This window comes from Leopardus geoffroyi, chromosome C2 (genome assembly GCF_018350155.1).
Source record: "Leopardus geoffroyi isolate Oge1 chromosome C2, O.geoffroyi_Oge1_pat1.0, whole genome shotgun sequence".
NCBI lineage: Eukaryota > Metazoa > Chordata > Mammalia > Carnivora > Felidae > Leopardus > Leopardus geoffroyi.
In genome coordinates this window covers 4,429,558-4,567,633 of record NC_059333.1, presented here as the reverse complement: position 1 = coordinate 4,567,633, position 138,076 = coordinate 4,429,558, and the positions used below count along the sequence as shown (strand labels likewise).

The window sequence follows — 138,076 nt, the reverse complement described above, 5'->3', positions numbered from 1 at the left end:
GAACCCCGAAGACACCAGCAAACCCCTAGAAGCCTGGGGCGAGGCCTGGAGCAGACCCTCCCCGGGAGCCCGTGGAGGGCACGGGGCCAGGGCAACGCCTGGGACTTCTGGCCTCCAGACTGAGAGTCAGCGTCTGCTGTTTAAGTCACCCAGGCTGTATGCGGCCCGAGGGACACGGATACAGTTGCCTTGTGGTTCTAAACTCTCGTGCCCATAGACCTTTCTGTACTAAAGGCGGGGAGGGAGCGTATTTTATTCTGACTGGGATCGCTACATTTGCATAGCACCGTGAACTTGATGAGGCCTCGGGGCCTCCTGGCCTAGCACATCCCACAGTCCTGCCCCGGGATGCGAGGCTCCCGTGACACCCCCACCCTGACACAGCACTGGGGCCCCTCGGTCTCTTCTGGCACCTGCAGTGGCCTTCACTGGTGCGTCCCCACCAGGGGCACAGGACCCTGAACCGTCCCTGTCCTGTCTCCTGCTTACAAGGGCACTGAGTGTGGATGTGGTCATGGCCCCCCCGGGCGCCAGCGCTGGGGAGGTCCCCATGTCCCTTCTCTCCGTGCCACCTGCTGACGCTCGCTGGCCAAGCTGACTGCCGGCCAAACACAAAGCTTCCTGAAAATGTCCTCCTCATCAGGTTTACGTTTTCTGTTAAATAACATGGCCGGTGCGATGGCTCTACATTAGCGCGGGTGACACTTTAGGCCTGGGGTACTGCTGCGGGCTAGGCCCCGCCACAGGGTTTTCTTCCGGCAGGTCTCAGGGAACTTTCCTGAAAGCATGTGTTCCCTGTCTGCACGGGGCGGTTCACGGCCCAGGAACAGCGTCAGCCGTGGGACGGCTGTGCTGACGGTGTCCCCTGCCCCGCGCTGGGGAGTGCTTCCGCCCCACAGAGCCCAGTGTCCTCACCAGCCACCTCCCGGAAGCCCCCTTTGGCCCCCTCTGCAGGAGGAGTCAGGGGCTCTGGACCAGAGGTAGCTGGAGACAGCGAGGTGGTCACTGAGGGGGTGGCAGAGTGGGGGCCGCGGGCAGGCCTCGGGGTGGGGGTGGGGTGGCCGGGCGGGGCTCAGAGGACCTGTCAACGTCAAAGCCACAGAACGCCCACCACCGAGAGCGAGCTTGATGCAAACCGTGGACTCCGGGTGGCGCTGTGTGGGGGCGGGTTCCTCCACCGGGACCACGGCACCACTCTGGTGGGGGTGTCCACAGTGGGGGCGCCGGGAGGTGGGCGAAAACTGCGCCTTCCTGTCCCTTTTGCTTTGAGCCTGTAACTGCTTTAAAAATAGTCTATTAAAAAAAAAAAAAAAGAAAGAAAGAAAAACGTGCCAGCCAGCCAGAGATGGGCATGCGGGGGTAGGTCGAAGGCCCCTCTCCGGGGCAGAGCAGGGGTGAACCCTCCCCGGAGGAGGGCAGACCCTGCCTTTCCCTATGGCAGGCTCAAGCACAGCAGCAGGGGAGTCTGGAAGCAGCTGCCCCTTCCAGAGAGGCCTCCAGGGCCTCAAGCCTCTGCCCCGCTACCCCCACCAACCTCAGCATCTCCATTTTCAAGATGCCTTGGACTTTGGGGTGCCTGGGTGCTCAGTCAGTTAGGCATCTGACTTCCGCTCCGGTCACGATCTCGCGGTCCGTGAGTTCGAGCCCCGCGTCGGGCTCTGTGCTGACGGCTCAGAGCCTGGAGCCTGCTTCCAATTCTGTGTCTCCCTCTCTCTGCCCCTCCCCCACTCGTGTTCTCTGTCTCTCTCTCTCTCAAGAGTAAACATAAAAAAATTAAAAAAAAAAATATGTCTGATCCGAACACCACAAAACTGAGAAGGGAGCTTACTCCTGAACAAGCCTTTCCTGGAGAAAAGGGCGTCGCCAGCTGGGATGCACCAGCCCCTTAGTGGACCTTTGTCCCATCTGGCCCACACCTTGCCACTGCCGGCCCGGGCCAGTCCACCACGGACGGCACCCTGCGTGAGGGCCGACAGGCTGTCCCATGTGCCCAGCCCGCTTGCTTGTGGACCCTCCACTCCTTGCGCCCGCCCACCCTGGGGTGGGGGCTCCATTGTCACCCCCCGTGAGCTGGACACGTCCCCATCCACCGGCTGCAAGGACCCCCGCCCGGCACTTTGAACACTCAGGCGCCCCTGCGTCCTCCTGGAGAGGCCACTGGGATTAGGAGCCAGCAGGAGGGGGTGCTCTTTGGACGCCGATGGGGGTTCCCCGCTGCCCCTTCAGAAGCTGGAGCCGCTCTGTCCAGCCTCTCCGAGCGGTGCCTTCATTGTGCCATTCCTGGAGCGGCAGACGCGCCCCAAGCTGTCTACAAGGCGTCAGCGGGGAAACAGGAAAGCACCCGCTGCAAATCGGCGGCCCGGTCCCCCCCTCCCCCGGGGGGGCTCTGGAGTTACTCAGCTCAGCCTCGGAGCCTACAGCATACAGATCTCGAAGGCTCCCACTGCCAGCGTTCTAAAAACATTTGTTAAGCCTTTAAATTCCTTCTTTAAAGGAAAACTTGCCCACAGAGGCAGTAAAATGAACGAACCAAGAAGTGCTTGGGATTTTTTTTCCCCGTGGTTTCTAATGTTTCGTTTTGGGGGGAGGATCAGAGACTGAGGCCTGCACCCCGCTTCTTGCACAGCCCCGGCATCCCGAGGGCTCCTGGGGTTCCCTGACAGCCGTGCTCTAGGGATGGGAAGTCCCCACTCACTTCCACTCCGTCACAGAACGGGGAGCCTTCAGGACCGCTGGGGCACACGCCTGCACTTTTGCAGGTGACACAACCTAGGACCAGAAGGTCAACTGGCTCGGCTCAAAGCTGAGCTCCTGGGCGGCAGCCGCCTTAGGTCTGGACCCGGCTCTCTTCCCGTCCCCGTGGAGAGTTCTCCAAGTGGGGGACCCGCCAGGGGTTCTAGAGTGTGCACTGCACAGATGGGTTGTTGCACGAATGGGTTACGGACTTCCCTTCTTTGGGTTTGCAGCCCTTAACACGGGGAGAGGGTGACAACTGTCTGGGTGGCTCAGGCGTGCTGCCACGGGGCAGCTCAGAACTTTTAGATCAGAGGCCTGCCGGGCACGGTCCAGTAGGGGAGCCACACGCTCAGTGGCTCTTTAAGTGAATTAGAATGAAACAGAGTAAGACGCTCAGGTCCTCAGGCTCAGCAGCCAGAGTGGCGCCCGTCTGTATCAGAGAGCCAAGAACAGAACGTTCCCACCGTCGCGGGATGGCCTGTAGGACACGGCTGCTCTAAGTCGCTGGGTCCCCGACTGTGGCCGGACACCAGCCTCCTCTGAGAACTCATCAGCGATGCAGATTCTCAGGCATCCAACTCACCTGGGCAGCAGACCCCGTGTCCCCAAGCCCTGCGGGAGACCCCGATGTGCAGCTGGAGGCTGAGGACCTCCGCCTGAGCCACCGGGGAGGGTGCTGTTTCTACAGTTTTCATTTCTGGGGCCCGGTGTCTGGTCATTTCTCTCACTGCCGCTCAGCAGGAGTGGTCCACACGCCACGTGGGAGCGACGGGAAGAAGGGCGGGTGACTCACCTGGTCTCTGTCCTGAAGATGCACAGGTGAGAGCAGGGCCGGGTCGTGGGGTTGGGGCGAGGGTGGGGGGGGGGGAATTCACGACATCCTCATGCAGCAATTGGCCTTTTCAAAGGACTTCCCAGGAAGGGTGGCTTGTGCTGGCAGGCAGGGGACAAAAAGGCAAGTTTCCGAGGCTGCCCCACGTGAGATTTGGAAAGGCCTGTGCTGGTGCCCGCTGACGCAGAGAGTGCGTTCTAGAGAAGAGGCGGCTGGCCTGGGGGCCCAGGGCAGCCCCCCATCCTGAATCTGACCACAAGCCCCATGGCCACAAAGGGGTGGCTTCTGGGACACTTTGCTCGGTGTTGATGGTGGACCCGCGTCTGGAGGTGGGGCGGGAGCTTGTGCCCCTGTGATATTGTGATTATAACGTATATTAACACTAGTCACGCTGCTATATATTACCTCCCCAGAGTTTGTAATAGGGTGGCTAATAACACTGCATTGCATCTTGGAAAGTTGCTTAGGGAGTAGATCTTAAAAGTCCTCATGGTAAGAAAAACGAAGCTACGTATGGAGACAGATGTAACTAGATTTATTGCAGTGATCATTTTGCCATATATACAAATATCAGAAAAAAATAATTTATTTATTTGCGAGAGAGAGAGAGAGAGAGAGAGAGAGAGAGAGAGAGAAAGCATGAGCCAGGGAGAGGGACAGAGGGAGAATCTTAAGCAGGCTCCACACTGCGGGGGGGGGGGGGGGGGGGGGGGGGGGGGATCGACACGGGGGTCCATCCAACTACCCTTGGATCATAATTTGAGCAGAAATCAAGAGTCAGATGCTCAACCATCTGAGCCACCCACATGCCCCTAGGAAAACACACGCGCACACACACACACACACACACACACACACACAAAATTTAGTGTTCCTTCCTGGCACAGAGCTCCTAAAACCCTGGGAATTTCCAACAAGGAGATAGTGTGGTCTTTTGTTATGCTAATAAGGTCACTTTGAAAAGCATCTAAGGGTGGGGCTGGCCTGTGATTAGCGTTGGAACTTCCAGTCCCTCCCCCTGACCTCCTCCACTCATGCTCTGTTTCTCTCTCTCTCTCAAAAATAAATAAACATTAAAAAAAACTCATGTATTGGAATTGGTGTCAGACTTCGAGCCCCAAAGCCTGGTGTTGGGACTTCAGGTGCCTGCTTGCTTGTGACCCTGGTGGCGCAGGGCCACCTGAGTGGGGTGCTGGGAAACTGGCCCCCCCGAGAGGAGAGGGCGCCTGCCTTCTAGCATTTGCTACTCTGTATCATGGCACGTAGTGTGGTGTGGCGCCTTCACAGTGTTACTTACACCCTGATGCCAAGACTTCCCGGCAAAGAGTGGCCTTTGTGGGGAACAGATTAGGCATAAAGCAGGCAGTGTTAGTGAGACTCACAGGGGTTTAGATACTGCACTGATAACTCAAGAACATGTGGGGCCAGTCTGCACATTGGAACCAGCGAGGGGGCTGATAGATCGTCCCTGATGCTTAAGGCAACCTCCTGGCCTGATGGTGGCTGCTCGTTCTTGCCTTCTTTTCTTCCCTGGAAATGGTTAACTGCTGGGGGCTGTTCTGGAGTTCCAATATATCCCAGGAGGCTCTGCAAAAATGTGCTTTGGGCAAATAGCGCCGGTCAGGATCGCAGGATGTCCGGGGCCCAAAACGACTTTTCTTATGTCAAGAAAGCGACGTCTCATCTTTCTTTTCCTGGGGACCCCTAACTCCTTCTGCTCGCAAAACCATAAAACAAGAATGAAACCTGGTAAGACTCTGGGGACAAAGCCATGGAGCACGGCAAGGCCCACGACCCTACGACCGCCGGTGATTTGCTTGTGAGCCTCCTTGCAGTCAAGGGCCAGGCTGCACAGATGGGTGTGCCCGGCTCTCTGGAGTAAGGGGGCACTCGATTCACCAGGAGGGAGAACGTCTCCAGTCTGGCCCTCTGCAAAGTAATTTACTGTATTTTTGTCTCATAGAGGTTAATATAACTTACATGATTTCCTTATTTAAGGAGGTTAAATAAGTCGATGGATTTGTTCTTGATGGCAGTTTTACTTAAACAAACAAAAAAGCAGGGGTGCCTCGGTGGCTCAGTCGGTTGAGTGTCTGACTCTTGATTTTTTACGTGTATGATACTATGATTCATAAGAAACATATATTTGGCCATTCTGATGACCGGAATGTATTTTCATATATATTTGGTCTTTGTCCACAGTTCCTGGCTCACGGCTCCAAAAGCCATTGGAATTTCCTAAGCGTTGAGGGTGATAAAGGTGTCTCCTATTTATTGATGGAGGTGACCTCTGGACCCCACCCTGGGGCAGGTGCCGGTGTAGGGAGGCCCAGAGGGGAGCGGGTTGGCACTTCCGGTCCCGCCCCCACCCCACCCCCACTTCCGGGGAGGGGAGGCGGGGTTGGATGTTGGGTCAACCAATAGCCGAGGACTCAGTCAGTCATGCCTGAGTAATGAAGACTCCATAAAACCCCCGAGAGGACTGAATAGGGAGCATCTGGGCTAGTGAACAGGTGGAGGGGCGGGTGAGTGGTGTCTGGGTTGGGGGGGGGGGGCGGGGAAGCTCCAGGCCCTCTCCGGGGACCTCACCCTTCACATCTTTCATCTGGCTGTTCATTCATATCATTTATCACATCCCTTTTTTTTTTTCTGTGAGAGAGAGAGAGTGGGGGGCAGGGGGGAGGGAGAGAGAGGGAGAGAGAATCTCAAGCAGGCTTCATGCTCAGCGTGGTGAGATCACGACCTGAGCTGAAATCAAGAGTCAGACGCTGAATGACTGAGCCACCCAGGTGCCCCTTATCACATCCTTTACTAAACCGGAAACAGTGAGGGTTTCCCAGAGTTCCTTTCGCTGTGCTGGTGATGTAGAAGCCTCTGAGGAGGAGGCCGTTGCAGCCTCCAGTGGTTGTCACAGTGTGGTTGTCACAAGGACAGGGGACAGCCCGGGGCTCACGGCTGGCGTCTGGAGTGGGGGGCGGGGCGGCCCTGTGAGGCTGAGCCCTGACCCGGTGGGGTCCCCTGCTGTCTCCTCCCAGCCGGTGTCAGAGCTGAACCCCCGCTGGTGGCTGAGAACTGCTTGGTCCTGTGCGGGGACCCCCACGCTGGGACTGGGTCCGGGAACCCGCCCGGAGCTGGTGTCAGTGGACATGGGATGACAGTGTGTCTGGACACTGGCTGAAGGGCAGGCACGACGGGGGAGTGGCAGTTTGGTAAAACAAATGATCGGTGGGGGGTGGGGGTCCCCGGATAAGATGGTAACGTGTTAAAGTAGGAAACCATAGGATGCTGACACTATCAAAGGCTAAAACTCAGAGAAATGAAGGAAAACCGGAAGACGCAAAATCCCTCTAAATAACCAGGATTTCTTTTCGGTCCCCCATCAGAGGGAGGGGCTCTCTTGGAGCCCGTGTCTCTGAAGCTAGTGCCCGGCGACGCGACTCCTCTGACAGGTGCACGGCCAGGGGTTTCCAGCCCTGGACGCACCGGCTGTGGGAAGGGACCTGGGCGTGATGAGTACCTGAGTCCCTGCTGAACAACCTCACGGTCGCCTTTCCTCCGTAGGGAAGGGAGGTGGCGCAGGCTGCGAGCCGCGTGGGATGCAAAGCAAACAGGAAAGCAGAGGCTGGCAGGACCGCACCGTGCACAGAAGCTACTGAGCTCCAGGTGGGGAGACTCTTGTCACTTCTGCTGCTTCTGCCTTTGCCTGTAAGCGGAGGGCACGGCTTGGCTGGGGCTCAGGGGGCAGACTGTGACAGGCAGCGGGCCACCGGGGGGTGGGGCACAGCTCTGTGAGTTAGCAGGCGTCCGTGAGGCCTCAGGAGCACACTGCGAGTAGGCTTGGTGGGGAGGGGTGGCCGGGGGGTGGGGGAGCACGGCTGAGGCGGGGGCTTTGCACTCACGGGGGCCCCGGGAGCGGGGTCCCTTCCGGGATTGTGGGGTCAGTGGCCGCTTCTGGTAAAAAGCCACCAGGCTGGGTGGCCAGGTCAGCATGTGATTGAGATGGCTTGATCATGTGATCCACAGTGGCTTGGGTCAAGGTGGTGAGAGATCAGATGCTGGACGTGTCGAAGGCAGAGTCCACGTGTTTGCCGAGAGGGGGCTGTGGGGCTGATGGGCAGAGCGGCTGGGGAGGCGTTTGGCCAGGGCTGCGGGAAGGTCGGAAGTGGCCTGAACTGGGATGGGAAGGTGGGGTGGGGGGTTGGGTGGGGAGGAGCGTGATACCAGTTTTATTACTGAGAGGGGATGAGGAACCCCTAAATCCTCCCCTAGAACAACAGCCTTCGCAGCCCCCGCAGGGGAGTATTGGTCACCCGCCCATTCGTTCATGCAGCCAAAGTCTAGGCGGCACCTGCCCTGTGCCCGGTGCCAGCCTGGGGCGGGGGACTCAGCAGTGCAGAAGGCACAGTACCTGCTGTCATGAGGGGACAGGTGACAAGTAAACAGAGAGAGAGTGACTTTGTAGGTGCCCCTCCCTGGGGATCCCTCCTCACGTGAGGTCTCCAGGTCAGTGGGACTGACCGACCTCTCATAGGAGGGCCTTCCCTGCCTCTTTCTGGCCCAAGCCCAGGTGTCAGTTCTGGCTCCGACCACACCCGGGGGCCAGGCCCCCCTCGCCCCCTAAAGGAGCTGCCCCCAGGCTTGGCTTTCTGAGCACCCCCTCCATGAGAAAGGGGGAGGGGGGAGCTTCAGAGACAGAGAAAGCCTGGCCCCGAGCCTCCTGTCACACCTTGCTTCTCTGAACTCGGAAGTTTGAAACAAAAATGAAAAAGAACAGAAAGCAAGACAGAAACGGGGCGGGGGGGGGCCTCCTCCCCGGGGGTCCCTGGCAGCTGGGAAGGAAGTGTGGGGAGAACCCTCTGTCTGCCGGCAATGAGCCCAGGGCCTTCTCCTCGGCCGGAGCAGCCCTTCCCGCCCTGGGGTCTGGCCCCCGGGGAGGGGGTGGCAAGAAGGAGAGAATGACAAGGCCGGCACCGGCTTTCACTCTTGGAGCCACGATGCGCCTGGCCCGGTGCTGCGCCTTTGCATAAACCCTCAGCCCTCTAACACCCTCACGGGGTGTCACGAGGAAGGGATGTGGCCAGCTCACCCGCACAGCTAGTCCGGCCCCCAGGTCCCGGTGCCGGACGCCTCCTCCATGCTGAGCGACACCAGAACTAATCCTGGTTTCTCAGGATGTATCCCGAAATCTGACCATGAAGTTTATCTTCAAGACAGAGCACTGCCGCTTGCTTTTCTCTGATTCTCCTTGCTTTGACTCAGTCGCCGCCTCCCGGAAGTAGAGCCTAAGACAGGACCTTGTGCGGAGATTTGCAGGGAGGGGTTCCCAGGGAGCAGGTGTAGGGTCTGGGTGGGTGCAGCCAACCCCACGCGGGCCACTGGGCTCCCTAGGGAGCTGGGCAAGAACGTGCACATCAGAGAGGTGAGAAGAGCAAAGTTGTCACAGCCGGCATGCGTCACAGGTTGCCTCAAGGGGCTTAACTCTGTGCTCCCCCCCCAGGTTGTGGGTATGCTTGGGAGCAGGACAGGTGCAGGCGGGTGCAGGCAGGTGCATACCTGGGAGCGGGCGGGTGTAGGCAGGTGCAGGCGGGTGCAGGCGGGTGCAGGCAGGTTCGTATCTGGGAGCAGGGCAGGTGCAGGCGGGTGCAGGCAGGTGCATACCTGGGAGCAGGGCGGGTGCGGGCGGGTGCAGGCAGGTGCAGGCGGGTGCATACCTGGGAGCAGGGCGGGTGTGGGAGGGTGCAGGCGGGTGCATACCTGGGAGCAGGGCGGATGCAGGCAGGTGCATACCTGGGAGCAGGGCGGGTGCAGGCAGGTGCATACCTGGGAGCAGGGCGGGTGCGGGCGGGTGCAGGCGGGTGCAGACGGGTGCATACCTGGGAGCAGGGCGGGTGTGGGCGGGTGCAGGCGGGTGCATACCTGGGAGCAGGGTGGGTGCAGGCAGATGCAGGCGGGTGCATACCTGGGAGCAGGGTGGGTGCGGGTGGGTGCAGGGCAGGTGCAGGCAGGTGCATACCTGGGAGCAGGGGGGTGCAGGCGGGTGCATACCTGGGAGCAGGGCAGGTGCGGGCGGGTGCAGGGCAGGTGCAGGCAGGTGCATACCTGGGAGCAGGGCGGGTGCAGGCAGGTGCAGGGCAGGTGCAGGGGGGTGCGTACCTGGGAGCAGGGCGGGTGTGGGAGGGTGCAGGCGGGTGCATACCTGGGAGGAGGGTGGGTGCAGGCGGGTGCATACCTGGGAGCAGGGCGGGTGCAGGCAGGTGCAGGGGGGTGCATACCTGGGAGCAGGGCGGGTGCGGGCGGGTGCAGGGCAGGTGCAGGGGGGTGCATACCTGGGAGCAGGGCGGGTGTGGGAGGGTGCAGGCGGGTGCATACCTGGGAGGAGGGCGGGTGCGGGCGGGTGCAAGGCAGGTGCAGGCGGGTGCATACCTGGGAGCAGGGTGGGTGCGGGTGGGTGCAGGGCAGTTGCAGGCAGGTGCAGGCTGGCGCCCCCGCTGCAGCTTCAGAGAGACCCCTCGTGTGGCTGGAGGGCGAGCTAAGCCCAGGCAGCGCAGGTGGTGGGACGCGGCTCCCGTGTCTTCCGCTCGCACCCGTGTCTTCCTACCTGGGACTGGGTGCCATCCTCCAACTCCTGGTTTTGCCTGGGTTTGAACCCCACCACTTAGCAGCTGGTGGCCTCTGGTGAGCGCCTCACTTCCCTGCAGTTCTGCATCCTGGTCTGTGAATTAGGAACCCCGCAGGCACAGGGTGGCAGTGAAAATCCGTGCCTTAGCCTGCAGGGCAGGCAGACAGAACGCTGGAAGTGAGAGGGTTCTGGGTCCCGGGCCTGGTGGCCGTCAGTCCCGAACCTGGGACTCTGGCTTTGGCTGACGACCGTGCCTCCTCATGTCCTTGCCTTCTGTCCACGCTGCCTGCTCTCCCTGCCTGTGTAAACATCCATCAGGTCACCCCACAGAGAGATGGGACGAGGCCGGGGGTTTAGGAAGAAGGTAAATAAACACACTTGCGCCCAGTGTCTCGAGGACGGAGGGGCTGGGCTGAGCGGAAGGAGTCCAGCTGGGCGAGGCGCGTGAGCGGACTTCCCAAAGCCCAGCTGGTTTGCCTGGAGACCCCAGGCCGTCCCCACTCTGTGACCTTCCTCAGTCTGTCTTCACAAATTACCCACATTCAGCAGCTTAAAACCACTGAGATGTGCCCTCTCACAGTCTGGAGGCCGGAAGGTCCAGAGGGAGGCATCAGTGGGGCTGGTGCCTCTGGACATTCTGAGGAGGGACCTAGGCCTCTCCCAGCTCCTGATGGCTCCTTGAGGTCCTTGGCCTGCTCGGCTTGGGGCCACCTCAGTCTAGACCCACCTCCGTCTACACTGGTCTCTCCCTTCTCCCCGGATCTGTGTCTCCAATCTCCCGCTGCGTCCTCTGACCTGCGGCTGGGTTTAGGCCCCACGTCCAGGTCTTACAAATACTCTTTCTCCAAATAAGGTCACGCTCGCTCTTCCAAGGACACCATTCAACCTACTGCAGCCACTTTGTTCCCGGAAGGATGAGCTGTGTAGGTCATAGCGGGGAAGGGTTTGTGACGGGGAGTGGCCCGGGGTGGGTCTGAGTCCTGACTTAGACCAGTAGCTGACCCCCCCCCCCCCCCGCCACACTTCAATCTGTTTTCTTCTTTTTTTTTTCTTTCAGTAAGCTCTCTGCCCAAAGTGGGGCTTGAACTCACGATCCCAAGATCAAAAGTCAAGTGCTGTATTGACTGGGCCAGCCAGGGGCCCCTGCACTTAATTTCTTGGCCTGGAAGGTGCAACAGGGACCTAGCACACAAGGCTGCTGTACAAGGGAGCCAAGAGCCTGGGAGCAGCCCTGGGGAGGCCGGCAGTCAGACTATTTCTAACAGTGCTGACTTTACGTGATCATCGGCCATGGACGTTCAAGGGCGAGAGACCAAACGCCCACCTCTCCCAGACGAGTCTGGGCGAGAACCAGTGAGGGCCGGGCAGAGATTAGCTTCCAGAGGGCCTGAGAGATACCACCTCCCATCTCTTCCTGCCTGATGGTCTCCTGTCTGGTCCTCAGCCACAGGTGACACGGAGCCCACCTCTCTCTAGGGGAACGTTCGACCCCCTCTGTGGAAATGCGGAGTTATGCCCAGAGGCTCACATTGTCTTTGCCAGTAACTCAGGACTTACAATTTATAGAAATATTTTGCAGGGGACAAGCCTACAGTATACAGGACAATCTCTCTCTCTTTTTTAAAAATGTGTAATGTTTATTATTTATTTTTGAGAGAGAGAGAGAGAAACAGAGCGTGAGCAGGGGAGGGGAAGAAAGAGAGGGAGACACAGAATCCGAAGCGGGCTCCAGGCTCCGAGCTGTCAGCACAGAGCCCGACGCGGGGCTCGAACCCACGAACCATGAGATCATGACCTGAGCCGAAGCTGGCTGCTTAACCGACTGAGCCACCCAGGAGCCCCAGGACGGTATCTCTTAATAGGCCAATGAAGAAATAACATACTCCAAACCAGTGATAGATTGATTACCCTACTGGTCCAAGCAAAGGGGACAGAAACCAAGTCCAAATTTAGTTGAGGTTGCTTTCTACAAGTTGGTTCTTAGAAGAGTCGATCCAGTTAGCCCACCAGGAGCTGATGTCCAGCCACCGGCACAGAGCAGAAGTCCCCTGAGTCCAGAGCATGGTGCTGGGGAGCAGAGCTGCGGGGGGAGGCGGGCAAGACGGCCCCCTTGGAGGGGCCACTGCACGGCCTTCACCCCTGCCAGCAAAGAGGGGCCTTGCTGCTCCAGAAGCCAGTGCCCCCAGGTCTGCAGAGAGCTTTCGAGCTCTGCAAAGGGTAGCCTTGCCCAGACGGAACACTCTCAGTGGGTCCTCACAAACTCTCGCTATTTGAAGTTTCAATGTCTGCCGTGTTCTGCACACCTGTCCACATATTCTTATATCCGTAAGTCCCCAGTGGCGCCCGCCAGCTGCTGAGCGACTGCTTGGTGACAACAGATGTCAAGGATGACGTCCTAACACAGCTTCCTCTATGTAAGTAAATGCACCCTTAGATCTAAATAGCTTCCCGTAACTCATAAACAGGTGGATTTAAGAGCATAATAAACCAATACATGACAGGAAGTTCTCTGCCCCTGTCCCCACGCCCCGGGGGCCACCGAGACCCCAGCTGTGAGCTGCACCTGTTTACTGCGGCGGCCTCTCCTGCAGACTGGGGCCTTGCCGGGCTGCCAGTCTCCCCCGTGTGTGGGTTGTGTGGGCTCGGGCGAGGGGGGGCTGGCAAAGGTCCAGCCTGGGAGGGGACCGCCTGGGGACAATGGGCCACTCTGCCAACTTGTGTCTTTGCAGAGCTCGTGAAGGAGGCGGGAGGTGCTGAGCAGCGGGGAACCCACCCCCCCAGCTCGGACTGAATGACAGCTAATGCCTAAGGCCCACGGTTCTTGGCCGTGCCCGAGGCACAGTCTGTTTCCTTTTTTTTCTTTTCCTGACAATGTGCAAAAAAAGAAATGAATCTCGTCCAGCGACAGCCACCGCCATCCGGCACAGCAGCAGGGCACATGATGTATCCCCCAGACTGGCAGGTGGCACGACAGGACCCAGTTTAGCTCCCCAAGAAGTTCAACTTGCCGACACTGAACCTTCAGCAGCCAGGAGGAAGCAGGGGCCAACGGAAGGCAAAGGTAAGTCACGTAGAGGGACCTTCAGGAAGGGTGCGTTCCAGGCGCCGGCCAGAGGCGAGCACCCCAACCGCGGCCATAAACCTGCAGGCGTGGTCTAACCCCAACATGCGGCTGGTGCCCCGCAGTCCCCCAGGCACCTCTGACAGGCACCAGGGGCGCCCGGTCTCTGGGGCAGCAAGTGTGGGGGCTTCTTTTCCAGGTGCTGGGGTCTCCCTCCTGGGAGCTCTCCCTGCGGCTATTATCACTGTGACCATTGCTGACCCACCCCACTCCCCACCCCCACCCCTGCTCAGCAGCCCAGGGCCTGGCTCCTGTCCTCCCTCTGGCCAGGAGCTCCCACCCTGGGTACGTTCTCCCTGCTCAGTGAGACGCCTCCTCCCCCGCCAGACATCCCACATCAGCGGAAGCAAAGCCTGTGCGGGACAAGAACACAGGGACCTCCCAGAGGCACACGCACCTCCCGTCTGCAGCCCAGCATCAGGAGGGGCACAAATTCCCAAGGATGGTGATGGGACTCCGATCAGAGGCCAAGGCCGTGAAGTGCGGTCTGCCTCTTCCGGGGCCCCAGAGCGGCCTGGACAGCCAGTGTGAGCAGAAGGTGAGCCCCCGCACTGACCTCGTCGGCTCCCTGCGGACCCTGGGTGTGGAGCGGGACCTGGCCCCGGCCACCATCGCTGTCATCGGGGACCAGAGCTGGGGCAGGAGCTCCCGCTGGACGCTCTGTCGGGGTCGCCCTCCCCAGAGGCAGTGGTAGGCAGAGCTGGGCCGGCTCTGCTCTCCCCGCGGGCCACAAAGCATCCCGGGGGTACTAGGCGTTTCAGACATTGGCCCCGGGAGGCTTGGGTCTACGGGCATGGCCTGGGCTGCCCCCAGGTCTCTGACCCCCTTTCGCATCCTTAGCCGTCGCTGGGCCTGTGTCCATCGGGTTCCGGAACCTGACAGCCCAGCCCTGACTCCAGACCTTGTCCAGTGGTCTGTGGCAGGCATGTCTTTGAGGACACCGAGCTTGTAAGTCTCAGGTGCCGTGTGAAGTCGTTCCGAAGAATTTTCTCAGTGTTTGGAAAAAGCGATCAGCCAGGGTCATAGCGTGATAAGACACGATGTTTTTCTTAAAAAAAAAAAAAAAAAAAAAAAAAAGTGATTTTGTACGTCTATGATTTAATAAAATAAAGGAAAAAAGGGAGGAAGGAGATAGTAGCCTCCTCGTGGGTTGGGGGAGGCTCCGTCCTGGTCCCTTCCCTCGGTCCCATCTCCTGCCAGTGCTGTCAGAGGCCAGACCCAACCAGAACCCAGGGTTTGGGCACCACCGACGCCGTCCTGCCCGGCCCGTCCCCCGCCCTGGGCACAGAGGAGGGTGTGGGGACCCCAGTGGGCTGCCCAGATCCTGCACAGCCCCCAACAGCAGCTGTCTCGCCAGATGCCCCGGCCTGGGCTCCCTCCAGGTCACTGGCAGCCCAGTCCTTGATCCCAGGGGGTCCTGCGAGATCCCGGTCAGCCCGGCGGAACACCTAATGCACCAGAGAGGAAGGATCCGGGGCAGTCGTCCCTCTGCTCTGCCGCGGGGTCGGCATTTTTTTTTTAATTTTTTTTTTTCAACGTTTATTTATTTTGGGGACAGAGAGAGACAGAGCATGAACGGGGGAGGGGCAGAGAGAGAGGGAGACACGGAATCGGAAACAGGCTCCAGGCTCTGAGCCATCAGCCCAGAGCCCGACGCGGGGCTCGAACTCATGGACCGCGAGATCGTGACCTGGCTGAAGTCGGACGCTTAACCGACTGCGCCACCCAGGCGCCCCTACGGGGTCGCCATTTTGGGGAGAGGGGCAACATGGTGGAGGGTCTGGATGCCGGTGGCAGGCATGTGACCCCTGGGCATGTCCCCAGGCTGGAGGAGATGATGAACGCCCTTATAGGGCCAGCAATACAAAGGATACGTCAGTGCTCAGGACTCGGCGACAGGAACGCCCAGGCCCAAGAAGCCCAGGGTGGTTCCAGCCTTTCTGAGCTCCGGCTGTGCAAACTGCCCACTGAGAATTCCCTTGAACCCCCTCCTTCGGACGTCCAGACTCTTGCCCTGGCTCTTACTGCCTTCTCCCCGCACCCACCGTCCACAACTGTGAGGGGCCTTGGAGACGCACGGATCCCTCTGCTCCCCACATTTCCGTCTGTCCCCTTCCCTCAGCCGCCACCTGGACAAATGCAGGTCCTGTGGCCGAAGCCCGAGGCCTGACTCCGGCCCGGGAGTCCTGGGGGCCCTCAGACACTGAGCCGCGACTCCGGCTCGTGTGGCGGACAGAGCAGCACCGTGGGGACGTGGCCACGGTCGGCCTGGAGACACTCCCCTGCCGATGCCTCTGTCCCCGGGCCTGTGCTCCTTTGTGCCCGCCCAGTCCAGGCGGCCCCCGTCACCTCCCAGCCCTGGACGGGGACAGAAATTTTAGTCCAGGACTCTGGGGACACTGGGGCAGCTCCCTTGGGGGGTAAGAGGACAAGGCACCTGCGAACTTGGAATGTTTGGAAAACTGCCCAGGACCTGTGACCTGGTGCTGAGAGAATCGGCTTCCTCCGGCCGGTCCTCAGGACAGTCCGTCCTCAGGACGCCTCCCAGGTAGGAAGGAGGTCCTTGAAGGTGGGAGGCACGGGGTTTCTGCAGGTGAGGCTCGGATGGCCGCTCCCTCACTGTCCTGGCTCCTCCTCTGCTGCCTGGTCCCCACCAGGTGTTTCGGTCCCCACCGGGGAGCCCGCTGCCTCTTCCTTCCAGGCTTTTCCATGTGCTGATCCTCCTCTGAGAAAGGCCCCCGCGGGACTCCCGGCTGTCCTGGTCACCGCTGTCCTGGGGCACTGCTCTGGAGATGATGAAAGCAGGCCCTGTGGGACGCGGGGCTCCATGTGACCGGTAACACAGCGTCTGGGGTCGAGGCCTTTCCGTGGCTTCCCGCGCTCAGCTCCCTGAGATTCCGTGTCTGCAGGCCTCGAATGGCTCAGCAGAGAGACCCCCTCCAGAATGGAGAAGTCCTGCCCCCAGTCCTTGTGTTCACCCCCAAATACGGATGACCACCCCACAAGGCTGCGAGACAGAGAAGGATATTCCAGGCCAGATTTTCCAGGACTCACTTCCTGTTCCTTGGTGGATCGGCGGCTAATTCCAAGAGGAGAAGGAAGAGGGACGCCGGGAGGTGTTGAGGACTGAGGACACCCACGGGGACAAGATGAGGTGACTGGGGAGCATCGTCCTTATGTCTCCACGCTTGAGCTGGTAACCAATGACCTCTGTCCTTGTCTTGTCCTTGGCTCGCGTGCCCCACGTATCTGATGTCTGCCATCGATACCCTCCCCTCACCTAGACCATCCTGGACATCATCTCGTTTCAAGAGTGTCCCCCTAGCCCCTGGCCCCTCAGTGTGACCTCCTCTGCTGGAGGCTTGCAGAAACGGCTGGGGAAAAACACCCCGGACCTGCTGAGTCAGAATCTGGACTTGAACCAAGCTCCAAAATGGGTCGTGTGCACTCAGAGTTTGAGAAACCAGGCTCAGAGCAGAGCCAGCTACACGACTTAGGGTCTCAGAGTAAAATAAAACAGCAAGACCCCTCGTTCGAAACGACTTAGACTCTCAAGATAGTGAAAGCAGACAGCAAACCGGGAGGGGACCCTTCTGAACACGGGGCTCCACGGGATTAGTCCTGGTTCTGAGTGTGTGAGCACAAAATATCCACGTTGGTCCCTTTTCCGGTTTTGAAAAACAACCCGGGGGAAGACTCCCGTTTTTTCCAGCTCACCTACGGGGCTTGCTCCCAAGAGCACGTCATGGCATGTCTGGTGCCCCCTTGGGCCTGAGGCCACTTGGACATCACTGTGAGTAGCAGCCTAGCCAAGTGCGTGCAGAGCCGGGCAGCTGGGAGGGGGTGACAGCAGTGAGGCGGGTGGGGGGACTTTCTTAGCTCTGTCTATATCTCCTCCCTCCGGCCTCGAGATTTGTTTTGCAAAGCTCTCGTGGAGAACCCCGGGGCCCAAATCTGCATGTCACTTCTCCACTGCCACGTCTGTCCTCCGCCCCTGCACCGAGACTTGGCTTGCAGATGTGACGGGAGGTCCCTGCCGATGGCACTGAGGGGCCATCTTTATTGACACGGGTCTCTGTTACCAAGTGTGCATGCCGTCGGACTTGTGGCCCAGGGACCCTATCCTTTGGCCATCCTCTAGAACAGGAACTGTCCTGCCCACGGACAAGGCTCAAGTCCAGCTCAAGGATAAATTTTTTTTTCAGTTTTTGAGCACTATTAGAGATTGTTTCTGTCACATCTATGACATAGCTGTTTTTTAAAACTTTTAGGACAATCGGCGGCTTACAGAACCCAGACACAAGTAGATCTTCCCACCCACGCAGGTTAAAGGTCTCCATCGGTTCCACAGTAAGGAGGAATCTGAGACACAGGATGGAATCGCTGAGTATTTTTTAAGTTTATTTGCCTGTTTTGGGAGAGAGCTGAGGAGAGGGAGGGCTTCGGGCTGTCAGCACAGAGCCTGACGCAGGGCTCGAACCCACAAACCACGGGATCATGACCTGAGCTGAAATCAAGACTGGGCCACCTAACCAACTGAGCCGCTCAGATGCCCATCACTGTATATGATTTACGTGTAGGCTGGGATACATATTCGGTATCCCCTAAATTAGATACCGTTCTCAAAACGTCCTTTGAACCCCCAGTGAAGACTCTACAGAAATAATCTACTTGCAAAAATGAACGTAAGGGAAGAAATAATCTTGCTTTCCTTCCGCTTCCTTTTCTCCATCCCTTCCTTCCATACCTCTTACCCCCCAAGAGACAGAGCAGGGGGATTCCTGCAAAACGTTCCAGGACCTAAGAGAAGTGGCAGGTGGTGTTAAACAGGGACACGGGTACTACGGACATGGTGTGTCTGCTTACGTGATCTTGTTCGGCCGAGGGGTCCCGCTCCCTGAGTTCCTCTGCCGTCCCTCCGGCAGACCCTGGGGTGGCTGGCGGTTGACCCTGGGAGGTCCCCTCTTCTCGGGGGTCTGCTTAGCTCCAGACTGACCGCCGGCCTTCCGATCGGCCCCCCCTTTCCAACAGACAGGAAGCAGGCAGATGGGCTTTTCCTTAAGTATCGGGAAGTAGATGGGTGTCTACGCCGCCCAGAAACATGCTGTGCTAAACACACAACTGACTGTGTGTGTTCGTAGTGTGCGTTTATGTGTGTGTGTTGGTACATGCTTTTGTGTACGTGTTAGCGTGTGCGTGTCTGTGTTTATCTTCTGCTCATAAAAGTAGTATATACCTGTGTGCGTTATCTGTTTGCTGCATAACAAATTATCCCGAACCTGGTGACTTCAAAGACAGAATTTGTTCTCTCCCACAGTGTGAGAGTCAGCAACTGCAGGGTCTCGGCTGGGGGGCTGTGGCTCAGGGTCCCTGGGGAGCCGTGGTTGAGGTATTGGCTGGGTCTGCATCGGCTGAAGGCTCGACTGTGGCTGGCGAGCCGCTCTTCACGTGGCCGTGAGCGGAAGGCCTCGGTGCCTTACTTTGTGGACCTCTCTGTCGGTCCCTGGTGTCCTCAGGACGGGGCTGCCAGCCTCCCCCAGAGCGAGCCATGCAAGAGAAGGCAAGAGGCAGTCATGACACATTTACTGCTAGTCCCACACGGTCACTTCCGCCATATCTATCTTTAGACAGAAGTCCCTATGTCCAGTTTGCGCTCAAGGTTTCACCTTTCGGAGGGAAGAGTGTGGAAGAATTTGTGGGTATATTTTAAGCCACTGCTGCGGTCACTGGCAAGTATCAAGAAGGGTAAAGAAAGAGAACAGAATCCCTCTGTAACCCCACCATGAACATATCGGTATGTTTTCCTCCAGGCTTTCGGAAGGTGAATATCTATGCTATCTCTGTGTTTGATGGCCACACTAGTGGCCTCAGAGACCACTCCCCAGGCTTCTGTGAAGTGTTTTCTAAGCACCAGAGACATTTGGAGACTCCTACCACTGCTTTTCCTTGGATGGGTCATTAATCTGAAGGCTGGCTTTCCCGTCTCTGGGCCTCCACAGCCCAGAACACCATAGCTGGCCTCGGAGTTAGCATTAGCCATGAGCTCATCAGGCTGGAGATCACCTCCCTGAGGTTCTGGATCTGACCCTCATTGATCTTCCCAGCATCACCAGCATGGCCGTGGGAAACCAGCCCCAGGACAGCAGACTGCAGGCAAGTCTTTCTAGAACTTGGGAATGGGCCAAGCTGAAGTTCGGGAGACTTCTAGGTCTTTCTAGAACTTGGGAGTGGGCCAGGCTGAAGTTCGGGAGACTTCTAGGTTTCTGTGGGCAGCAGCAGGGCTTCTGGTGTGCCTCCTCTGCCCTTGCACTGAGTGGTTGGGGAGGAGACTGGGGTAGCAGTGCCCAGGGCACGGGGCAGAGCTATTAGGACACAGGTTAGAGGCTATCACTCCCCAACACTCTCCAGTGTGGTTCCATGTCCATCATCATTAAAGCTTCCAATGGCCAGGATGCCTGGGTGGCTCAGTCAGTTAAGCATTTGACTCTGGATTTTGGCTCAGGTCATGATCTTGCGGTTGGTGAGTTCAAGCCCTGTGTTGGGCTCTGCGCTGCCAGCAAAGCCTGCTTGAGATTCTCTCTCTCCCTCTTTCTCTCTGCCCCTCCCCCCCCTTGTGCTCTCCTCCTCAAAATAAAGAAATTAACTTACAAATAAAAGCATCCATCGTCTGATGTGCTCCGGCCCCACTCGCTCATTGGCCATACCCATCACTGTGCCCCACCCCTCATCCACTCCAGCCACACCTGAATCCTCAGTGGTCCTCGAACCTACCAGAAGGTCTTTGTACCTTCTCTTCCCTCTCTCTGAAACGTTCTCCCTGCCCAGCTTTGACGTGGCACGTTCTCTATTTCCCTCGAAGTTCTGACAAATGCCACCTTCTCCGGGATGCCTGATACCCTGGACCTGGTCCTTGTGTCTGTTGTCTACATTACCTCCTGGGGCACAAACCCCTGAGGGATAGTGCCTGTGTGCGTAATAGTGAATCTCCAGACCCTGGAATGGACCTAATGCCTATGAGTGCCCGTAACTGATGCATGACTAGAAGGTGATCTTTATGGGGTCTCTCTCTGCCGGCAGACATTCTGGGGAGCAGTTACCACTCCCCAAGACCCTGTCGAAATGCACGGGAAGATATGTGTTTCACACAGTGGTATCTACCCCAAGCCGACTTCATCCCCAGGGACGTTGGCAATGGCAACGTCTGAGACATTTATGGTCGTTACAACCTGGGAAAGAAGGTTTGCTACTGGCATCCTGTGGGTGGAGACCAGAAACGGAGCTAGATTTTCTAGAATGCACCCGATGACCCCTGCCACAAAGAACCATCCATCCCAAATTGTCCATGGTGCTGAGGTGGAGAACGCTGGATGGTCTGTTCACTCACAGACATCAGACCGCGTGCTACGCATGGGGGTAGCAGGGGGAATAAAGACCAACGAGAAGATGCCTTTTAACTGAAGGACAGTTCACGTTAAAACTCACTTCCCGAAGTCGACTGTAACTTTCCTCGGTGAAGTTTTCCCATGGTTAGGACTTAATTTAGCCTGTTTATATTTGTCGTCTTTATCTGACCCCGGCACTTAATTGCTTATATGATGCTAGCTTGTGCTTATGTGATGCAAATTTCCAACTTGTGGCTATGCAGTATTATCTACTGTGTGTGGCGTAACATAATTTTATGGGACATCATGAGAGCTAAAGCACATGTCAATCGGAGCAACTATTTTATTTCATTATTTTTTTAAAATTTTTAATGTTTATTTTTATTTGAGAAAGAGAGAGCACAAGTGGGGGAGGTCCAGAGAGAGAGGGAAACACAGAATCCGAAGCAGGCTCCAGGCTCCGAGCTGTCAGCACAGAGCCTGATGTGGGGCTCAAACTCATGAGCCGTGAGATCATGACCTGAGCCGAAGTCAGACGCTTCACTGACTGAGACCCCCCCCCCGGGCACCCCTGTAGCAAACTATTTTTAAAAATATGTCCCTAGATGTCAGCCTTTCCTTGTTTGTTTGTATTGTCTGTGGGCAAAAACATTATTGAAATTTGGTGTGTAAGGCTTATCTGCTCATCTCTCTCTCTCTCTGTCTGCAGATTCTAAGAAATTTGATTGGATTTCTCTAATTTGAGTAACCCCTTCCAAGAACAGACTCCAGAAAAAGTATTTAATATTAGGAATGAGCACATGTAGAGACATTTATTGACATCAGATCCTATCACAGCAGGCACAGAGCACCTGTGGCTTGGGGACCTCTGCGGGACTGCATGGAGACACTGAGATGGCACGTGACGTGTCACAAAGGCACCCCTGGGCTTTTGGGGCAAATACAACACGTACACAAACACTGTCATAGAAGGCATAATCTTAGAAGCATCACAGGAGAGATTCAGAAAAGGAGAGGTCTCGTCTGGCTACAGGAGGCAGAGTCCTCGGAAAAGAAGAAATACCAGTGGTGGGTTAAAAAAAAAAAAAAAGTTTAACATTTATTTATTTTTGAGAGAGAGAGAGAGAGAGCCAGAAAGAGGGAGACAGAGAATCCAAAGCAGTTTCAGTGCAGGGACTTCCCGACGCTCAAATTCAAGAACTGTGAGATCGTGACCTGAGCCAAAATCAAGAGTCAGAGGCTTGACCGACTGAGTCACCAGGTACCCCACCAGTGGTGGGTTTTGAAGAAAGGTAGGAAATCAACAGAGAGCATAGTAAAGGCAGATAGGCAGGCCTTCCTGTGGAAGGGATTGGCCAAGCCAACGCCCAGGAGCGTGAAAACCAGGTCATGGTCTCAGTTACCGGTTTTCCACCATCACACCTGTCTGGCCGTATTATTGTTGGATGTTGGAAGAGATGTACTCTTCCTTTGTGTGCTTTTTTTCTTTTTCTTTTTTTCTTTTTTTTTTTTTTTGGCATCAGATCAAGGCACTCATACATCCAGGGGCAACAGACCATCAACTTGGTGGTGGTCCCCTGTAACGTGGACATTGCCAGCACAGAGGCACTGAGCGTGGCTCAGGAGGTGGACCCCAATGGAGACAGGGCCAGAGGTAAGAAGAAAGAACCTAGCTCCCAGAAGATGGGTAAGAAGGGGGAGACTTCTTATATATTTAGAAGGTCCCTTAATGCAGCACCGTTAGAGACAAGAGCTCTTCCCAGGAGAAGCTCCATGGGCTCAGGGCGCATTCACACCCTATGGATGGGTATCTCCGCTCACAGGGTTAGAGGCGTGGCCAGAATTTGGGGGTTCCTCACCCTTCTTCCTCTGCCCCTCATTTGGATTCACAAACCATCCTGGATGGGGTGGGGGCGAGAACTACCTTATCTGCTATCCCACAATGGTCTGGAAAGGAGAAAGTGACTGGCCCTTCAGATCTGCCTTGCTACAGGTAAAGTTCTTGGGACCCATTGGTGCATGGAAAGCACCTTTATAAGGTCTCAGCGAACATTCTACTGGGCCAATGTTGGAATATGAGGGTCTGCAGAATGTATATTCAAGCAGAATTCGTAGGCAGCTGGGGTCTCCTAAATTTCTTAAAAAAAAAAAAAAAATAGTTGCCTTGGAAGGCATTACAGGGAACTTGGTTTAAGAGCAGTCTCGTTTGAGGCCTTGTTCTACCGCTTTCTGGCTACATATCCTTGGGTAATATATTGAACCTCTCCTGGCCTCGGTCTCCTCATCCATGAAATGGTACTCCCAGTAAGTACCTATGTGCTGGCTTGTTGGAAGGATTCCACGAAGAAATACTGTACACGATGGTACTTAGGTCTGTGCACATGGTATTTTCTCAACAAACGGTTGCTGCTATGTTTTTTAATTTGCAATATTACCATTCAACATCCCTTCTCCACCAACCATCCCACCTACCCGTCGAGTTGACCTGCCTGGAACTTTGCAGGTCATTTGCCTTGACTGAACGCACGCTCGTCATATAACCGCCTTTCCCGTTTCTTCCCACATAGATGCCTGGTTTTCCAGTAAGGACAGAAATAAACAGTAGGGGCAAACCCCTCAAGTATAACGTTTCACCACGCGCTGGACCACGCTTGCGCCCTGTTAGCTGTTGACTTCTCCAAGCATCACAAACGCACTGAGCCAGAGAGAACACTCAGGCTTTGGGTCATCAGTCATCGTAGGTCAACCTTCTTTCTCCCCTCTCAATCCTAAGTCGTGAAGGGTGTTTTACTGATGGCCACAGTAGGTAGTATCATCGGTCTGGGAGGGAGATCTATCTGGATATCAAAATCTTTGTAGAAGCGGGGTGGGGTGGGGCACTTGGGACTTAATGGACGAGTACAGAGTTTTAGGTCTGCAAGATGAAAAAAATTCTGGTGGGATGGTCACACAGCAATGAGAGTACAATTTAAAGTGGCTACGGCGGTAACGTGTATGTGATTCCTATTTTACCACAATTTTTTTAATAGGAAGCTAAATGGATTATCTATACAGTACTTCCAAAAGGATGAAAACGAACAAATTTGGTGACTAATAAATAGAGTGGTGGTTTATATAATGCCAAGTTTCAAAAAGAGCTGTGAGTCAGTATATTTGCAAACTCTCCACCAGACTGGTTCCCCACCCGTCCATTGCTAACTGCACACTGTCTACAAAGCCAGCTCCAGCTCGACTCCTGTCGCCACCATGGCACAGCGATGGCACTTGTTAGGGTCACCAGTGCCCTCCATGCTGACAAACATGTGGTCACTTCTCTGTCCCCATCTTTCTCGACCTCAGTCAACATGGCTGACCGTATTCCCTCCTTCCTGAAAGCTTTCCTTCCTTTGCTGTAACACACAGCCTGCTGGTTTCTGGCTCACCATTCTCCCTCGGTCTCCTCCTTCACTGGCCACTGGAGGTCACATTCTTAGTCTCCTGGTCTGGTTGCTTCTTTAGTTCTCTGATCCCTAAAGTCGGAAAGCCAAAACTTGGCTCTGAGATCCTCCCTCCGTCAACACGTGCTCTTTAGGCAAACTTATCAGGTGAGCTCATCTCTATCAGCTGGCAACTCCCAGATCTAAATTTGTGACCCTTCCCTTTCCCTAGACTTGACAGTTCCAGTTGGATGTCTGTCAAAGGTCTCCAATCTAGTGCGACCAAAACATAGCTCCTGATACCCTACCCTGCCTCAGTCCTCCTCCTCCCAAGGCTTCTCCCCCTATTCCCAGCACCACATCTGCCTGCCCAGTTCTAGAACTAAATCTAAGAGTCACACTTGATTCCTCCTTCCCCTGCTTCCATTTTTAATTCATCTGGAGTCCAGATGACTCTGTCCCCAAAACCAAAACCACATCTGTCCACCACGCTCCATCACCACGTAGGCCAGGCCCCCTTCCTCTCTTGCCTGGACTACTCAAGCATCCTCCTGCTGGCCTCCCGGCTCTCACCTTGCCCTAAGTACACCCTCCACTGACCTTTGAACAGGTAAATGAAGTCACTCCCTTCCTCTGCTTCTACCCTAATGCGTCCACGCCACGTACACGAACCCTAGGCTCCTTTCCTGGACGACAAACCCTCCTGTGACCTGGCTCCATCCGCCTCTGTGCTCATGGTTCTGTTTCACTCTGCCTTTCCCACCACCCTTCAGTGTAGCTGTGAGCCGGAGGGCCTGGGATGTTCTTTCTCCTTCCTCACAGGGCTGGGTGTGCAGATCTCAGCCCGAATGCTACCCTCCCAGAGGCCTTCTGTCCACTCAGCCCAGCACCGCACCACCCACCCCCACCTGCACTCATTTGCCGGCACATGACCGGATGTCACTTCTCTGCGTAACGCTTCTCAATAGCGTTACTAGCAAGGTATGTTTCTTTATTTCTCGCGAATCACAAGACTAATGTATCTGGCTTTTACCCGCTGGAAGGTGACGGGGTAGTCACACAACAGGGACTCTGCAGTCTTGTTCACTGCCGCTTCCTCAACTAAAGTAGCGTGCTTAATAAGCATCTTTCAATTCCATATGAATGTGCAAGGTATGCAGGAAGGAGTTAATTTAAAAAGAGAGAAAAAAAACCCTAAAGCATCTAAAAACAGGTCACCGTTCCCTTCTCTGTGGCGCAATAGTTGGGATATTAGATGATGCTTAGAGCCCACTGCAGGGCTCGAACTCCCAAAGGGTGAGATCCTGACCTCAGCTGGGATCCGGAGTCTGTGGCTCATCCAACCGAGCCACCCAGGCACTCCCTAGCGTGAATTCTGATAGCAAGTCTCACTCTTTATTATCTTCCCACTTTTTCTCAGGATAAAGGACAGGGATGTAGGCATTCCTGAATGATTGCTGGCTCCCAGGAGGGGCTTCCCCAGGTTTTCTGCCTCCTCTCCCACTGGAGGGTCCTCTCCTTTCCTTTGGGAAGTGCGGGCGTACATTCAGAGATGTGTCGGCTCTGTTAGTAACAGGAAGGACAACTTCTGCCAATAGGAAGGTAAAACAGAGAGACAGACATTCAGCTGCTTAGAGGCCAGGAAGGTTTCAGGAAATGATAGGCCAGATGGCCAGACTTAACCACAAATTAAAAACAAGGACGAAAATAGCAGAAGATGACGTTCGGTTCCCGACATAAACAAACAAACAAACAGAAACATGCAGTGGTCATTTGATGCCCCAGGAATCGAAAGAAATACTCAGAATTCAAAGCTTTCGATCCGAACCAAGTGGGAGGATATGTGGGGGCAGCAGGGAGACAGGGAGGCCGGAAGGACAATGTCAACGGAGGCACCCACAGGAGGAGGGCAGCATGAGTCTGTCACAGGAGACACCTGAGAGGGGCACCGACCTTCTGCACAGCAGGGACTGAGCCGTTGCGGGCAATCTGGTGGGCATCGGTCAGTAATGATGATGCGCGCTGCCTGGTGTCTGGAACCCAGCAGACGCCCGGGAACGGTTGTTCGATAAATCCCACGAGGCAATTAATGAATTGCATAGCGAAAGAACAAATAAACACGCAGATAAGAGGGGTGGCGATGGAACGCACCGAGAGGGTGTCAGGCGCGGGGCCATCGCAACAGAAGGCTTCGCTGGTCCTGGCCAAAGAAGGATCCCAGAGCCTCGCAGCCTTCAAGTATATTTGAGGAGAAAATGGAACATTCCACTGCCTTTCGCTAACCATCTCACAGGAATCCCGACCAAAGCAGATGTAGCGGGCAAGGCACCGAAAAAGTTGTCGTGAGTGTGGTGCGAAATATCACGTTACAGGATAGCGACATGCGGAGCCGGCAGGAGATCAGATCACGAACAAGCTGACGTTGGCGGAGGCAACGAAGGAAGAAATGTTCTTCTAGACACATCGGTATTTCAGGTGACATTCTTCAGGACGGTCCTAGAACAGAACGCTGTGGGAGCCAGCCCTGCCTTCCGGAACCGGCCAAGGTAAGGTTACCAAGTGATAGAGATAAAATTATACAAGTTTTATAGTCACGCCAGGTCTGGGGTGGGGCCCAAGAATTTATGTTTCTATCAAGTTCCCAGTTGAGGCCAATGTTACTGGTGCAGGGACCACACTTTGAAAACCACCACTCAAGGTCTTTGGGAAAGTCAAGTCTTGGATGAGCAAATGCATTGAAATGGTCCGTCATCGTGCATCCGGGTGTAAATCCTGAGGGCCCAGGTGCTGGGGACTCACTGCTGACGTGAGAAGCATTCAGAGTGGTGTCGGAAAAATGAGCCCCAGCGGTCCTCCCTGAGTTCGCGTAAATAACAAATACTCTGCAGCCAGACTGCCTGGTGTGTGGCCCTGGGCAAGCCACGTAACCTCTCTGGGCCTTTACCATCAGTCGTTTTCTGATGAAATGCATTCACATTTGTAAAGCCCTTAGAATCGTGCCCGTCACTTAGAAAACAGCATGTACATTTTTTAAAATTTAATTTTATTGGGGTAAGAACACTTAACATGGGGTCTACCCTCTTAACAAAAATTGTTTAATATTTATTTATTTTGGGGAGACAGAGTGCAAGCAGGGAAGGGGCAGAGAGAGACAGAGATACAGAATCTGAGGCAGTCACAGAGCCCGACGCGGTGCTCGAACCCACAAAGCGCAGGATCATGACCTGGGCTGAAGTCAGACGCTTAACCGACTGGGCCACCCAGGCGCCCCTTAACAAATTTTTAAGTGCGCAATACAGTCTTGTTAACTACAGGCACGATGTTGTATGGCAACGTCTAGACCTATTCATCTTGCATAACTGAAATGTCACACCTGTTGATTAGCAGCTGCCTGTTTCCCCTCCCCCAACATCTGGCAACCCTCATTTTACCCCCCGGTTCGGTGAGTTTGGCTTGTTTAAATGGCTCGCGTAAGTGGGATCGTCCAGTCTTCGTCCTTCTGTAGCTGGCTTATTTCACTCAGCCCAACGTCCTCAAGGTCCACCTATGCTGTCACATGCTGCAGAATCTCCTTCTTTGTAAAAGCCAAATCCTATTCCTTTGTGTGTATTTTCTTTATCCATTCATCCACCTATGGGCACTTAGGTCGTTTCCACATCTTGTGATGGGGCCAGCATCCTCAAAGGAGTGCTAATATCTCTTTGAGATCCTGATTTAAACTACTTTGGATAAATACCCAGAAGTGGGATCGCTGGATCCTATGGTAGCTCCATATTTCAATTTTTTGAGGAACATATCTATGGCTTTCCACGGTGGCTGCATTATTTTGCATTGCCACCAACAGTGTACAGGGGTTCTAATTTTCCCACGTCCTTGCTCACACTTGTGTGGTTTGTTTTAAATGTTGATATTTATTTATTTTTGAGAGAGGGTCAGGGGCAGAGGGAGCGCGAGAGAGAACCCCAGGCCGGCTCCACACCGTCAGCACAGAGCCCAGCGTAGGGCTCGATCCCACGAACCATGAGATCATGACCCATCGGCCCTTTGTATGTCTTTTTTTTTTTTTTTTTTTAATTTCTTTTTTCAACGTTTATTTATTTTTGGGACAGAGAGAGAGCATGAACGGGGAGGGGGCAGAGAGAGAGGGAGACACAGAATCGGAAACAGGCTCCAGGCTCTGAGCCATCAGCCCAGAGCCCGACGTGGGGCTCGAACTCACGGACCGCGAGATCGTGACCTGGCTGAAGTCGGACGCTCAACCAACTGCGCCACCCAGGCGCCCCTGTATGTCTTTTTTGAAGAAATCTCTATTCAAGTATTGGGCCCAGTTTTGATTGGGTTTTTAGGATTTTATTGTTGTCATCGTTGTTAAATTGTGGGAGCTCTTTAAGTATTTTGGAAACTAGCCCCTTATCAGTTATATGGTTTGCACATATCTTCTCCCATTCTGTAGGTTGCTTTTGCCTTTGTTCGTTGTCTCCAGTGCCGTGAAGAAGCTTTTCCGCTTCCACTAAGCTGTAGTCCAGCTTATCTTTTTTTTTCTTTGGTGGCCAGTGCTTTTGGTATCATATCCATGAAATAATTTCTAAGACAAATATCGTGAAGATTTCAGCCTATGTTTTTTTCTTCTAGGAGTTTTACCATCTCAGGTCTTACATTCAAGCCTTTAATCAATTTTCAGCTGACTTTTGTGTATAGTGTAAGTTGCATTCTTTTGCATGTAGATCTCCAGTTTTCCATCATCATTTGGTGAAGAGACTATCCTTTCCCCGTGGTGTATTCTTGGACACCTCCCCCCCGCCCCCGCCCCGCCATCAAAAACCAGCTAACTGCATGTGTGTGGGTTTATTTCTGGGCTCACTGTTCTGATCCATTGGTCTGAATGTCCATCTTTATATAGTACCATAGTGTTTGTAGATTTATCCAATCTGTTTGAAATCAAGAAGTATAATGCCTTCAGCTTTATTCTTCTTTATCAAGATTGATTTGGCTATTCGGAGATAATTCTGTATTACAAGAAATAAAATACTAGTTTGGGCAAGTCACATAACCTCTACGAAGTTAAGTTTGTTTTGTTTTCCTGTAGATAAAACAGGTGACATACCTCATGAATTTATTGGGATGGTAAAGAGAAAATAAATTTCGCCTTTCTAACACCATGCTTGCTTAGGTTTGGGCTCACTCTGTAATTAGCAACTGTCGCCCTAATGCACTACCTGGCTTTTCTGAAGGCATGTGTCATCCTGGGGAGGTGAGCTTACCGACCCCCTTATAAAGCCCAGAATTGGCAAAATGATCACTCACATAGGTTGTTGGCCTTAGAAATAAAATAGTTATTTCTCCAGCAAAAATGAATTTATTTGGGAATGACAGAGAATTGCAATTTGGGGGTAAAAAGCCATGGCAAAACCATAGGCAGGTCCCACAAACAAAGGAGAAGAATTTTATTTTATACAGAAGAAGGAGAAAGTTGGGTTGTTTTGAACTCAGTCCATCGGAGAAAAGCACGCGTTCAGGGTGCTGACGGCTTTTCCCTGGCTGAGCCGCAGGGGGTGGTTGGTCGCTTGTAGGGGATGCCGTGCACGTCTCTTCCTGTTGGGGCCTACAGTTGATGATTCCTGTTGAAGAGTCCTCTGCTAGGTCTGTAAGGGACACTTCTTGGACAGTGGTATGGCGGGAGAGCTCCCCCTTCTGGCTTCCCGACTCCCTTGCAGCAAGGTTTCCCTGAGCATTGACACCAGGGTCCCTCGTGAATGCCCTTGTGCTCCGTCTTGTTTCCGAGCCCTCCTGGGAGGAAGGAAAGGCCACAGTGCCCCATCTGGCAGGAAGACTTACCCATGGGCTCACGTTGCCTTGTCAGTGTGAGTCAACGGGTTGAGTTTCAACGGGTTGAGTTGCAAGTTGCAAAAGTTACAGCCTACCCAAGGCACTCCGTCCTGAGGTGGTTGAGACACCCCACTGAGCAGCCCACACAAGCCAAGAAACAAGCACGTTCTGAAAACCAAATCGCTCGTGGCCAGGGGCTCACAGGGGAGCTTCCGAAACCGGGAAGTAACAACTACCTAATGTTGAAACGAAGAGCCGATCAATCTGGGAAGCAAGAAGGGAAGGAAGAAAACTAGAAACCATTTAGGAGGGCAAAAGGAATGAACACTGACTCAGCAAATGTATCCTTTTGCAATAGGTTCACACTTTGTCGACCTTGACAGTGAAACAGCCAGTTATTTTCCCAGCCTGTCAGACAACAGCAACGAATTCTCCTGAGCCAGGAAACATGTACTCCCAAGAACATTGAGTTGGAAGAAAGAAGCCAGTGGTTCTCCAACTGCAATGTGCACAAGAATCACCTGGGGGTGACTGGGAGGCTCAGTCGGTTAAGCACCAGCTTGGGCTCAGGTTATGATGTGAGTTCGAGCCCCACGTCGGGCTCTGTGCTGACAGCTCGGAGCCTGGAGCCTGTTTCGGATTCTGTGTCTCCCTCTCTCTCTGCTCCTCCCCTGCTCATGCTCTGTCTCTGTCACTCAAAAATTAGTAAACACTGAAAAAATTTAAAAAAAAGAATCACCTGGAAAGTTTATTTAAATTCAGATTCCTGGGTCCCAATCCAAGTTTCTGGGTCAATAAATTGGGGGGATGAGGGGGCAATGAGTTTGCCCTTCTAACTTCCCAGGTGATCCAGGGAACATACCTTGAGGAGCCCCAACTCTAGTGGGATTCCCCTCAATTCACAGAAGAGGGCTTCGAAAGACGTATCCCTGTCTAAAAGACACAACCTTGTCAAACTGACAAAAACCTTGGTGTTTTGCCAAAAGACGTTGCATTTTGATAGCCGTTTTTGATAGTACATTTCTCAATATTTAAATCGTCTACATTCAAACTTTAATTTTACATTTGTGATATTTTAAGTTAGTTTCTAAAAATTCATAACGATTATGATAATGATAATTTGAAGGATCAGGAAACAATCTCATACATTTCCGACTAGAGATTCAAACTGCCCCTCCCCGCCCCCCCCCAAAGCACCCGTGAGACCTTATGACTTCCTGGTGTCATCCAACGTCATCCACATTTTACAAGGCCTCGGTACGCTAATCCACAAACTGCCTCTAGACCCCAACACACTCCTCCCGCCTGGCTCGGGGACCTCATTCGTCGAGGCAGAAGCTGGGCCCGCTGGGCACTCAGGCATCCGTGTCCACCTGCATGGGCTGCGGAGGCGGTGAGCTGGGTGTGCCCTGGGACCCTCCACCACTGACTCGCTCCGTGACGGTATCTGGCAATTAGCCTCTCTGGGCCTTAGATTCCTCTCTTGTAAAACAGAGAAGCAACCAAGCCACGTGCTTTGTCCTGCAGTTGGGGGGGGCGGGGGCGGCGCTTAACTGAGATGTGGAGGGTGCTTGGCCTCTGTGACAACCCTCTGTGGTGCCTCTCTGTGTCCTTCCTTCTCCTCCCCTTCATTATCATCGCCATCGTTCATTGGTTAAGACTGTACCGTACCTGCCACCAATATCCACCAAGATCCCCTACCAAAGTGCCGTTTATCAGTTTATAACACTCAAATGATCACTGACAGAGCGTTTTCGTAAAGAAAGCTTACGTTATTTTCAAGTGTACTTGTTCTCTAAATACAAAGCGCGAAGCCAAACCCAAGCCCGGCCGCTTCTTGGCACTTCCCCACTCCGGTGACATAACAAAACTGCACACCGGGTCATTCGAGCTGTATTGCATGCAAAGCCGTCCTTGGGCTCTTTAACAGGTGTCCATCTTAAACATTTTTTACAAATGTTTGTTTATTTTGAGACAGAGAGAGAGAAGGTGGAGAGGAGGGAGAGAGAGAGAGAGGGAGAAAGAGAATCCCAAGCAGGCTCCACACTGTCAGTGCAGAGGCCAACACGGGGCTCGATCTCACGAATCCGTGAGATCATAACCTGAGCCCATGTCAAGCATTGGACACTTAACCAGCTGAGCCACCCAGGCGCCACAACAGGGGCCCGTCTTAGCGAACTTCACACAAAAATAGAAATTCCGGATCCCCTGGAATGCCGTCACAGGGGATTCGGCCCACGTATCGAAGAAATCTGTCAGCCAACTCCATCAAGCTGCGGAGTGTCATCGTTCGCTATTGTTTTGTTCAGAAATCACTCCCGTCGTTAGAAAAGCAAATAAGGGAGAGCCACCGGAGGGCGACAGAGAGGCCGCACCTGTGTGGAGACGGCATCCCCAGCAACGAAGCGGATAAAAGAACATTTTATCCCATGAGGGATCCATGAGGATTCCCGGGGACTCCAGGTGACAGGCACAGAAACTGGCTTCTCTGTCACCCGCTCCCTTTAGACGGCCGCATCCTTCCTGGTGGCCCAGCACATCCTGAGATGGCCCTCCTCGCGTCCCTGCCTGTGGCGTGCTGGCCGCCCCGTTAGGCAGGAGCTGCCCTCCATTTGTCTTGCCTGAGAGATGGGATGGTTGGGTGGCCGATGGGATCCTCTCACGGCCCCCAGCCCAACACCACACGCTGCTGCCCCAGGCAGGTCCCAGCTCTTTAATGCGGTTACGGCTCAGATCGACGACTCTCTCTCATTTTCGGAAAATTAAGGTGTTTAATCAGGACCTCGGAAAGTTAGGAGAAAAAGTCATAAGGCAGAACGAGACCTGCTTATACAACAAAATCAGGGAGGAGTTTAAAAACTGGGTTCTCACACTTACAGCCAGTACCCCAAATGGCAAGTCCTAGGACGAGGCTCCGCCTAAACACGGTGTCATGTTTACCAAGACCAGAAGCCACTTCTGGCACGTAAGAAGCGTGCAGACAGATGAACATGCCCACGCAAGAGACCACGGGGCCCCTTAGGCTTTCCTACAACTGCTTCCCAGCCACCAACGTGGAGCCCCGCCCGCACCAGGAGACAATTCCACCGCCTCCAACTTTCTCTGGCTTCTTCGTTTTGAGGCTGGACAGTTCTACTTACTTCTTTTCCCTTCTTGTCTTCACCCCTAGTGCACGACCGACCGAAGAGGTCAGTGGTTTCGTATGTGCTGCCGAAGCGAGCACACGGGTCGGTGGTTTGATAAGAGTGTCCTTGCTTTGCCTGGGGAAGTTCCAACTTTCATTCTGCTATAGCCCTGATGCCAGGAGGGTGTTCGTGTGTGTGTGTGTGTGTGTGTGTGTGTGTGTGTGCATGCGTGCATTGTATTTTTGTTTTCACACGTAATAAAAGCAGCACTCTTCGTGTCTGGATGTGTTCTCGGGAGATCTGCAAGTGCTGTAATAATAGGTTTCTGTTTCCATTGAACGAGTCCAGTGCTTTCTACGAGTTACAAACACTCAGCTTCTCTCTCAGGGTGAATACCCTCAACTGAAATGTATTTTCATAGAACAACAATTTGGTTTCCTAAACGTCAGTTTTCCTCGGGGCGTCTGGGTGGCTCAGTCGGTTAGGCATCCAACTCTTGATTTCAGCTCAGGTCTTGATCTCAGGGTCGTGAGTTCAAGCCCCACATTGGGCTCCACGCTGGGCACGCAATCTGCTTGAAAATTAAAAAAAAAAAAAAAGTCAGTTTTCTTTAAATTAGCATTATCAGATCATAAATTTTTTCTCATTATGAAAAAAAACCTCCGTTCGGGGCACCTGGGTGGCTCAGTCCCTTAAGTGTCCGACTTCAGCTCAGGTCATGATCTCATGGTTTGTGGGTTCGAGCCCCGTGTGTTGACAGCTCAGAGCCTGGAGCCTGCTTTGGATTCTGTGTTTCCCTCTCTCTCTGTCCCTCCCCTGCTCATGCTCTCTCTCTCTCTCTCTTAAAAATAAATAAACATTAAAAAATTTTTTAAAGAAAGAAAAGAAAAAAATCTCCATTTAGAAACATTGCCTTAGGGTACAGTGGGTAAGCCAGACTTAAATTTAAAAAAGTTCCTATCTTTAAAATGTCTGGGGAATTTATAGAATTCACCACGGTGGTTTGTTTAGTATTGCAGTTAGAAATATTATCCACAGGGGCGCCCGGGTGGCTCAGTCGGTTGAGCGTCCGACTTCGGCTCAGGTCATGATCTCACGGTTCGTGAGTTCGAGCCCCGCGTCAGGCTCTGTGCTGACAGCTTGGGGCCTGGAGCCTGCTTCAGAGGCTGTGTATGTCTCTCTCTCCGCCCCTTACCTGCTCACACTCTGTATCTCTATCTCTCAAAAATAAATAAATGTTAAAAAAATTATTTTAAAGTTGAGGCCAAGGTTAGAGCCGCGGGCTTGCTGGGCCGGCCGGTCCAGGAGCATCTGCTGTTTTGCACCTGCTCAGGACTTAGTTCGTGCTCCCCCCCGGGAGAGATGGAAGGAAGCACCCGGCCGAGTTCTCATTTCTGCATTATCTTCTGCAGCACAGGATGATGTAGGCTTAGTGCTGATCCTCTGAATACATGGCTGTGCCTGCTGTCTGACCCGTTCTTTGAATCTTTATCTACCACAAAGACAGAATTGTCCACTAGTCCTATTCCACAATCTTTATAAGTTGGACTTAAACATACTGCCACAGCTGTGTGGGTTTCCCCTTCAACAACTCTGATCCCCCTCTCAGTAATGGGGTGCCAGGGATGTCCAGCTTCCTTCTGCGCTCTAGATAAAAACCCTCTTCTGCCCAGGCCTGGGTCGGTGGGTCTGAATCTCATTCCACAACTCAGGTGAGCAGGAAAAAGGATTTCTGCCATTTTCCCACAACAACTGACTGTCTTTTACCTCTTTGGCCAGTTGGTAAAAGTGATACCTGACTTATGACCGCTCCACTGTTCCCAGGGGCTGTGTCTGAGCCCCCGGGTGCCTCACCAGGGGTTGGGGGACAGGCCTGGTCCTGGATCATCATTTCTCCAGGCTGGAGAGGAGGTCCCACGGCAGTGGAGAGGGCAGGACCTGTAAGGGACAGAGGACAGGACGGATGAGGACAGCAGCACGGGCGGCCGAGGGCCTTCTTAAAGTCACCATGTAAAATCCCAGGCCTTCTCTGACTTAAATTGTGTTTAATTCCATCTCAACACAATAGTGCCTCCTACGATGTTTAAACAAGGGCGAGAAAAGAAGGAACACGTTTCTCTTTCTTATCCAACCAGGACAAAGTTGAAGACATGGAAACGAAACAAGCAGAGGCAGCAGAAAATCGGGTCCGACTTCAGTTTGGAATATGGAACAGCTGGTTTTGTCAAGACCAGATTTACCGCGTGGTTCTGAACAGAGTCCGGGAAGAGGTTTTTACCCCAGTGGGCAATCCTGTGCAGGACCTTGAGTAGAAACGGTCTTTCTCAAATGATCGGTCTTTGACTTCGCCCATCACTGAGATCGAGTTGTGCGCGTGAGTGCGTATTTCTTGGTGAGCGTGTAGGTCAGTGCCACGGGTGTTTGCGAGGCAGATGCCGGGCACTCTGATTGACAGTTGTGTCACTGAGAGAAGGTGGGAGGGGCCACTACTGTGTATTAAATCCCTTCTGCAGTGATAAATACTCACATATTATCTCAGTTATAGTTTTTTTTTTAAGTTTTGTGTTTTTTTTTTTTTGTTTTTTTGTTTTTTTAGACAGAGAGAGAGACAGAGCATGAACGGGGGAGGGTCAGAGAGAGGGAGACACAGAATCGGAAACAGGCTCCAGGCTCCGAGCTGTCAGCCCAGAGCCCGATGCGGGGCTCGAACCCACAGACCGCGAGATCGTGACCTGAGCCGAAGTCGGACGCTTAACCGACTGAGCCACCCAGGCACCCCTCAGTTATAGTTTAACAGTGACCCTGTCAAGGGACTTTTAGTTAATTCGGGAATCAGGTTTTTATTTTCTTTATTAAAAATTTTTTTAAGTTTATTTATATTTGAGAGAGAGAGTGAGAATGAGAGAGAGCAGGGGAGGGGCAGAGAGAGAGGGAAAGGGAGAGAGATTCGCAAGCAGGCTCTGAGCGGTCAGCACAGAGCCCAACACAGGGGCTTGAACTCACGAACCGTGAGATCATAGCCTGAGCTGAAGTCTGAAGCTTAACTGACTGAGCCCCCCCAGGTGCCCCGGAATCAGGTTTTTGATGCGGCAAAGCATGTACTCAAAACCAGTTCCAACCGCAGAGTTCTTTATATTTCATGCTATGCATCTATTACCAAGCTACTATTATTGGAATTCAGCAAAATACAACCAGCACTCACTTTACTCGTTATAATTTGGTTTTCCTTGAGGTCTGAAGCAGCCTCGAACTCACTGAGTCCACAAGACAGGAAGGAAAAACCCTTTGCCTAGATCCCGTAGCCCAGTCACCTCCAAGGTTTCCAACCCTCCGCCCACGCGGGGTGCATAGAACGGAAGGTGGCTTTTAACCCGCAAAGAAGCCCAACTCTGGAAGCCTTTTCTTCATCAGAATAGAAAGTAGTTACCCAGATGTGGGGCCCGGCTGCCAGGCAAACTGGGCATCCCTGTGAAGAGAGGGAACGAGGTGAGCCTTGAAGCACATCCTGATCAGCTCCCGGGAGGGGCCAGGGCATCAAGGGGCCCAGAGGTCTCTCTGGGAGGTGGAGCAGGCGTGGGGGTGGAGGAGGGGGAGGAGCTCCTGTGAAGGCTGGGATGTCCAGAACGTGCTATGGGTTTGCCAGCTTACAGGGTGGGTTCTTAGTGCCAGAGGGAATGCCTGATACTAGAGTTCGGGGCAGCACAGAAAGCGCCTTGCCGTGGTTGGATGCTGACCACTGGAGTGGGGTGGACAGGACCACCGGGACCTCTCGAGGCAACTATCCACTCATCCGAGAATCCCAAGGCTTCACTGCAAGCACAGGCCGAGACCCCTCCGGCTGACCCTTCTTCCTCCCTCTTCCAGGAAACCAGCAAACGTCTGGCCAAGCAGATCTCATTCGTAATTCAATATTTCATGCTGCAGCGAACGGGCACTCCCTTACAGAAAGCCACGATGCAGATACTGCAGGAGACAGATCACTATTCCCGGCGGCTTCAGGAACCCAGCGACGCCTCCACCGAGAGGAGGTTCCTTAAGGAGAAAACTGACCGGCTCAGGCTCTCTGGAAATCATCCAGTTAAAGGGGGCAGATGCACAAAAGGGCAGCAATGCTTTGGGGTGTTTCCCGCCGTGCATTCACCGTGAGATGGCCCACGAAGTGGCTCCACATCTGGGACCGCACTCTGTCGCCTTCCGTGTCCACCTTCGCTGGATTGCACGCAGCACCAGAGTTTGGGTTTGACAGGCACACACGCCCGGGGCGGTCCCCTCTGCCGGGAGAGATGGCTCTCCGGGCCTTGGGCCCCACAGCCCCCCCAGTTACGGGGTTCTCAAATACTGCTCTCTTTCTTTGTTAATTCATCTTCCCCACCATCAGATTATAAGACCCCAGAGCGGGGAGGTCCGTATCGTATTCTTCTTTGGTATTTCCGGGATCTTACATGGCACCTGTTACCTAGTAGCTGCTTAATGAATGACATCTTACTGAACAAATGCATGATGAGGGTGACCGGCTGCTATGGCTTAGCTCCAGACTTTGGTCGTTTGAGACGGTGTCCCTGAGCTGGTCACTCTCAGAGGATTCTGGCTGTGCCACCTGCTCCCCACTGTTGACCACGGTCGTGTTTACAACCCCCAGGGGAAACGAGCCGGCGTGATACTGATGGTCATCTGTCCTGTTTCTCTGGCTGCGATGAGCTCCCATTGCTATGTGAAGCCCTGAAGAGAAGTTTTGTAAGGAAAAAAATATTTTTTTTAATGTTTACTTATTTTTGAGAGAGACAGAGGGTGAGCAGGGGAGGGGCAGAGAGAGAGGGAGACACGGACTCCGAAGCAGGCTCCAGACTCCGAGCTGTCGGCACAGAGCCCGACGCGGGGCTCGAACCCACGAACCACGAGATCGTGACCTGAGGCCAAGTCAGGCGTTCAACCATCTGAGCCCCCCAGGCGTGCAGAAAAATACATGTTTTAAAAAAATGTCGAGCTTCCTACCAGTGGTCATCTCTAGATTGGAGGATTGCGGCTAATTTTATTTTCTTCGTCACGCTGAGCAATAGTTAATTTCAGGGGGATTTTAGGAACATTAAGTGAAACCATTTCTATGAGCTACCTGTCCCCCAAATCCAGCGACTCTTCCCGCTCATCAAACACCTCTCTTCTGTACTCTCGAGGTCTGTAGAGGCTCTGGGGGTGAGCCCTTGAACGTGGCTTCTGAAGAGGTACCCCACCACACCTGGCTTCCCAGCAGGTCGGAGCGTGGGCCTGAGTGCGGGGCCCACGTTCCCATCGGAATAAGCTCACGGCTACCACAAGCACCTCAAGACCTCCGCAGCTGACCACGACCCAGCCGTGCCCCTCGATCACATCACGGATGTCCTAGGCCGACTGGCAGCGTTCTGAGCCACACTGTCCCTGGGCCACCAGCATCCTTCTACCTCGTGGCCCCACCATCGCCGGCTTCGAGTCCCCACCAGACCCTCTGCATCTGACCAGCAGGTGAGGAACGGGAGAGTGTAGAGGATTTCTGGAAGTTTCCAGGAGCCAGGCTCAGGAGCTGTGTGCCTCGCTTCCTCCCCCATTCCAGAGGCAGGCCTCAGGCCTAGGGCCTCGCCGGACTGCAAGGCAGGCTGGGAAATGTGGTCCAGCTGAGCCGACAGAAGCCAGGGGAGACCGGCTTTGCCTGTTGCCACACCCGCCCCTACATCCGTGGGGAACCTTCGTTGCACAAAACACGGGAGTAAAGGAACAGGCGTGTTCTCTGCTCTTCCTTCTTATCCCGGGGTCACTCACTCACTCACACACACAGGCACAACACATGCACACACGTACGTTTCCTCCTGCAATGCGACTGTGGGCTGGCGTTTTGTTCCTAACAAGTGCGGAAATAGAGGAAGACCACCCAAGGGGGAAGGAGCAAAGGTATTTAGCGAGAGCTGATGATGACGAGGAGGAGGAGGTCAGCCACCGTTGCTCTGCTCGTCGCTCGGGGCTTTGGGCAAAGCCTCACAGGCAGGGAGAAGGCTCCGTGTGAGCCCTGGGTGGGGGCTGAGGGCAGCGAGCTAGGAGCAGACGTCCCCTGTGGCTGGTTAGGCATATATATTCGCCTTTCTCTGGCGGGTCCTAAATCAGAAATAGGGACACAATTTGTGGGAAGCTGTCAGTTACTCAGCAAACCCTGGTCACCTGGGGGCGAGTCGCTGTAGAGGTTATTGCTTCACTTTCGAGATCGTGGGTAGGAAACAGTCTGCCTTCCGTAAGTCTGACTTCCAGCAGGCTGGCCCCCGGGGCCGGTTATGGCAGAGAACAGATGGTCTGGCCACCGTGTCTGGCTGTCAGACTTTTCCCTTCTCTGGCCCTGGTGCTTCAGGACAGCCCCGGCAGGTGACACGAGCTGTAACCCCAGTCTGGGCTGACGGTGCACGGATCCACAACCCCGTCTTTACACCCCCCTTGATGTTCCTCACAGGGGCGGCAGTGAGGGGGGTGGTGTTCCCTTCCATCAGCGCCGCAGTGATGAGGCCGAAGGGTATTCATGGAAAGCTATCACCCCGGTGGGATAAACAAATCCGGATTCCCCCATCTTGTTTCTACCCCTGGTTGGGGGGAGGGCCTCCAATGCCCCTTTGGTCATGCTCAGCGACATGGTGTTGGGTTATCTATTGTTACCTAACAAATTATCCCAAGTTTTACCCCCGAAATTTCCTCTCTCGGTTTCTTAGGGTCAGGAATTCACATGGGCCCTGGCAGGTGCCTCTGGCTGTGCGTGTGTGTGTGTGTGGGGGGGGGGGGGGTGAGGGGGTGGGGGGAGGTCTCACAGAGTTGGTCCAGCTTCTATGGTGGGCTGCATAACAGCCCCCCAAATAGCCAGGCTCTGATCCCTGGTGCCGGCGAAAGCGACGTGGACCCGTACAAAATCTCTGCCCGTGAGAGGCTCCATGATGAGGCTCCATTTCACTTTCTAACCAATGAGCTCTCAAACCAGGCCAGCATCGTAATTGTTTCACAAGCAGCCGTTCATCACATCCTGTAGAACGACTGGCCTTCGACCACAAAACCGCTGATAGAACTTTAGGAAGAGCAAAGAGTTAACTAATGCAGACCAGGAACAGTTTGTGTTGACAGCACCCCACTTTCTAGACTATGAAACACCGAGCCTGGTTGCAGGCAGAGAAGAATCGATTAGACGGTGATTGAAAACTGCTCAGCTGGTTAGCACGGCATTAACAGGTTTCCTCTCTTCCCTGGTTTATCTAAATAGGTGATTCTTCTTCTTCCTCACAAAACCCCCCTTGCTTTCCCTACCCAAGCGGGACACTTTTTCTGGTCACTCTGGGATCGGTGCTCTTGCAGGCGTCATTCTGAGACCCCAGATAAGGCTCTTGTTTTCTCTTAGTGTCACCCTCCTTCCTCTGGTGTCAGGTTCTTTAAATGGAGAAAGGGGTCTTTGTAGGTCTGGGGACACTACAGACTGAGACTGGAAGGTGACCCTGGGCTGTCCCCGTGGGCCCCAGACGCCATCACAGGTGTCCTCAAGAGAGGGAGGCAAAGCAAAGAAGGAGCAGATCGGAAGGGACCACCCTGCCAGCTCTGGAGGTGGAGGAAGGGGCCACGAGCTAAAGAGAGCAAGGAACGCAGCTCTCGAAGCTGGACAAGGCAAGCAGAAGGATTCTGTCCAGAGTCTCTCGAGGGAGCATGACCCCGTCAACACCATGACCTTAGCCCCGTGAAACTGGCCTCGGACTTGTGGCCTCAGAATTGTAAGAGAGTTTCTGTTGTTGTAAGCCACTGTGTTTGTGGCAATTTGTTATAGCAGCTGCAGGAAACTGATACGGGCTCCAAGCTCACTCTCCTGTCTGTGGACAGGCCTCAGGCCCTGGGTGGCCTTTGGCCAAAGACATCAGTTCTTTGCCACGTCGCCTGCTGGGACTTTACCACAACAGGGCAACCCACATGGAAGGTCTATAGGATTATCAGGATCAGGATGGCATTTTGTAAATAGAATTGAATGGCTTTTTTTTTTTTAAGGTTGCCCAAGTGAGTGTGAAGACAGGTAGTGTGGCAACGACTCTTCAATGCACGCGCCTGTTTCTGGGGCACCTGGCACGCGGCGGACGCTGTTTTGAGGCAATGAGTGATGGCTGGCGGGTGACTGCAGTGACAACAGAAAGAACAGGATGGCTCATGAAAGCGTGGAAAGGGATTTCCATTTCTCACTAGCTGTGTGATTTGGGCCAAGAGCCCACCTCTCTGAGCCCCCATTTCCTAGCTGACTGATTTTTTTCTATAGACCATGTGTGTAAAGAAATTGGCTCGCTGTCTTACGGGGGCGGGAGGCCAATATCCGGGGAATGCTCCACAGCCACAAGGTGGCATTTTTTTTTTTTCAACGTTTATTTATTTTTGGGACAGAGAGAGACAGAGCATGAGCGGGCGAGGGGCAGAGAGAGAGGGAGACACAGAATCGGAAACAGGCTCCAGGCTCCGAGCCATCAGCCCAGAGCCCGACGCGGGGCTCGAACTCACGGACCGCGAGATCGTGACCTGGCTGAAGTCGGACGCTTAACCGACTGCGCCACCCAGGCGCCCCACAAGGTGGCATTTTTAACAGCGGTATTGTGTTGGGGGTCTCTCCACTTCCTACACCATACACAGGCCGCCGAAGCAAGCACCCCACTTTCTAGACTATGAAACACTGAGCCTGGTTGCAGGCAGAGGAGGAAGGAGGCGGCCTGGGGTGGAATTTGAGAATTAGGGGGAATTCTCCAGTGGTTGTGCCAATTCCCATAAGCTCCCTGGGAAAGGTCCTGGGAGGGCAGGTCACAGCGCTATTTCCTCCTTTATCTGAAAGATAAGCTTTCACAGAGCGCTGATCACCAGGCGAATGCCAGAGAAGACAGCTGGCCGTATCCCAGGAAAAGGCTAGGCCACCAGCCTTCCCGTGTGACTGCAGGCTGGGTGAGCCGAACGACACCAAGCCGGGGCCCAGGGCCACCAACCAGGTCAGCTTCGCCAGACTTTTCAGTTTCTATCTCCTCTGGCTCGCAGAGGGCCGCGGAGAAGGCAAAATCGGACCCCCTGGCCTTAAGGACCAAATAAATAGCAACCTTGCAGGCTCCAGGTTCTCACGCTTTAACTGCAAACGAATCATCTGGAGAACCCTCTTGAAACTCAGATGGATTCAGTGATCTTGAGGTGGCCCTCGACCCTGCAGGTCTGACAAGCTTCCAGGTGAAGCCAGTGTTGCTGGGCCCTCCTTTGAGAAGCACCGATCCATGGCAAGGGTCTATGGAGGAGAAAACAAAAACGGGGCCAGGGACAACGTACCCTGGACTCCGCGCTCCGGGCCCGCACAGAAGGGACGCCGCTCGGGAGCGCACTGCTCTGCCCCCGGGCAAGGACGGCGTCAGAGGTGGGCGCAGCGACCTCTGCGGTTCGGGGCGCCGCCCCAACCCCAACCTCCTCTCCGTCACCGTCCCCTCCCCATCTCCCTCCCCTGACACCGCCAGAACCGTGTCCAGGCTGCGCTGGGCCTTCGAGAGGCACCCCGAGGCACCCCAGCCGGAGAGCCTCCACCGGTCCCACCCCGTCCGCCCGTCCGCCCGTCCGCCCGTCCGCCCCGCCTCCGGCTCGGTTCCCTCCGCCTCCCTCACCGCCCTCACCGCCTGGGTTTCCGCTCCCTCCTGGTCTCTGTTTTCCTCCCCTGGCACCGCCCCTCCGCCTCCGGCACCGCCCCTCCGCCTCAGACTCCGCCCCTTGGCCTCGGGCACCGCGCCTCCGGCTCCGCCCCCAGGCACCGCCCCTCCGCCTCCGGCACCGCCCCTCCGCCTCCGGCACCGCCCCTCCGCCTCAGACTCCGCCCCTTCGCCTCCGGCACCGCGCCTCCGGCTCCGCCCCCAGGCACCGCCCCTCCGCCTCCGGCACCGCCCCTCCGCCTCCGGCACCGCCCACCCCCGCCTCTCTCTCTGTCTCTCTTATTCTAGTTCCTAGAATCAGAGTCTCCCTCTTCACTTCCTTTTCTGGGAACCAAGAAGGAGAAAAGAAACTGAAACTGAACCTGAGTTGACTGGGAAACGGAAGATCAGGGAGGAGATGCTCAGGGTAATTCGCCAGAGGTCGTCTGAGGACCGGGTCTGCAAGATCAGAGCCGGTTCTCAGACTCACCATTCATTCGTTTATTAGTTCATTCTAGAAACATCCGTTGAAATGCTATGTGCCACGAACTCTGCTAGGTCCCAAGGACAACAGCAACACTTCGGGCCCGGAGCTGCCCTGTGGACAACCTGGGGGCAGAAATGGGCGTTCACAGAGGTCAAGGCAGTGTGCTGACACTACGCTAGGTGGGTGGGTGCGGGTGGGAGGGAACAGGGGGGCGCCCGGGAAGCAAGTCCACCGGGTCTGGGGAAGGATGGCCGGAGGCTGTGACCTGGAAAGCAGCCCAGTGTGCAGGGAGGGGTAGGAGGAGGAGCACCCCTGAGCCGCAGGAGTTCTGTGTAGTGAGCAAGGTGTTACAAGAAGCAGTGGGGGTGGGGCTGAGCCAGGTGAGGCTAGGTCTGGCACACCAAGCTGAGCAGTTGGGACTACCCCACCCACCCCCACCCCTGCAGTGGGCGACCCCGCAGCATTTAAGCAGGGTGCTGTCCACTCCCCACAGGGAGTTGAGGACACGCACTGGATTGGAGGTAGGGGGTGATGGCTTGGAAGCTTGCCCGTCACGGCTTTCCATGAGCACCAGCTCTCCTCCACAGGCCCGGGGCCAGGCTGGCAGCTGGAGAGAGGGCTGGACAAGGACCAGAGGGATCTGGAGCTGCCTGGGCACCCTGGGCTGCGCTGGCAGCAGGGGGTGGGGTCAGTGTGACTGTTTGCCTACTACTATGCTTCCTTGTGGATGCTGTGTTTTTGCCAGATTATTTTGGGGCACAGGAGACAATAGTAAGAGGGCAGGGCCAGCTGTGCCATGGTGGGAGCCCCAGGAGCTGAGGGCGACCCAGGCTTGAAAGGAGCTCCCAGGGGCAGCTGCATAGACAGAGAACATCACAGTTGGGGCTTGGCAGGGCAGGAGAATGTCTCCGGGAGCCTAGGGGGAAGGACAGGCCACCAGAATTGCCGGCCGCGTTTAGGGATGTCTGAGTAGGGTGCTGATCCTGAAGGCTAATTCTCAAAGGCTCAGGGTTGGACACTTACTTCAGAGAACGTAATCAGCGTTTCTTTGGTAGAGAAGGAATCGTCAGCAACTCAGGGGGAAGGCTGTGAGCTTCTGGAGGACAGGAGCTGGATCTTGTTGAGTTTAGGATGGTGGGGGAAGATTCTAGAGCACAGGGAGTGAAACCTTAGACTGTGATCTTAGCTCTCCCACCTCCTGGCTGCTTCCTAGTTAGGGAACCCAACGGTGGCCTAATTCCTTGGTCTCTGTCTTCTCATGTGCCACATGGGAGTGATAACCGTACTCCTCTCATAGGATGGTTGTGAAGGTGACTTATTCTCACAGGCTGACACGTAGCACATACTTCCGCGGTGCAGATGAGTTATTATTTTATTATTTCCGAATTTCACCCCTAACAAGCCCCTGGGCTCTTCAGGGAAGTTCACATAAGGAGCCAATTAGAAACAGCGAGGTACCAACATCTCAGACCAGGAGTCACTGGAGTCATGAGAGGGAGGCTCCTGGAGCGTCCGGGCGCCAATGTAAGTAGCCGCTTGCACCACTGAGAGCGAGCGCGCGAGCGGCTCCTTAAATTTGGCACACCAGACACGCCGCTCACCTTCGCCTAGCCCTGGCCCTGGCGTTGGCTGGTTCCACTTGGTTTTCGCTTTCGCCCATGGCGCTTTCTGATTTTATTCCTCAACAAGGGGGGCTGGGGAGAGCCTCCTGTGGTTTGAAAAAGTCGCATCCCTCCTCGCAGTGAAGTCTTGTGTCTCTGCCTGGCTGCTCTCGCTTTTCCGTGTTCGGATGGCACTTTCCCTCCTCCATCCTGCTCACAGCCCATCAGGAAAGGGTGTCACTCTTCCTCCTAGTGAGAAAGGCACTGAGGCCCAGAGGTGATGAGTGGCTGGACAAACGTTCCTCGCTAATTATGGGGACAGTATGTGTCTCCCAGCAGGCCACCCTGGATGGGGCTGCCGGGACCCAGCAATGGACCCTGCAGAACAAGGGGACTTCAGCCAGAGAGTTGTATTGTGGCGCCTCCTCCCCTTCTCGGGGTGAGCCACACTGAATTTGGACTTGGAGCTGGGGTGGGTTCTGGGTCTTTGGATGGAGTGGGGGCGACCCTTCCTAATCACAGTTTTGGGGAGCTTGTTGTCTGGGACTCTGAGCTGAGCTAAGGAGAATGGAGGTAGGTGGCCAGCCCCTTCCAAAAGGATATGTCACTCTCCATCTACAGAGGGCCACTCTGGAGCCTGCTTGACCTCAGCCTCCACTTTCCACCCATTTCTATCCTGGAGAAATCAGGTGAGCCCAACTCCAGAGAGGGCTCCAGGAGGACAAGGAGGAAGATGGTGTGGGTCCCGCGAAAATGAATAAAGGGAAACTCACGAAAGCGGACTTGGCTGCTAGCTGGGGAGGTTGGGCGGGGTGGGGGGCATCACTCCGGGTCAATGACAGGAAGAGTCATCAATCACAGACCCAGCGGAAGACTCCCCAGAGGACAGAGCCATCAGTTGGGGGAGGGCGCCTAGCGGGGAGACACGTGTGCGCCGCCGCATCTCCTATGGAAAGCCCCGCCCCTGCAGCTCAGCCAAGGAGAAACTGCCATCACCCCGATGCCTGCTCTTCTCCAACAGCCTTTCGTTCAAAACAACTCCTCCCCGGGCGCCTGGATGTCTCAGTGGGTTGAGCATCGGCACTCGATCTCAGCTCAGGTCATGATCTCAAGCCCCACGTTGGGCTCGGCGCTGACAGCAGCAGGGTCTGCTTCAGATTCTCTCTCTCCCCCTCTCTGCTCCTCCTCTGCGCTCTCCCTCTCTCTGTCTCAAAATAAACTTAAAGTAAAGAAATAAACATTTAAAAAAACCCAAAACGTCCCAACTTCCTCCAACTTCTCCGTAAAATGACTTGCGTATGGTTTTGCCACAGCTTGCTTGTCCCAATGTGCAATTCTCTACTGTTCCCAAATAAACCCATCTTTTGGTGGTAAAATAACCTTTCTTTTTAAGGTTAATAGCTGTCTGCATGGGGAAGGGGAAGTTGGCCATTGGCAGAGCGCTTGGGAATTCCTGCTGGTTCCGGAATGATCCCTGTGAACCGCTAGCAGGAATTTCAGATTGGCCCAATTATCAGTGCCAATTATCAGAGCGTTGGGAAGGAAGACCAGGCTTAAGGGAATGGGCGTGTCTAGGTTCAAGGCTGCATTCTGCTCCGGATGGCTCAAGGCCAGTAGGGCAGCGGTTCTCAGACTGCTCTCGGAGCGGTGGGGGGCTTCCTGGGCCCTGCACTTGAGTTTCTGGGTCAGCAGGTCTGGGCCCCAGAATCTGCATTTCCTCCCAGCTTGCAGAGACACGAGCGCGCGGGCCTGGGATGAGGCTGGGCGCGCGGAGCCCCGGGAGAAGTTGCGGCAGCCGACAGGCACGGGGCGGCGGTGGGGGGAGTGGGGAGAGGCGGTGGGGGGTGATGGGTTCGGTTTCCTTCCTGCACCAGGCGGGTCTAGCTCCCTCGCATCCCCTGAGTTTCGTTTCTCCTCGGAGGCGGGGGCGACGAGAACGAGGGGGCGGAGCGGGCGCTGCATAAAAGCCGGGCGGCGGCGGCGGCGGCGGCGGCGGCGGCGAGGGGCCCTGGCAGCTACGCGGGGACAGGTGAGGGTCGCGTTCCTGGGTCGCAGCACCTTCTTGCAAGCTGGGGGGCTGGGGTGGGAGGGCTGGGTGCGGAGACAAGCTCTCTGGAGGCATGGGGGAGCAGAAGCTGGTCATAGTGAGGACGGTGATGATGGTGATGGTGACGGTGACAGTGATGATGATGATGGAAATACTGGCTGGGCTCAGAGCCCGCTTGATTCTGCTTCTGACCAACAGGCTGCTGAGACTCCTGGATGATTTATCAGAAACAGCCCCCCCCCCCACCCCCGCACCTCGAGGACTTTTCTGCTTGAGGAGGTGGGCCCGTGGAGGGCAGGGGGGCCAAGGGGGTCTCCCAGGGGGCCAGTCTCCCAAGGGGGTCTCCCAGGGGTGTGCACTGAGAAAGTTTCACATTCAGTGCTGGGCGCCCTCCAAGCCCACCCCGAAGGTGGCCCATGGCTTGTATCAGTTTATATTTCCTGCTATCGACCTTAAAAATAAAAGTGTGTTCTTTGATCAGCAAACGTGGGCTTCTTCAGGAATAGCAGCGATCTGGAATCCGGGACGCGCAAGCCATGGCAAAACCATAGGCAAGTCCAACAAACAAAGGACAGGAACAGTGCTTTCTGGAAGGGGCTTGGGGAGGGTTGTTTTGAACCTAGTCCACCGGAGAAATGCAAGAGGTCATGGCGATGTCAGGTTCTTGGCAGCTGAGTGGCAGGGGTGGCGGTTTCCCGTAGGAGATGACGTACCCACCTGTCCCTGTGGCGGGGGGGGGGGGGGGCTATAATTGATGATTGTCTCCGGTCGGGGTCTGTTACTGACAATTCTTCCTATGATTGAGGAGAAATGGTACAGCCTCCCCCTTCTGGCCTCCCCACTACTTTAGTAATTTTATTGGTTTTCACATTGCTGGGGAGTGAAAACCAGACAAGTCCACAGTGGGAGTGCGCAGACCAGGGGGGTCTGCACTATCCTGCAGAATTCAGGGAGGTTAGGGTGGAGGGTCCCCGCTAGGGGGCGTCCTGAGTAGCCGAGCAGCCGGGTAGGAAGGAGGGGCAAGGAGGGAGGGGCCCGGCATCTGGGGACGTGCCCCGCCCAACGTAACCCCCAGGGACCCGCTTCTCCGCTGCTAGCGCAGCGGGGTGGGACTGAGCAGGGGACAGGCTAGTTTTGAGGGAGTTAAGACCGTCCTGGGGGCTGATGGAGGGAGCCAGGCTCGGAGACACCTGCACTCCACCCCGCGTGACCGCCCGAGCTGTGCATGTGGGGGCTCTTGGAATCATTTGGTCAAATTTTTTTTTCAACGTTTATTTATTTTTGAGACAGAGAGAGACACAGCATGAACGGGGAAGGGGCAGAGAGAGAGGGAAACACAGAATCGGAAGCAGGCTCCAGGCTCTGAGCCATCAGCCCAGAGCCCGATGCGGGGCTCGAACTCGCGGACCGCGAGATGGTGACCTGAGCGGAAGTCGGACGCTTAACCGACTGAGCCACCTAGGCGCCCCTCATTTGGTCAAATTTAAATCAGGTGGTTGTCACCTGATTTAGAGTGATGCTAACCCCTAGCGGTCAGTCCCAAACGGCTCCTCGAATGTCTAGCCGTGTCATTTTTCCACTTTGGAACAGAGCTGCTGGCCGGGAACCCCTGTCATGTGGACAGGATGCCCCCCCTGCCCCTCCATTTCCTTCTTGGCTTCCCTCTCCCCACCTCCCGGTACTGAGCTCCCCCCGGGTGGTTTGGTAGAGAGCATTAGGTCTAAAGAGCAGAATGTTCTCCCCTTCCACCATAGAAATTTAAATGTCAGTGGGTTTTTGCAAGGCAGAAGACTCCCAAGAGAAAAAGTGAGTGTAAGTCCTACGAGGATTATTTTAAAAACTGGACTCAATTGTGTTGGGCAAATGGCAGACTTCCTGGATCAGGGGTTCAGCAGGACGCAACAGGTGGGTGGTTCTTAATAGGGGTTGGGAGACCTCTGTGAGGTCTGGGCTGGAGGAAGCTTTCCCACAAGGATAGCGACCCACGGGACCGCCCTTGGATGGTGCCCCCACCCTCTGCTGCAGAGACTCTCCAGGGATGCCGCTGGTGGATAGTGTCCGGGTCTGGAAGCCACCGTCTGAAATCCAAAGTGCAGGGGCAGCCAGACAGCCTCGTCCGAGAACGGGGGGGGGCTGAGTGTCCACAGACCCGCCCTGGGCAGTTTCTCTATCCCCTGCCCCAACCTTGGCAGTGACGGAAGAGCCCATCCTGACCACTGGCAGGGGTGGGGGGAGGAAGATGAAAGTGGAGAGGGGTTCCGGGTGATGTGCCTACCTCAGAGAGCAGCCCACAGTCTTGTCTTAAACACACAGTGTGGGTTAAACGTTTTAGGAGCAGACGCGGGCTGAGAGCGTGACTCCACCGTGGCCACAACTGGCGACTGCATTCAGTTCGGTTTGACGGCCGGGTGCCGAGTGTAACTGATAAGTAAGAGACGGGCTTTAATTCCTGAGATTGTCCTGCCCCTGAACTCCAAACTGATCTTCAAAGATCATCTATGAAAGGTGCAAACATTTAAGAGGCACAGATAAGATTTTGTGTCCAAGGAATGTCACTATATGAAGCAAACAGAGGAGGGGAATGTATTCACACAATCCTGTGTTGACAGAATTTGAACCCGTGGTCATGGGGCTGTAGGCCCTGGGGACCAATGATGCCACCTGACTGGGTGCACTAAGGCCAACTGAGGCAGCTGTGGTCTTCAATGTGGGGCCCCAGTCTGGGACTCCCTGAGCGCACAAAGCATCTCCAAAGGCATGGTTGGTCGGGGAGAGGTTAGGAAATACATTTCCAGATTGTCATACTCTTTCTAATTGATTGCCTTTCCAAATCACCTTTCTCCCACTTTACGATAAAAGGAATACATTTCTCCCCTTTTTTTCTTTTTAGTTTTTTTTTTTTTAACATTTATTTATTTTTAAGAAACAGAGGGAGACAGAGCACAAGTGGGGGAGGGGGCAGAGAGAGGGGAGACGCAGAATGTGAAGCAGACTCCAGGCTCTGAGCTGTCAGCACAGAGCCTGACATGGGGCTCAAACCCACAGACCGAGAGATCGTGACCTGAGCCGAAGTCGGACACTTAACTGACTGAGCCACCCAAGCGCGCCTCCCTTTTTTTTTTTTTTTTTTTTTTTTTAACCTGTCCCTTTCAACTGCCCCAATATTAAAGGAAGATCGCGTAGCTCTTGGGGGAGGGTCTTGTGAAAGAAACACAGAGAACATCAGAAAATATCGTTGATTCAGGCAGTAAATTAACCGTAAGGCTCTGTGCCTTATCGGTCTCTCTTGGAATTAAAATACTCAAGATCTACCAAAAGGGTTCTGAGAACCATGAACTTGCCTCATCGTGAGGCCTCTGTGCGTCGTTCTTAACAATGGGACCTTACCTTGATGAGTCGTCACATACATTCACCTGGGTTTTGGCCTAATTTGTAAGTTTTGTGTGATTTCAAGGAGGCGTGGGAGAAGAGCTCTGTGTTTCTATCCAACTAATCAACGTTGCATCGTCAAGGGAAAAGGAAGGTGTGTTGGAGGTAAGTAGGCGGTTTACATTTCTCATAATTTGTTTCAAGTCATAGAAAAATTCCTGCTCACTTTTACCCAAGATGATTAGATGTGTAAAATTTACTATTTAGAGGCATGGGGTCCCAGAAATTTTTTTATTTTATTTTACTTTATTAAAAAAATGTTTTTATGCTTATTTATTTTTGACAGAGAGAGAGAGACAGAGACAGAGAGAGAGAGAGAGCATGAGCAGGGGAGGGGCAGGGAGAGAGGGAGACACAGAATCCGAAGCAGGCTCCAGGCTCCGAGCTGTCAGCACAGAGCCCGACGCGGGGCTCGAACCCACAGACCGCGAGATCATGACCTGAGCCGAAGTCAGACGCTCAACCGACTGAGCCACCCAGGCACCCCCAGAAATTCTGAAAAATGAATTTCAGACATATATGTACGGATCTGAAGGGATACAGACAAGTATGGTGAAGTGGACGATTAGCTTCTTTCAAAATAAAATGACATCATATCTATATGAGAAGGTGGATGTTAGCCGAAGCCATCGTGGTGATCATTTCACAAAATGTGTACCTCAGACCTTCATGCTGTACGCCTCGAACGTACACAGTGATGGATGTCGATCCATCAAACCCATCAAACTGGAAAAAATAGAAAAAAGTGAAGGTCATTAAGATACACTTGTATGGGGGGAAATGGAATAAAAATATGAAGCCAGGAGCAAAACGAACAGAGTAAAAGCACTTAAAGTTCAGGCATTTTTTTTTTCAACTATAAGCTTGGGTATCAAAGTTCCATTATATTGAGAGTCCCACAGCAACATTGGGAATGGTTCTATAATAAGTTTCCTTTTACATGCGAATTTTAAAAATTCATGGAAATTTTGTTCTTTGCCACTGTTCCAATTGATGGTGAAAGAATTTTTGCCGTTCAACCTAAAATTGTAATAGGAAACACCTAGTTTTAAAGACTCTTTTGGGGTCTGGGAGCCCATTCCTGAAGACGGCTAAGCTGCCTCCATCCATCATTTGGCTCCTTGTTTCGTTTCAATCCCTAAAGAGTTCAGGAGCCCATAGTGTGTCCCAGTGTATCTAGTGGTGATTGTGTGACTGAATGAACCTGGCTTCTGAATTGTGTTAATCCCGATGTGCTTGATTTTAAGCTGATAAAGGGCGGAGATGGTTAATTCTAAAGGAAAGATGACTGACTCAGATCCTGTATCCGATCATCTGTTACTAAATGGACTTGCGGATAAGGCAGAGAAAAATCAGGAAATGGTAAGTTGCCGCCTGAAAATAGCCGTGTTTGAGGGCTGTCCTTGTAGACGGCGATGCTCCTGACCCGGGATGACTGCTTCTCGATCTCTCCTGCCGCGGTTGCTGATGTGATCCCCTACTCGTCCATCTGGGGCCCATCTGGCCACCAAGTGTAGTGTAGATAGCTGACACTGGTTGGTTGGGGTGCAGTTTCAGCCTGGGAAGCCGGGCAGGATGTTGTCCGGCTCCTGTAGGAACTGGCCTCGCTCTGGGCCCAAGGACCACCGTGCTATCCCACACCCACCACACGGTTCCATCCCCTCACCGGCAAGCCATGCGGCATCGTTTTTTCCCCCAGAATCCAGAACGTATTTTTGATGGGAACCAAACTTAGCCTCTGAAATCAGTCTGATCTGAATTTTATCCCAGTGCAAACACTTCCAGCTGTGTGATGGAAGTTTCTAAGATGGCTCTTCCTCCCTGGTGTACAAGTTGGGTTCTCCATCTCTAACATGGGAATGATAACAGTATTTGCCTTCTGTGACTGTTGAGAGAGAGGTCCCTTTACTGCTGTCGTGTGTCTTAAAGTCATGGATCATCAGCCTCTTTCAAGTTGACTCCATTTTCATAATAAATGCTAAACAATATTAAACAATACTAAAAGCCACATTGAAGCACACAGAAAAATAAGAAGGTCCTCAATAGAACTGTGTTTCTTGCCTGACTGTAACCGGCAGTGTATGGGGCAGTAAGAACTCATACCGTTCACACCCACCTGCTTGGCTGTAGCTTGGCCTTTTCCAGTCATGCTGAACGGTGCTGTCTTATAATCCAGAAATTCCGTTTCTAGGTACAGACCTTGGTTTTCAACGTGTGGTCCCCAGACCAGCATCCTCAGCAAGGCCTGGGAAGTTTGACCTGTAAATGATTAGCCCACACATCCACCTCCCCCCAGACCTGATGAACTAGGAACTCCAGGGGTAGGGCCCACATCTGTGTTCGAATAGTGCTTCCAGGCGACTCTATTTGTGCGAAACCACTATGCAAACTTGCGGGTGCCCTCTGAGAGCCATGTTCATAATGGCGTTGTTTATGATAACAAAACCCAGAATCAACACGAGTGCCTGTGAGCCATGGACGAATGTGTCAATAGCGGTACGCTCATGCAGCAGAATTCTGCTTAGAAGTGGGCCTCAAAGCATCAAGATCTAAAAAACAGTGGCAAAACAAAGAACTGAGTCATAGAAGAAATGTATGGTATGGCCCCCCTTATACAAAGTTCCAATTCAGGCAACAAGAAGCAATGTATTGCTTAGGGAAAGGTGGGTAGGTGGTAAAACCACGAAGAAGAACAAGAACGTGGTTCTCACGAGCCTCAGGATGGAGAGACCCTCGGTGGGGAGAAGGGGTAACAGCAGGAAGGTGATGGGGAAGGGTGCGTGGAGTGTCTTATGGACTGGGATTATGTGTTTTCTTAATTCAGGTGGTTGGTACTATTATTCATGTTTTATAAACTCTTGGGACTAGGTGATCTAAAGAAATGAAAACAAAGAAGAACCCATGAGGAAGGCTGAGACGGAGGCTGGTGGGTACAAAGGTGTAGCCAGGTTTCTGGTACGACCACCATGGGGCTTTCCCTGTGGAGCTGTGCTCCACACCTTTCTGAAGTTTGTTATAGAAAAAACTGGCAGCAGACGCTTGTTAAAAAAAATGGCCAAGAGGATTTTATTCCAGCCTAATGCCACAAGGGAGAGAGACTGAGGTCAAGGTGGTACGGGAGGACAGGTGGGGATTTACAGCCAGCAGGAAGGGTGAGGGAGAGGAGAAAGAATGACTAAGAACAGGTTATCATCAAGGGGACCGGGAGAAAGAGCTTGATTAGCTTTCAAAGGTGAGGGGATTCTTTGCTAAGAAGGATTCTTTGCTAAGTCTGGGCTCAGCAGCCCGGGAGAAGCCAAGTGGAGAACAGGGCTCAAGGTGGTCAAAGAGGGCTCACTAACATTTGGTCAAGGAGGTCCTTGCAGAAATCTGCCAGCATTCCCTGTATACAAACTCTTGTACTCATGTACTTTGTAAGGCAGTGGTTCTCAACCAGAGGCACTTTTGCCCCTTGGAACGTGTGGCAATGTCTGGAGACATTTTGATGGTCACAACTCAGAGTGAATAATGAATAGAGGCCAGGGATTCTGCTGAATCTCCTGCAATGCACAGGACAGCCCCCAACAACAAAAGCTGACCTGGCAGAAAATATAAATAGCTTCTCACCACGAGATAAAGGAACTACCTAGTAAAACTTATGTATATTATAAAGCATATTCTCATAGTCTCTTCTTAATCAGGTTGTTTGTTTTCTTATTGTCAAGGAATTTCTTGGCAGTTCTTTATGTATGCTGGGTACAAATCCTTTGTCAAATATATGTTTTGTGAATATTTTCTCCCAGATTGTGGCTTGTTTTCCTTCTCTTAGTCTTTTTTAGAGACCAGATGTTTTCAATGTTGATGAAGTCCAATCTATCAGTTGGTTCTTTTATGAACTGTGGTTTGGGGGCCATATCCAAGAAAACATTGCCTAACTCACAGCCATAAAGATTTTTCTCCTGTTTTCTTCTAGAAGTTCTGTAGTGTTAGGTTTTGCATTTAGGTCTATGATCTGTTGTGAGTTATTTTTTTAGTGTGGTGTGAAATATAGATACAAGGTTATTTTGGGGGGGGGGTATATATATGCCCAGTTGTTCCAGCACCATTTGTTGAAAAGCTTTATCCTTCCACTGCATTGCCCTTGCACTTTTGTCAAAATCAGTTGTCCATACACAATGTGTTTATTTTTGGAACATATATTCTGTTCCTTTGATCTCTTTCTCAATTTTATCACATTGCTTTGCCTACTGCAGCTTTTTAATAAATATTGAAATCAGTAATGTTAGCCCTCCGACTTTGTTCTTCTTTTTCAAAGTCAGTTTGTTCTAAAAATGTTTTAGACCGTTTATATTTATTGTGGTTGTTAATGAAGTTTGAGAAGATCATTTTGCTATTTATTTTCTATTTTCCCTGCCCTTTATTTCCCCTTTCCTCTTTTTCTACCTTCTTTTGAATTAATCAACTACATTTTTGATGATTCTATTTCATTTCCTTTGTTGATTTTCTAACTGTGCCTATTTTAGGGTTTATATTTTACATATTTAACTTGTCAAGTCTAACTTGAAGTGATAGTAAATAACTTAATATTTAAAATTTGTTAAATTTTTTTAAATTTATTTTTGAGACAGAGAGAGACAGAGCATGAGCAGGGGAGGGGCAGAGAGAGAGGGAGACACAGAATCCAAAGTAGGCTCCAGGCTCTAAGCTGTCAGGACAGAGCCCAACACGGGGCTCGAACTCACAGACTGTAAGATCGTGACCTGAGCCAAAGTCGGATGCTTAACTGACTGAGCCACCCAGGCGCCCCTATAACTTAATATTTAAATAAGAACCTTACAAATGTATGCTTCCATTTGTCTCCTCCTAGCATTCATGTTGATTCCTTCATGAATTTTAATTTGACTTATAAGCCCCACAATATATTGTTATTTTTGTTCAGTCATATATCTTTTAAGGATATGTAAGTTACTTTTAAAAAATGTAGTAGTTACCATTTCTGGTGTAGATTCCTTTGTGTGGATTCAGATTTTCATTCAGAATCATTTTCCTTCTGGCAGAAGGACTTCTTTAACATTTCTTGTAGTGCCAATGCTGGTGATGAACTCATTCACTTTTTTATGTCTGAAAAAAACTTCATTTGCCTTCATTTTTAAAAAAGGTATTTTGGCGAGGTATAGAATTCTAGGATGATGGATTTTTTTTTCCCTCCAGTATTTTAAAAAGGCTATTCCACTACTTTCTTATTTGTATTGTTTCTGATGAGAAATCTGCTATAAATTTCATGTTTGCTCCTCAACGTGTAACGTGTCCTCCGGCTGCTTGAAACACTTTCTGTCTGTCGCGGGTTTTGAGCTATTTGACTATAATCTGCCTTGATGTAGTTTATGTACCTTATGTTTGGGGTTCATTGAGCTTCTTGGGTCTTTGAGTTAATTGTTTTCAAGTGTGGGGAATTTTTACCTATCATTTCTTTAAATAGTTCTTTGTGCTCCTTTCCCACTCTCTTTTGGGATCTCTTCTCACCTATTGTGATAGGTTGATTGAAGTTGTCTGTCTCTGATGGAACATGACCCGCAGGCCATGACAGAATTCTTTGATTCTGCTTTCTTCAGGGACTCAAGAAGAGCCTATGTAGCCAGTACGAGGAGAAAGTGCGCCCCTGCATTGACCTCATCGACTCCCTTCGTGCCCTGGGCGTGGAGCAGGACCTGGCCCTGCCTGCCATCGCTGTCATCGGAGACCAGAGCTCGGGCAAGAGCTCAGTGCTGGAGGCCCTGTCAGGGGTCGCCCTTCCCAGAGGCAGCGGTAACAACTTGCTCTCTGTTTTAATCAGTTCAGGCAGCCATAACAAAATGCCACAGGCTGGGTGGCTGAAACAGAGACTTATTTCTCACAGTTCTGGGGGCTGGAAGTCCAAGACCAAGGTGTTGGCATGGTTGGTTTCTCCCGAGGCCTTTCTCCTTGTGCAGATGACCATCTCCTTGTGTCCTCAGATGGCCTTTTCTCTGTGCACACACACGTCTGGTGTCTCTTCCCTTTTTTGTATGGATGCCAGTCACCTTGGGCCCCACTCTTCTGACCTCATGTATCCTTAATTACCCCTTTAAGGAGTGGCCCCAGTGGTCACACTGGGGGCTGAGGCTCTAACACATGAATTGGGAGGGGGACGTGAGTCAGTTCATGGCACCCTCTTTTTTTTTTTTTTTTTTTAATAATTTTTTTTTTCAACGTTTTTTTTAATTTATTTTTGGGACAGAGAGAAACAGAGCATGAACGGGGGAGGGGCAGAGAGAGAGGGAGACACAGAATCGGAAACAGGCTCCAGGCTCTGAGCCATCAGCCCAGAGCCCGACGCGGGGCTCGAACTCACGGACCGCGAGATCGCATGGCACCCTCTTGTTGCACATTTTTGTGTGGGTTGTGTATAACCTGTGCATTACGGCAGGTCTGAGTATATGTACTTGCACCCCCAGCCCAGAACCACGTGCATGTGGGTGTCTTTCCTGAGCCCCTTCTCAAGAGGTGACCTTCCAAATGGGAGGTAAAGATTGGTGCTCTGATTAGTGGTGCTATTTGAGTGCCAAGGTCAAGGGATCGGTGGGGCTCCAGGGGAGAGAGGGCAGACCTGAGATGGGCCTTGACATACAGGTCAGATGTAGGAGAGGGTGGGGTCTGGAAGTTTACAGCAGGGGGACGTGGTCAGGGGGCCTGGTGAGGGCAGTATGTGTTCCTGATGGTATGGGTGTATCCTGGGGGATAGCGGAGGACATTTACAAGAGTTTGGGGGTTTCCTACGAGAGTGCGCCACCCGAGCTGATGGCAAAACATGAAGCGAGAAGCCGAAAGTGGTGGCTCTCAAGCATTAGTGAGCAAAAAATTACCTGGAATGCAGACTCAAAATGCATATTTCTAAGGCCACCCCAGAACTAATGCATCCGAGCGTCAGACAAGGGGACCAGGCGCTTTTAGCAGCCTGCCCAGATGATTATAGAAAAGTTTGCGCAGCATTGATCTCAGGCCACCGTCTAGGACTCTTGAGAGCAGAGTGCAGGACTGATGTGGACGTGGCCTCCAGGTATTGTCACAAGGTGTCCTCTGGTGCTGAAGCTGAAGAAGCTCATGAATGAGGATGAATGGAGAGGCAAAGTCAGCTACCAGGACTTTGAGGCGGAGATTTCAGACCCTTCGGAGGTGGAGGAGGCAATCAATACGGGTAAGTGCCCCACATTTGTTCGCTATCACCTGTTTGGACATCTGGCCACCTGGGTGAGGGAGGAAGGGGTCCATCTGTCACTGTCCCCCTCTTCCCTTTCTGGGCCTGTCCTGTTCTCCTGGGGGCCTCCCTCCGGCCCTCATCTGCATCAGGCCCCGGCTCCCTTGTGTTTTCTCTTACCCTCAGTAAGACCAGAGCTTTGGACAGAATCTGACCTCAGCAATTACTTGCTTAGTATGTAAATAAGCATCGGAGAGTAATGTGGACTTTAAAATTTAAACAAGGAGTATCTGTCCCTTATTCAAGGGCTTCCCCACTCCACAGATCTGATGGAAGAAGAATTGAGTGTGGGGCCAGGGAACCCCTTTCCCCGCTAGCCTCATAAAAGGCATCCTGGACCATCCCCGAACCCTCTCTGGAAGCATCTCATAGGCCTTTTCCTCTGCATGTGTTTGCATAATCCCAGCTCGGGTTGACCTACGGTGCGTCTCAGTGAATGCCAGCCACAGAGACAGAGATCACCCTGTCCCCATGAAGCATCCAAAAGGAGAGATAACACGCGGAGGACATAAGGACAAGTGGTGGCAGGGTTGGCTGTGGCTGAGAGTGAGCAAGGCGGATAGATAATCTCTGCCACGTGGACCTTCACTTCTTCCTAGTGTGTCACAGCCTAGTCTCAGTCATTTGGGGAGCAGAAGTGGCAAAGAATGAGCTTGGCTCTTAAGAAGGTAGCAGCCACTTGGGATGGGCACTGGGTGTTGCATGGAAACCAATCTGACAATAAATTGTATTTAAAAAAAAGATAGAAGCACTAAGTCGCATTTATAGACTGTTTTACAAAAGTTGAAGGATGCTTTTGCAGTCAGAACATCATTGTGTGATTTTTGGGCTTAGATTGGCTCCAGGGGCAGAACACTCAAAACCGCTGTGTGTACCCCTCGCCCTTCCTGTGTAACAACGCTATCTCAAAGCCCAGTGGCTTGGAAGCATTGGTTTCTCGCGATTCGGTGATCAGCTGGGCAGTTCTTTCCCTCCAGCTGGCTTGGCTGGGGCCAACCGTCGAGGATGGCCTCGGTTACATACCCAGGCCCTGGGCTGGAAAGACCAGGCCTTCTCCCCATGCGGTGGCCATCCTCCTCCAGGAGGCCAGGCTTGGCTTTTTGCGTGGTGGCGGACGGGTTCCTGGCAGGAAGGGAGGAGGATCCCCCAGGCACAAGGTCTCAATCTCTACTGGAGTCCATTCTGTGATGTCCTGTCAGCCACGGGCAAGCCCGAGGTCGAGGGACAGACTCTCCTGTTGGGAGAAGGTCGCCCTGGAGAGGAGCGTGCATGCAGTGACGGAAGGGAATACCGATAAATAAATTTAGATCTTGAAATTGTCATCGTTACGGAGGCAGGAGCCAAATGAGGTCCCTTGATAGGATGTCAATGCCAGGGCTCGTTTTGCTCAAAACTAGCACGTTCGTTTTGCTCAAAACTAGCACGTTCCCCTCCATCATTTCCCAAATCCTGTCCCAGCGTGCCCGTGTGTTTTTATTTGCTTTCATTTTGCTTTGTTGTTAATCTCCTAGTGACGTCAGGGGAAGGATTTAGGCGCTATGCCAGGAAGAGCTCAGGTCGGCCCCGCTCCGACCCGGTGCAGGTGCATCTTTAGAGATGTTTCTCTTGCTCTCTCCACAAACAGTTCTGGCCACTGGCAGGGAGACCCGTGAATTGTCCTTTGAGTTTCCTTTTAGCCCCGGAAAAGTGCATCTGCTCCAGATATGCTTTATCCAAGCACGGCAGGTAGAAGGTGCTTTCGGAGGATTTGCTATAGGGAGATGCTTGTACTGAAGGCTCTATTCAGGTTTTCTCGTTTCCCCCTTCCCTAGCCCAGAATGCCATCGCCGGGGAAGGACTGGGGATCAGTCATGAGCTAATCAACCTGGAGGTCAGCTCCCCTCATGTCCCGGATCTGACCCTGATAGACCTCCCTGGCATCACCAGGGTGGCTGTGGGCAATCAGCCGGCCGACATCGGACGCCAGGTACAACCTCGGTCTGGGGGGGACCGGGGCCGTGCCCTGGACAACAGCGAGTTCCGGGCTGAGTTGGGAGGGAGGGTGGATATCAGGAGGTGTGAAGGGGTGGGCTCCGTGGCCTCCACCAAGTCAGATGGAGATGTTCTGGGGAGCGCGAGGCAAGGAGGCAGAACTGGAAATCCATTTTACAGTGTTTCGGTTTTATACGGGGACCCATTTTTGGTTAGAGTTACATTCCGTGGCGTATCTAAGCTGGCGTGTACAGGAAGGGGTTTTATGTGGGGAGAGAAAGCATTAGCAACAGATATGATGGCATTTTCATGTTGGCAAATGTTACCCAAGAGATTTAAGATCTAGGGCACCGTCATGCACTTTGTGGCATCTTCTCTTTCCCTGCGGTTGTCCTCTGTGGAATCCTGGGAGATAGTTAATGGGCTAAGGTCTGGCGGTTTTCCCCAGACCCCAGAGCTCCATTTCTGCCACAGGAGACTTGGTTTCTTATAACTCTGGCTTGAGAAATGCTGCAGGCTTGTTTCTTTCGGGGAGATACCCCTGGGACTTGGAGGTCCCAAAGCAAGGGCAAGGTCGGGACCTGTCCCTGCCCTCATACACCTTCATTTTCTCACAGACCAAGCAACTCATCAGGAAGTACATCGTTAAGCAGGAGACAATCAACCTGGTGGTGGTCCCTTGCAATGTGGACATCGCCACCACAGAGGCCCTGAGCATGGCTCAGGAGGTGGACCCCGATGGAGACAGGACCATAGGTAAGAAGAGGGAAGAACCTAGAAACCATAGGAGGGCTTTACTTGGCCGTGGGCTCAGCAAATGATGCCTCTGGTCTCGGCCGGACCCGTGTTTCCCCAAGCGTGGGCCAAGCCGCATCTGCACCAGAAGTAACTGGAGAATGTTTAGAAATGCTAGTCGGGCGCCTGGGAGGCTCAGTCGGTTGAGCGTCCGACTTCGGCTCAGGTCACGATCTCGCGGTCCGTGGGTTCGAGCCCCGCGTCGGGCTCTGGGCTGACAGCCCAGTGTGCCTCACTGGGGAGGTGGAGAGTCATCGCAATAGAGCATGAACTCTTCGACTGGGTAGAAGGGAAATTAAATGGCCGTCACATGCTGCTGTCTCTCTGGCATGAGGGCCAAGCCCTGGGTGAAGCAAGCCCCCCACAGCTGCCTGGAGGGGCATGCCGTCTTCCTGGGGCCTGAGCTGTAGTTCTGTCACTGGCCAGGGGCTCCACCTCAAACCGTGGACTTGGGGGTTGGGGGTGCCATCGTGTCCCCACGAGCAAGGCTGAGAGGAAGCTGCGAGCGTTCTCTGATGGAAAGTCTCCGGCTTGCAGGCATCTTGACAAAGCCTGACCTGGTGGACAGAGGCACCGAGGACAAGGTGGTCGACGTGGCACAAAACCTCATCTGTCACCTGAAGAAGGGCTACATGGTCGTCAAGTGCCGGGGCCAGCAGGACATCCAGGACCAGCTGAGCCTGGCCGAGGCTCTGGAGAAAGAGAGAGTCTTCTTTGAGGACCACCCACATTTCAGGTACCCGGGCCGTGTTTCCGCAAAGGGCAAACCAAAACATAGGCCCTCCATTTCTCCTGGGGAACATGGCTGCCGCCCAAAAACAGACATTCGCAGTGGGTGTGTGAGTGTGTCTATACCTTGACAATGCCCGTGGGATTTGCCCGGGAGAACAAAAGAGGAACTGACAAAGTACAGCAGAAAATAGACCTCCACGACCAGATGAGGAGGGAACTGGCTACGACAATTGAAAATAAATTAAATAGAAACACAAAGACCGGAAGAAAACATAAATACCTCAGAAGAGAAAAATAATTAGAAAGCTCAGAAATTGACCCAGAGACATACATTTGCTCTATGATAAATGCGGCCTTTCCAATCGCGGGCCACATCAGTTTGATTATCAGTCAGGGGCACTGGGGGAAATTGTAAATTTTATGTCATGTACCTTTTACCACAATTTTTAAAAATTGACAGATGTGGAGACCAGAGCCTAGCTGTGAGTGTACTTTCACAAACAGGCATGCCCTTTATCCTAAAAAGTTCTTTAAACTATAAAGAATCTATAATAACTCGGCGAACGCAGATTTGGATAGAGCGAGGATAGGCCTTCCTTCCTCCAAGCAGCCCATGGTTTAGGTTCTTGTCTTGGGGAAGGGTGTGTCCCATAGTTCAATGTCATCCATACACCTACGTAGGTACGTGTCGGGGTATTTTTGTGAAATCCTATGCCGACATGCATTACCTAGATTTATGTGCATATTACCTACGTGAAGAAGGGTGTGTGTGTTATGAAAACATATCCATAGGTGACCAAGCGTATCTTTATAAAGACCAGTTCTGTAGTCAGATGTCATGAGACATATTTAAAAAAATGTTTTTAAATGTTTATTTATTTTTGAGAGAGAGAGAGACACAGTGTGAGCAGGGGAGGGGCAGAGAGAGAGGGGGGGACACAGAATCCGAAGGAGCCGTCAGCACAGAGCCCGACGCGGGGCTCGAACCCACGAACCGTGAGATCATGACGTGAGCCAAAGTGGGACGCTTGACTGGCTGAGCCACCCAGGCGTTCCAAATGTCACGAGCCATATTTAATGTCTCAGCTGGAAGGGATCCCTCTATACCATTTCTTAAAGAAAGCTTTTTATTTTAGTCCCGGTCAGCTGACATACAGTGTTATATGAGCTTGAGGTGTACAATTCTCTCCAACTCTATGCCATTTTTGAAGTGTCCGAAATAATGAAGACCCTGCCCTCGTTCTGCGCAGGGCAATTCTGCACATCTGTTGGGTACCCGCGGCAGGGCGCTCCATCCGCCTGGGAATAACTGGACTAGCCTTGCCTTTCCCTGCAGCAGAAAGCCGGCTTGCGTTTTCTGGCCACACCAGCACGGTTGTGCGTGTTGTGTTCTCTTCTCCGTCCGCAGGGTTCTCCTGGAGGAAGGAAGGGCCACCGTGCCCTGTCTGGCGGACAGACTGACCACTGAACTCATCATGCACATCTGCGTAAGCACACGTAGAGCCGTCCGTTCTCTGACTCGAGTCCCACAAACCCAGAGCCAACCCGCACGGGCTCGCTCACCGTCCGCGCGCACGCACATCTCCCCGGGGATCTCGTTAAGGTGCAGGCTCAGGTGCGGCGGGTCTGGAGCACAGCTTGGGACCCTCGAGCCAGCTCCCGGACGGTGTGTGACTGCGGCACCACGTGTTGGGCGGGACCTGATAGACTACATCCGCTTGGCCTAAAATCTCATGCGCCCTGCACGAACCTGTTGCTTTCTCGTTGCCAGCCGCTAGGGCAATGGCTTGACGATGGTCATGGTCGTAGATTTCATATTTTAAATCTCTCCGTGGTTCTTTTTCAAGTTTGTCTGGACAGAATCCCTTTCTCTTTCACCTGTGCGGTCCCTTAAAAAGGTTTCCTTTGCACATATTTCTGTTGTACGCAGCGCTCGAGGATTCCAGTGTCAGGTACGCTGGGTCCTGGTAGCCATCACCCACAATGACCTGGGCTAGGGTTTCGACCCTGGGCCTATCCTTTCTGGAACTTGATCTGTGGGTGTTCATGGAAGCCCAGGTTCAGAATCGGTTTCTCCAGGCAGGTGCAGCCTCCGGCCTGAATCATCTTAGATTCTCAGCTCGAGGCCTGGGGGACCCCTCAGGGAGTATGAATTTGGGCAGCAGACCGGTTTGAGGGCTGGCTTGCGGTTACAGATTTTCGGCAGAGATTTTATGTCCTTCCGCTCAGCACCGAGTTTAGTCCCCAGGAATGGGGACAGAGGGCACGGTTGTTCCTAGCTCTTTGGGGTCCCAGCTTTGTAGAGTAAGAAGACGTTGGCTCGTCAGAGTCCCTGCCTCGAGCAAGCCCACCGGGATTTATTCATTGCCCCAGCACCAAGTGAGGCTCTGAAACGTCACCTCAATTTTTCTTTCCTACAAATGCCCTGCGAGGCCAAATCTGGCTGTACTCCCGCTCTCCCCGTCCGCCCCTGGGCACCCGTGTCACCTGTCTGTGCCTCTGAGTACCTGCCAGCTCATGGATACACTTCAAGGGATGCTTTCGATGTGCCAGCCAGCATTTTTTGATGTTTGTGGTGGAAGAGGGCGCTAGCATGCGCCATCCACCGTGTCGTCAGAGACAGAAGTCCCTAAAAACTTTAAATCTGTTCACAAGAGTTGTTGAATCTCAAATTGTCCCAACTGCTGCTTTTTCAGAGCCCACAAGACAGGTGGCCCTTTCTAATGTCCCTGCAGATCGTAGAAGGGGCTCTTCCTGGCGTTGCTTGGACAGGATGCAGGAACTGTGCAGAGTGGCCACCTTGGCGTGTCCCTGAGACTGTCCCCCCTCCCCCCAGGAGTGGGAATGTGGGGAGGCCTGGGTGGAGTCAGTGCCCGCTAATGTGCCTCCCTCTCCACCTTCGCTCTAGAGCAAGCCAGGAGGTCAGGTGTACCGTGCAGGTGGCCTGGGGGCTCCAGCTCCTTCCCTGTCCGTATTTATGTCTTTGCATTCTTTTCTGTTTTCCTCAGAAATCTCTTCCCCTGTTAGAGAATCAAATAAAGGAGAATCATGAGAAAATAACAGAGGAATTACAAAAGTATGGCTCAGATGTACCAGAAGACGAACATGAAAAAATGTTTTTTCTGATAGATGTGAGTATTGCCCATAGTATCGAGTCGGAGATTCACACATCATTGTCCAGAAAGGGATCATGTGCCTCATGTACTTTTCTCTCACTCCCCGAAAGCCGACCCAGGCTCACTGTGCCCATTTAACACCAAAGAGGGGCCAGGGCGGAGGGACAATGGGCGGTGACAGATGGTCACATTTGCCATATGGATTGCTTATCACGCATGCTCACCCGAGACCCGAGGGCGGTTGGGGGTGTGGGAGGGTCTGGTACCCCTGTCACGTGGTGAGGAGTCACTTGCCCACCCTCAGCCTACACACGGCCTCCAGACCACCCCACTTGTATGTGGAACATCTCCGCTTATACGTACGTTTTCCTTCTTAACAGAAAATCAATGCGTTTAATCATGACATCACCTCTTTAATACAAGGGGAGGAGTCTGTGGGGGAGGGTGAGAGTCGGCTGTTCACCAAAATCAGACATGAATTCCACAAGTGGAGCACCGTGATTGAAAAGAAGTTCCAGAAAGGTGAGTGCCAGGCACCGCGGTAGGCCTGGCGAGGTGGGTCAAGGCGGGTGGTGCGGATGGTGAGGAGGGCCGGAGGAGGGGTGTGTGGGGGCCGCCTTTGCTCCGCCCCACGTCACTGAACTCAGGCCAGCCAGCGCCTGCTGCAGACTTCGGAGGACACCTAGAGAGAACACGCAGAGGAATCCGCCCAAGTCCGCCAGGGCTTCGACCAGAATCAGCCCTCCCGCAACAGTAGCGGGTCAACATGGCGCCCGCCACTGCCTCATGCTCTTCGTGGTCAGCTGGCCGTGGCCTTGAAGCCCGTGTGTATCTCAGTGGATTTTGTAGCTGCAACAGCGATGCAGGGGAAACGAAACACAGCCTGGACACCACCGCTACACCACCAAATTCTCAAGAGTCCGAAAAAGGTAGAGAGTGTGACCTGAAGTTAATTTTTTTAATATTTCGAGATGCTTGAGGTCAATCATATACTGGCCAGTGATAAAGCGGCAGCAGCTGAGGGGAATTTTAAGTGACTTTGCTTCTACTCGGGCAGCTTGGTGGCGGGTTCCATAATGTACCTTGAGCTGACTGGAGGTTCCGACTGGCCGCTGTCCTTGGCTTTGAGTAATGAACGTGAGAGGATACATCGTGCCATTGTTGACATAATTTGACGGCCACGCCTTTCAGTCGTCTGTTCGTTGGCAGAGGGCATGGAGGGCAGGACGAGATAAATGACAGTGTTCCCTGGTGGAAGACTGGGGCGGTCACTTGCCACTTGCCACTTGCCATCTCTGCGCCACTCCCGAGCTGCTGACCGTGCTGCGGGAAGACAACAGTCCTTCGCTTCCAGCAACCCCCCTCGTGCATGGCTCAGCAAGCTTATTACAGCATGCGGCCCATGAGAAAATAGCTCTCATTTTAAGGTGCTAAATTCCTTCCAACAAGTTATCAGTTGCACGTCACTGGGTTCCCACATGCAAGAAAATGCATTTGGACCCCTAACTCACCCCCTGTACAGAGATAAACTCAAAATGATCAGAAACCAACCTGTGAGCACTGAAACTATAAAACTCTTAGGAGAAAACCTGTATTCTAGCCTTCGTGGCCTTGGATGAAGAGGCGGTGTTTGCATAGGACACGACATCACAGGCGACAAGAGAAGTAACAGACAAGGGGGACTTCATCAGAATAAACAACGTGTGTGGGTCAAAGGGCACCACCCCCACGCACAGAACCGGAGAAAATACTTGCAAGTCACGCATCTGACAAGGGTCCAGTGCCCAGAATATACAAAGAACTCTTACAGCTCAACAACAAAAAGCCAAATAATCCAAGTTAAAGTGGACGAAGGATGAGAATAGACATTTCTCTAAAGAGAAGACACACAAATGGCTTCTGGGTTCACGAGTAGGCGCTCAGCATCATTAGCCGTCAGAGAAATGCAAACCAAAGCCACGGGAGACCCCATCTCACACGCACTAGGGTGGCTGGTATGTTAACGTACCCGTGTATTGGTCTGCTAGGGCCGTCCCAACAGAGCACAACAGACTGTGTGTCTTAAACGACAGAAACTTACTTTCTTACAATTCTGGAGACTGGAAATCCAAGATCAAGGTGCCAGCATGTTTCGATTCTCCGGAGCCCTCTCTCCTTGGCACGTAGACATCACCTTCTCCGTGTGTCCTCCGTGGTCTTTCCTGCGCGGCTCTGTGTCCTGCTTTCTTCCTATAAGGACACCAGTCAGATTGGAGTTCAGTCCACACCAATGACCTCATCTCAGTGCAATCGCCTCTTCAGAGGTCCCGTCTCCGGACACAGTCACATTTCCTAGGTGCTAGGGGTTAGGACTTTAACATACCAATTTTGGAGAGATACAATTCAGCCTGTGACAGCAGATGATAGAAAATGTTCAGCCATGGAAAAGCATCAAGGACGAAACATGCTATAACATGGACGAACCTTGAAGACATTGTGCTGAGTGAAGGAAGCGAGACACAGAAAGCCGCATGTGTTTTGGTTCCATTGATACGAAACGTCCGGGACACGCATGTCCCTAGAAATAGACAGTAGAGGAGTGGTTTCTGGAGGGCTGGGCAGGGGGAGGGAAATGGGGAGGCAGTCCTGATAGGGCGCAGGGTTCCTTGGGGCGATAGAAGTGTTTGAGAATAAGCTACTGGGGACGGTTGCACAATTTTGTTAATGTGCTAACAAATCACTGAGCTCTACGCTTGACTAGGTTGAATTTAATGTTTTATTTTTGAGAGAGAGCAGGGGAAGGGCAGAGTCTGAAGCAGGCTCCAGGCTCTGAGCTGTCATTACAGAGCCCGATGCGGGGCTCGAACCCACGAACCGTGAGATCATGACCTGAGCTGAAGTCAGGTGCTTAACCGACTGAGCCACCCAGGTGCCCTGACTAGGTTGAATTAAAAAAAAAATTATTTTTAAGTATATATATCTATTTTGAGAGAGAGAGCATGTGTGAGCAAGGGAGGGGCAGAGAGACAGGGAGAGAGAGAATCCTAAGCAGTCTCCATGCTGTCAGCACAGAGCCCAACGTGGGACTCGATCTCATGAACCGTGAGATCCTGACCTGAGCCTAAACCAAGAGTCGGATGCCCAACCATCTGAGCCACCCGGGTGCCCCACGAGGGTGAATTTTATAGCATGTGAATTTTATCTCAGTTTGTACAAAATTCCTACGAGAAAATATCTCCCAACCAAAAGAGGATACCTAGACCCTGATTCCTGGTTAGTTCTTTTTTTTTTTTTTAATTTTTAAAAAATGTTTATTTATTTTTGAGAGAGAGAAAGAGAGAGACAGAGTGCAAGCGGGGGAGGGGCAGAGAGAGGGGGAGACACAGAATCCAAAGCAGGTTCCAGGCTCTCAGCTGTCAGCACTGAGCCCAACGCGGGGTTCAAACTCATGAACCGTGAGATCATGACCTAAGGCAAAGTCGGATGCTTAACTGACGGAGCCATCCAGGCGCCCCTCCTGGTTAGTTCTTAGGGCCTTCCTGAATTTCCACCCCCCAGTGTCCTCCACAGTCCAGTTTGTTGAGAAGAAAAAGAATTCCAAAAGTGTAAAGAAACAACAAAGTGTTTTATATAGAGAACATTGTACTAGATCCCGTGAATGTGGTCTTACGGGCTTGGCTAGTCCGCTGTCCCAAGCCGATTACAAACACTTTGTACTCATGCTCTGTGATGTGTCGCTGATTCTGGATGGCATTCGTGGTCATTTTTACTTTTTATGTGATACAGTTTTCTTGCCTTCTGCATTCCCTGCCCTCTGGCGTTATACCCTGGCTCCATACTTGCCATCTTTTTTTTTTTTTTTTTTTTTTTTTAAATTTTTTTTTTTCAACGTTTATTTATTTTGGGGACAGAGAGAGACAGAGCATGAACGGGGCAGGGGCAGAGAGAGAGGGAGACACAGAATCGGAAACAGGCTCCAGGCTCTGAGCCATCAGCCCAGAGCCCGACGTGGGGCTCGAACTCACAGACCGCGAGATCGTGACCTGGCTGAAGTCGGACGCTTAACCGACTGCGCCACCCAGGCGCCCCGAGATCTGTTTTTTTATTGCTATCCCTGAATTATTTTCCATCGATAAATCCGATTTTAATTTTTTTTTTTTTTTTCCATGCGGCTCTGTGTTTTCAGAAAGTCCAGAATGGTATTGTGTTTCGAAAAACCTGTGGGGCGCCTGGGTGGCTCGGTCGGTGAAGCGTCCGACTTCGTTCGGTTCAGGTCGCGATCTCGTGGTATGTGGGTTCGAGCCCCATGTCAGGCTCTGTGCTGAGAGTGCGGAGCCTGCTTGGGATTCTCTCTGCCCCCGACTCATGTTTTTTCTCTATCTCAAAATAAATTAGGAAATGAAAAAGAAAAGCCCACAGGGTTGTTTTCGTCAAATAATTCAGCACCGTTCTTTTCCAGGGTACAAAGCGATATATAAAGAAATTGAGAAATTTGAAAATCGGTATCGTGGCAGAGAGCTGCCGGGATTTGTCAATTACAAGACGTTTGAGATTATTATCAAACAGCAAATCAGAGAGCTGGAGGAGCCAGCTGTCGACATGCTGCGCACGGTAACCGGTGAGTTCTTGATTTGGCTTTTCGGCGTTTTATTTCCAGGCCCGGGAAAGGCTTGGATCAAAACCAATGAGAGCTCTCCTCCCTGGGGTGTTTTCCAGGATCCAAGAACCCAGTCAATTCTCTGATTCTCCCGGGCACCAGCTGGGTGTTCGACATTTGGACTCAGTTCCGACACTAACTGGGTTAGCGCCGACCGGACGGTGTAAGGGCTCACCCCAGGGGACTGCCCCCACGTCAGGCTGTGCTCCTGCCGGACAGGCTCTCGGGGGTTCCCACGGCCCCCTCCTCACGAGGTTCTATAAGTTGCCAGAACAGCTCACAGAACTCAGGAACACACTTGACTTACCTCTACTCGTTTATTTTAAAGGATGTACTTCCCTTTTCCAGGTTATTATAAAGGGCATGAAGGGAAGTATAGAGGATGAGGCCTGGGAGGGGTGGTCCTGGGGCACGTGCTTCTGTCTCGTGGAGTTGGGGGCGGGGGGCACCACCCTCTGGGCACGTGGGTGTGTTCACCAGCCTGGGAGCTCTCTGATCCCTGTCGTTTAGGGGATTTTAATGAGGTGGAATCAATGATCACAAAGACATAATCAGTTATTAACTCAATCTTCTCCTCCTCAGAGGCGGCGAGGTGGGATGGGGGTGGGGGGGGTGGGGGTGGGGCTGAAAGTTCCAGGCTTCTAATCTAGGCTCCATCTTTCTGGTGACCAGCCCTCACCCTGAAGCAGTCCGGGGCCCACCAAGAGTCACCTTCTTAGAACAAGAGATGCTCCTGTCACCCGGGAGTTTCTAAGGGATTTAGGAGCTGGGTGTCAGGAACCAGGAGCACACACAAAATACACCTTTCTCATCGTCCACACCTCTGGTCGGCTCTGCAGCTGAGATGATTATTCCACAGTCTCAAAATACTCTATTTATTTGAATCCTTTTTTTTTTTCCCCTAATGTGTATTCATTTTGAGGGAGAGACAGACAGAGTGCGAGCGGGGGAGGGGCGGAGAGAGAGGGAGACCCAGAAACCGAAGCAGGCTCCAGACTCCAGCTGTCAGCCCAGAGCCCGACGTGGGGCTCGAACTCACGGACCGCGAGATCATGACGTGAGCTGAAGTCGGATGCTCCACCAACGGAGCCACCCAGGCGCCCCAGCCATCCATGATTTTGAATGAATCTTGTTTTCCTTTCTTCAGATATGGTCCAGCTTGCCTTTGCAAATATTTCGAAAGGAAACTTTGATGAATTTTTCAACCTCTACAGAACAACCAAGGTAACACTGACCACATGCGATTTAACCAAAAAAAAAAAGTCAGCCTGATGCTAGAAAACAGATTTCTTGGATGAAGACCATCCCTACTTTGTTGCGTACGCAGAGAAGCAGAGAAGCAGGCTCAGTGGCGAACTTTATTAGGGGCATCACCAGTGATCCAGGGGAAGAAACAGTAAGCAGTAAGCGAGGCAGACTCTGGAAATAAATATTTAAAATCACAAAAGAGAGCCAGAGTTCGTGGAGAATGGCCTCATCTGAGGGAAACGGCCCCAACCCTGCAACTCACTGAGGAAGCCACATATACACCTGACATTTTCCGAGAGGGAGGAGTCAGGAGGAAGTGAGGCCCCCCACGTCACGCAGCTGAGACCCGAAGCGTCTACCCTCAGAAGCAGGGGCTCCCCTGGCGTGGCCAGCTCAGGCCGCTGTCACGGAGCCCCGCTGGGCCGCTCACCCGAAATCCCAGATCAATGTGGCATATCTGGCATCTGCCGAGGGCCCAATTCCTGGCTTGCGTGATCGCTGCCAGGACCATCGTATCCTCCCAAGACAGGGAGAGAGAGAGCCAGAGGGAGGGAGGGAGAGAGCACTCTGGTGTCCCTTCTTATAAGGACATTGGCATCATCCGTAAGGACTTCACCCTCATGGGCTGGATCTCCCAACCCCCCACCCCAATGCCATCACTTTGGGGATTGAGCTTTCAACTTAACGGATTTGGGGAGACACACACTCTCGGTCCCTGGCACCCAGCACCGCTGGGAACACTGGCTTGGCCTGTCACAGGCTGGGGTCTTGGGGCCTGCGACTTAAGCTGCCCGGGCCTCTGGCTCCTTATCCACGAAATACGACTAAGAATACCTTGTTTGGAAGGTGTCATGAACACGGAAGAAAATGTCTGGGGTGCACCTGGCCTTATGCATCACAGTCGGTGGCTCCCAGTGGGCTCTGGGGAGGGCAGATACTTTCTGTGCGAGAGATCTATTCCCCGACCTTCTGGAAGCCAGTTTCTGTAAATTGCAGGAACACGAACCCTACGGAATCGAATGGATTTCAATTTGGCCCCCGTTTCACCCCCGTGATCTCTGTGATGGGCATATATACTCCTGATGAGACGGGAAAGCCCCCAGAAGAGAAAGAATGTGAGAAATGAGGCCCGCAAGCAGAGCCCGTGCAGGTCCCCAGGCTCAGGGCAGGGGGGTCGGGGTCTGGGCGCGCTGCCCGCCCCCTCACACCCCGCCGGGGAGGGAGCCCCGTCCTAGATGAGCCAGCGTGGGGTGCGCAAGGCTGTGGCACGCTCCAGTAGGAGCCGGTTGGCTGCGGGCTTCAGGGAGGACCCCCTTCCTCGACCCGGCGATTTGTTTCTGAGCGAACTTCGTTCCGCTTCTCTTTTGCCCTAGTCCAAAATCGAAGACCTTAAGTTTGAACTGGAAAACGAAGCGGAGAAGTCGATCCGACTTCACTTCCAAATGGAGCAGATTGTCTACTGCCAGGACCAGATCTACCAGCGGGCACTGCAGAGGGTCAGGGAGAGGGTTTCGGAGGAGGAGAAGAGGAATAAAAAAACAAACAGTCCGATCTCGGAAGAAGTCTCTTCGGGGAGCGTCTCCTTGTGTGAAATATTTGAACACCTGCTGGCCTACCGCCAGGTAAGTCTGCAGGCGCCTCGGAAAGGCGGCTTTCGTTCCCTTTCCTTTCCTTGTGGATGCCTCTCTCTAAGTCTCCGGGCCTCTGTGTGGTGACCGTCAGCCAGCCCCGTGTGCCCGGCCTCCTTGAGCCTCCGTGGAAGCCTCGAGCCTCGGGCGGATGAGCCGAGGCTAAGGCTCGGAGTCACTCACGTCTGGTTTTGACGGGCTGTGTGGCCCTGGCCAAGTCACTTGACCTCTCTGAGCCTCAGCTTTCTTCTCTGTAGAGCGGTATCTCCTCACCGGGTTCTTGTGAATACTCTGGGAGCTGGGCGTGGGTGGAGCCCTTGGCTCGGGGTTGGGACGCGATGGCAGGAGCCACTTGCAGAGACACACGCTTTCGTGGCTACTGTACATTTCCAAGCATGTGAAAAAGCCGTCTAATTCACGCTGGGGAAGGACGCACAGCTCTGCTAGAGCCGTTGAGACAGGTCAAAACCTGGACAGATGAAGCCAATAGTCATCTTTTGGCTTATCAGATATCTCCACCAGGTCACTGTTTGGATGCTTTATGGCAGTGTTTCTTTTTCTTTTTTTTCTTTTTAGATTTAAAGCCAAGTTAGTTAACAGAGCGTGTAACAATGATCTCAGGAGTAGAATGTAATGATTCCCCACTTACGTGTAACACCCAGTGCTCGTCCCAACAAGTGTCCTCCTTGATGCCCCTTTGCCCATTTAGCCCATCCCCCTCCCCAACACCCCTCCAGCAGCCTTCTGTTTATTCTCTGTATTTAAGAGCCTCTTAGGGTTTGTCTCCGTCTCTGTTTTTATCTTATTTTTGCTTCCCTTCCCTTATGTTCATCTGTTTTGCATCTTAAGTTCCACAGACGAGCGAAGTCATATGATGTTTTCCTCTGACTTCTTTTGCTTAGCATAATACACTCTAGTTCCATCCACGTAGTTGCAAATGCCAAGATTTCATTCCTTTTGATCTCCGAGTAATACTCCACTGTAAATATACCACATCTTCTTTATCCATTCGTCCATCGATGGGTGGACATTTGGGCTCTTTCCAACCTGTGGCTATTGTCGATAGCACTGCTATAAACATGGGGGTGCATGTGTCCCTTCGAAACGGCACACCTGTATCGCCTGGATAAATGCCTAGTCGTGCAATTGCTGGGTCGTAGGGTAGATCTATTTTTAGTGTTTTGAGGAACCTCCGTACTGTTTCCCAGAGTGGCTGCACCAGTTTGCATTCCCACCAGCGGTGCAAGAGGGTTCCTCTTTCTCCGCGTCCTCACCAGCATCTGTCGTAAGGGCAGTGTTTCTAGAACCCGACCATGCACACAGATCTCCTGGGATCTGGTTGCAGGTTAGATGTGGATTGCAGGTGTGAGGTGGGGCCAAGGTTTTGCATTTCTAACGGGCTCCGAGGACAGAGACCTTCTTGGAACGGCAAGCCTTTAAACCAAGGCCCAGTAGAAACCCGATTCTCTTTCTGTTGGTTTACTTTTCATATGTCAGCATCAACACGATTACATTCACATACCTTGTTTTGCGTTAGCGGATTTTTATACCAGGTTTAAATGTCTAGCGCAGCCAGAACTGCTCCCGTAATGCTGCCCACTTCTCTTCCTCTTTTTCTTTTCCGCATCGTGTTGAGATACATATCACATAAAATGTACCGTCTTAACCATCCTCAAGTGCCCAGCTTGGTGGCAAAAAGCCCATCCACACTGTCGGGCAGCCGTCCCCACCTCCGTCTCCGGGATTCTTCACCTTCCCAAACTGAGACCCTGCCCCCCCCATGAGATGCACCTCTCCAGCCCCTCCCCCAGCCCCGGCGCCCCCATTCTACCTTCTGATCCTGTGGACTTTCTGATTCCCGGGAGCTCGCCTAAGTAGACTCATGCAATCTCTGTCCTTTCGCGTCTGGGTGACTTCGCTTAGCGTCAGGTCCTCAAGGTTCACCTTTGCCATAACGTGCATCAGACTGCCCTTCCTCTTAAAAAGTAGCATCATACTCCTTTGTATGGAGAGACCGCATTGTGCGTGTTCGTTCACCTGTCCGTGTGCCTCTGGGCTGCTGGCACCCTTTGGGCCACCCTGGATGACGCCGCTGTGAACACGGCCATGTGTCTGTCTGTGCCCCTGCTTCTTTGTTAGGCAGATTTATCCTGCCTCTTCTTCCGTGGGTTTCGCTAGGAGTTTTAGAATCAGCCTATTCTGTCTGTGATGAAAAAAGAGCTGTGGGCATTCTTGTCACAATGCTATTCATTTATCAGTCTGCACCGGGAGAGTTGACATCTTTATGACATGACATTTTTCTTTCTGTGTATTTATTTTGAAAGAGACAGAGAGAGAGAGAGAGAGAGAGAATTCCAGGCAAGCTCTGTGCTGTCAGCGCAGAGTCAGATGCGGGGCTCAATCCCACAAACTGAGATCGTGACCTGAGCCGAAATTAAGAGCTGGGTGCCCAACCAACTGAGCCACCTAGGCACTCCTCTTTTTTTTTTTTCTTTAACATTTATTCATTTTTGAGAGAGAGAGAGAGAGAGAGAGCATGGGAGGGGCAGAGAGAGAGAGGGAGACACACCTGAGCCGAAGTCGGATGCTTAACCGACTGAGCCGCCCAGGTGCCCCAACACACCCCGCAGCTTTTTAAACTTTTTATCCTTCAGTCCGTTTAATCTTTACAGCCGTCTCACGAGGCCGGGCGCTAATGTTATCACTGTTTTATGGGCAGTGGTATTGCTGAGGCACCGGACGAATCGGCTTCCCGAGAGATCAGCCTTATCTCAGGAAAGAGCTCTTTAGGAACAGGCAGGGCGTGGGGAGGGTGAAGGGGGGCTTGAAACTAGCTCCGGACTCCCAGAGACCGCAGAGGTGCTCCCTCCGCCCTGTGGCTTTGGGCGGCCCGGCCTCTTTCCTGCTGAATATTTAGCGTTGATTAAAAAAAAAAAAAAATTGCAACATCTTTTCAGCAAAGTTTAACTAATTCGAAAACGGGGTTTTTGTACTCAGTCCACGTACCTTTATTAAGCCCATTCGAGCCAAGCCGAAGGTGCCCGAGTGGCCCCGGCAGGGAGGCGGGGTCAGGCTGCCCTCTGGCCCAGAGGCCGCTGCTGGGCTCGAGACCCAGAGACCCAGGCGGGCACCCGCACCTGCCAGGCCCGGCCCCTCCTGACGCCGGCGTGCTGACGTCAGCCCCTCACCCTCCGTGAACTCTTCTTCCCTGCCAGGAGGCCGCCAACCGTATCTCCAGCCACATCCCCCTGATCGTCCAGTACTTCATCCTGCAAGTGTACGGCCAGCGGCTGCAGAAGAATATGCTGCAGCTGCTGCAGGACAAGGAGACCTACAGCTGGCTCCTGAAGGAGCGCAGCGACACCAGCGACAAGAGGAAGTTCCTGAAGGAGCGGCTTGCGCGGCTGGCCCAGGCTCGGCGCCGCCTGGCCAAGTTCCCCGGTTAAGTCCAGCTCCCTGTCCCGCCCGCATCTCCAGGACCCGCCTCCAGCCCCGCCCCCAGCCCCGCCCTCAGCCCCAGAAGCCTGGGGGGACCCGCCCTCAGCCCCCGGACTCGTGGGGGAGCCCCGCCCTCAGCCCCGCCCCAGCCCCGGACGCGTGGGAGGGCCCGCTCTCAGCCCCGCCCCCAGCCCCGCCCTCAGCCCCCGGGCGCTTGGGGTGAGCCCCGCCCTCACCCCGGACGCGTGGGAGGACCTGCTGTCAGCCCCGCCCTCAGCCCCGCCCTCAGCCCCCGGACGCGTTGGGGGGGGGGAACCCGCTCTCAGCCCCGCCCTCAGCCCCCAGACGCGTGGGAGGACCCGCTGTCAGCCCCGCCCTCAGCCCCCGGCCACGTGGGGAGAGCCCCGCCCTCGGCCCCGCCCCCAGCCCCGGACACGTTGTGGGGGGGGGGGCGGGGAGAAACCCGCCCTCAGCCCCTGACGCGTGGGGGGGAGCCCCGCCCAGCCCCGAACGCGTGGGAGGGCCCGCTCTCAGCCCCGCCCCCAGCCCCGCCCTCAGCCCCCGGACGCTTGGGGTGAGCCCCGCCCTCACCCCGGACGCGTGGGAGGACCCGCTGTCAGCCCCGCCCTCAGCCCCGCCCTCAGCCCCCGGACGCGTTGTGGGGGGGGGGGAACCCGCCCTCAGCCCCTGACGCGTGGGGGGAGCCCCGCCCCAGCCCCGAGCGCGTTGGGGGGGGGGGGGACCCGCCCTCAGCCCCGCCCCAGCCCCGCCCTCAGCCCCGGACGCGTGGGAGGACCCGCTCTCAGCCCCACCCTCAGCCCCGGACTCGTGGGGGAGCCCCGCCCCAGCCCCGGACGCGTTGGGGGGGGGGGAAACCCGCTCTCAGCCCCGCCCTCAGCCCCCAGACGCGTGGGAGGACCCGCTGTCAGCCCCGCCCTCAGCCCCCGGCCACGTGGGGAGAGCCCCGCCCTCGGCCCCGCCCCCAGCCCCGGACGCGTTGCCGGGGTGGGGGGGAAACCCGCCCTCAGCCCCTGACGCGTGGGGGGACCCGCTCTCAGCCCCGCCCTCAGCCCCGGGCGCATGGAGGGACCCGCCCTCAGCTCCGCCCTCTCCCCCGCTGGCCCATTTCACAGGCGCGAGGAGTTACTAGCCAGTCTTTCCCGGCACCGTCTGTGGTCTGTGCTTGACCCTCGAGGGCAGGAACCTGGTGAGAAGACAGGTCAGGATTAAGAGGAACGAGAGTTAGACTGGGTGGACGCCGCCGCCTCCCTGGTTGGGAGAAACCGGTTTCCACCTCGGGACTGTCCCTCCGGACCCCTCTCCCTCTCCCGCCGGAGATCAGCGCATGGGGAACACCCTAGAAGGCCTAGTTCCTGCTTTGTGCCACTTCCTCTCACGCGCCTGATGTTTCTGGAGCATTGGTGCGGTGTGCGTGTGCCTAGAGGCTGCATTTCGCCCATGTGGAATAAACCCGTTTCTAGCGACACCGCTGCGACCCCGTATTTTCAGGGGCCGTCCGAGAATTTGTACACGACAGAGGCTGCCGGGAGCATGAAGGGCGTTCGGCGGGGTCCCCCCAGCACCCACTGTGGCGCGGCGCCTTACCCCTCTTGTCAGCCCCACACCTGAGGGGTGGCTCACAGCCGCTCAGGCTTGCAGGGCGCAGTTTCACTGGGGCCGAAAGGAAACACTCCAGCAATACGCACGGGCTTTTGTAAGAGCGAAGGCCGGCGCGCGGTGCGGGCGCTCCGAGTCCAGCACGAGGCGTGTGCCCCTTGCGCAGAGGGGATGCGGGCGGCTTCTCACGGGGGTGCCGGGAGCCCCCGCAGCAATCCCCGGCTGGAGCCGGCCCCCTCGCAGGCCTGGCCTGAGTGACTTCTCCCGCCGCCCACAGGAAGATTCTGCCGGGACCAGGGACGGCCAGAGGCGCCGGAGTCGCAAAGGGGTCTTCTTTGCTGCGGTTCCAATTTGGCAGGGGACTGAAGGGGAGGTGGGGGAAGAAGGCTGACTAAGGGACCTCCCCGGGCAGCCCACCTGCCGCGGACTCACGAGGTGCTGGCGGTCACTTTCACTTTGGCCCCAGAGAGCAGGTGTCTAGGGCTCCCCCAGGCTTGTCCTAGGCCGCCACCAACAAGGGGGAAGTGTACGGTCCCTTCTCCCGTGTGTTCAGGACCCAGGGAGAGAGGGCCCTGGAGTCCACTTTGGGTCACTTCTTTGCTCCGAGGGCAGCCAGCCTCAGACAAAGGGTTCACGTGCCTCCCCAATCTCCCCTCCGCCATCCCTGCCCCCACCCATGAGGGACACTGCCAGGATGAGAGCCTGCGTGCCTCTCCAGATTCTGCTGCCCACCCTACAGCACTAGTAGGGAGGTCCATCCGTCTGTGAAGACTATGCTAGAATATCCGTGATGCCCACTCCCGAACCCTTCACGTTCGGTACATCTGGGGCTCTGCTGAGCCCACAGGATGGCACCGAGTCTAGAGCAGAGCAAGGAGGGGGGCCACATAGAGCGGACTGACATGGAAAGCCTGGGTTTTCCAGAACGCAGGGTCTGATGTGCTGTCGGTGCTTAATAAATGCTATGAGAGGGAGCGGGGCACGGGACACGCTGGGCATTTGTTCAAATGGCTTTCTGGATTCGTGACTATCTTCTAAGATGCTTCAGAGCACCTGTTTTTTTTTTTTTTTTTAAGTTTATTTATTTTGAGTGAGAGAGAGAGAGCGAGCGCACACAAGCGGGCTCATAAGCGGGGGAGGGATAGAGGAGAAGAGAGAGAATCCCAAGCAGGCTGCCCGCCGTCAGCACAGCAGCCCCAAACTCCCGAACTGTGAGCTTGTTCTGGTCTCACGGAGTCGAAGCACGAGTCCCGCAGACGACAGAGAGTGAGCAGAGTGGCAGAGTGTAATGAGAGAAAGCACGAAGCTCTCAAGAGGGAGAGGGGTCCCGACTGGGTAGCCGCCGAGCATTTCTGTCCCTGACTTTTTATGGGGACCTGATCAGGAAGTCCGGGAGGCTCCAGGCGGGGCTGGAATACCTTTCTCCTTTTGTCCCTCTCAAACCCCGCTGCCGCTCTAGCCTTCCACCTGCAGCTGCCCACTGCCTCTCCCTCACCTCCCCCTGCCTAATGTTCACCCTTTCCCCACTCAAGGTCACCACCCGAGCTGAAGTCAAGAGTCAGACGCTTAACCGACTGAGCCCCCCCCCCCCGGCGCCCCCAGAGCACCTGCCGTTATACTGTCCTTCTCGAGGAAAGGCAGACAAAACAATCAGGCACCCAGAGAATTCCCCCAAGTGTCAGGTTTTGTTTCAGAGGAAAGGAATCCAGGCGGCCAATGTTGCACCAGGTCGCGGGGAATGAGGCACAGCTTCCGTCAGACCTGCTCTGTTTGTCCAGGGAAGAAAGGTCCAAGCGGTTCCGTGGGATTTCGGTCGGTTATGAGATGCATCTCTGTAGTCACAGTGACTGACGAACACCATTTATGGGGGTGGCTCGTTAAACATGGGGCAGCTGGTACATCAGTGAATCTTTAAATGTCACTTTATTCCAGCACTTCTCTTAAAACACTGGGGAAGGGGAAGCCTCGATCAGAAGGGGAAGAGACTGAAATCGGAGTGGGGGCAAGGAAGCCACAGGGGGACGGAGGAAGAGCTGGGAGCAGACCCGGAACCTGGGTTCGAGGCAGGACTGTCCCCCGTTGACAACTCAGCCAGACACGAATCGAGGCGGGTGCATGCTTCTACAATTTATTTTAATGCTTGTTTATTTTTGAGAGAGAGAGAGAGAGTCAGAGCACGAGTCGTGGAGCGGCAGAGAGAGAGGAAGACACAGAATCCGAAGCGGGCTCCAGGCTCCGAGCCATCAGCACAGGGCCCGACGCGGGGCTGGAACTCACAACTGTGAGATCATGAACTGAGCGGAAGTCAGACGCTTAACTGAGCCACCCAGGCGCCCCTGGAGGGCACATGTTTCAGTGCTGGAAACCCACCCACTGACCCAGTGGCAAGGAGAGACACAAATCAGCACAAATGATTTACTTTTATTAATACGTGTGTTTCCCTTTAATGATGAGTGTTTGGGGTTCATTTATATCAAGCAAATTAACTTACATCTTTTATAAAGCCTTTAATCCAAAAATATCAATATTTCCCTAGCTCCAGCGTTCTGGCTAGATCTTTGAGGTGCAATCAGCCTCATCCAAAGGCCACTCACCCGGTGACTCTAGCGTGAAAAATGCAACTGAAGATTGTCAACTGCCTTGGCCCATGTGGACTTTCTAGGTATACGGTTCACTGCTCTTCGCAGATCCTTTATTTCTGAGTCCCCCTACCTGCTAACATTTATTCGTAATTCCAAAACCAGCACTCACGGCGCTATGCCCGGCAAAAAAGGGGAGGTGCCTCAGGGGCGCCTGGGTGGCGCAGTCGGTTAAGCGTCCGACTTCAGCCAGGTCACGATCTCGCGGTCCGTGAGTTCGAGCCCCGCGTCGGGCTCTGGGCTGATGGCTCAGAGCCTGGAGCCTGTTTCCGATTCTGTGTCTCCCTCTCTCTCTGCCCCTCCCCCGTTCATGCTCTGTCTCTCTCTGTCCCAAAAATAAATAAACGTTGAAAAAAAAAAATTAAAAAAAAAAAAAAAGAAAAAAAAAAAGAAAAAAGGGGAGGTGCCTCGCCGAGGACACACAGTGGAGTCCTCCTTCTCGTTTCAGCTCTCGCTGTCAATAAATGTCCTTTTGTGATCTGGTTGGTGCCAGGTTTCCAGCATTTTTGCACTTTTGGCTGGTGATCTCTGGGTTTGACACGGCCCCAGGTGTCGTGGAGAAGCGTGGTCTCCGTGAAGTGCCTCACGGGGAAAACACGCGTGCAGATAAGCAAGTTCGGGAGGGATGGTGCCATCCGCTCGGGCTCAGTGTTGGTGCAGCAGCTATATATCCAATTAGGCGTCCCTGAACAGAAGCACCCACAAAACAAGGTCATGAACCCATTGGTTGACAAAGACCGGAGGCTCGTGGGCACCTGACCTTGTCTCTGTCCCCCAGAAGCAACATTCCTCATTCACGAATTCAGCGTTCGTGATGGGTTTATGGAACATAATTACCATGAGTGAGAATCCACTGTATTTAAGGGTATTGTCTAGCAAAAATGTGTGCTTTTCCCTGTTTTTAGGACCACTTTTTCCATAATTTTAACACGTCTTAACATAAAACTTTTAAACTTATTTTGAGGGAGGGAGAAAGCACGAGGGTGGGGAGGGGCAGGGAGAGAGAAGAAGAGAGAACCCCAAGCGGGCTCAGCACTGCCAGCACAGAGCTCGATCCGGGGCTCGAACGCGCCAACCTTGAGATCGTGACCCGAACTGAAATCAAGAGTTGGCCGCTTAACCGACTGAGCCACCCAGGCGCCCCACGTGTCTTTCCATAATTTTAACACATAATGAAAACAATCACCTGTCACGGGTGCAGGATTTGGGGGTGCAAAGGATCCGAATGGAGTTCTGTTCTCAGGCAGAGAAAGAAACTCAGTGTTTCTCTCCTGCCCACAGTCCCAGTCCCATCTCCGTGGGACTGGCGCCCAAGAGAGCTGAGGAGGCAGCTCTGTCACCCAGAAATAACAGGGACTTTGGGGAGACAGCTTCAGGGTACAAGATGCTGGGCGCGGGTTTGGACAGGCTGGGGCTGAGGATGTGTGGGATACCGGGCAGAGGGATCTGGAAGACAGTGGGGTCTCAGGGTCCGAGTCGGGGAAGCGGGAGCCATGGGTGACAGCCATGCGGGAGTTACCACGGACGGGGGCGCCTGGGGGGCTCAGTCGGTTAAGCCTCCGACTTCGGCTCGGGTCACGATCTCACGGTTGGTGGGTTCCAGCCCCGTGTCGGGCTCTGTGCTGACTGCTCGGAGCCTGCTTGGGATTCTCTGTCTCACTCTCTCTGCCCCTTCGCTGCTCATTCTTTCTCTCAATTAAATAAACTTGGAAAAAAAAAAAAGGAGTTACCACGGGACACCTCCGACGGGACCACATCCACCAGCCCCCCCCCCCGCCCCGCCCCTCAGCCCTCAGCCCTCAGCCCCCCCCCTCGTCCCTGCCCCCGCCCCCCAGCCGCCCCCCAGCATCACCTCCCTCCAAGGAGGTGCAGACTGGTTCTGCTCACCGTCCCCATCTGCAGGGACTCCATAAATCCTTGGAAAACAAATGTATAATTTATTTGTACAGTATTTCACAATTGAATTTTACAGTTTAAAAAAGGTACAAAACAGAGGACAAACAGGCGTCACATAAAAAGAAGCCAGGGACGCAACACGTTCTCGCCACGACAATGCATTTTAAGATCCGGCTCGGGGAGCGGGCACCTCGCGGTGTGGCGGGTCACGCGGAACGGCAGCATCCATCCGGGGAGTGGGGCCGCCACCGCCTCCCGCTTCAAGGTTAAGCCCTAGGCGGTGGGATCGTTCATTTCCTTCTTGGAAACCAGTGCGCTTGAGAGGAGGCAGCACCCCCCCCCCCCCCAAAAGCAGGACTCAGCGCAGAGGCAATTAGGCTCCACACTTGGCAATTCAACCCCGGCCCTTCCCTCCCGGGGAAGCTTGAGGGGCTGGAAGGGGCCGCAGGTTCTCCTCTCTGTGGCCAGCACAAGCCACACCCCCGGCACAGAACACTTTGGAAAGCACAAGTCCCCCGCGCGGCCCACTTGGCAAGGCCAAGAGTGTCAAAGAGCCAATGTAGCAACTACTTAGAGACATCACAGCCAAGACTCCCGGAGCACTGAGGTAGTAACACGTAGGAACTTTACGTGGAAACAGTGTATCTTTAATCACACATCCCTGATTCCCGCCCCCCCTCCCAGGGGGTGACCTCAATTTCCATGTAATCAGCAGGCCCCAAGAGGGTCAGCACAGCACCCCACTCCGCCGCACCCCACAATCTGAAGGGAAGAGGGTGAGGGAGTGGGGCTGGCTCTCCCCGGGGCGCCCAGCCCCACATACAGTGGCGTCTGCGTTTGCAAGGACTTCCCTTGCCCCGAGGGGTCTGTCTACACTCACCCTGTTGAGCGGGAGAGAAGGTTCTTGCTGCCTTTACATCTTGACCCATGAAGGGCTGGTCCCTTTATTTTCAGCCACCATCCAGGGCTGCTAAGAAGGCACTAAAAAATGATCAGCGAAAACCCCCGAGGGGGTGGGGGGAGACTGGCCCTCCCTAGCAATGACCCCAGCAGGCTGACCCTGAAAGTCCCACCCGGCTTTCTTCCCTTTCTGTCTCAAGCCGTCCAGCAGCTGAGAAGTCACCAGCCCCAGGCGCATCCAAAAGATGCATCAGCCCCCCGAGTGGGCTTAGAAGGAAGACCCCACCGGCCGGCCTCTATCCCTCTGCCCTGTGGTGGCCCTGGGCACCCACACCCCGCTGGGCCTGGTCACGCCTTGCAGACCAAGGGTCCAGGAGCGTGGGCCTGTGGCCTGCACAGAACTGTGGACAGTGCCGAAGACAGACAAATACACTATTTAATAACAACGAAAGGACCTTCGAATCATTTCTAAAAATACAGCACATCACGCACGGGGAGTTAAAAATCAGCCCCTTCATTTTCTTGTGGAACGGTGTCGAGGACAAAGGCCACGCGGCTTAGCCGTTTGCCTGTTCAAAAAGGAAACGAGAAAAAAAGAAACGGCTTTATTTTCTCAAGACACAAAAAGGCAGCAAATTCGTTTTGTCTCCTAGACTGACTTCTAACCGAAGCAGCAAGCTTAGCGGGGCCAAGAGACGTTTTTTTTCCTACAGGGCAACGGTCAAGGACTCGGGCTGCCGAAGGAAGGGGCTCCAGGCGGACAGGGCAGGACGGGGCAGGAGCGAGAATGTGCGGAAGTGAGCCGTGTAGCCTCGTCTGGGAGGCGCAAGTCGACCGCAGCCCATGAAGGTGCAGGTGCTTACTCAGTGCCGGCTTCCCTCTGCTGTCTGTCCCGCCACCCGGCCCTGTCCCTCCGTGCCCTGGCCAGCCTGAGCCCCCGGCAGCCACCCCCCCCCCCGGGGACTTCTGGGCTTTGGGACGAGAGTAGAGAGCAAGGTGGGGAGGGGGACAGGAACTTACCCTCATTTGTCGATAAATCCAGTCCGTAAATACGGTCACATTTCCATACACGCCTGGTCTGTTGGCTTTGGCACAGCCTGATCCCCAGCTCGTGTCCCCAATAAGCCACCAGATGTGACTCTTCATAGTGACCAGGGGGCCTCCACTGTCACCCTGGGGGACACAGCCAAGGGCGGAAGTTTAAGCCACAGCCCGCACACAAACTGGCCGTGCCCGGAGGGATGGGGTCAGGGCGGGGGTCGGAGTGGGGGTCCCCCTGGCAGTTATGACACAGTGTGCGGCTTTTGTGTCCCCCCCCCCACCAAGAGGGACAGTAATATAATCCCCAAAAGAGACTCTTCCAGTGACGACTTTTGGCCTGCATCAGGTGGCAGTTAGTTACTAAGTAAATTGTTGGCCGTATTTTAAAACGGTTGCAAAACTTATTTCTGTTCCGCTCCCAAGCCGACAAAATAAAACCCTTCGGGGCCGGTGGCCGGGCACGCGCGTGCTTTTACACCATCAGTGTCACGGCGGCTGGCCACGGCCACCCCGGAGCCGACCCCCCGCGTGCCAGGGACATGGACCCCGTGTCTGTGGGGGCTGCGAGGGCACCCTCCAGTCACCTGGCAGGAGTCGATGGTCCCCTGCAGGTAGCCCGCGCAGATCATGGCCGGCGTGACCAGGTTGTTGTAGACGTACTTGCTGTTGCAACGCCAGGGCTCGATGAGGGGCACCATGACGGCGTTCAGCTCGTCCGAGGTTTTCCCTGAGACGGAGGACAGCATCGGGCGGCCGTGCAGCCAGCGGCTCCCGTGGAACAGTGGCCTCCCTCCTGGGGACGCGCCAGTGCACACCCGAGACCGGGGGCCACGGCCCCTCCCTCCTCCTCCTCCTCCTCCCCCAGGGAGGCCGGGTCATCCCGACAGCTGACGGCTCGGACTTGGCACAGCTCTTCCCGATCAGGGAGGCCTTCCTGGCCCTGGAGCTACGGAACGCTCTGTGTTCTAGAATCTTCCTCCCTCTCCGCCCAGCGCCTTGGTTCTGGGGCTCCGTCCTCCCCAGACCGCTCCCGAGCCCACCGGGGTCAGGCTGTGTTTCCGTAGCCCCGCGGGGCTCCACCGACGGTCCGGTCCCGCTTCCCGGCTCCCCTGCCCACTAAACCTCTCCACAGCAGGGTGGGCCCTTGTGTCCGTCTACCTCTTCCCTCCCATCTCGCTCCCTCCGCGTGGGGTTCTTCCAGGTGCCACGGGCCTCACGTGACAAAACAGAGCCTCTCACCACACCCTTCCACCCCAAGTCCTCACCACCTCGTCCTCCCTGGCTCGGAAAGTGGCACTACACCCACCCTGGGGCTCAGATCCCCAAGCAAGAAGGTGACCACCCTGGATCCCTCCGTCTCCCCCTGCTGATGTTCAGTCCACCTGCAAGGTGGTGGGGGGGGGGTCTGCCCCAGACATGGTCTCCTGCCTCCAGGCCCACCTCCCACAGCTGAGCCGTCAGCGCGTCCCAGACATGATGCCCCTGCACTTGGGGTCAGCCCCCTCCTGCCTGCATCCTTCTGTGACTCCCCAGAAGCCCGCCAGCTCATGGCATTCTCCTTAGAAGCTCCCGACGGCTCCCTAGCTCACGCAGAATACAAGCCAGGGTCCTCCCCAAAGCCTGTGAGGCCCCCCCACAGCCTACACCGACACCGTCACCCCTGACTCGCCATCCCCCCCCCCACCCCGCCACACTGACCCTTCTGTTCCTTCAACAGCCTCATCATTCAGATCTCAAGTGTGGCCTCTTACCAGAAGCCTTCCCTGATCACCCCTTCAGAGCAGCCAGGCCCCCCGCCGTGACAACTTTCTGCCCTTTGAAAGCACCCAGTTCAGCTCTTTGTTTGCTAGCTGACCACATCCCGCCCCCCAGACATCCACGAGGAAATGCAACATTCCTGAGGGCAGATGTTCCTGTCTTATGTTGTGCGGTGACGCCCTCCCAGCCCATAGGAGGTGCTCCACAAACACGTGTCGATTTTCCCACTCGTCCGGGCTGCTGTGAGCCCAGGGTAAGGCTCAGCTGTGCTAACTTTCTTTACTCCAGGTGCCTGGATGCCCGGCTCGGCCACCGTCGCCCCGATCTGCCCCCACATCACCCAGCTCTTGTCCTTTCCGCCTTGTTCTAAAGGGTCTCTTGGGTGTTGTCTTGAACACTTTCCAGAAGGACGTAGACAGTGCGTGAGAGGCCTCTTTGTACCACCAAGCGCTTCTCACGCTCCGTAAAAGTGGAACCGCTAAGCTCCCCTTCTCCGGAAAGTATTCTCAGAGAGGAAAGTCAATCGTAGCAAAGCCCACTGAGCGGGTCTGCACCACGACTGTGCAGTTCCCCCCCCCCCGCCCCCGGGGCGTCGGGGCAGACGGACGCAGCTCCAGCGGCCTGCGGCTGGCCATCGCGGGTCATGAAAGCCCACCCTCACCGAGCCCACTGTCCCTGAGCCCTCGGAGGGCACGGCCGGCTTCCGGGGCAAGCCGTTAGCAACAAGGGGACGCGATCGCACAGTGATGAGGCCTCTACGCTTCGAAAAGCAGTTTCCACACACGTTGCTTCCCTTGCGTCTTAGTAAGGACACAGTGCCAGGTAGGGCAGGCACAGGTTTTTTTTTTTTTTTTTCCCATTTAGCAGATGGGGAAACTGAGGCACGGAGCCTGAGCGACGTGGCCGAAGTGATCTAATCGCGTGGGAGCGGATCCGGGATCAACCCCCCGGCCCCCCCACTTCCAAGCCCGGTGCTGGGCTCCGTGGGAACCGCGTGGCCAAGAGCCTCACCTTTCTCGTGGGTGGCCCCCCACCCGGAAATCCAACACGGCTGTTCCGGCTCGAGCATCAAGCCTGGGTTGGGCAGGCACACCGGCTTCACTTTGTCTGTTCCAAGAAGAGAAAACAGCACGAGCCAGTCTGGTCTAACTGAAGGCTATGCAGCGACCGTCTTCAGCCCGGACCACCCCCCCCGCCCCCATCTGCACGCCGCGGGGCCCGGTGCCACCACCATCACCCCAGGAGAGTCCCGGACCCCGACCTGTCCCCGCACGCCCACGTTCTGTCCCTGCCGGGCCCCTCCTTCTCACAGGCGAGGTGCTCCCTTCTCTGGAAGTTAAGCTGCTCAGAAACAGAAGTGTTTGCTAGCTCTGCTTCTAGAAATTCACGCTGAACTCTTCAAGAAACAGAACTAAGAAAGAGGCTGCAAGTAGTGAAGCTTTTTTCAAACTTAAATCTTCAAGGAACAAAAATTTGACAATAGACACTGTCGGCGGGGGACGAGGGGCAGAGAGGACACACGTGAGGCTGGAGACGCTGGCGGGCACTCCCAGCCTGAGCCTCGGAGGCCATGCCGGACACGGCCCCCATGGACCGGTTCTTCTGGGTCCACATTGTGTCCCAACTTGAATGCAAACACCTTGATGGGGGGGGGGGGGGTGGCAGATGAGGGTCTGGTCTGTCTCTGCCCGTGTGGGCTGGAACATTCCGGAGGACCCCTTGGATGGACTAGAATGGGGGCCCAAGCTAAGGGAAACCATGGCTTGCTTTTCGTTGTTGTAAACTGTTAAGTTTCTTGTTTTCAGGATTTATGGGAAAAAGTAAAGTCCTGACAAATTTTAGATCAGCGGTTCTCGGCTAGAGGCGATTTCACCCCCAAGGCAGGTCTCTCGACGTCTGGAGACATCCGTGTCACAACTGAAGGGCACCAGTGGCATCTGGTGGATGGGGACCAGGCCAGGACGGCTCCAAAGCGCCGTCCGACCCCGAAGGCCAGCAGTGCTGTGGTTGCAAAGCCCGTCTGGACTTTGACGCGTGTTGATTAAATCACGACTCTGGACGGTAGAGGAAAAGCGCGCCGCTCACTCCCTCCCCCAGCCGTCACAGGTGCACGCCCCCCGCACACAGTGCAACCCCCCTCCCTCTGGTTCCATCTTCCCGGGACACGCGGTCAAAGTCGTCCACACGCCCCCGAGCCCCACGGACGCGGTCACGTACCATCAAAAGTCAGAGGCGTCTGCAACTTCATAAGGGCGATGTCATTGTTCTTGGTCTTGGAATCATAGTTCGGGTGGGAGATCACTTTTCCCACTCGGTACCCGTGTCCGTAGAACATGAAAGATTGCCTCAAAATTCCCACGAAGGCCGTCCAGTGCCGTGGGTTGTTCAATGGTCTGGAAGGTAAAGCCGAAGACCACTCAGCACCTCAGAAACGCAAATGGGAAACACTCCTTTGGTGACTTCCAAAGTCACAAGCCGGAGCCAGGCGTCCCGGAGGCGCCATGACCCTCTAGAAGCAACACGGCCAGGCCGGCGAGGTCTCGGGCTCTTGTCCCTTGGCGCCTTGCCGTGGCCCCACCCACCCCTGCACCTCGACAATGAGGTCCATTCCTCCTGTGCCTGTCTCTTTTTTTAGTGTTTTTATTTATTTTGGGAGAGAGAGAGAGAGAGAGAGCGAGCAGGGGAGGGGCAGGGAGAGAGGGAGAGAGGGAATCCCAAGCAGGCTCTGCGCATCAGCACAGAGCCCGATGGGGGGCTCAAACTCACAAACCGTGAGATCGTGACCTGAGCCGAAATCAAGAGGGGGTCGTTTAACTAACTGAGCCACCCAGCCCCTCCACCCCCATACTTCTGTGCCAGCCGCAAACCCTCAGAACATCGGAGAACGCTGTTTCTTGGCCTGAATGCCTCCCTGAGGTTCCAAACCTCGTTTCTTGCAGGACTGGGTCTTACTTGCCTTCACGTATCAAGGCATCTTCTGGCACCCAACCGGTGCTTAATAAGTGCATGCGGATGGCTAGATTGTAGGCCTCACAGCCATTAGGGCATTAGCTTCGTCTAGGTGTTTCCCTTTTAGGAAAACCCCAGATCCCGGGAGCTATCGGAATCCGGTGGAAGGAAGTCAGGAAGGGAACACCAGTGGGTAACAAACGTCACTCCCCTCCCCCGCCAACGGCCTTCGGGAAGGGCAGGTACACCTGTCCTGCAGGTGTGCAAAGGGGGCACTGCGGTCAGACACCTTTCGTGGACGGTCCAGGGCCACACAGCCAGAGGACGGCATGGCCAGGACCGCAGCCGGCAGGAGGTCACGCTAAGTCGCTAAGTCGGAAAGACCTCTCTGCCGAGTGGTTTCCTCCAAAGGAGGCGTGTGGCCAAAAAAGTCTGTGTTTAAGGAGAAAGGAGGGGGCAGCGTCGTCCACAAAAGCGGACGCTGTAAATTATGGCTGCCCCGTCCTGAGGGCCACGCTGTGGCCAGGGATGCTTGACCGTGGGTCCCAGGGAGCCTTGGGGCAGGGCAGCGGGAAGTCCTCTGGCCTGCGGTGGTGAGGACGGGCTTCCAGGGAGCCCGGCCCTCCCAGAAGGACAGGGCTCCCGAGAGAGGCAGGAGCCGCGAAGCCGGCGGCAGGAGGGGGTCCCGCTCCCCGCACTCCAGCCCACCAGGCCCCCCCGGTCACGCCGCAAAGGGGGCGGCGGGCCCCACGCACGGGCCAGGACACCGGAGCTTGAAGAGATCGGAGACTCCGCCCCAGGTCACACGGCCCCAGAGCCACCTCCGAACCCTCGCCCCCCCCCCCCCCAGACCTCCCCCCGCCCCCGGGGACTCACTCCTCCACACAGTGGGCAGCCGTCACGATCCACTCGGGGCTGATGATGGAGCCTCCGCAGACGTGGACGCCCTGGACGTGCAGACTGGCCTGCCACGGCCAGTCCCCCGGGGAGGCGCTGGTCCCGCCCACGATGCGGCTCTGGCGGCCCATCTTCGCGGTGACCCCGCACTCTGAAGGCGACCAGCGCGGAGCAGGTGAGCGCGGGCGGGGCCGCCCTGCCGCCCCCGCAGGGTGGGCCCGGCCCCTCCACCCGAAGTCCGGCCAGGCTGGGGGAGCACCCCACGCGTTTGGGGTCTGAACTACAGAGAATGCGTCCTGGTCTGTTTCCGGTTGAGGGGAGGAGGGGACGCTCCCCCCCACCCCCCCGGAAGCAGCACTTCCGCTGGCACTTGACGCCCCCTCTCGCTGTCCCCTGCGCACCCAGGCGGCCATCCTGGGGAGCAAAGGCCCTGGGGCCTGCTGGAATCGTGGACAGACTGAACGCTCAGGGGCCCCAAGACTCCTGAACGTTGCAAAAGAGGGTGGGAAGGAGGGAGGAGGGAGAAGGAGGAGGGAGAGGGAGGAGGAAGGCGAGGGAGGGAGGAGGGGAAGGGAGGAGGGAGAGAAAGGGTGGAAGAGGCAGGAGGGAGGAGGGGAGGAGGAGGGATAGGAAGGAGGGAGGAGGGAGAAGGAGGAGGGAAAGGGAGGAAGAAGGCAAGGGAGGGAGGAGGGGAGGAGGAGGGATAAGAAGGAGGGAAGAGGGAGGAGGGATAAGAAGGAGGGGAAGGGAGGAGGAAGGCGGGTAAGGGAGGAGGGAGAGAGGGTGGAAAAGGCAGGAGGGAAGAGGGGAGGAGGAGGGATAAGAAGGAGGGAGGAGGGAGAAGGAGGAGGGAAAGGGAGGAGGAAGGCAAGGGAGGGAGGAGGGGAGGAGGAGGGATAAGAAGGAGGGAGGAGGGAGGAGGGAGAAGGAGGAGGGAAAGGGAGAAGGAAGGCGAGGGAGAGAAGAGGGGAGAAGGAGGGATAAGAAGGAGGGAAGAGGGAGGAGGAAGGCGAGGGAGGGAGGAGGGGAGGAGGAGGGATAAGAAGGAGGGAGGAGGAAGGAGGGAGAAGGAGGAGGGAAAGGGAGGAGGAAGGCGAGGGAGGGAGGAGGGGAAGGGAGGAGGGAGAGAAAGGGTGGAAGAGGCAGGAGGGGAGGAGGAGGGGAAGGGAGGAAGGACAAGGAGGAGGGAAGAGAGAGGAGGGAGGAGGAGGGAGGGGAAGAGGGAGGAGGAAGAAGGAGGGAAGAAGGAAGGAAGAAGGAGGAGGGAGGAGGGGGAGAATGAAGGAGAAGGAGGGAGGAAGGAGAAAGAAGGCAGGAGGAGGGGAAGAGAAGAGGGAGGAGGGAGGAAGGAGAAGTGTGAGTCCTCAATGCCTGGCCTGGCCTGCTGCTACTTGTGACAAGTTCTTTGCCAGAAAGGGAGAGGAGGCTTCCTCTCTGGAAACTCTGAGCGCTGGCGGGGAAGGAGCCACAGGACAGAGGCTCCTGGTCGTGCGGGCGGGTGATGCAGGGGCCTCAGAGGCACAGGCAGACGTTCACAGTGGACCCGAACCCAGGGAGAAAGGGAGGTTGGAGGGGATGCTAACGTCCCAGGGGCTTCCCTGGGTAAATCTCCGAGCCCCTCCAGTGTCTGCCCTGTCCCCGTCACCGCCAGGGCAAAGGCGGTGGGGCTCCACGAGCGTCCATCCAATGGGGGCTGCCTGGAGGTTTTGCTCGAGGGGGTGGTTCTCCTGCCCCACGAAGTGGACAGCGAGGTCCGGAGAGCCGGGGTGAGCACCACGTCCTGTTGGTGCCTGAAAGAGCCTGAGCTGAGCCTGGCTGGGGAGGTACGGCCAGGATCCCGGGTCACGCGGTCCACCCGGGGGCATCGGCTAGTTTGACCTGTTCACACTGCAGCTGAGCTGCAGGACCGGTGTTTCATTCGAAGACAGGACCAAAGAGGAGAGCACGGGGAGGGTGCCCTCCACACGGATAGAGGCTGGGAAGCCAGAAGCAAGCCAAACACGAGACGGGGAGACCCACGGCCTCCGGCGCCCCGACAGTTTCCTGACATTGCCTGTCCCCGCAGGACGGCTGCGTCCCTGGCCCCGAGGCCGGAGGCATCTCCAGGACACCGCAGTTTCAGAAAGGTGTTCCTTGAGTGGAGCTGGGGTACGGACCGGGTGCAAGGCTTGGACACATCCCCCCCCATCACCCCGCCTCCCCAGACGCAGGGGATGCATTTCTGAAGGGACAGGGTGCTCCCTTTGGAGAAAAGAAAAGGGGGGGGGTGGAAACCAGGAATCGCTTACCTATACAGCGTAAAGAAACCACCGTTTTTGATGAACAGACATCACTACAAAAGAACAGGGGGTGTTCTGGTCACTAGAATACACGAGATGCTTGACCCTCAAAATACTTAGAAATAAACATTTTCTTCCCATGGTCGCACCCCCCTGCCTCCCCAGACACAGAAGGGCTGGCGACTGAAAAGTCAAAAAAGGAGAGCAGATCCACGTGGGGGACCCTGGCATCGAGCAGGCACTGAATCCCAGCCCGGGTTTCAAGTCACAGCTGTGTGACCCCGGGCTCGTTACTTAACCTCTCTGTGCGTCGTTTCTCCCATCTGTAGAGTGGGATAACAGTACCTGGTCATAGACTGGTTGTGAGGGTAAGCACCCAATAACATGACCTACTATTTTTATTTCCAGAACTGAAAATCAGCCTCTAATTTTGTAAGGAAGTCATCTGTAACCTTCCGGGTTCCTGTAACTGCTTTACACGTATTGCACAGAAAAACGAGACGACCCCTCGTTGGCTCAGGAGCCAAAGAAAAGTTAAGTCACTCATTTGGGAGGTAAGTGAAGTTACATCTGAAAAAGAAGTCACCAGCGCATTCCGTCTCAGAGTGAATCTTCCCCCCGACAGATGGTGGAGGAGAGAGGGTTGGTTGCACCCAACGTAACCACATTCAGGGGGTCCACCCCGGGGCCTGACCGGAAGCCTAGTCTAGACCACAGTGACCAACAGCCCCCTCTGCTGGCTGCCGGGAGTGACGGCACCTGCTTGCCAATCTCCGTGTAGCCTGGCTTCATGCCAGCCCCCTTCTAGAAGGAAAAAAGGCATGAAGATACCAATCGCAAAATCGCCTCGCTTCCCAACAGCATCCAGTCCAGAGCAGAGCCCTGCTTCCTTGAACCTCCCCCAAACGACTCGACACAAGCCCAAGTTCCACACATAAAGTCAGCTTCTGACACCCTCACATCGAGATGCCCCCCGGTTCCACGGACACTGTGTGTCCCAGGCGTCTTCGGCTGTGCGGCATGGCAACGCCAAGAGAAGACACGTTCCCATGAAAAGAAAATGTTTTCTGAGGGTCACAAGGCTGACTCTCCTCCATGTGGAGGGGCCGCTGTCCGGCCACCAGCGTGTGGTCACATGGAGTCTGCGACTCGGGGATCAAAGCGAAGAGAAGGGAGCCTTCCGCACCCCCCCCCCCCACCCGGCAGCCACCTTGTGAGTCCCGGAGGTGGTGGCCCTCCCTCCCCGCGCAGCCCTGATCCCGCATGGGAGTGTCACCGGGAAGGACAGAAACACTCAGCATCGACAAAGAGCCCAGGCAGCTGTGTTTAGCTTCCTGGGCAGGCAGACCGCGGCCCTGCCGTTTTGATGTGCACCTGGCGAGCACAGCCCTCCTCCTAGGCTCACTCTGTCACGCTCCTGGGGACAGCCAGGCTGGGCAGCTTGGGCGGAAATCGGCCCCCCAGCCACCACGGCCAGCGGCCACCAGGAACGCGAAGCCGCTGCTGGCCACCCAAAGGAAAGGAGGGGTGCCACGTCACTTCACCCACCCCAAGGGCAGCCCCTGGCACCTGGCCCACAGGGAGGTGACGGCTTGGCCGGCCACCTGGGGATGAGCGATAGGGACCTGGGAGCTGACCAGGGCTTGCCCACAAAGACGCCTTGCGACTTTCACATGAAAGACTAGGCAGGTAGCAACGACGGTCTGGGGAGACGGTGAACATTTTAAACACGCGAGACGAAACAAGCAGCTCAAGCACCCCCTGTCCCCCACCCTCCCAACCAGCTAGGCCACCAATCGTGCGATCTGCTGTTCAGGTTCTCTTCCACCCACTGGACACACTGAGACCTGCCCCGGGCCACAAGTTGGCTTCGAGCTACAGGACACGTGGGCTGAACCGGACTAGCTGCTCCCTCCCGGGCCCCCCCGGGATGCCGCGCACGCCCGGCCGGGTGCCATCTGACAGGGTGGCTTGGGGGCCAGGGGACCAGCCATCCCTGCTGCTGGGGACTGAGGGGGCCCCTGGGGAAGCAGGACTTCTGGGCTGAAACGGGCACCATCCCGGGCGAAGCAGGATGGGCTGGTCACCCCCCCTGGGACGCTGACTTTCTCGGGGGTTCGTGGAGACATACCCTGACCCGCAGTCCGTCCGTCTCTAATGTCTGGGGAGTATCTTAATGCGGTCAGGAGGAGTCTCCATTTTCATTTTACCATGTTTTCCAGGGCCACCAGGGCCGAGGGCAGAGGGCACGAAGACCATGGCAAATAACCCTCAGCTGCTCCCCGAGAACGAACCACCCCCACTCCGAGTCCGATCTCCTCCCAGAGAGAAACTCTCAGCGATACTGGAATCGCAGTCCGAGAACGCCACCATGACTCCCCATGGTGTCTCCTGTTCGCTCTTGTTACAACACTTCTTAAAGGAAAAATAAAGAAATCACCAAATACCTGTGGTACAGTTTCTTATAGAGATCCACATGGTTAGCACTTGTGTTCACCCTCATAAAGCTGGTGGCCCCACTGTCATCCGCTACTCCGTGGCTAGAATAGAAACTATTCCTAAAGGAGAAGGAAAACCTTAATTAAAATAATGGCTTCATGATGAGCGACGGCAAATCCTTGGGCCGCATCGCCATACTTCTCTCGTACGGTGTTCGGATAAGGGGGGACCCCTGAGCATGTGGGAAACAAAACCACAAGATCTGATCAAGTGACGCTAATAATCCTCTTTGGACCCAATAACCCGGAAGCGTCAGGTGGAAGCCCTCCGTGGGCCTTTTTCTAATCTAGTTTGGGCGAGGATAGAGAAATAAGGACAGAGGGGATGTGAGGACATGTAACCTAAGAGAATTTACAGATGTTAAAACACTCCCCCGCTATAAAATCCCGTCGGGTCCTGAACACGATGGGGGCGTTACTATGTCCATTGGGGATGGCATTTGGAGAGATTTTGCTGGCTAAGATGCCAAGCTTCTTTCTTCTTTTTTTTTTTTAAACATAATTTATTGTCGGATTGGCTTCCATACGACACCCAGCGCTCATCCCGACAAGCGCCCTCCTCAATGCCCATCACCCGTTTCCCCCTCTGCCCCACCCCGAAGATGTCACGCTTCTTATCAAGCAGTGATTAACCTTGACTACTGGCATATGGAGAACCCCCCAGTGCTGCGCAGAAGTCACACAGAGACACTCCGAGGAAGACGTAGTGACAATAAAATCACACAGCCTTTCCCCGTGCGGCCAGACGGCTGCCATGCACGCCAAGGGATCCCCTGGGGATCCCCTGGCTGGGAGCCCCAGGGAGGGTTCCTCCTGCCTCTCCCCCCATCCCTGTGGCCACAGGCAGGACTGAATTCTCTTCCACGGCAATCTGATGCCACCTGTCCCCCATTCAAAGGCTCAGTGCGTCCCCCAAGCATGTATGCGGTGAACGTCTGCACATCTGTGCCCTCTGACCTCCCCCAGCCCCCCGCCCCCCCCCCCCCCCAGCCAGGGAGGCCTGAGGAGGTGAGGCCTCAGTGCTCCTTAAGAGCTCCTTGAGAAAAGGAGTCCCCGGCCGGCACCCTGGACCTCGGTGACCTTGACCGTGGATGGGAGCGGACGGGGAACCGGGAGTGGATGGAGGTCCAGGAGGCGGCAGGGCTGGGGGGTAGTGAGTCTTGCTCACCAGGTGCAGGGGACAGGGGCAGGGGGATGCGGTGGGCATCTGCTGGCTTCCCTGACCAGCTCTGGGAAGGAGCCAGAGGTCCCTCCGGGGAGGGCGGAGAGAATCTTCCCTCCGCTTCTGCGGTGGGGCCGTACTCACCGGTAGCCCATGTCCTGGCACGCGGCCCTTCCGTAGCCCTCGCTCCAGTCATCCTGACACACGGGGTGCCACGACTTCCTCTGGGACGAATACACCTGGAGGATGAAGTTCGGTCCGTAGAGGCGCACTGCAGCGAAGGAGACGCTCCGTAAGATTCTGGGGGCCGTCCGGACACCACTCGAGCCCCCCCCCCGCCCCCACACAAAGGCTCAGAGGCAGCGACACGAGGGGTCCTGTCCCCACGGCACTGACCACGCACCCCTTCCCGGCTCTAAAGTGCTCTTTACCCCCAAAGCACTGGCAGCGGGTGTTCAGACAAGAGCCGGAAGGCAGGAGAACGTAAGCGACCGTGGAAGGATGAATGGACACAAGGTGGCCCATCTACGCCACGGAGTGTCATCGGCCCTGAAAGGAGGCCCACGCAGGCCCATGCGCTGTATGAAAGGCCCAGAGTGGGGAATCCAGAGCAACACTCGGTGGATGAGTGGTTGCGGGGGACCCTGGGGTGGGGGGAGGGGGTGAACATAGAAAAGCCGCTGAACTGTATGTTCTCAGGGATGAATTCTATGGTACGTGAGCCGTATCTTGATAAAGCGAGTATTTAAAAATAAATGAAAAAGATAAAGGGTTTTTAAAAAAAAAAAAAAGATCTTTTTTTCAGTTTTATTTATTTATTTTGAGAGAGAGAGACAGAGACAGAGAGAGTGGGTGGGGGAGGGGCAGAGAGAGGGAGAGAGAGAATCCCAAGCAGGCTCCGAGCATCCGCGCAGAGCCCGATTCGGGGCGCGAACTCACGAACTGTGAGATTCGTGACCTGAGCTGAAACCAAGAGTCGGACGCTTAACTGACCGAGCCCCCCAGGCGCCCCCAGAAATGATCTTTAAACAATCATTTTGAACAACAGATCGACCATTCTTGCCCAACACCCCGGATCCTGGCAGAGCACCAGAGACATGCCACACCCCCCTGGTGCAAGGTTCTGCCTCTAAATTCAGTCACACTTCGCCCAAATGACCTCAGTGCTTATGTTTAAGGAAATGAAACACCTTAGACGTCGTCTAAACCTCTCTCTATGCCAGTGACTTTTCCCTCCCTAGGGGTAACCACAATCCAGAATTCCGAGAACGTTCCATGTGTGAACGGCTGCATCAGGAGGGGCACAGCCACAGAGCGGGTCCCGCCCATATGGCTGGAGGATTAACTGGTGTCGCATATTCATACAAATGACCTTGAAAACGGCATGCCGTGAAGGAGGGCAGGCTGCTAAACGCTGTGTGACGTACGACGTTCACTGATGCGCAAAAGCATGTGAGCCCGTGCTCTGAGCTCCGGGGGGAATATATGTGACTTAAAATATAAAATGAGGACCTGATTATCGCAGACCTCATTCTTGCCCCGCTTCTGTGGCCCCAACTCAGTGGACGTTCTGGCTCATTCCCTGTGACGTGACCAGCCGTGGTCTGATAATTTCCTAATGCTTCCTGGATGGGTGATCCCCGTGTGCCATGTGGGAGCTAGCCACGAGCTCCCTGAGGTGGCTAAACAAACCGTGGCCCATCCAGGCAATGGAACATCATTCAGTGCTAAAAAGAAACGAGCTATCAAGCCAGGAAAAGCCGGGGAGGAAACTGAAATGCGTATCACCAGGTGACAGAAGCCGTTCTGAAGAGGCTACAAACTGTATGATTCCGACCATAGGACATTCTGGAAAAGGCACAACTATGGAGTGGTTGCAGGGGTTGGGGGAGGGAGGGATGAACGAGCAGAGCACAGAGGATCTTCAAAGCAGTGAGGATACTCTGTACGATACTGTACGGGTGGGTACGTGTCGTTGCACATTTGTTCTAACCCGCTGCCCAAATGCAAACACGTTACACGTTTGTCCACAATGCCAAGTGTGAACTAAGGACTTGTGTTAATAATGACATACTAATAATTGGCTCATCAATTGAAATGAAAGTCCCGTACCGATGTAAGGTGTTAAAAATAAGGGCACACTGTGTGCAGGGCAGGGGGCCCTGGGGCGCCTGGGGGGCTCCGTCGGTTAAGCGTCTGACTTTGGCTCAGGTCATGATCTCACGGCGCGTGGGTTCGAGCCCCAGGTCCAGCTCTGTGTTGACAGCTTAGAGCCTGGAGCCTGCTTCGGATTCTGTGTCTCCCCCTCTCTCTGCCCCTCCCCTGCTCTCTCTCTCTCTCTCTCTCTCAAAAATAAACATGAAACAAAATTAAAAATAATTCCAAAATTAAAATAAAACTGACACTGTGGCATAGCAGAAAGTGAAGGAGACGTTTCCTTTTTGGTTTGTGGTAATTTTAGGGATTTCTTTTTTCCTTCCATCTCGTGTCTCTGCAGTCAAATGCTCACTAGGACAGGTGATGGGGATTAAGGAGGGTACTTGTCATGATGAGCACGGGGCGATGTACGCAACTATCGAATCACTCTCCTGTATACCTGAAACGAATATTACACTGTACGTGAACTAACTGCAGTTTAAATAAACGCTTAGACAAATGTTAACTAGGAGAACACGACAGCTGACGCCCCAGAGAGCTGGAAACGGTCCCAAGCTCAAGTTCTTTTCTTTCTTTTTTTAAGTATCAGGAACTTCTCGGCTTCGCTGAGGTATAAAGGACAGATAACAATTGTACATACCTAAGGGGTACGACCTGGTGTTTTGAGACGTGTGTACCCTGGGAACCGGGTGCCACAATCAAGCGCACCCACCACCTCGCACAGATCCAGCTTTCTGCCGTGAGAACACCTAAGGTCTCCCCTCTCAGCCGATCTCAAGTGCACAGAGCAGTACGGTAACTGGGTCACCTCGAGTGGTTCTCCAGTTTCTCTCGCGACATTTAATGGCCACAGAAACCAGGGCGACGGATGTAGAAAGCGGATTAGCGTTAACAATACGCATACGTTCGATATATATATTCAAGAATACACGCACCCCTGGAAAAAGAACGCTCTCTGTGCACACTTGAACGTTTTCAACGGGACGGGCGATATTCTTTAGTGTCAGAAGACGTGCATTCTGTTGAAAATAATGTCCGCTCCACAAGGTGGACAAACTGCAAGCACATCAAATGTGTGTTCGGATCCGACGCAGAAGACACGCACGATGTCACGGTCACCTGTTTTGCTTTATATAAATAATCAATGTGGAAATTAAATAATCCCAAGTTAAGGTGGGTCTATCCAATTACAAAATCTGACCCAGCGATCTTGCTTCTGGAGGTATTTCCTACCAATATTCTCCTGTGCCTGGAACATGCATGTTGGGTCCCCCAGAAGAGAGGCCTCCCAAGGCATGTCTACACCCAGGAGCACGGAGTGTGTGGCTGCGGGAAAGCGAGGGCTCACGTCCCAATCAGAAATGGTCCCAGGATGTGTCATCAAGGCCCGTGCAGTCAGCGGGGCACTGACCACTGGGAGGTGAGGACAATACAAAATATACACACCCGTATTTGCTTTTTCATCTAAAAACTCTCGGGAAGAGAAGCGAGAGACGCATATCTGTTGCCCTTGAGAGAGAAACGTGATTGGCTGGTGGATGGGCACATGACCGTGTGTGGGCGCGCGCGCGCGCGCACACGTGTGCGTGCAGGGTGGGGGAGATTGAGTTTTCCCCGCACGTCCTTGGGTACTTCCTGATTTTGATCTGCCCGGGTACGTTAGCTCAACGTGTTGAAGGAAACACAACGTAAACATTAAGAAGACAGGGAGGAAGAGGAACTTGAATTCGTCTTGCTAGAGTTCAGGGTTGCCCATGTGCGCCCGCCCACGCGTATGAAAACACCAAAAGCCATCACACCTGATCGCTTCACCACGCTCTGAATCGCTACGCCCCCTACTTAGGAAAATGGCGACAAATGTGTCACCAACACACGGGCAAGGCGGTGTGTTGAAAGTTTAACGAGCTGGGGGTGGGGGGGGGGGTCACTGCCAAGTGCAAACGGTCTCTGAGATACCGGCAAGGCTGTGCTGTGGGGGCTCACGGACCGAGGTGTCGGCCATGGACACAGGCCGCCCCACGGGCCACACAGAGCCGGCGCCCAGGGCCCAGCCTTCCCCACTGGGGGGTCCCACCAGCCGGGGCCGGCGGCGTGTCCCGCACAGGTGCCGTGACCTGGCTCAGAGGACATGCAGGAAAGCTGTCTTCACCCTGGAAGGCCCAGGAGAAGAAAGGGGACCCACATCCTCCGCGCCCCTGTGTTTAAATGTTTTTATGTTTATTTTTTTGAGAGAGGGAGAGACAGAGCGCAAGCAGGGGCGCGGCAGAGAGAGAGAGAGAGAGGGAGACACAGAAGCCGAAGCGGGCTCCAGGCTCCGAGCTGTCAGCACAGAGCCCGCCGCGGGGCTCGAACTCATGAACCGTGAGATCATGACCTGAGCCGAAGCCTGACGCTCAACCGACTGAGGCCCCCAAGCGCCCCTAGTCTGCCCCATGTTTAAATGAAACCTCGGGAGTTAGGAGAAAATGGACGGGAGAGGAGTAAAGCCACTCGTGAAATTTCTGGCGATGCCCCTGGCGCTACAATTCCGAAATTTCTGTTTGCTTAAAAACAAGTGGTTGTCATATAAACGTGTCAGAGCGTGCGGCAGGATCGAGGGCGCGGGGACATAGCATCACAGCGCCACGGCCGTGGTCCCTGCGTGCCTGGGTCACACTGCCTAACATGTTCCGCGGGAGGACCGCAACGTAAAAGCTTTTCAAGACAAATAAGCCAGCTCCAGCCAGGGGTGGAGCTCAGTTACCGGCACCTTAGACGATGCTTCGTTCCTCCATCTCCGCCCACCCAGGCCACACGGGCACGGCCGGGAAACAACCAGCCGGCGTGCTGTCCCCTCGGCCGGTGCCGGACTGAGGTCAGACTCACTCTGCGGGTGGCTGTCGGTGGATGCAGCACCGCTTCCGCTCAGGCCCCATCTCCGATTACAGCCACGCCACCACCCTTGAAATCACTTGCAACAATCGACAGAAAATACCGAAAGCAAAGCCAGGTGCCCGCTCTGTGATGATAGACACACATGATTCTAAAGGCGAGCCGGCTTTGAAAGTACATACTGCGCCCCCCCATCTCCACGTTAAATACTTCACTCCTGCAGTGGCTGCGAGGTGACGCCCCGGGCCAGCTGGGGGCGCCCTGTCACGGTGACCCAGCCCTGCAGTCCCCCTCTGTCCCCGCTGTGTGCTGCTGGGCCAGGAGCACACCCTCTCTGAGCCTGGGTCCTCATCTGCGGTCAGACCAAAGGTACAGCCTCCAGATAGCGGTTCAGTGACCTCCCGGGTGGCCGTGCCGGACACAGGCCTGGCCATCTTGCCTAGGATGGGGCCGCGGTCTCTGGGACCCCAGGCAGAGCGGTCGCGTCCCCAGGCGCACGCAGTCCTGCGACTTACCGCATCGGTTCTCGTCCTCCCCGCTGGGGCAGTGCAGGACCCCGTCACACCAGTGAGAGGGGCTGACGCAGGTTCCCGAGGACCCACACTCGATCCCGGACACCAAGCATTTGTTCTCCACTTGCAGAGAGACGGGAGGGAGACCCAGTCAGCCGGGGACACCAGGAAAACCCCACGCACCCACTGCGAGCGCCAACGTCCGCTCTCCGAGCCCCAAGCGGCAGGAGAGAAGAGCACGTCCCCCCTTTGTCTTAATAAGGAGCAGATGCGTCCTTGACCCCATCATCTACCCAAGGAAACAGGGCAGGGGGGGCCCCGGTGCATCACTTCCAGGGGGGCGGGGAGGGGCTCCCAGCCTTGGGCTTGGACAGCACCCCCCGCCTTCCTCAGGTGACCTCTGGATCCGTAAATGCCCTGAGTCCCCTGCCCTGGGTGGACGGAAAGGCCGGGCTGTGGTTAAAGAGCTGCTGCAGGCAAGGCTCGTCCCGGCATGTAGCAGGTGATGCTGCACAGAGATCCAGGTGACAGGTGGCCCCGGGGCGGCAGCTAGCGCCCCAGAGCACCGCGTAAACCCACCGTGGTCAGTACTCCACCAACAGCATGGGATTCCCGCGACCCACGGGGTAGGAGGAAGCGGGAAAGTGACTCCTAACAACGGGGACCGTGAGACTGGAGGAGGAGGATGGGGATTCTGCGTCCCCGTCACCGAACAGAAGCAACGAGCCCCACCCCCGGAGAGCAGGACACCCCACGAGGATGCCCCCCTGCACTTACTGAACTTCCAGAGCAGGACAGCGGCCAGCACGGCTCCCGCCAGGACGGCCCCCAGGGTGAAGGTGATACAGACCACTTTCTTCGCCTCTGGGGAAAGGGGGGTGGGCACACCATGTGGTTACAGAATTTCTTAGAAAGTACACTCTCACATCTCACCACTACTTGTATAGGACAGCATATCATGAGATAATAACTTTGTTTAAGTTTATTTATGTGTTTGGAGAGAGAAAGCCAAGTGGGGGAGGGGCGGAGAGAGAGGAAGAGAGAGGGTCCCAAGCAGGCTCCACACGGTCAGCACAGAGTCCACTGCGGGACTCGAACCCCCAAACTAGAAGATGGTGACCTGAGCCACAGTCAGATGCCCAACCGACTGAGCCACCCAGGCGCCCCATGATAACTTTTTATTCACTCAAAAATGAGGCTTTTAATTTTAAGAACGCATCCTGGGAGGTCTCAACCTCTTCCGCGCACTCAATTTTATGCGTTTTAGGGCACAAAAGCGAAACAGGAAGCCATGATATGAAGTAACATATACTTATGTTAAGCTCTTTTAAAAAAAAGTATCATCTTAAAATAGTCCAATAAGTGATTAATGTAAAAAATTGCCCCAAAGAGGGAAAATGCCTTGTTTTAGTAATTACAAGCATAGGCGCACGTGGGTGGCTGAGTCGGTTAAGCGTCTAACTTCGACTCAAGTCATGATCTCGCGGTTTGTGAGTTCGAGCCCCGCGTCAGGCTCTGTGCTGACAGCTCAGAGCCTGAAGTCTGCTTCGGATTCTCTGTCTCCCTCTCTCTGTGCCCCTCCCCTGCTTGCACACTTTCTTTCTCTCTCTCTCAAAAGATAAATATTTAAAAAAATAAAAAAAAAATACAAGCGTAAGATAGCAGTAATAATGTCCCCAAACTATCACCTCCCTGGCGCTGGTGTTCAAGGTAGAATAAATTGTCTTACTCAAGGCAGGTTAGCGAATGGATGCCACAGACCCACAGCGTCCCGTTCAACAGCCACCAGCCGCACGTGGCTGTTCTCACTTCAGTTACGTATCATTAGGGGTATTAAACAGTTCCGTAAATTCAAATGCTCAACAGACTATGGGGCCGGGGGCTGCTGTACGGAAGGGGCGGGTGTAGAACATTCCCGTCACTGCGGAACGTTCCATCGGGCAGTGCTGACATCAGCCTTTTGGTTGGAGGAGGAGCACTGAGCTCACATCTCAGCTACGAATAAAGTCATTTGCAGAGGGTCATCAGCGTTCTCTAGTCAAAACAAAACGAGGGGCCCGTTGTTGGTCAGAGTGTAAGCCAAGGTTCCGAGGGCAGGGCCAGACATGGCGCGCCCAGTAATTAGTGGCTCCGGGGTCGGGGGTGGGGAGCAGAAGGCAGAGAGACAGGCAGAGGGCAGGGAGGCGGAGAGGGCATTCAACAGACCCTCCGACGCCCTCTGTTTATAGGACACCTGGGTGTCCCGGAGGGTGGGGGAGGCCCGGGGAACCCCACCTGTACACGTCTGTGCTTCTGGAAGTCACCCGGGGCTAGAGTTCAGCTTCTGGAGTCAGGTGGACTAGGGCGGACCCATCTGTTTGGGCTCAAAGCCACGCCTCTCATCTTGTTATCATGTTCTTAGGAATCACCAGGGAGCCTGCTAACCAGCGTTCCTGGCCTCGATCACCAGGAATTTGGATTCCACTGGGGGGCGGGGAGGCATGAATTTGCAATTCTAACAGGCTCACAGGGGAGGCGGAGGCTACTGGTCTGAGGAGAGCCCTGAAGTTACCAGAACTGGGCAGGGCGGAGAGGCAGGGGACGCTCACAGGGGAAATTCCAAATGGCCAGTTTGACCCGTTAGCCAAGGACAGTTTCTCGCTTCAGGGAGCTTCCTATCCTATTGATCTAGGATAAAATAACGTGCCCGGTGAGCTAGAAGCTATTAAGTATTCTGAACCTCTCAAGGGGCAGAGGGCAACCTGCCCCCCTCTCACTAGGAGCAGGTGTGCAGCGGGACCCCCCGATCCCACCTTCGCTGGACAGGCATCCTGCAGTCAGCGTCTGGTCGGTCCAGACCTGACTCGGGGCTGGTTTGCAACTGTGCTACTATTGGGTTTAATTACAACTCACCGCCCACGCCCCTTCGTCGTTATCGATTCGGTCTGCCGTTGATTCGGCCCTAGCGAGCCCATGACCAAGCATCTGCATCACTGACTGTTGGCCTCGATTCCTCCAAAACCCAGTCTTTAAGCAGTGCACGCACTGGGACGCAGCGTGAAACATTTAGGACCGTTGCTACAGCAAATAGATGCGTTATGTCCCCAAGTAGCCCTTGCACTCCCGAATCTGTGCTATTTGAGGGCGCTGAAACTTCCGTTCTTTCCCGTGATGACGGCCAGGCCACCGTACGTTTGTCAAAACCCACAGGACACACAAGGGAAAGACTGATCCTAATGTAAAACTATGGACTTTAATGACAATGTATCCATATTGGTTCATCGACTGTAACGAGCGGGGCCCGCTGCGGCAAGATGAGGGGACAGACTTGGGGGTAGGAGGGGTAAGAGGGACTGCGCCCTGCTGTTGGGTAAGCCTAAAAACTACTCTAAAAAACTGTCTGCTAATTAAAAAAACATTTTCAAGGCCAAACATTAGACTTGTAAAATGTCCATTGCATCTATAGAAGCCAATAAAAAAGGTCTTAAAAATAGCAAGCCTAAAAACTACTCTAAAAAATGGTCTGTTAATTAAAAAAATATTTCCAAGGCCAAACATTAGACTTATAAAATGTCCGTTGCGTCTATAGAATTAAAAAGGTCTTAAAAATAGACAGGTAGGTTCACTCAGCTCGTTTTGAGTTTAAAGGGCAGTTTTGTAATGCAAAGTCACACATGTAGGCTCATGTTCTTCCCTTATAAAGTCACTGATAAGGACGGTACAGATTCCTGTCCAATTGCCTGTCATCGCCAGGTTTCCCCCCAGAACAGTGGAAATGTGGGTGTCAGGCGAGTGGACTCCCCTTGTCTGCCTGCCCTTTCAAGGTGCTGACCTCAAGAGGGGACCCTTGGTTTCTGATCACCACCCCCTTTTTTCTGGGAGGCAGGTACCACTGTCAGGAGTTCCCTAGCCGTCTACACCCTGGCTTCCTTCCAACCACCATGATGAACTAAGACCGGGGCTTCTGGGCGTGGCTCTACTGACATCTTGGCCGGGTCTTCCGTGGCGGGGGGGTTGTCACGTGCACCACAGGTGTTCAGCAGCATCCCTGGCACCTGCCAGTCACAGCCTCTCCCCAGTTATAACGACCAGGCCCTGCCCAGCGTCCGTGGGGGTCAAAATCAGCCCCGATTAAGAACCACGGGTCTCAACCTCCCCAACTACCACCAGAAAGACATCAGTGCAGAGGCGGGCATTTCCTTGATCCGAGAGGAACCAGGGGAGGGAAAGAGGGAACCGTATAGGCAAGGAGAAGGGGTAACTGAGGAGGAGGAGGAGGACTGAAGGGTAGCAGATGTGGGAGTAAAAAGGAGTAGAGGTTGGGGCGCCCGGGGGGCCCAGTCGGTGAAGCGTGTGACTTCGGCCCAGGTCACGATCTCATGGCTTGAGTTTGAGCCCCGCGTCGGGCTCTGTGCCGACAGCTTCCGATTCTGTGTCTCCCTCTCTCTCTGCCCCTCCCCCGCTCGCACTCAGTCTCTGTCTCTCAACAATTGGCATTAAAAAAAAAAAAAAAAAAAGTAGGGGCACCTGGGTGGCGCAGTCGGTTAAGCGTCCGACTTCAGCCAGGTCACGATCTCGCGGTCCGTGAGTTCGAGCCCCGCGTCGGGCTCTGGGCTGACGGCTCAGAGCCTGGAGCCTGTTTCCGATTCTGTGTCTCCCTCTCTCTCTCTGCCCCTCCCCTGATCATGCTCTGTCTCTCTCTGTCCCAAAAATAAATAAACGTTGAAAAAAAAAATTAAAAAAAAAAAAAAAGTAGAGGTTGACGAGAGGAGGAAGGAAAAAGAACCATTTGCGAAGGGTGGGGGAAGCAGACGGAAGCGTCGGGGCGGAATTAAGGGTGACGGCTCTGGTTGAGGGCCACAGGGGTCCAGAGCCTCGAGCAGCACAGGCCACGAGGACTCACTTCTGTGCTTTGTGATGCGCTGCGGGGGCAGGTGGAAATTCGCTTTATTGTTAATCTTTGACCGTACAAGCTGTGTGTACATGCGTGCTTGCAAAATAAAAAACCCCGTCGACAAAAATGCGAATTGTTGAGTCACTAATTCCAGTACTCGTTTACCTGCTCTATACCTGCTCTGCTGTGTCCACGGGATCCTTTTTTATTTTACTTTATTTTTTTTAAATGTGTACTTTAAAAAAATTTTTTCAGGTTTAGTTTATTTTTGAGATTTATATATATACATGTATAGAGAGAGACAGAATGTGAGCAGGGGAGGGGCAGAGAGAGGGAGGCACAGAATCCGAAGCAGGCTCCAGGCTCCGAGCTGTCAGCAGGGAGCCCGACGCGGGGCTCGAACCCACGAGCCGTGAGATCGTGACCTGAGTCGAAGTCCGACGCTTAACCGACGGAGCCATCCAGGCGCCCCGTGTGTTTATTTATCTGGAGACAGAGAGTGTGTGTGAGCAGGGGAGGGGCAGAGAAAGAGGGAGAGAGAGAGAGGGAATCCCAAGCAGGTTCCGCGTTCGATCCCATAAACTGTGAGATCAGGACCTGAGCCCAAATCAGAGTCGGCCGGTTAACAGACTGAGCCACCCAGCACCCCGCCCCCGCCCCCCGCCCCCCCTCCACGAGATCGTTAAAGCCACGAGATACGTCCGTGTGGCAACCACACCAGCCACCTCGTTCGCGGAGCACAAAGGCCTTGTCCCGCGTCTCAAACACGACTCGCCGTTCCAGGGAACCGCACCGCAAAGACAGGGTGGGTGGTGACTCCCGTGGCCTAGCTCACCATTCATTCCACACGACCCAGCGACAGGCCCCGCAGGCAAGAGCAGGACAGGGAGGGCCTGCGTGCGGACAAGGCTGCGACAGGAGGGTTAAGGAAAGTGAAGAGAGGGCTTTGCAGCGGGGCCGGAGGCGAGAAGGGCAGTGACAGCGAGGGAGAGGGGAGCCCCGGCACACGGAGGACGGTTAGCGACAGAGCCACCGAGAAGACAGGCCCCAGCGCCTGGACTGTTGTAGGAAGTAAATGCAAAGGGGTCCTACTTGAGGTGCACGCTGTCCCCGACGGGGACTTGGGCTGCGTGTGGCTGCTGGGCGTGGAAGTGTGCGTCAGCACCCTCGGCGCGTACTGGGGCACCGCGGGCGGGTAGTAGGGAGCCGGATACACCGAGTAGGCCCCGGGGACCACGGCGGGCCGCGGGGGGTACAGGCCTTCAGGCTGGTATCCATGGTTTTCGTAGAAAGGTCCGACACCTGGCGGGGGCCCCTGAACAATGAAGAAGAAGATGAATCACATAAAACCCCAATTGCCCTGAAGGTTACCCGCCCACCCGCGGTCCTCAGACAAGGTACTGATAAGGCTGCTGCAGACTCTTGTCGGGCCGAACACGGAACTTACCTGCAGTAAAGGCTAGCCAGAACTTCCAGCTAGTTGTCAACGGTTTTTGTATTTGCTCACTAGTCATTTTTTGAAGTAAAGAGCGAGTAACGGTCAACACCGCAATTTAGTGAAGCATAAAATATGAATTAAAGACAACACGTGCAGGAGTCTGGGAATGGGTCAATACCCAAACCCAGGGACGGAGATTCTCAGGGGAACAGTACCGGCTGTATCTGGGCGGCAGCCAGGCACCTGCAGGCACGACCTCCTGGAAGCCTGACCAGACGCCCCGAGGATGGTGCAGGGATGACTGACGGATGCGCCCATTTTGCAGAGACGAACGTGAATGATGGAGGCTAAGAAACTTACCTGAAGGTCCACATTATACATGCTATTCTAAAAGTTCTTTTTCTATCTCCTCTTCTCTTACAGAGACGTGTCACCGTTTACTAACGGACATTTAAATAGCTTGTGGATGGGGGCTGTGGGCACGCACGCCCGCAGGGAGCCTGAGGGGTTCTGTCGCCCTGAGGGCAACCGCTGGGTCTCAGCGCACAGGGTGTGCAAGGGGCTGCCCCAGCCCGAGCTTTTTCTCCGGCTCCCTCCATCTTCTCCGAATGCCCTTCCCTTCTCCCTCTGCCTAAACGCCGCCTTCTCCCGGCTGCCCCTTCAAGACCCCGCCTGGACCCCCGCCGTGTCCTCTGTATCCGTCCTCCTTAATCGCCCACCGGCTGGGCCACGCTGGGAGGCCACGTGTGCCCCCCCCAGCCTTCTTCCCACTGATTCATTTCTTCCGTTTCTTGTGGACCATGGTCTCCGACAGGACTGGTATTCCGAGCAGAGGAGGCACCACGCTTAGCATTTTAAGCGGGGCCTCCGGGGAAGCGAGATTATACAGCGATGCACCAAAGGCGGGCTCTCAGTGTTCACCTCTGCTTAATAACTCACTGACGCTCTGCTTCAGAAGTTCAAAGACTGTAACTCTGAACCAGAGCAGTGCACACAAAGGGAAACAGTGTAATCTCTAATCTAAATGGGGCACCCGAGGCAAAAAAAAAAAAAAAAAAAAAAGCACACGTGTTTGGTCTCTATCGGAAGCATCTAAGAACATGCTGTCCCACCCAGGGAAGGTTGTAGCAGGCACAGTGGCCTGTCCCCGCAGAGTCTTGTGCAGCGGATAGGAAGTTTTAAATGGATCCAGTGACTAGCTACCGGCAATGGCTAAAGGGGAAAAAGCGTAAAGATCTATTCTCCAGATAGAACATACGGGAAATGTCTGTGATGACACACAGCTGCCCTGAACGCATGCATTCCCAGGTATAAGATAAATCAGTGAGACTTGGGTGGATCCTGAGAAACTTAACAGAAACCCATGGGGGAGGGGAAGGAAAAAAAAAAAAAGAGGTTAGAGTGGGAGAGAGCCAAAGCATAAGAGACTCTTAAAAACTGAGAACAAACTGAGGGTTGATGGGGGGCGGGAGGGAGGGGAGGGTGGGGGATGGGTATTGAGGAGGGCACCTGTTGGGATGAGCACTGGGTGTTGTATGGAAACCTTTTTGACAATAAAGTTCATATATTGAAAAAAAAAAAAGATAAATCAGTGAGAGATAATGGGGACCAAGGATAAGGACACTGCATTAGTCTCCAGAGTTGCTGGCGGTGGGGGCGTCCAGAGAGAGGGATGGTCAGCCCAGTGCTCCATTCGGTCACAGCCTCCCCCGGTTCATCAGGACACGCGGCTGCACAGCGGTCTGCTGTCCTTCCCTGGGACTGCCTCCCTCCGGGCACCCTCCTGCCCCTTTTCCTTCCACACATCCTATCCTGAAACCCACCTGCAGGGCAGGAAGAGAAGAGGCCCCAGTGAGCAGTGCACATACCCCACAACCACCCCACAGCTCTGGGGCGCTCTCAAGGGGTGCAGCTGCTGTGTCCGCACTCCCGCCCAGCCTCACCGAGAGAGGGCCCCGACCAGCATCCGTGGAGCACACGCATTCCCTGCGGCCAGCTCTTAAAATGCTGCCCAGCACACACCTCAGAAAACAACAGCAGGAATTAAGGGCACGAAGAAAAGGCTGGGGAGGTAATTATTAACCACTTACTGAGTTTAAAGCCATCCTGAGTTTATCAGCAGCATCAGGTAATGGTAGAGATCCGGAACGTTCAAGACGACCTAGAAGACAGAATGATAAGACTGTGGCACTTCCATACCGGTGAGTTTTTAGGAGACCCGTGGGGAAAGAACCAGAAGGCTTTCCAGGTGAGAGTTAGCTCCGGAAGAAACGGCCCGTTCACCTTGGCCCTCACCTTCGCCCGCCTCTTCCCCACGCACGGGCGGAAGGAGCCTGGTGCTTGCCTGCATTAGGGTCCAAGGCCAGCGACGCTTAACACGGCTCTGGCCAGACATCCCCAGGCTGCCTCTTGCAACAGAGGATCCCGGCAATAGAAGCAGGCACGAGGTGCCTCTCAGACCCTCAAGTTCAGGCGAGGTTAACGGGGGGGGGGCAGAGACCTGGGGTCAGCTCGTGGCAATACCCCTTCCTGGAGGTATCACTGCATCAGCGCCTGAACCTCTCTGAATCTGGCACAGAAATGGATACGGAGTCGGGCACGGTCCCGTTCCGGTGAGGATTTTTTTTTGTTTTTTTTTAACGTTTACTTATTTTTGAGAGAGAGACAGAGGCAGAGTGTGAGCGGGGGAGGGGCAGAGAGAAAGGGAGACAGAATCCGGAACAGCGGTCAGCACAGAGCCCGATGCGGGGCTCGAACTCACAAACCGCGAGATCGTGACCTGAGCGGAAGTCGGACTGAGCCACCCAGGCGCCCCCCTGGTAAGGATTTCATGAGGGGGCCCAAGCAAGCAACAGCTGGCCAGGAGAGGCTCCCTCCCTCGCTCCTGCTGAGCGCCCACGGGGACAGGGTGGGGGTTGGGGGGGTAGGTGTGCCCTGGAGAGCACGTGGTCCAGAACTTAGTACCCGAGGGAGGTCACACCGGACTTTCCAAATAAGCCATGTGGAATCTCCTACTTCTTAATAAACACATGTAAAAAACCCTCCATAAAACACGTCCACACGCGCCCATTACACCACCTACTACCCCAAATCCAAAAAAAACCACTTTGGAACTGACCATCTTGATCGTTTCTGAGGTTGGCGGTAATGAAAAGAAGGTGCTTTTGTTTGCAGAGGTTTGTGAACAGTTGTGACAGCAATTTCTAGAAACACCATCCACACGGGATGCGTTATAGTAAAGCCCCCATTCGGCCATCACTCCCTCCCTCTGGTGGGCACAGGAAGGGCTGCCCTGGGCCCCTCCCTGCTGTCCCGGAATGGCCAAAGAACACTGCAAGAAATGGCCCTCCCAGCCCTCCACCCACGAGACCGTGCTCCCAGTGAGAAAGTTCTGGCCTTCACACGGCCCGTAAAGTGCCTGGCACACGGCGGCCGGCAGCACAGGGCAGTGGGTGAGCCCGTCCCCTCCGGGACCTGGGACCTGGGGCAGGTCAGCTAACGTTCCCATGCCCCAGCGTCCTCATCCACAAAAGGAGATCAGAGCAGCCCCCACTACCGGGTTGATGAGCTGTGAAATGAGTGCATACCGACGTAGCCCTCGGTGTCTGCAGCAAGGTCAGAGATTTCTGTTAAATAAAATAAATGCTATTTAACATTTCTGTTAAATAAAAGTGATTATAAAGCTGACAGATGTTGCCGCGGGGGGGCTGGGGGGCTGGGGACTGAGAGGAGGCATTTGCACACTTGCCTTGGGTACTTCTCCCCAGCGGCCAAGTCCACCCGCCCCGAAACCCCAGGGGAGCGAAATGCGACCCTCCAGCCCACGATCATCACTGGACTCGTCAAACTCAAAACGCACGTTAACTTGCTGTAACTGAAAATGTGAGGATGGCTTTGTAATCTTGGGAAACCTCCCTGAGCGGGTCACGTTAAACAGGCCCCACGTCATTTCTTTACTGTTCACATAGAGCCAAAATACACGCGTGAGTCCATAGGGATGGCTGTGGGATTTTTTCACTTTAAAAAATCAAAAAGGGGCAACGCTGTTCTAGATACGAGGAAAGAAACCTGAGCCGTATGCACTTGGGAGGGTCCCCATGGAAGCCTCTACATGGTGTGATTATCACATATTAAAACACCTGTCCAGGGCGCCCGGGTGGCCCAGTTGGTTAAGTGTCTGACTTTCGATTTCGGCTCGGGTCATGATCTCACAACTCGTGAGTCAGAGCCCCGGGTTGGGCTCTGTATTGTCAGCTCAGAGCCTGCTTGGGATTCTCTCTCTCCCTCTCTCTCGGACTCTCTCTCTCTCTCTCTCTCTGGCTCTTTCTCAAAATAAATAAGTAAACTTAAAAAAAAAATCACCTGTCCTACGTGTGCCCCTTGAAGAACAAGGGCTCTAAGACCCAACACATACAGTGTCTCCCGCTCCCCTCTGGTCCAAGTTGGGGGGAAAAAAATCACAGCACATCCCCAAGGTTACTTGGCGAAGCACTCTGCCTGAGCAAACATTCTCAGCCCTCCGGTTTCCGGCTCCCCGCGCCTCTGAGCTGTCTCACCAGTTATAGGTTTGGGTGAAGTTTCAGGAAATGAAAATCTGATCCCTCTGGCGTCTTTCCCAGTTTGAGAGCCCTCTGAAAAGAATGATCACTCAACGCTCGAAATCCATGCTCCTTGTTCATTCGAGATCCCTAACAGAGAGAGACGAGGAAGCCAGGGAAGGAAGGAGCCCAGGCGGCCGCAGCCATGAATGATCCAGTAACAGCCACAGGACCCAGAAGTCATGACAGGATAATCCTATCTCATCCAGAGGTCCCACGAGCCACACAACCTTAGAACCAGAAACACCCGGTGCGCCCAGATCAGCCTCCTCGGGCTTTGGAACAGAAGGCAGGAGTCACACTGCCCGTAATTTTCTCTGGCTGAAAAGAAAGGAAGGGGCAGGGTCTCACTCTGGAACTGGATCTCTAAGAAGCCCCGCCCGGGAGGCCACACGGGGGTGGGTTCATCTTCAAAACCGGCACGTGTAGAAATAAGGGTACGTGTCACAAAAACACACAACAAACCAAAACAAACACAAACCCCTACGCATTTCCACAGCAAAGCAAATCTCTTCAACTGGTTTTTGAGCCGAGCCACACAGCCTAGATGGGGAGTGACGTGGTTTCTCAAACAGCCTTTCCTATCATTTAAAGGACACAGATGCTTGTCCTCGATTCCGGAAAGCCAGCCATAACGAAGCACTTTTCTCTTTAAGTGACAGAAGAGCAGATGTGTGACCAAGCTCCTAGCCCCTCCTTGTCCTCGGCCAGCTCCCCACGCCGGCACCGAAAGGTCCACTTGAGTCACACAACACGACACGGTGCTTTCGGTCACTCGGGGGTCACTCTTTGCAGAGAGCTGGGTCACCCCGAGCACCTGCCCGGCCACTGCTCGGCAGGACCGTGCCGTGGAGTCCTGCCTGCACCCCGCGACATGACGAAGCTGTTTCCAAGCGATAAATTTCTTCTTTGGAAATCTCAGAAAGCATTTGCTTTCTGAGGCCCCCCTTCCTTGACCCCTGTACCCCTTTCTTCAAACTTCGAAGCGAGCAACAACAGACACTCCTTATCCAATGAACAAATGATCAAGGACAGCCCCTTTATGCCTCAACCACTGCGTCAAATCACAAGTGTCGTTATAGGGCGCCTGGGTGGCTCAGTCGGTTAAGCGTCCGACTCGGTTTTGGCTCAGGTCCTGATCGCGCGGTTCGTGAGTTCGAGCCCCGCATCTGACAGCGCAGAACCTATTTGGGATTCTCTCTCTCTCTCTTTCTCTCTCTCTCTCTGCCTCTCCCCTGCTCATGCTCTCTCTCTCTCTCAAAATAAATAAATAAACTTAAAAAAATGTTTAACCACCCCCCAAATCCAAAGCGCTGTTAGATGCAAATTATCGGACAGTGGTAGGTTTAAGTAGCAAGTCAACATGAACGAGTATAAGACAATCGGACAAAAGGCCTACGCGGTGATTCACACAGGAACAGTGCAGGCACACAGAGGCAGAGTCATCACCTCAGGAGAGGTTCTGCCCGCATCCTCCAAATTTCTTTTTCTATGAATGCCTCATTGTCCCGGTTGAGATTACAAACTTTTTAGGGCAGGAATTGGGTCGGGTCCCTTTTTTTCTTTCTGTCTTTTTTTCTTACAGCTAAGCTTTGTTAGCTTACTAGCATACAAGAAAGCGTTCCGATATTTCTTGAGTTCCAGAGGCCAAAGGAGTAAGACGGAATCTGAAGGACAGAGCAAGCCGGAAAGTCTGCACCTGGACAAAACCAGCCTCCAAGGTGAGGACGTGGGTGACCTCACGGGCCCAGGTGCACAAGACTGAGTGCACACCTAATGTGGCAGGCCGGCTGGGGAGGCGTCCGGGTCCCTGCAGGAGAGAGGAGTCCCGAGACGTGCAAAGGCTCCGGCTAGGGTTGAAGACCTTGCCCAAGTCCATCTGTGGAATGGGATAATAAAGTAATAGGGTTGTTTCGAGGACCAAGTGTGTCCGTTTCCAACACCGTGGCCAACACACGCTAGGCACTGAACAATCACATCGTGACAGCAGCTAAGATCTGCTTGCCTGTAGCGAAGGGACTGTCATGTGCGAGAGACATTCAGTTTAGTCTGTGTAAATCCGAAGGACGCAGCCAGGATCAAAGCGGTCAGCGGTATCAGAAAGGCAGGTGTAACCCAATCCCGGGAAACCAAATTTCCAACAGTGAGGAAGTTTAAATGGTCAACTAGTTGCCTTGGAGAGAACAGAGTTCCTCAAACGGAAGCATGTTTGATCTGAGACTGGCAGGTGGGCTCTCCACGTGTATTGGTCCAAGCGTATTCTAGAACGGTGCTGAGCTTTGAATGGGGGGGCCAGGGATGATGAATTCTTATTGCCTGAGGTCAGACACCCGAAGAATGATCCAGCACCCCTGGAAAACAGGCCCCACGTCCCCGGAGTTCAGATCAAGGGTTGAAATGAGCTCAGGCGTGGGGTCCTGCCAGGACGGCCCCTCGCAGAGCAGTGACCTTGAGAGACTCCGATGCTGGGTCTCCTGCCTCGTACACCAATAAGTGGTCATGAGGCCCAGGCCACGTCTCCTTCCAGCTCAGCTCTCGCTTGACGATATTTCTCTGTCGAATGTCCGCTGGACGCCGCGGCCTCCTGCTGGTTTCCCCTGAGCCCCCAATCTCTCCTGCCATCGAACGAGCTTCCAGAACGCCGCGACGGCATGTGGTGCCCTTCAAACGTCCTGTGCTCCCTTACCACACCCCTGCACCCTCATACAGTGGGGACGCCCACGGCTGAGCTCCGTCCACACCAACAAAATGTCCTGAGTTTCTACCCAGCAAGCGCTGTCCTCCTCCTCCTGGACTCGCCTCTACGAGCATGTCTTTGGGCCACCTTCCCTCTTCAAAGTTCACACCGTTCACAGTCCACATGACTGCCCGCACTCCCACCGGAAAATCGGCGTCTGCCTTTCTCCCCCGATGCCTCTAAGGCTGCCCGTGACCGTGACATTTCCGTATGTGCTGGTGCCTCTGCTCCCAACCACTGTGCAGTGGCCGGGACAGACTGAGTCCCTGGCCGGCTCTTCTCCTTCCTGACGGCCAGCTTTGCCCCTACGGGGTCTCCCTCAAACTGCCTGTATGACCAGCCAAGACCTTTGCTACTCCCCAGGATTCCTCATGTACTTGAGGCCAGGGTGGCCCAGAGCACAGAGGGCCCACTACCCAGGCCCTCTACCCCTGGCCCACTACCCCTGGAGGCGTACAAGCCGGGGCTCCCCGAGATGGCCTTTCGGGTCCCCAGCACCAAACCAGGATGGGACTCACGGTGCTTTCCCAACTCAGGTCTCAGCGCTCAGGTATGTGATGCCCTCACACCCCATCTGCAGAGGCCACCAACTCATCCTGGGAGGACCCAATGTCAGCAGGTCCCTGCAGGTGCCCCGGAAAGGTGGGGCGGGGAGGGCGAGCAAAGGCCGAGCAGCTGTGAGAAACAGGATGACCCCGGGAGATCCAGAGCAGCAGAGGAAACCAACATGGAAAAGCACTCAGACCCCGAGAGCCTCTCCAGATGCCCTTCACCGCCCTCATCAGAGGCCGGCTTCTAGCCTGCACGTAACCGAAACTGGTCACCACTAACTCGACCCTGCCAATTTTCCTATCATCAAGGCTTAGACCTGCCCCTGGCCCCCAAGCTTGGGATTTTCTGGAGAGCTTAGGAAAGTATATTCCCAAGCTCCGCCCCGCTGTCAGTCTGATACGGCGACTGGAACCAGGACAATTACCTGGATCTCATTAGGAAGCGCTCCCAGGACCGCTGCCACAGGTTTGGGTGGAGAAGAGTGAGCCACTGGCCTGGGCTCCTGCTGTGCAATTCCGGGTAGGCCCCCAGGTATCTGGGCTTCCTTGTCTACTGCACATGTTCACCTGAGTCTTGCCCCTCAATGTCCCAATAGCCAGGGAGTTCAGCTCTCCCCGCGGAGGAGTCCTGCGCACGTCTGCCTGGATTATTCTGGAAGATTCAGCACCGAGTCCAGGTGGGGCTGTGGGCAGGTGCTCCAATATTAGGATAGGGGGAACGAGGCCTGGCCCCCAAGCAAGTCCCTTCCGCGTGAGGTTTTCTTGGGCCCCGCTCTCAGCTCCCTGAGCCCTTGTCCACACGGTTTCTACGACACTCCCATCTTCTAGAGGAAGGAAAGGCAGTCGCACTACCTGTCAGAGCCCTAAGGAGCCAGACAGCCTGGCTTCTTCCCCAGGTCTTCCCAGGGGTTACGGGACCCGGAGCAAGTATCTCACCTCTGTGCCTCAGTTTCCCCATAATTAAGTACGCTACAAAGAGTTTGGAATGACACCTGGCTGGAAGAGAGTGCCTCATCCGGGTTTGCCATTATTATTATAACACCAGTGCGGCCCCGTTTTCTCCTGCAATTCCGGGGACTGAGCCCAGGGCAGAGCCAGCCACGGGTGCGAGGCCCGAGCTCCAAGCAGTGTCCGGGGCTCTGGCAACAACACAGCCTTGTTAAGAGAAGCCTGACCTTGTGAATGTTGAAGGGAAAAGTGGCTTGGCCTGACTCATCCAAGCCAAGAACAAAGGCCACACTGCTCCCGGGTTGATATTTAAAAACAAAAAACAAAAACAGAGGAAGGAGTTGAGTGACCGATCTCCAGGCAGAGGGTCTCCACTGCGGGAACGCCCCCCACCCCCCAACTCTTGGGCTGAGCGTTTGCTTGCTTGGCCATGCCCTTTCCTGGTAACCCCAACCCCCCGTCAGGCCTGCCGTGGTGGAGGGAGGTAGGCAGGCCTCACCTCTGGAAACGCTGAGAAAAGGAAGCCAGCGACTTCCTGGGGGCTCCCCCCCCACCCGACCTGGCCCACCAGGTCCCCTTGCCTCACCCAGCAGCGGCAGCCTGAGAGCCTGCGTCCCCGGGTTCCTGGGCCTGGGTAATCTTTGTCCCCGTTCCCAGCCCCTACCGGCCTTCAGGGGAGGCTGGCACCGGCCTCACTTCCGGGAGAACCTCCCCCCACCTCCCAGGCTAAGTCAACAACCCTCACTTCAGGGTTCCTGAACACCTTAAAACTCCCTCCGGGCGGCCTTTGTAAGTTTCCATGACCCGGGTGAGGCTCTGTAGCTGCTAGGCCAGGAGCACAAAGGCCAGCGCCCCCCTGGGTGTGCCCATCTTAGCCCCGGAACTGTTGCGCCTCTTGGAATCTAGGGGTCTGCGGTGTCAGGGCCGAGCCCCTGGTGATGCCTGCCCACCAGGTGGACCTCGGCCTCCCAGCTATCATTTCCCTCCCAAATGAGCCACTAGGATTCCTCTTGACCGCTCCCCGCCTCCCCTGTGCGTTGGAAAGGGATTCGGGCTTTGGGATTCCAGGCCACCTGGCTGTGCCCTGGGGTGGGGGCGACCGCTTCAGCACCAGCTCAGGGCTCTGGGCTGGCAAATGCCCTCTGGGGTGTGGACGCACGAACTTTGGGGCCATAAGGCAATTCTTCCGCAGAGCACGTGGGGCCACGGGCAAGACACCTGTCCACGGCCAGGCCGGTGCGCTGAGCCCCGCAGCCACTGTCCAGGTCCGGGCCTGACGGCGAGCGGTGGACCGGAGCGCCGGGGCGGCCCCGTCCTTGTCCCCGGCAGGGAGCGCGCGGCCGGGGCCAGGAGCGCTCCTCCCGGGCGGCTTCCTGCGGACCCCGGTTCCCCGGGCGGCCCGGCTCTGATCCGGGCTGTGGGCCACTCCCTCCCCGGAACGGCCGAGCCGTTCGCGCCTCGCCCGGGGGCCCTCCGGGCCCTGTCCCCGCCGTCCCCGCCGCGCCGGCCGTATCGCTCCCGGAATCTACAGCGAGTTTCCAGTTTCTCCCCACCTCGGGAGGGAACCAAGAAGTAGAAGGAGTTCAGGTAACACTCCGGGGCTGCAGAGATTTTCCCGAAACAAAGAAACGGATAGGCAACGCTCTGTCCTCCTCATCCCCCCAAAGGAAAAGGCGCACTCCTGGTCCCCAGCTCCGGGGCCGCAGAAGGTGGGGGGTCCTGAAGCCGGCTCTGGCCGAGGGCACCCACCCCGAGGGACCCCGAGGCACTCTCTGCTCCGACCAATGAGCCAGGGACGCGGAGCGACGTTCCCGGCCCGCGAAGCCGGCCCCCTCCGGCCCCCACCGAGGGCACGCTGCCCGGCCCTGCCCGGGGCGTCCTGCCGGCGGGAGGACGCACCTGCTGAGCTCGCGCTGCTCACACCTGGCCTCACCTCCAGACGCCGCCACCCAGCGCGGGGGGGGAGAGGGACGCTTGGGTTGTCCCCTGGCGCCCAAATCCTTCTTTTCGCGCCTGGGACCCGCGCCCCAGACTCCGCCGGGAGACCCGGCCGGCGCGCCGCTCACCTGCGGGGCTCCCCGCCCGGCGCTCTCCGCCCCTGGCTCGTCCTCCCCTTCCTCCTCTTCCTCCGCCTCCTCGGCCTCCTGCGGAACTCGCGTCTTCCTCTGCCCGGAGTCCCCGCTTTAATCCCGGGAGGCGGTGTCGGAGCGCCCAGGGCGACACCCCTAAACGCGGTCCCGGGGCACCTCGGGCACCGGGAGGGGACGGGGCGGGGCGGCGGGAGGAGGAGTTTCTTCCCGGGAAAGCCCGGGGCGCTCTCCTGGTCCCCGCCCGCGGGGTGGACCCCTTGGAGCTCCGGCTAGGTCCCCGGAGGGCCGAGGGCGGCGTAGGGCTCTGAGGGGCGCGCCTCCCTCCCCTCGTCCCCTGGAGCGCCCCCGTTGCGAGCGCTTTGGGGCCCCGAGGTCTCGAGTTTGGGTTAAGGAGGGAACTTCTGGGGGGGCAGTGATTGAGTCCCTGCCGGAGCCCCCCCCCCCCCCCGGGAGCTCCTGGACAGAGCGTGTGGCCTCTGTCCCCACGCAAGGACCGCCGAGGACCCTCTCCAGCCCTCCTGTGCCCGCCTTTTTTTGCCTTCGGATCCCAAGTCACCCCCACCTTCCCCTTGTCCCCAGCAATGGTTAAAGGGCTGCCCACCATCACGGACAAGGGGGGGGGGTGCGGAAAGCGGGGGGAGATAAACCTTCGTCCAGAAGGCAGGCTCTTCCCTGTCCTTAGGAACTCTTTCCAAGTTTGCAATACACAAAACATGGATTGCTTTCTGATAAAGTGGGAGCCGAAGAAAACCTACCTCCTGCCAACTCACGTGACTCCTTGGCAGGGAGCTGGGCTTCCCTAGTAAGTTCTTCCCTTCCCGACCTTTCCTTTGTCTCCCACCCTCACAGCCACCGAGGGGACGATCCTGAATATTCCCCAGCACCCACCCATCTCTCATACTTTACAGGTGTCTGGGTTGTCCCCAGTAGAGGACATTGCCCAGGCGGGGTTGTGAATGACAGATAGGTCGGGTCAGATGGTCTCCTCCCGGCCACTCACTGATCTCGGTTTTGAATGGCGTGTTGGGGGCTGTCCAGAAATGAACCCGTGTTCCACCAAACCCCCAGGTCCACCTTCACACCAGGTGGCACATGTGTCTCTGTGTTCATCCCTCTTCTGCTGGTTATTCTCGCAACGTCCATTTCTCCTTCTCTGCACAGCTGCGGGGAATGTTTGTTGGAGTGGACACACCTCCCAGGAGTTGACCATCAGCCTGGGAGCCAACTTGACCTCCTCGCTGGAGGTGGCCATGTGGCCAGTCTCAGCTCAGCCGCTCTGTCCTGTTCCCTGCCAGAATTCCTGCTTCAGGGATGAGCTCACGACTGGCTCATGGCCCGTGAGGTGAGGGGCTTAGGGGAGGGGCTTGGGGATTTTCTTCTCAGGGAACGTCCAGAAACTTACTGCCTTGTGCAGTGGAGAAAGTCCCTCCTTCCAAAACGACAGCATAGAGAAGACTAGAAACCCAGCTCTTCACGGCATCATTAAACCACGGCGTCACATCGGCTCCCAAGTTAGGCCCACGTTGCCACCTTTTTCATGAATACAGGCGGCAAATCAGAATGGCTTACCAAGGGGAGTAGCTGTGATACAATGAAAGCAGAACCTTAATTTCTTTTTTCATTAAAAAATTTTTAAACATTTATTCATTTTTGAGAGAGAGAGAGAGAGACAGAGCATGAGTGGGGGAGGAGGGGAGAGAGAGGGAGACACAGAATCCGAAGCAGATTCCAGGCTCTGAGCTGTCAGCACGGAGCCTGACTTGGGGCTCCAACTCATGAGCCATGAGATCATGGCCTGAGCTGAAGTTGGACGTTTAACCAGCTGAGCCACCCAGGGTTCCCTGTTAATGTCCTTTAAAATTACAGCTGCATTGGGGCCCCTGGGTGGCTCAGTTGAACATCCAACTTCGGCTCAGGTCATGGCCTCACGGTTTGTGGGTTTGAGCCCCACATTGGGCTCACTGCTGTCAGTGAAGAGCCCTCTTGGGATCCTCTGCCCCCCCCCGCCCCCCCCTCAAAAATAAGTACACATTAAAAAAATTACAGCGGAATTTGCAAGAAGAATTGGGAACTTCTCGGACACAAAAGTGAAGTGTGGGTCTGTATCCGGGGAAGGGAGGAAGGAGCCACAGTGGCACACATCGTGAAGCCATCAAAAGTTCTGAAGAGCTTTACACCCAGGGGATGAGGGTGAATGGCAAAGTCAAAGGCTTCAGCAAGGTGGGAAGTTGGCTAGGATACCACCACAGCACGTCAAAACACACAAAGCTCTCTCAGAAAGAGAGGATGCAACGAAAAAATTGCTATCCATCCCACTGGAAGGTGATGACCAACAAACTTGTCTGTATCTTAGTCTTGGCTCTCTGTAGAGAAGGAATAATACTCCCCTGAGAATTTGTAACTACAAACAGGTCCTCCTGTGACAGTTTAAGTTTTGAGCCTAAATTCTCACTACCTTGGTGGCCAGAAAACGTCGAGCCAAGAATTTAATCTAAGGTGGTTCTAGATTGGGGATGTCCCAGCACACGGCCAGAGCCAACTTGGGTCCTCTCTCGTGGAGTGCTGCTTGTGTTGGTTGATTTTATGTGTCACCTCGACTGGGCTAAAAGAGGTCCAGCTTGCTGGTAAAACGTTGTTCCTGGGTGTGGCTGTGAGGGTGCTTCTGGAAGAGATTGGCATTTGAATTAGTACACTGAGCACTGCCTTCACCAATGCAGGTGGAAGCAGAGGAAGGACGAAGTATGCTCTCTCTGCCTGACCTGGGACATCCATGTATGCCCGCCCTCCAACACTGGTGCTCTTGATTCTCAGACCTTTGACTCAGATTAAATCATGCCGCTGGCTTTTCTGTTCTCCAGCGCGCAGGGAGCAGATTCTTGGCCTCCATAATCACACGAGCTGATTCTGAGAGAGAGAGAGAGAGAGGAGAGAGGTGGATCTATCCTGTTGGTTCTGTTTTCTCTGGATGACCCTGACTATTCACCCCTCAGCCCAGTGGAGGGGGGGTGGGGGGAGTCCTATACAGTCACAATTAAAGAGAGCGTTAATTTAGTTAAAAACAACAAATAGAAGGTGTTAGGAAAAAAGTCAGCGAGAACAACAAGCCATGGAATCAGACCATAGCTACTGGAGTTATTAGATACAAATGAGAAAATAAGTATGTTCGCTATATTTTAAAAAAGAGAGACTCTACAAATGAATAAGAAGTAAGGATCTGTAAAAATAACTTAGCAGACCTGCAGGGGGAAACACTAAAGAGAACTTCCAAAGAAAAAAGCATTCCAGTAGCTGAAGAGGGAATTCATGACACGGACCGGAGAATTTATCCAAAACGCACACAAAGGGACTAAGCTATTTTTAAAAATATATGAAAAAGAAGCTGAGTGGTATGGAGAATAGAGGAAGAAGATCTAAACTATGTCTGGAGGCTCCTGGGTGACTCAGTCGGTTAAGCGTCTTTCTTGATCTCAGCTCAGGTGTTCATTCTGAGGGTGGTGAGTTCAAACCCCCGTGTTGGGCTCCTTGCTGGGTATGGAGCCTACTTAAAAAAAAAAAAAAAAAAGATAAATAGGTCTGATTAGATCTCCAAAATGTGACAACAGAGAGAATGAAGTAAAAGTGATGATTAAAACTTTTCTAAAATTGATAAAAGTCATGAATCTTTAGATTATTGAAGCACAACAAATCCAAAGCAGGAAAAAGGGGAATCCATAGTTAAACATCCTATAGTAAGAATGCAGAACCCTTAAAATAAAGAGGAGACCCGAAAAGCCTCCTGGAGCAGAAGACTTCTCCACCCCACCCCCTCCCAGGACAGGCAGCATAGGAAGGAATCAAATGTTCAAAGTGTTGGAGAAAGTGACTGACAACCTAGGATTTTATATCCTGTAAAAAAATTTCTTTCAAGGAAGAGGGAAAAGCCATTCCCAGACAAATCAAGACAGTATTGACCACAAGAAGGAAACTTGAAAAGGATGTAGTTCAGGAAGAAGAAAATCCCAGAAGGAAAGACTGACACACAGAGGCAGGAGGGAGCCAAGGACGTGGTAAAAATGTGGATAAATCTAAACCAACATTGACAGCATAAAACAGCACCCATGAGGAGCATGTGGGTGGCTCAGATGGTTAAGCAATTAAGCGTCTGACTCTTGATTTCCGCTCAGGTCATGATCTCGTGCTTCATGGGATTGAGCCCCATGTGGGGCTTTTAATTTCAGCTCAGGTCATGATCTCACAGTTCATGAGATCGAGCCCTGCATGGGATTCTGCACTAACAGCATGGAGCCTGCTTGGGATTCTCTCTCTCTCTCTCTCTCTCTCTCTCTCTCTCTCCTTCTGTCTCTCCCCTGCTCCTTCTTTATCTCTCAAAGAAAAAAAAAACAAAGAAACAAAAAGCAGCATCCCCAATAATGTGTAATTTGCAAAGGTAGAGTAGAAACAACAGCAACAACAAATAGAGCTAAAATATCAGAAAATAATAGCATGAAAACAGTGGTATCCCCAGTGGAATGAACAAGATCAACATATTTGAAGGATTGGATTCCTCTGGAGGAGAATAAATATACTGATTAACATTAGACATTGCTGATATGCTTGTTAAAAGGATAATTACAAAAGAATAAGAAATAGAGTATATGTTGATATGTCCAACTGCAAAGAGGAAAAAAGGGAATAAGTGGGAAAGAACTAAATGAAGTCAAACAAAATGAAACAAAGAAGAATAAGGGAGGGAAAAGGAGGAAAAGTGAACCCACAAAGAACAGGACAGATAGAAAGCACAAAGCATACATGTAGAAGTGTATGCAAATTCATCAGTAGTCATACTACATGTAAATGCTCTACGCTGTCCAGTTAATAGGAATGGATTTTTTTAATACATAAATTAGCTGATCATCTAATTTTTAAGACAGCCATGTGCTATGCTGTTTATGAAACATCTGTAGAATGGACATATGTAAAAGAAAGCTGGTTTCGTTTTATTAATAATGGACAAAATAGATCTGAGAATAAAAGGCCTTATTGGAAATAAGGGAGGGTCACTTATCATGATAAAGTAAACAGATCGCTTGGACAATATAATAGTTGTGAACTTATATATACCTAACAACTAGCCATCAAAAGTCAAGCAAACAAACAAATAAACATCAGTAAAAATATAGAAGTTGTGTACAACATAATGAGCAATCTTTATTAATTAGTAGACGCTCACACCAAATAATTGGCCAGATGATTTTCCAGGTTAATTCCTAGAAACAGTTAAGAGGGCACCTGGGTGGCTCAGTCGGTTGAGCATCCGACTTCAGCTCAGGTCATGATCTCACAGTTCATGAGTTTAAGCCCCACATCAGGCTCTGTGCTCACAGCTCAGAGCCTGGAACCTGCTTCAGAGTCTGTGTCTCCCTCTCTCTCTGCCCCTCCTCCATTTGCCCACTCACTCTCCCTCCCTCTCAAAAATAAATAAACATTAAAAAATCTTTTAAAGGAAGAGTTAAGTAACTTCCTATTCTAGTCTTTCAAAAATTCTTCCAAGAAATCGAAAAACAAACAAACAAAAATTTCGTTTATTTATCAAGGTCCAAACCAGCAAAGACTCTTCAAGGAAAATTACAAGCCAATTTAACTCATGAATATAAATGTAAAAATCCTAAACAAACATTAACAAAATGAATCCAACACTCTACAAAAAACGATTGTGATCAGGTTGGATTTCTCCTGGGAATATACTATTACTTTAACATTAAAAAAGCTATCAGTATAGTTCAACACAATAACAAACCTTCCCTAATAGATTTAAAAAGAACATTCAGTAAAATTCAGCATGCCTCCATAATAAAAAATAAAAGTCCTTGGCAAAGATGAAATAAAAAGAAGCTTTCTTTTTTTTTTTTTTTAATTTTTTTTTATTTATTTTTTTTAACGTTTTTATTTATTTTTGGGACAGAGAGAGACAGAGCATGAACGGGGGAGGGACAGAGAGAGAGTGGGAGACACAGAATCGGAAACAGGCTCCAGGCTCTGAGCTATCAGCCCAGAGCCCGACGCGGGGCTCGAACTCACGGACCGCGAGATCGTGACCTGGCTGAAGTCGGACGCTTAACCGATTGCGCCACCCAGGCGCCCCAAGAAGCTTTCTTATCTGATGAAGGAGATCTATAAAAATCTCCACAAACATCACCCTTCGTGGTGAAATGAAAGGGATTATTGCTAGCACCAGTTCTAGTCAGCATTGTACGGAATGTTTTGGCCAGGGTGAGAAATTAACCTGATGAGAATTTCCAAGGAAGAAACTAGTCTGTCATTATTTGAAGATGATGTGACTGTGTACCTACAAAACCTCAAAGATTCACGAGGAAATCAGTAAGATTGCTAAGAAAGGTTGGCTGTCTGTCAATGTAGATACAGAGAGAGTGCACAAAAAAGTCTGCTTTCTTTTACGTCACCAACTAGGCACTGGAATGTTCTTTTTATTTATTTTTTATGTTTTTATTTTTTCTCATGTTTATTTATTTTTCAGAGAGAGAGAGAGAGAGAGAGAGAGAGAGAGAGAGAGTGAGCAGGGGAAGAGCAGAGAGAGAAAGGGAGACATAGAATCCCAAAGCAGATGCCAGACTCTGAGCTGTCAGCAGAGACCAATGTGGGGCTCGAACTCACGGACCATGAGATCATGACCTGAGTTAAAGTCAGACATTTAACTGGCTGAGCCACCCAGGCCCCCCTAGAATGTTCTTTTTAAACGTATCATTTACGTAACAATGGTAGCATGATTTGGTGGGAGAATGTCATTCTCAGAAGAGGCACGTGGAAGGATTGAGGCATGAAGGGTCATGATGTCTGCAATTTAATTTCAAAGGGTTCATCAGAAAAAGCCGTCTAATTGGCTGTAGAAGGAGTGTGTACATGTGTTCATTATACTAATATTCCATACTTTCTGCATCTTTGAACCGTGTCATCATAAAAAGTTGAAAAAAAAAAAGCCCAACAAAGGTAACAAAAAATTAGTTGCCTTGAATAAATCTTACAAAAATATGTGAAAACTCTTATGGAGGAAATTATAAACCTTTCCTGAAAGATATGAAAAACCACATAAATGGAAAGAAACACAATTCACGTATAGAAGATTCAATATTATAAGGATGTCAACTGTCCCCTCCAATGGACATCACACATTTAGCACAACAGCATCCAAACTTCTGACACGTGTGTAATGACGCTCACTGATGTAGTCTAAACTACATATGCACGAGCGTGAAAGAACACAGGGCCAAAAACAGGCAAGACACGCCTGACAGGGAGCAAAGACACTGCAGGATTATTTCCAAATAAACGGTCTCAGAAGACCAGTTGCAGGAGATAGGGTCTGATGACCTCATTATAAAAAGCTGTGCAACGATGCTGATGTGGGGAAAAGAAGACAGTGAATAGGGAAGATCAGAGAGCCAAGAAACAGAACCACGGATGTACGGGGTCTTGAAGTGTTAACAGGCAACATGCAGATCGGTGGAGAAGTCTAATGCAAACCGAGTATCGTGTGGCTAAAGATGGCGTTAGGATCCTGTATCGCATCGTATGTGTGGGCAGTTCTGGTGAATTACAGACCATATGTGAACGTAAAAGTGCCAGCACTTTTAGGAGAGGAGGTGGCTTTGCAATGACACGACATCACCAGAACTCCCTGTCTTGTGTGCACCTGTTGGGGTCGGGCCATAAGGGGTCCTGGGGGGATCTGGAGGCCAGAAGTGAAGCAGGTCTGGTTTCTGCTCCTGTATCGTGTTGCTGGTCAGCTATGCACCTCCTTGCACGAGGTAGTGGCCAGGCCTTTCCCCGGATCACCCCGCCTCTCCAACTCCTGGGCCAGGCATGTGTGTTTAGGTCTGTGTCGACGAACCCTTGCCCCAGCTTCTGGAGGACACCTGCATCAAGGTCACGGGCAACCGTCTGGCCCCATGGCCTCCAGCCCATGCACGTGGGTTCCAGCTTGTCTTTGCCGTCCCATTTGTTACATCTGTTGTGGACTGAATTATGATCCCCCAAATTCGTATGTTCAAGTTCTAACCCCCAACGTGACCGTATGTGGAGATGGGGTTTTGGATAATTCAGGTGAAATGAGGTCACAGGGTGGGTTGGTGATTGATGGGGTTGGTGCCCTAATAATAATGAGAAGAGAGACCCCTGTGTGTGTGTGTCTGTCTGCGCCTCGGTCTCTGTCTTGTCCCTCTCTTCTTGCGCGCACGGCCACGTGAAGACACGGCAGGAAGGCTGCTACCTGCAAGCCCGGGAGGGAGCCCTCACCAGGAACCAAAGAGGCCAGAGCCCTGATCTTGGGCTTCCCGCCTCCAGAACTGTGTTTAAGCCACCCTGCCGTGGTATTTTTCTGTAGCAGCCCGAGCTGGCTAAGACAGCATCCTTCCCTGCCCTGCAGTCTCCAAGCTTCAGCATCCCTTGCGCAGACAAGAAGCACACAGCGGCCGGCTGGCAGCTCCCTCAATTGCATGACCCCAGATCCTCTCCCCAGTGCCCTGGAGAACACACAGACACGTGCCGTTACGGGACGTGGAACACAAATTAAAACTCGGAGTTCTCCAAAGTGGAGGCGCCTTGAGGACGTTATGTGGAGTGTAATAAGCCAGACACAAAAGCACAAATATTATATGATCCCACTGATATGAGGTCCCTAGAGTAGTCAGAGTCCTAGAGGCAGAAAATAGAGTGGGAGTCCCGGGAGGTTGGGGGAGGGGTTACTGTTTAATCAGGATATTGTGTCCACTGGAGAAGATGGAACGTTCTGGAGATGGATGACGGTGATGTCTACACCGCAAAGTCAATGCATTTAAAGACCACTGAACTATACCCCTAAAAATGGTTAAAATGGCAAATTTTATGTAGTGCGCACACACACACACACACACACACACACACACCAGACTAGCAAAAATTAAAGTCACTCAATACTGTGTATGACCAAAATTGAGTCAGCTGCAGGGAGGGGAAGAGAAAGGAGGAAGGGTTTAAATTCGTACAACCACTTTGAAAACCTTTTCAGTATTAGGCTGTAATGTTGAAGACACATAAAACTTTCACCCAGAAATTCCACTCTTTTTCTAAAACATTTTTTAATGTTTTTTTTTTTTTGAGAGAGAGAGAGAGAGAGAGACAGAGCTCGAGTTGGGGAGGGGTAGAGAGAGAGGGAGACACAGAATCCGAAGCAGGCTCCAGGCTCCGAGCTGTCATCACAGAGCCCGACGCGGGGCTCGAACCCACAAACCGCGAGATCATGACCTGAGCTGAAATCGGACGCTTAACCGACTTCACCACCCAGGCGCCCCGTAGAAATTCCACTCTTCAGTGTGTGCCCTAAAGAAAACTCTAGCAGTGTGCCCAGAAACTCCCACAGGAGTGTTCACAAAAGCACTATTTCTGTTGCAGAAACCTGGACGCCACGAAACTCCTGTCAAATCACAGCTGTAGCCATTATCGTGAATAAATCCCACAACATGTTGAGCAAAAAAGCAAGTTGCAGCAGGGCACATACGGGTGGCTCCAGTCACATAAATATCTAAACATTCAACATCAGTGACATCTTGTTTCGAGGTATATACGTGTATACTTACCTATGAAGACCATGAAACATAGAAAGAAACGGGCAAACCCCAGATGCAGGATTGTGGTTTCCCCCAGTGGGAACGGCGGAGGGTGCAAAGCGAGAGCCTGACAGGCTGGGGTCGGTGACAATCTGTTAACCGGGACGGTGACAACATTGGGGTCCCCTTCCTTTTCTCTTCGTACCTTCTTTTTGTAGTATCTGTACTCTGTTGTATGGATGGAATGTTTCCTAAGTTTAAAAATGATGTATGATGGGGCACTTGGGTGGCTCAGTCGGTTAAGTGGCCGGCTTCGGCTCAGGTCATGATCTCGCGATCCGTGAGTTCGAGCCCCGTGTCAGGCTCTGTGTTGACAGAGCCTGGAGCCTGTTTCCCATTCTGTGTCTCCTTCTCTCTGTCCCTTCCCCATTCATGCTCTGTCTCTCTCTGTCTCAAAAAAGTAAAATAAACGTTAAAAAAATTTTAAAAATAAAATAAAATAAAATAAAATAAAATAAAAATAAAAATGATGTACGAATAACCGTCCAACTGACTGGTTTTGAAATGTGTGTCCCTGACAGCAAATCCGTTGATGGGAATAGTTCGTGGTCCGCTGTTGGTAAGACCTCGGGCCCCCCTGCTATTTAAGACGGAGAAGCTAGTTTTGTATTTTGATGGTCATGTTAACGAGCTCAGAGTCCCGTAGTCAGAAGGAATGGCGGAGAAAGGACACACCCCCTGCAGAAGACACAGAGAATTGATTCCCAGCAGAGTGCTGTCGGAAGGGCGTCAGCGCTTTGTTTAGGAAACCATTTGAAACCTTCTCTGGGTGAGCTCAGGACCTCCGGGGTGTCCTGAAGAGACGGACGAGGCCTCTCCTAGACGCCACTCCTGGGCCCCTTCATGCAGACACCGTGCTCCCAGCGGGTTCCTCTCGTAAATCCACATCCCAGTTGTTCAAACAGGGAAGAAGTTTTCAATAGTCGTTCTTTTCCGTGGTGGAAGCAAGTGACAAGGCGTGGCTCCAAGGCTCAGTGGGCACTGGGTCCCCGGCCCTGTAAAAATGACAACGACCTTTTATCAAGCACGTATCATGCCAGTGACCTGGTTACAAGATAGGCGCGTGGGTTTCCCCGTTTTACAGCTGAGGAACACGGGGTCTCCAGGAGGGCACCTCGGCTCCCCGGGTCCCTCGGGTATGCCAAGACCTGGGCTGGCTCTCTGGCCTCGGGTGCGTCTTGGGCAACCAAGTAGGAATGGGGGGCTGGGCTGACGTGCACTCACTGAGATCAGCGGGGCCCCTCGGCCCGGCTCTGGAGGCCAAGTTACGACGTAAACTGTCCCCAACACACCTGAGTCATAATGATGGAGGAAAAATAGGATAATTGCGATAGAAAGGTCCACTTGAGAAGGGGAGGGTGGAAGCAGCATTTGGTGGTCACGTGGCTTCCCTCAGATGCTGTCCAGCGGGGAGGACCACGGCCCCTGCCCTGCTATCCCGAGAGGTCCCGGGGGCCCCAGCTCTGCCCTCAGGGGACTTCCTTGGTCCCCTGGTCCAGAGCAGAGGGCTCTCCTTGCCTCCTGTTGCCTGGGCGGGCATCTGGGTGCATCTGTGCCTCCAAGCTGAGGGATGACAGGCTTTTCTAGGCTAGCCCAGGGCCCCTCTGGGCTGAGGTCCGTGCCAGGCTCCCCGAGGATGTGGGTTCCATCAACCAGGGTCCTGGTCAGACAAGCTCCTCGAAGCTAGACTCAGGCCTGGTCCGCTGGCCTTTATGGCCCGTGTCCTGTCACAGAGAACAGAGGAGCTGAGAAGAGGTCCCACCTCCTCCCTGGGAGACCCCCCTCCCCCACGTCCCAGCCAGGCCGGGGGGGGGGGGGGGGCGGGCCACGCTCTGGCCTTTCTCATGGCTTTGTGACCTTTTTCTCGCCCCACGTTTTCTCTCCTGGGCAGACTAGGAATTCCCAAGCTATCAGGCTTCCTTGTAGGCGACCCTCTACCCTCTCGCGGCGGTGGATGAACAGGGACACAGCTCTACGCCTTCAAAAGCGCAGGCTCTTTGCTTACACACCAGTCAGCTCCTGGCTACGTGTGTCCCCCGTCCCTGCACCGAAGCTATTCCCCTCATTCCTAATCCCCCCGCTTGCCCCACCCCAGCCTACGACATCCACAGCTGTCCTGTAGATAGCCGCCTGGCCCTTGAGCACAGCCACCTGCTGAGACTGTCCACGTCCGATGGCCAGTTGACCAGAGCCTCTGTCTCTAATTCGGGACAACTCGATGGGCCACTCTGAGAGCCAGAGGCGCCCAGCTTGGGGGAGGAGGCCTTGGGAGTGACCGCACCAGAGTTCAGTCCTTCCCTCTGCCTGACTCTGCCACCTGCGCTCCCAGAAGGATGGACCCAATAACACTCCCCAAGAAACTTCCTGCCTCCCGGAGAGCCTGGAACAGGACAGAAGTCACTTAACTGCTGGATGCCCCTAAAGTCTCATAGAGACACAGCTCTGTGGAAATGAGTTCCGGCATACTAAAGGTTTCAAAGACCACCCAGCTCCTACTAAATGCCTAGTTACTACGACTACTGTAGGAGAACTAGTAAGGTATTCAGGACATGCCACATCCTCCTCAAACAAGCCTAGCAAAACACCTACCCTGACTCAGACCCACGTCGCCATGGGGACATATTCTAGACTCTCGAGTTGGCACTTGTGGCTCCAGGAACCGTAAAGTAAAGGGACTCACTTCACACATGTGAATTAATCCACTTCTAACGAAGGCGTTCTGGAACGAACCTCTGTGGGGAATGAATCACCAACCTCAGCCCGGGAATGCTGAGCTCTGCCTCGTGTCAAACCACACGTCTGCTTTGGAGCATCCAAGACGGCTGTCCTCACAGCCCTCCACCTATGCTCTCTCGGGGCCCAGTGGATTGTGTTCAGCTTGCCTCCGTGAGTGAAGAAATTGCTTCCATCACGTCGAGACTAATACTTAATGCCGCATTGATGAATGCCAACATGTTGGGCATCAATGGCAGCGTGACTGCGGTCTCCTGGGCAAGGGCAGATGCCAGCCCGCTGTGGGTGCTACCGTGACCTTTACGGCATGCCCCCCGGTGCCGCACTAGCTCTAACGACAACGATTTATTGTCAAACGGACTTCGTTAAAGGTCAGCCTCTAGAACTCTATTTCAAGCCCACTTCCTGGGCTTGGAATGAAAGGCTATCCTAGTCAAGACTGGCGAGGCACACGGGGCTGCTTTGCAAGGCAAGGTGGCCGTCGCAAAGCCTTTCCGTGCACGCGTCCTGCTTGTCAGAAGAGCAAGGCCAGCAGACCTGCTGCCCGTCTTGTCCGTGAGGACTCTTCAGGGGCCGGCAGTTCCTTGCACCAGAAACTTGTGCAAAGCCAGGCCGGCAGCCTCTTCCAGGTGAGGCGAGAGGGAGGCGGTGAGTAACTCCAGGGTGGGAACGGTTTTTCCTCCCTCCCCCGACAGGGAGACCTGTGCCCCAACTTTACGTGTGCTCGGGCAAGCTACGTGGGGCAGGGCTCCTGCCGTACATGCGTGAAGGAGATTCCCCGGGTGGGCACCAAGGCGGGTGGGCACAGGCAGGTCGGAGTCCCCTCCTTTGCCCTCTGCTTGGGTACGTTTCGCAGACGGCGTACCGGATGTCACCGGAGGAACAAATACTGATGCTTGACAACAGATGGAAGTGGGTTGGATCAGAGCTCGAAGACCCGTTCAAAGAGTTTGGTTTGACCTCCCGCGGGGGCATCCTCGAGGGTTTGAGAGGAAAGATGAGACGAACTTGCACCTGTGGCTTGTGCCTCGTTCCCTTCACCCACCCAGGTACAGCGCAGGGAGGGGGTGTTTGCGGGGCGGGGGCGAGGGTGGTTAGACACCAGGAATAGTATTCAGCTTCATTTGCATGCCAAATATGTTTCCGTCCCTCTTATTTCTTTAGCATCGCATTAAATTTGTTTCTTCAAAAAAAAACCCAAACAAACCACGTTTATTTATTTAGTTTGAGAGGGGGCAGGCAGTGAGAGAGCCTGTAAATATGCATACACACGTATGTGTTCACATGGATGTGTGTGCATATACACACATGTATGTGCGCACATATATACGATATGTATGTGTAATGAGGTAGATATAGACACTCCCTATTCTTGCTGGGTTTTAGAAACTCTAACTGTTTTAGTGAGTCTGTCCTTTTTTTTTTTTTTTTTTTTCAACGTTTTATTTTTATTTTTGGGACAGAGAGAGACAGAGCATGAACGGGGGAGGGGCAGAGAGAGAGGGAGACACAGAATCGGAAACAGGCTCCAGGCTCCGAGCCATCAGCCCAGAGCCTGACGCGGGGCTCGAACTCCCGGACTGCGAGATCGTGACCTGGCTGAAGTCGGACGCTCAACCGACTGCGCCACCCAGGCGCCCCTGAGTCTGTCCTTTAAAGAATGAGCACTGAAACCACCCAGGCCCACACCTAAAGCAGCTCACTGTCTCCTTCAACAAGATCAACTGTTCCGCTGCCCCTAGTAGCATGACTTTACCACTCTAGGAGACTCTGGCCCAGCAAGTGGCTTGACCATTCGTGGCTGAAGCCTCTGGGAGCCCCCCCCCCCCAGCCCCACACTTCTTCATTGGCAAGTATCAACCATCGATGCCCTAAGATTCTTCGAATCCTTTCCTCAAACTCCTCGCCGGGCTGTTTCCACCAGTCCTGAGTGTTGCGACAGCATCCACACCCAGTTGCACCCAAACCCTCCCCACCACGTCCCGAAAGCCTTGCCCCAAGCTAAACTTCCAGTCCCCAGTAGGTCCTGCCTGGGTCCCCTCTCCGGGACACTGCAGGCCCCGCCTTACAGCTGTGACTGATGAGCTTTGAATGGACTGATCCCAAAGAGGGAAAAGCTGACAGCTCACCTGGACGCAACTCCCCCAAAGATTTAAAAATTCTCCTACTCTTTTTCATGAGGCCCGGCACCAGGATTTAGAGCCATTTCGAATCTCCAACCCGCAGGTAACTCTACTGCCGTATGTTGATGAGATCTTGTTGGCGGCCCCTTCTCATTTAGAATGCCTGAGTGCCACCAAACAACTCTTGAGTCTTCTGCAAAAACCGGGGTACCGAGCGTCAGCCAGAAAAGCGCAGATCTGTCGTACTGCAGTGACCTATTTAGGTTACAACCTTAAAAAAAGGTAAGCGCTATCTCGGCGAACAAAGAATTCGGGCTATACTCGATATTCCTCAGCCTAGAACTCGCAAACGAGTCCGCGAGTTCCTGGGGGCAGCAGGCTACTGCAGACTCTGGATACCTGGCTTTGCTGAGCTGGCAGTCCCTTTGTGTGCCACTCTCAAGGGGTCTCCGGACTCCTTCACATGGGGGGAGACTCAGACTAAAGCCTTCCAAGCCTTACGAGATGCTCTCATGACCCCACCAGCCTTGGCTTTGCCAGATCCCACCAAGCCATTCCATTTGTTTGTAGCCAAAAAAGGGGGGGGGGGGTAACCGAGGGAGTTCTGACTCGGCGCCTGGGACCTTGGTGCCGACCGGTGGCCTATTTATCCAAACGGCTGGACCCAGTTGCTTCCGGGGGGCCCCCATGCGTTCGACAAACTGCCCCCACCGTGCTCTTAGTTGAAGACGCAGACAAACTAACCTTGGGGCAAGCAGCGGGTCTTTGTCTGGGTGTGTTGGCAGGTATCTGGGGAGCCTGCACCTCACAATAATGGACGATCTTATGTAGCCCGACAGTGACAAATGACTCAACAAAGCAATAAAGAAAATAAACCAGCGGTCATGTTCCCAGTTGTAAAAGTCTTGGAGTCCTGGTTACAAGACATCGACTGCAAAACCATAAATTATGCGGCTATGAAGAAGGAAGGAAAAAAGATCGACTTCCTCTTTTACTGACTGTAAAAAGGACTGTCCACAGTCCTGCCGGCAGTGGCCTGGGAGGGACTGGAGATCACCGCTCCGCGGGCTAAAGGGCTCAGTGGGAGTGGGAGTACCCACCAGCCAAAAGGAGAAGGACCAAGCGGTCCGGGCCATGCCGGGTGGTACGGCCCAGACCTCAGGGACCCCTTAGGTCAGAGAAGTGGTTGGTACTCCTCTCTGCCTCTAAGTACTTTCACAGGCAAACTGCTTAAAGTCTCTGGGAATTTATTCCTTTATCCAAAAAAAGAGGCATAATAGCACATTTCTGGACTGCGCAAGATTCAATTAGCCAATGAAGGAAGAGAGACTTTGTGCACCTGTGAAGAGGTAGGCAAACGAGAGTTGTCCTCTTTTCCAAGGAGGGGTGAATTCAGACAACTCTCAAGCCAGTCTAGGTCTGGGGTGGGTTGGACAGAGGCATCCGTACCTGGGGATTGTGCAGGTTGCGGACTGCACAAACCCAGGCAGTGCCTTCCACATGCGTAGTCACGAGGGATGTGTGTATTTAACATGGCAGTTTTCCAGGAGATGCCAGAAAACACCTCGTGGAGGTGATTTGTTCCAATTCGTATGGAAGTGCGGAACGCACCCCTCATGAGGCAGCCTGTCCCTCCGCTTTCTTGTAAGATAAACTAACCCTACAGCACTGCTCTCCTCCACGTGGTTTATAAAGCTGAATCATGGGTTTGTATCTTAATTGTTCTTTGACTTAAATATATGGTTAGAGGCCAGAAATAAAGGCATCAATCACTTTAATGTGATTAAATGTGCCAAGCCACTCTACGTTGATTTATAGCAAAGCTCTTACTTGGTTGTAGTGGGCCCAAACCAGGTGTGACACGTTTTCCTAGAAACACAGAATTAAAAAAAAAAACATTTGAACTAACAGTTTAAAATGGAGAGACTTCACATAAAAAATCCAGCCTTCCGAGCTTCTCTTTAAAACTTGGAAGAATTGGCCGACAGCCCGCACAGATCATACGGAGCAGCCATGGCATCCAAGTGGCCGGTCCCGGCATGGCACATGGTCGGAACCCTCCTGGACTGTTCCAGTAGGCTCTGGGTCTGGTCCACACCTGACGCCTAGTCCCAAAGTCCCCGTGTCCCTGGAGGGCTGAGGTCAGAAACTCCCGTTAAGTAGGAAACACTTTCGCCTTCTCTGTGCTCTCTCCTGGCCTCTTCAGTTCCTTAGCTTCGAGGTGATGAGGGAAACAGCAGAGGAGTCCCCACTCCCCCCGCCATGCCCGCCTCTATTCCACAGGGCAGACACACACCTTTCCGGGGCACCTGCGGCGCGTCAGGCCCCGTACCGGGGGCGCAGAGGGAGCCCCGTGTGAGTCCTCATGCAGCCCCCATCCAACTGAAGACAGAAACTCATAAACAATAAATACGCAGAGTCAGAGGGTGCTGAGGGCTCAAAAGGAAAAAACCAGGCTAAGGGGCCAGAGTGGCGACAGCAGAGGCGTCCTGCTCGTGCTAGAGGCAGGGGAGGCCCCCCAGTAGGGCAGGAAGGGCAACCAGCGGTCTTGCCAGAGGAAAAACTTTCCAGGCAGAGGCCCCTGCAGGAGCAGGTGTGGAGCCCAGAGGAGCAGCCGAGGAGACACGGACCATAACAGACAAGAGACTGGGAGGGGGGCAGATGGTACAAGGCCTCGGAGCAACGAAAAGGACTTGGGGTTCTATTCGGAGTGGGTGGCGGTCGAGAGGTCACACGGCCTGGCTTGCGTTTGGAAGGAGCACTTTGCTCTCTGCTGTGATGAGACCGAATTGCTGGGGGGGCCATGCAGGCGAGGAGGGTCCTTGGAGAAGGTGCATCCAGTGGTCCTGGCACCGGGGGAGGGGGGACGGAGCCAGATGATGCGGACCTTGAAGTGAGAAGTCAGAGGGGTCCCCCAGGGCTTTGGCCTGAACAGCCAGAGCAATGGGGGTGCTGTCGGCTGGGATGGGAAGGCAGATCTGGGGGACGAGACCAAGAACATGGCCGTGGGCATCTTGAGTCGGAGACGCTGCTGTGGGCTGAATTGTGCCGCTGCCCCAAATTCATGTGAAACCCCAAACCCCAGGGGCCCCGGAGTGACTGCATTTGGGGATAGGGCCTTTAAAGGGGTGATTCAGTGAGGATGAGGTCCTCAGGGTGGCTCTAATCCTGTTTGGCTGGCGGCCTTGTAAGAAGAGGAATTTGGACACTCGGACAGAGAGACCACCATGTGAGGACATGGCGAGAAGACAGCCACCCAAAAGCCAAGCAGAGAGCCCGGGGAGAAATCAACCTTGCAGACACCTTGGTCTGGGACTCTTGGCCTCCAGAGTGCGAGAAAGCAAATGGTTTCAGCCCCCTGGTCTGTGGTGTTCAGCAATGGCAGCCCTGGGAAATGAACACGGATGGCCCTTAGCCCTCTGAGTGGGGACGGTCAGTATGCTGTTGGAGTTCAGGGACTGGACACAGAGTTGGGGGTCAGCACAGAGATGTTGCTGAAAGCCAGGGGCTGGGCGAGACAGAGCTCCAGGGGCGCCTGCGTGAAGGTCAGGGGGGCCCAGGGAAGGGGAATGAGAGGGAGTAGCCCGTGATGGGGTGGGAGGCTGAGTGACAGGGTCCAGGGAGAATGAAGCAGTCGGCTGTGGCGTGAGGGAGGACCAGACTGCACCTGACTGGATCCAGAAAGCACGGGAAGGGCAATTCTAGGGGACCATGGGTGACAAACACCGGCCAGGAGTCAGGAGAGAGCGAGAGAAGGAAGTGACGCTTCATGTCCTTTTGAGGCACGATCTTAAGGCCAGTCCAAGAATAGGGGATTTCCTTCTATGTTATTTATAGAAGGAACAGCCAGTGTAGACAAGGACAGTGCTACTGGCCTTCCCAGAAAGCACACAGCCCTGTCTATGCAGGCGGAGTCAGGGTGCATCAGGGTGTGGAATCTGATCCTTCTGGAAAGGACCATCATCTCCCCCAGCACGCTGCTGTTTCCCTCTCTGGGTGATTCAGAGCACTCCCTCTGCCTCGCCCTTGGTTTCCAGGAAACTCAAGGCAAATTTATTGCGTCTACCTCTACGGCCCTCATGCTGTCTTCTTCCTTTTGCTTTCTGTCTTGTTTATTTCAGTCACCTTAGTGGGTTTTTGAAATTTAAAAAAAAAGTTATTTTAATGTTTATTTTTGAGACAGAGAAAGACAGCGCACAAGCAGGGGAGGGGTAGAGAGGGAGAGAGGGAGACCCAGAATCCGAAGCGGGCTCCAGGCTCCAAGCTGTCAGCCCAGAGCCCGACGCGGGGCTCGAGCTCACAAGGAGTGAGATCGTGACCCAAGCCGAAGTCAGGCGGCGCTTAACCGACCGACCCACCCAGGGACCCCTAAAAATGTTTTATTTTTAAAATGAGCAGCCAACGAATCAGTCCCAGCAAATATTCCCTGCGCAGTCCTTCCGGCTCTTCTGGGTGGACACCATAGTCAGTTTGAATCGGTCTATACCCTCCTAAAGATTCCAGACTCTGGGGTTTTTTTGTTGTTTCATAAGGTAGGTTTAGTCATCATACTGATGACATTTAATTCTCAAATTTTCAAGCCCAATGCATCTATTCATTTTAATACAAAACCTTATACCCAGACACCACACAGCGGCCTAGAAAGAAAGGCACAAACCCAGAGCATCGCTGGAGGTGAGGGTTCGCTGCTGTTTGGGGGCATGTCTGCCCACAACGTTTTGCTGAGAAAGCTGTGAAGCCGTCCCCCACGTCGCCCCATGGGCCCTGCAGTGCCAGGAGGAGGGTCCGCGCTGGCAGAGGGCAGGACCCCAGCGTTCGCTGCTCAGGAAGACTGCGCTGTGTGGCCGTCTGCCGAGTGCACGTGGGTCCCCTCGGGTGGAGGCGACCAGCGGTCTGTATAAGAGGGAACGGAAACAGTTCATCTCTGCCTAGAAAAGGGCACAGCCTAGGAGCTCCTGGCTGAGCAGCCGACGTCTGCTCAAGTCATGATCTCCCGGTTCGTGAGTTCGAGCCCCGCATGGGGCTCTCTGCTATCAGCACAGAGCCCGCTCTGAGTCCTCTGTGCCCCCCTCTCTCCGCCCCTCCTCCGCTTGCTCTCACTCTCTCAAAAATACATAAAGATTGTTTTTTAAAAAAAGGGCACTGCCTAGATATGAAGCACGTACACCCCCAGCCCTCCTGCCTCTTCTCCCCGAGAAGGGAACTTCTTCTCCCTCCAAAAAAATTCTCTTTCTCCTTTCATTTTATAGTTTTTTTAAAGGGTGCTCCCCAGGGGCGCCTGGGTGGCTCAGTCGGTTAAGCATCCGACGTCCGTTCAGGTCATGATCTCACGGTCCGTGAGTTCGAGCCCCGCGTCGGGCTCTGTGCTGACAGCTCGGAGCCTGGAGCTGCCTCGGATTCTGTGTCTCCCTCTCTCTGACCCTCCCTCGTTCATGCTCTGTCTCTCTGTGTCTCAAAAATAAATAAACATTAAAAAAATAAAAATAAAAAATAATAAAAATAATAAAAATTTAAAAAGGGTGCTCTCTAAAACATTCTCCTAAGGGTTTAGACATTGGGACTGTAAGAACCAGAAAGACCCACTTTTGGTCACTTCTCTGAGGCTACCACCTCCGGTTTGGGAGAGATCGAGTCCGGAGCCAGCCTGGTCTGGACCATGGGGGAAAGAGGGAAGGTAAGGAAAACATGAATTAATACCTAAAACTATCCAGCTGCACACGAAACCCTTCCTAACACCACCGCACAGGACGCAGTGACTGCACAGACACCTTTGTGACAGTGAGATTAGTAAAAACAACAGGACTTAAAATTTTTTTTTCATGTTTATTTATTTTTTGAGAGACACAGAAAGACAGACCACGAGCGGGGGAGGGGCAGAGAGAGAGGGAGACACAGAATCCGAAGCAGGCTGCAGGCTCCAAGCTGTCAGCACAGAGCCCGACACGGGGCTCGAACTCACAGACCACGAGATCATGACTTGGGCTGAAGATAGGCACTTAAACGACCGAGCCACCCAGGAACCTTCTTTTTTTATTTTTGAGAGAGAGACAGAGTGCGAGTGGG

General features: G+C 54.1%; 3 protein-coding genes and 1 long non-coding RNA gene across 6 annotated transcripts; 2 read left to right on the top strand and 2 right to left on the bottom strand.

Moving 5' to 3' along the window:
* Positions 1-11,477: 11,477 nt before the first annotated feature.
* Positions 11,478-37,520, top strand: LOC123575982 (interferon-induced GTP-binding protein Mx2-like). Its single transcript, XM_045437035.1, is given in 16 exon segments — positions 11,478-11,540; positions 13,069-13,248; positions 13,336-13,394; positions 13,636-13,956; positions 13,958-13,998; positions 15,431-15,570; positions 16,593-16,710; positions 19,308-19,370; positions 19,373-19,465; positions 19,588-19,597; positions 22,220-22,344; positions 26,503-26,581; positions 32,181-32,359; positions 32,686-32,814; positions 35,143-35,365; positions 36,729-37,520. Coding segments are annotated over 16 exon segments (2,298 nt in total). The 3' UTR covers positions 37,204-37,520.
* An 8,842-nt stretch (positions 37,521-46,362) lies between these two features.
* On the top strand, positions 46,363-75,270 carry MX1 (MX dynamin like GTPase 1). Of its 2 annotated transcripts, none has more exons than XM_045501321.1 (16): positions 46,363-46,845; positions 47,345-47,414; positions 50,318-50,397; positions 55,884-56,076; positions 57,347-57,484; positions 59,356-59,510; positions 60,133-60,271; positions 60,848-61,046; positions 62,451-62,529; positions 64,051-64,173; positions 64,539-64,680; positions 68,597-68,755; positions 69,942-70,018; positions 71,416-71,664; positions 74,886-75,176; positions 75,219-75,270. In XM_045501321.1, the coding sequence occupies exons 1-15, from the start codon at positions 46,378-46,380 to the stop codon at positions 75,114-75,116; spliced, it is 2,502 nt and encodes an 833-aa protein (XP_045357277.1). In that variant the 5' UTR covers positions 46,363-46,377; the 3' UTR covers positions 75,117-75,176; positions 75,219-75,270. The 2 variants fall into 2 exon arrangements, with proteins under 2 accessions (XP_045357277.1, XP_045357278.1); XM_045501322.1 differs by having other exon boundaries at positions 74,886-75,169; positions 75,212-75,267.
* A 44-nt stretch (positions 75,271-75,314) lies between these two features.
* On the bottom strand, positions 75,315-76,106 carry LOC123610553. The gene is made up of 3 exons (XR_006718195.1): positions 76,028-76,106; positions 75,676-75,735; positions 75,315-75,392 (listed from the first exon to the last, which is right to left on the bottom strand). It is a non-coding gene; the product is annotated as an uncharacterized LOC123610553 (long non-coding RNA).
* Positions 76,107-81,278: 5,172 nt separating this feature from the next.
* On the bottom strand, positions 81,279-117,628 carry TMPRSS2 (transmembrane serine protease 2). 2 transcript variants are annotated; one of them, XM_045501319.1, is made up of 14 exons: positions 117,496-117,628; positions 108,686-108,756; positions 106,250-106,472; positions 101,062-101,148; positions 100,288-100,407; positions 94,889-95,015; positions 93,532-93,642; positions 91,094-91,137; positions 88,785-88,956; positions 87,177-87,352; positions 85,971-86,066; positions 83,786-83,928; positions 83,181-83,333; positions 81,279-82,729 (listed from the first exon to the last, which is right to left on the bottom strand). In XM_045501319.1, the coding sequence occupies exons 2-14, from the start codon at positions 108,698-108,700 to the stop codon at positions 82,718-82,720; spliced, it is 1,479 nt and encodes a 492-aa protein (XP_045357275.1). In that variant the 5' UTR covers positions 108,701-108,756; positions 117,496-117,628; the 3' UTR covers positions 81,279-82,717. The 2 variants fall into 2 exon arrangements, with proteins under 2 accessions (XP_045357275.1, XP_045357276.1); XM_045501320.1 differs by lacking the exon at positions 117,496-117,628 and adding an exon at positions 117,329-117,452.
* Between the last annotated feature and the right edge of the window lie 20,448 nt (positions 117,629-138,076).

Bases quoted from the DNA above. Each gene is read 5' to 3' on its own strand.
- TMPRSS2 (XM_045501319.1), bottom strand. The intron at 87,353-88,784 runs GTGAGTCCCCGG...TTTACCTTCCAG, and splicing joins GCTGCCCACTGTGTGGAGGA to ACCATTGAACAACCCACGGC. The intron at 83,334-83,785 runs GTGACTGGAGGG...TGTGTCCCCCAG, and splicing joins GGACCATCGACTCCTGCCAG to GGTGACAGTGGAGGCCCCCT.
- MX1 (XM_045501321.1), top strand. From the start codon at position 46,378: ATGGGCGTGTCTAGGTTCAAGGCTGCATTCTGCTCCGGATGGCTCAAG. The intron at 47,415-50,317 runs GCAAGTCCAACA...TGTGATTTCAAG, and splicing joins AAGCCATGGCAAAACCATAG to GAGGCGTGGGAGAAGAGCTC. The intron at 60,272-60,847 runs GTAAGAAGAGGG...TCCGGCTTGCAG, and splicing joins CGATGGAGACAGGACCATAG to GCATCTTGACAAAGCCTGAC.